The sequence below is a fragment of the Schistocerca serialis genome, chromosome 2, assembly GCF_023864345.2.
Source record: "Schistocerca serialis cubense isolate TAMUIC-IGC-003099 chromosome 2, iqSchSeri2.2, whole genome shotgun sequence".
Lineage (NCBI taxonomy): Eukaryota > Metazoa > Arthropoda > Insecta > Orthoptera > Acrididae > Schistocerca > Schistocerca serialis.
Window position 1 is genome coordinate 420,743,773 of NC_064639.1, and position 144,179 is coordinate 420,887,951.

The following is a 144,179-nucleotide window of genomic DNA, read 5'->3' on the forward strand; positions in this document are numbered from 1 at the left end:
ATGCTCTACTTCAGGGACTTTCTTCTAGTACCATACCTTTAGTTATTTTGGTACAGCTTATATCGGTATTTTAGGTGATTAGTGCGCTTTTGAAGCGTCTGCAACAGATGCCAATAAAAAATTTTCATAAGTTATGGTTTGTTCTCGGTCCTTTTAAGACGAGACATCGGAACAAAAATTGTGGCAGTGGTATACAAGTACTTGCGGTCTGCCGCGCACGGAGTCTCTCGTAAATGACTCTGCGTTCATACACGACACGATACGGTAATGGTGTCTTACACGATACCGAAATTAAGTTCATAATTTCCTTCAGAATATCTTGCTTGAAGTTCCTACGAGGTCCAATAGAACGCAAATTCATCAGCGACATTTTTCGTTACGCAGAAGAAATAGTTGCACACCTCTTTCGGTACTATATTATTTTTCTCTTGCAGTACTTCTATTTATTCACGATAAAATTTGTCTGACATGCATCTGTAAACTCTGAAAATGTTCATTTGCTTTTTTCAGCACACATTATTACTATAGTAATTTCCCCTTAAGGAGAGTGCTAAAACACAACTAATTTTCATAGTATTTTTTCTGCCTCTTTCTTTTTTCTCCCCAAAAATCTCTCGCCTATTCACTGTGTTTCTCCTTCCTCTCTACTGTCCACTTCTTTCTTGTTTTCTTCTCTTTGGGCATTTGCTTAAATTTCTGCTTCCTGGGTTTTTTTTCGCTGAAGCCTACTTTTCTCTGTCTGTCACGTCTTCTGTGCCGATGTTCAATTTCTTGAGGTCTTTTGTGGCTTCCTTCACCCAGTTGGTTTTTACCATATTTGTTGTCACTACGCTAAAAATCTTTTTGGTCTGTCTTTTTTCTCTCATCCCTTGTATGTGTCTGTAGAACTTGGGCCTTCTCTTCCTGATGTTGTTTGTAATCATCTCTGTTGGTTCATACATTTGTTTTGTCGGGTGATTTCATCTCAAATCATACACGTCATGTCAACTCGAGATCATGAATTTCTCTCGAAAAAAAAAATATATTAGACCTCTATATCATAAGCGTTAAGAAGTAAAGTATTTTCATTTTATCTTAATTTTTGTAAATTGTAAGGCCCCTTGGAAAATGTATATTTTGTAAATAACTCTTAAAACAGTAGAGAACAAAAAATATATAACTAATAAAAGCAAAAGTACTGGAGCTTTGGCAGATGTTTTGCGTTTAAGCTTCCTCATAGTGTGTTGAAATTTAACTGAGACCCGCACACTAATGGGCTTCTTTTAACTTACAAACTTAAGACGAAAACACCAAATTTCGGTTAATTTTTCCACTTAAAAAATTATTTGTCTGATTTGGAAACTCACAGAACGCTATCTTTTCTGTCATATTACCAGATATTAGTGATGTAATCATAAACAGTATTTTTTTCGCTCAGCTATCTGTATTACGTAAATATTTATTACTGAAAAGTAAAAAAAAAATAATTTTTGCGAGTTTTTACGAATTATTTACTCGAAAATACGCATCCGAAAACTTTTGAGAATTGTGCAAGAATTGCTACACTACAGAAGAAATTTAGTGACAACCCACCTGAACGATCACCATCAGACGAATGTGAAACTGAAGAAGACAACGCAGAAGTTTATGTTCCTGAGTATGGACTTGATGATGCGTTGAGTGATAGAATTTCTGCTGTAGCCCCTAGTATATCTCCCGTTAAATGCCCAGGAGAAGTAAGAATCACAAGAAGAAAACAGTACATAAAAATAATAGCATTTCTGCTGTAGCCGCTATTATTCCTACCCTTAAATGTCCAGGAAAGGTAAGAAGCACAAGAAGAAAACGGTACATAAACAGAAAAGTGGAGGAAATTGAAAAACGTTTTACACAAGCAACATATTCAAAACTTTGTGAAGTGTATAATGTAGATGCACTTGGTGCAGAACCTGAAGATAGTGATATGTGTATGAAATATGATGTGTGGTTTGAAAATCTAAATACTGCTGCGTCAGCAGTCACCTGTACTGAGGAGGCACGGTTACTGACACCGATATCAGGTAGCTACTCTAAGCAGCAGCAGATACTGAAATACGAGTACATACCCACTTCCCATATCATTTGATTTCAAAAGCTCGTAAATTAAAACATGAGAAAGGTATTTGGGCATGCCCAGATTCTTATTGTGGACATCCTTTGTAAGATGATACACTTACTGTTGCTGTGGAATATTTCCTAAGTGATGACAAAGATTTCAGCAATGTATTTGCCGCTCCGGGATGCAATCCAGTAGTGACTTGATTAAGTTCCTACCACACGCTTCATAGCCGACCACTCTACTCTCTTTTTTTAAACGGAATTCCTTTCATGCACTTTCATTAAGAATTAAGACTTTCACATTTGTTCCTAATGTTGATATGGTGTGTAGAAATCCAGTAGCGTCTCTTATAGCATCAACAGCCTCATGCCTGAAATTAAATCTTGTTGCAAGATGTTTACAGAGACAATCTCTTATAGCATCAACGGCTTCATGCCTGAAATTAAATCTTGTTGCAAGATGTTTACAGAGACATCCTACCCCATCACATACAGTTTTTCCATGACATGTTGCTGAAAATGTCAATTTTTTCGTCTGAATTCCTGTACAACAGTGTTGACCAAGCTCATAAAGTTGAAAGCGGTTTTTAAAATGAGATGCTGCACCATCAGTCACACACACAAGTTTAGTAAATGCATGGAATCTAGATGCTACGTCATCAATTATCATGCTGACAGCGTAGCATGCATGTGCACTGTCATGAATGAGATCATCACTGACAATAGCAAAACAGTGTGATGTCCCAAGGAAGTGAGCAACACATGTGAATATTGATACCTGTGATGTGTGCCAGTGGTAACTTCGTATTTCGTTCTGCAAAGCAACAGATCAGTTCTCAAAAAAGTCGATATGAAGAACTAATGTGTCACTTTTCCGGAATGTGGGTGATTTTATTTCAGCTATGTCTCTGAATCCTCTGGGTATGATTGTGAGCTATTCTCTTCACGAGCCAACGCCTAACCTCTGTAACAAACTTCTGTGGCTCTACTGTCTTCTTCACCAATTCTCCTGCCTCCCACAATGCATAGGTTACGTCACTGTCAGTGTCCTGGAGGTGTAATGTTTCAACAGTCATCACTTCAGCACTAGGGCACATTGCACACTCCTGAAAGCAACATTTATGTTGCAGCTCTTGACATATACACACAACCATCAGGTCCATTTCTGTGTACTTCTTTCCTGTGACACTGCTTATGGCGAAACAAATAAGTTTCAAATTAGTGCAGTAAATACGTGAGTATTTTTCCTTCACTGGCTGGCATTTTACCCATTTTGGTTGTAAGGGGTAGAATTCGGTACATCCTTTTTCATTAGGAGATATGCTTCTCTTACTGATCTTGTCGTATATCTTGTTACCTTTTCAACCATTTGCACTTACAAATCATCATAAAATGAAAATATTGTAGTTTTAGAGAGTTATCTTATGGAACTTCAACATACATATTTTTAGCAACCTTGGAAATAGTGATGTGACACATTCGGATGTTCTATGACTGCTAACTTCTTCCAGGCTTCTATTCCGTCTTCTATGGCTCTGTCATACGTTAAATTCCACCATCTGAGTTTCCTTTTTCTCGGTGGTTGTCCCAATTTTATAAGTTCCTTCATTTTTTCTGACAGTTGTGTCCGTTCGTTATTGTCAATTTTCTTAATTATTTTGTCATATTTTGTTGTTAAATTTTAGGAACTATGAGTCTCTTCTGAAAGTTCTGTTGGCGCTCGTGATTTTTCTATTTGGTATTAATTTGTTTTTTGGACATCGCTTTGTGATCGATTTGAAATTTTGCTAGGGCGTTGTTGGGACATTTCCAAGTTCCTAGTTTATTGTAATTGCTTCGACATGATTTTGAGTCAAATTTCCTGCAGAAGTTTACCATGTTCTCTCCATTGGTTTTTGTCCTATCGTGTGCCGCCGCGTCTTGTCACGGTCCGCGTGGCTCACCATGTCGGAGGTTCGAGTCCTTCCTAGGGCATGGTTGTGTGTCGTCCTTAGCGTAAGCTAGTTTAAGTTAGATTAATTAGTGTATAAGCCTAGGGACCGATGACCTCAGTAGTTTGGTCCCATAAGACATTACCACAAATTTTCAGTTCCAAAAATTCTTGTGGGCCGCATGTTTTCCTGTTGCGTCTTTGATTTTCTTTCCCTGCTTAATTGTATGTCAAAATCTTCTAGTAACACTTTCAAGTGCTTCGTGGGGACTTTGTTGGTAGTTTCTTTCAGATCTTCCCAGAAATCTTCTATCATATGTTTCCGTGTTTCTTTTCGTAGTTGATTGTGGGGGGTAGGTGCACTGATTACTGCGTAGGCTGTTTCTAGATCGTATCGTGAGTCCTGATATTTTTTTTCTGATTCTGAAGCGAAATCTACTACAGAGTCGAGTACTGAGTTTGTGTACCACAAACCCTGCTACAAAGAGTTTGAGAGTTCTCCCCTGAATGGTTATGACTGGTTTCCCCTTGTGCATTCTGCAATTTCCCGAGTCAAAGTGGTTCTCATTAGAGAACCACGTTTCCTGAATTGAGAGAATTTTGAAATTGAATTTATCCGTGGTGTTTGTTCAAATGGCTCTGAGCACTATGCGACTAACACCTGAGGTCATCAGTCCCATAGAACTTAGAACTACTTAAACCCAACTAACCAAAGGACGTCACACACATCCATGCCCGAGGCAGGCTTCGAACCTGCGACCGTAGCGGTCGCGCGGTTCCAGACTGAAGCGCCTAGATCCGCTCGGCCACTCCGACCGGCTGGTGTTTGTCAGTTGTTTCAATTTCCCTTCTTTCAGTAGCACACTATCATATTCTAGAATAAAAACATAGATTTATTATTATTATTATTATTATTATATTTTTTTTTTTTTTTTTTTTTTTTTTTTTTTTTTTTTTTTTTTTTTTTTTTGAGAATGGTTAGTAGCATTTTAAATGGTCACTAACTGACAATGCTGTAAGACGGTTTTCTACTTTAAAATCTATTTCATGGTCTGGATCAGATTTAGAGCATGCCTTCCCTTTTTTTACACACTTCGGGCAAATGGCAAACATATACATTTTTGCAATGTTTCATTGACGTATGAAAACTATTGCATTAATGTCGGGCTACTGAAAAGCTAGTTGTGGGTATAATCCAAGTAGAAAAGCAGAACAGAGAGAGCCTGGACTCTTTTTGGGTGGGGTGGGGGTGCTTTCGCTTCACTTCTGGTGTTAACGTAACGCGCGTGCGTGGTGGCGACGTGCTCGGACAGTGACAGTGTTTACGTCGAGGCGACTGTTCAGGATCAGAGTGGAGTCAGTGTGCTGGCTGATAAGCCCGCTGCTGGCGTCTGTCGCCTCTGGGGACAGCCCACGGCCCTTCTCCCAGACGTCGCAGCCGCCTCCGGGTCACCGGCCACCGTCCGCAGTCAGACGGCACTCGCAAATTACCAGTCACAGTCGTAATTACCAATATAACTGCACAGGTACTTGAGCCAGTGTAGACGAAATACTATTTACCAAACTTTATAGGAATAATGTCCATATTTGCGTTGTTAGCAGTCTTATTGCTACGACCTGCCGTTAGGCGCCTGTGCTGGAACTGGAACTCGGACCCCAGCGACCAAGGACATGGGGCGTGAACGACAGACGTTGCTATGATCTGCTTCACCAACATGTGATTCCTACTGTAGGGGAGAGAGGTGCTTTACACTCAACTACACTCTGGCCATTAAAATTGCTACACCAAGAAGAAATGCAGATGATAAACGGGTATTCTTTGGACAAATATATTATACTAGAACTGACATACGATAACATTTTCACGTAATTTGGGTGCATAGATCCTGAGAAATCAGTACCCAGAACAACCACATCTGGCCGTAATAACGGCCTTGATACGTCTGGACATTGAGTCAAACAGAGCTTGGATGGCGCGTACAGGTACAGCTGCCCATGCAGCTTCAACACGATACTACAGCTCATCAAGAGTAGTGACTGGCGTATTGTGACGAGCCAGTTGCTTGTCCACCATTGACCAGACTTTTTCAATTGGTGAGAGATCTGAACAATGTGCTGGCCAGGGCAGCAGTCGAACATTTTCTGTATCCAGAAAGGCCCGTACAGGACCTGCAACGTGCGGTCGCGCATTATCCTGCTGAAATGTAGGGTTTCGCAGGGATCGAATGAAGGGTAGAGTCACGGGCCGTAACACATCAGAAATGTAGCGTCCACTGTTCAAAGTGCCGTCAATGCGAACAAGTGGTGACCGAGACCTGTAACCAATGGCACCCCATACCATCACGCCGGATGATACGCCAGTATGGCAATGACGAATACACGCTTCCAATGTGCGTTCACCGCGATGTCGCCAAACACGGATACGACCATCATGATGCTGTAAACAGAACCTGGACACATCCGAAAAAATGACTTTTTGCCATTCGTGCATCCAGGTTCGTCGTTTAGTACACCATCGCAGGCGCTACTGTCTGTGATGCAGCGTCAAGAGTAACCGCAGCCATGGTCTCCGAGCTGATAGTCCATGCTGCTGCAAACGTCGTCGAACTGTTCCTGCAAATGGTTGTTGTCTTGCAAATGTCCCCATCTGTTGACTCGGGGATCGAGACGTGGCTGCACGATCCGTTACAGCCATGCGGATAAGATGCCTGTCATCTCGACTGCTAGTGATGGGAGGCCGTTGGGATCCAGCACGGCGTTCCGTATTACCCTCCTGAACCCACCGATTCCATATTCTGCTAACAGTCATTGGATCTCCACCAACGCGAGCAGCAATGTCGCTATACGATAAATCGCAATTGTGATAGGCTATAATCCGACCTGTATCACAGTCGGAAACGTGATGGTACGCATTTCTCCTCCTTACACGAGGCATCACAACAACGTTTCACCAGGCAACGCTGTTTGTGTATGAGAAATCGGTTAGAAACTTTCCTCATGTCAGCATGTTGTAGGTGTCGCCACCGGCGCCAACCTTGCGTGAATGCTCTGAAAAGCTAATCATTTGCTTATCACAGCATCTTCTTCCTGTCGCTTAAATTTCACGTCTGTAGCTCGTCATCTTCGTGGTGTAGCAATTTTAATGACCAGTAGTGTATTTTGATGCAGGACGGAGCTCCACCTCATATTCCTCGTGAGGTCTCTCAGTTACTCCGTAACACATCTGGAGAAAACCGAACCATTGGCCTATCGTTCCAAACTGCGTCGCCACCAAGATCAGCAGATTTGCACCCGTGTGATTTCTGGCTGTGGAGTTACCTGAAACACAGGGTTTATCAAAGGAACACTAACACACGTTGGATGTTGAAAATGAGCATAGCGAGGGAGGCACCCAACATCCACCCGAGATGTTTCTGGCAGCATAAGAGCGATCTCTAGTGCTGTTCCAGGATGTGATTGCAGGTGGTCGTCACATTGAGCAACGCTGGAACGTAAACATGGTACGCAATTGACAAGTGTGACCCTCTCAATCAATGGTTTCTTTCAATGGTTTATTCATTGTTTCTCTTCTACATGTCCTACAAATGTTTTCACAAAGTTTCATCGTCCTATGATCATTCGTTTTCCATGGGGATCCTCTCAAGTAGCGAAACTTTCATTATAACCACACGGTGCTATGTATAGAAAATAAATGAACTAACGGAAAGTTAATAGTGTGAAAATACAAGTAACTGTCGGTCTATTCATGTTCTGAATACAGTAGGTGGATTAAATAACAGTTCTACAGTGACTTGTATAATCCCTTGCAAAATTGCTTTCCAAGGCTGCTATCTGAAATACATCTCCGTGATAATGACAAGGGGGAAATTGAGTCAGTAAATAAATCACTGATAGCCAACGTCTCTCATGGATATCATGGGTTATCAGGCAGAACAATAAATCACTGTGTTGCATATGTTAGTCCTGCACTAAGCTGTGATCAATTAAAGTCCTCAACAGTGAAACATATTTTATAAAAAAGGAGAAAGAGATAATGTAGACGATTTTAGATCTACTTATATGCCTTCGTTGTTTGCAAAAGTTATTGAAAAGGCTGTACATATAAGTCTAACTGATCATTTGCGTACACATAATTGTGTGTCAAACATCTAGTTTTGTTTTATAAGTGCTTTAACGAATATTCTCTTTTCTCTGTGAGGCACTGGACGGATTAAAGGAAAAGTTGCGAACATTAATCGTCGCCTTTGATTTAAATAAGACGTTGATTGCGTTGATCAAAAAATATTACAGTAGAAGTTGGAATAACAGGAGTACCTCAAAATTGGTTCTTCTCATAGATTAGAAACAGGCAGCAGAAGCCCATTCTCCACAATAATGAGAACGGTTATGTGGTGGCGTCTGGTCGGGACACGGTTCAGTGAGGAGGGAGTGGGGAAGGGGGCGGGGCTCTTATGTACATAAATGATATTCCTTCTAATGTGGCAGGTGATCCTAAAATATACCCGTTAGCTGGCGACACTAGTCTGGTAATTAAGGATGCTGAATGTAATAAAGGCAATGTATCAAATAGTGCAGTTCAAGACATAAATGCATGAGTTGTAGAAAATAAATGGATACTAAATGCCGGCCGCGGTGGTCTCGCGGTTCTAGGCGCTCATTCCGGAGCCGCGCGACTGCTACGGTCGCAGGTTCGAATCCTGCATCGGGCATGGGTGTGTGTGATGTCCTTAGGTTAGTTAGGTTTAAGTAGTTCTAAGTTCTAGGAGACTGATGACCACAGATGTTAAGTCCCATAGTACTCACAGCCATTTGAACCATTTTTGGATACTAAAACACAGAAGACTGAGATTTTACTGTTTATAACGCACAGTTCAATTAAAATTTACATCATGATTACACAGAATGGGCATATGATTAGTGAATCCGAACAACCCAGATTCGAAGGGGATCAGATAGAGGATAAGATTTCACAGAAAGCCCATGTTCAGGATCTTGCTCAAAAACTGAACGCTGCCATATTTACCATTAGAGCAGTACCTGCAATAATTATAGTCCAATATGAAAATTAGCCTACTTTGCTTATTGTTATTCGCTTATGACACACGGCATTATTTTCTAGGATAACTCTTCCCATTCACAAAGGGTATTTTTGGCTCCGAAATGGGCAGTTCCAGCTATGTGTGATGTAAGTTCGAGGAACACTTGTCAACACCAATCAGGACTCTGGGAAATCTGATACCGATCGCTCAGTATATATTTGTCTTTAATGTCGTTTGTTGTTAACAGAGTGAGATTATTTTCAAGAATTAGCAGATTTCGCTCAGTTAACACCAGACATAATTCAATCTGCATTTGGATCACAGCTCCTCGATTCTTGTGAACAAAGTCATGCAGTATTCTGCTGTACTCATTTTCAATAAACTACCACAGAAATTAAAAAATCGTAGCAGTTACCATCGCACTTTCAAGTTTAAACTGAATAATTTGCTTGTGGCCCACTCCTCTCACTCTGCCGGTAAGTTTCTTGAAAAATTTAAACAGATTCCTTTATTACATTGTTGATTTTGTTAATACATTCTCAGAAGACTGTCGTTTGCATAGGACATGCTTAAATTTTATTTAATTTATTACTAACTTTCCAGATGTTAAATTCGTGCAATGACGCATTCCATGAGCACGGAGAATTGCTCCTAAAGTCAATCCTACGGAACAATACTTATAAAATTAGATAAAAAACATTGCAAGAAAGGTAAAAGGGGAGTTGAGGACTGGAATGTGGAAGGTGGACTGCTCTACCCCTCTCTCCCCTTCTGTTTAATCGTAATAGAAAGAGCACTGAGAAAAGTAACAACCTTAAAGACAGGACTTCGGCTCCCCCGTGGTCCAGGGATAGCCGGCACGGTAGCTCAGTGTGTTCGGTCAGAGCAAAGGGTTAGATTGTCTCTGTAATAAAAAAACAGAGAGAATGGATCAACGATGAACTTGAACGGGTGATATGGTACGTCCGCCAGAACAAATGCAATGAAGAATAACGAACAAAGTGAGATTTCCCAAATAAAGGGGGAGGGGAGGGTGGTTACCGTCTTTGATTAGTGATCAAAACGTCCTCAGTCCTAGTCTCGAAACCCGCCACCGCTTAAATTTTGATTAATAATCAGCATTGGCCGCCGGAGACTTCCGGCATAAGAAGTGAACCTCGTCCTACCAACGGCCTTGTCAAAGAGGAGCGGACCGAGGTTCAGGGCACTCTCTTGTCCTTGGGGTGGAAAACTGCCCCTAAAGGCAGAAGAACCAGCAATGGTCAAAGGCATAGAGGATGCAGAAGGTATTGGAAACCACTACATTAAAGACACATAACGTGTATCTACAGGACATTTGGCGTGTAATTGAAAGCGTGTCATGATGATCTCTCCATTTCCAAAAGATTTCGGAATAGTCCCCTATTTGGATAACTGGGAGGGGACTGCCAAGGGGGAGGTGACCATGAGAAAAGGATCGGATAACCAACGAAAGGACAACATTCTACCAGGCGGGGCAGGAATGCCAAAAGCTTGTACGTGGCAGTGAAGCTAGAAAATACGAAAAGAGAAATGCAAAGGCTCAATCTAGATATAGTAGAGGTCAGTCAAGTAAAATGGAAAGAACACAAGGATTTCTGGTCAGATGAATATAAGGTGATATCAACAGCAGCAGAAAATGGTATCACGGGAGCAGGATTCTTTATGAATAGAAAGGTAGGGTTGGGTTGTTTAGGTGAATGAGACCAGACAGCGAGGTCATCGGTCTCATCGGATTAGGGAAGGATGGGGAAGAAAGTCGGCCGTGCCCTTTCAAAGGAACCATCCCAGCATTTGCCTGGAGCGATTTAGGGAAATCACGGAAAACCTAAATCAGAATGGCCTGACGCGGGATTGAACCGTCGTCCTCCCGAATGCGAGTCCAGTGTCTAACCAATGCACCACCTCGCTCGATAGGAAAGGTAGGGCAGAGAGTGTGTTACTGTGAACAGTTTAGTGGTAGGGTTGTTCTTATCAGAATCGACAGCAAACCTACACCGACAACGATAGTCCAGATATAAATGCCGAAGTCGCAAGCTGAAGATGAAAAGATACAGAAAGCATATGAGGATACTGAAAGGGTACTACAGTACATAAAGGCAGTTGTCAAAAATGGTTCAAATGGCTCTGAGCACTATGGGACTTACCTTCTGAGGTCATCAGTCCCCTAGAACTTAGACCTACTTAAACCTAACTAACCTAAGGACATCACACACATTCATGCTCGAGGCAGGATTCGAACCTCCGACCGTAGCGGTCGCGCGGTTCCAGACTGAAGCCCCTAGAACCGCTCGGCCACTCCAAGGCAGATGTCATGGAGGTCTGGAACACAGTTGTAGAGTAGAAGAGAAGGTTATAGAATAATATGGACTTGGGACAAGGAATGATAAAGGAGAAAGACTAATTGAGTTCCGTAATAAATTTCAGCTAGCAATAGCGAATACTCTGTTCAAGAATTGCAAGAGGAGGAGGTATACTTGGAAAAGGCCGGGTGATACGGGAATATTTCAGTTAGATTACATCATGGTCAGACAGAGATTCCGAAATTTGTTACTGGATGGAAGGCGTACCAGGAGCAGATATAGACTCAGATCACAATGTAATAGTGATGAAGAGTAGGCTGAAGTTTGTTTAATTAGGAAGAAACAATAAGCAAAGAACTGAAAAACGCAAGTACTAAGAAATGACGAGATACGCTTGAAGTTCTCTAAGGCTATAGAGACAGCAATAAGGAATACTTCAGTAGGCAGTACAGTTGAAGAAGAAAGCACATCTCTAAAAAGGGCAATCACAGAAACTGAAAATAAAAACATAGGTACAAAGAAGGTAACTGCGAAGAAACCATGGGTAGCATAAGAAGTACTTCAGTTGATCGATGAAAGGAGGAAGTGCAAAAATGTTCAGGGAAATTCAGGAATACAGAAATACAAGTCACTGAGGAATGAAATAAACAGAAGTGCTGGGAAGCTAAGATGAAATGGCTGCATGAAAAATGTGAAGATATCGAAAAAGAAATGATTTTCGGAAGAACGACTCAGCATATAGGAAAATTAAAATAACCTTCGGTGATATTAAAAGAAAGAGTGGTAACAGTAAGAGTGCAACGGGAATTCCACATTTAAATGCAGAGGAGAGAGCGAAGGAGCGAAGAGATGGAAAGAGTACACTGAAGGCCTCTATGTGGGGGAAGATTTATCTGATATGATACAAGAAGAAACAGGAGCCGATTCTGAAGATTTAGGGTATCCAATATTAGAATCAGAATTTAAGAGAGCTTTGGATGACTTAGGATCAAATAAGGCAGAAGGGATATATAACATCACAGCAGAATTTGTTAACCATGAGGTGCAACAAAACGATTATTCACGTTGGTTTGTAGAAAGTATGAGTCTGGCGACATACCATCTGACTTTCGGAAAAAGATCATCCACACCATTCCGAACACTGCAAGAACTGACAAGTGCGAGAATTATTGCACAATCAGTTTAACAGCTCTTGGATCCAAGTTTCTGTCAAGAATAATATACAGACGAGTGGAAAAGAAAATTGAGGATGCGCTAGATGACCATTTGTTTGGCTTTAGAAAAGGAAAAGGCACGAGAGAGGCAATTCTGACGTTGCGGTTGATAATGGAAGCAAGACTAAAGAAAAATCAAAACACGTTTATAGGATTTTTCGACCTGCTAAAAGCGTTTGACAATGCAAAACGGTACAAGACGTTCGAAATTCTGTAGGGAGAGACGTGTAATATACAATGTGTAAAAGAGCCAAGAGGAAATAATAAGAGTGGACGAAGTGCTCGGATTAAAAGTCCGCAGCTCGTGGTCTCGCGGTCACGTTCTCCCTACTCGTGCACGGGAACCCGGGTTCGATTATTGGCGTAAGTGGCGAAATTGGACTGAGCAGTTGGGAATTTATACTGGCGCTGATGATCGCGCAGTTGAGCGCCCCACAAACCAAACATGATCATCATCATCATCATCGGATTAAAAATCTACTGTTCACTCTGTTCGAAGAAGCAATGACGGAAATAAAAGAAAGGTTTAGAAGTGGAATTAAAATTGAAGTTGGAAGGCTATCAATGATACGATTCGCTGATGACATTGCTATGCTGAGTGAAAGTGAAGAAGAATTACATGATCTGCTGAATGGAATGAACAGTGTAATGAGTACTGGGAGTAAATCGTAAAAAGACGAAAGTAATGAGAAGTAGGAAAAATGAGAACAGCGAGACACTTAACATCAGGATTGTTATCACGAAGTAGATTAAATTAAGGAATTCTACTACCTAGGCAGCAAAATAAGCCACTGACGGAGCAAGGAGGGCATAAAAAGCAGACTAGCATCGGCAAAGACGGCATTCCTGGCCGAGAGAATCTTTCTAGTGTCAAATGTTGGCCTTAATTTGCGGAAGAAATTTCTGAGAATGTACGTTTGGTAGTGAAACATGGACTGTGGGAAAACTGGAACAGAAGAGAATCGAAGGATTTGAGATGTGGTGCAACAGACGAATGTTGAAAATTACGTGGAGTAATAAGGTACGGCATGAGGAGGTTCTGTGCAGAATCGGAGAGGTAAAGAATATGTGGAAAAAATTGACAAGGAGAAAGGACAAGACGACAGGACATCTGTTAAGACATCAGGGAATGACTTCCATGGTGCTAGAGGGAGCTGTGGAGGGCACAAACTGTAGAGGAAGACAGAGATTGGAATACATCCAGCAAATAATTGAGGACGTAGGTCGCAAGTGCTACTCTGGGATGAGGAGGTTGGAACAGGTGAGGATTTCGTGGCGGGCCGCATCAAACCAGTCAGAAGACCGATGTCTAAAAGAATCATTTTGAACTCCAGCCCACAAATTGACAGAGAATCATTTCTGATGATCAGATGAGCTAGGCCTATCGATTTTCATCACCCGATGCAAGGCTATGTGGCAGTTTTCAAACACCGTCACGAGTGAAAGAGGCCTCATTCGTGAACAACGCAAACTGCAAGAAATTTGGCACTGTTGTATTGAGCTGTATAATCCATTGAAGATAACTAAGCTCCGCGCTCAGAATCCATTGGCCCCATTGTTCTCACATGTTGGGTGTGACAGCTGGTACACTAGCATTCTTCACATTATGCATTTTACGGAGAGCTTGTGGGTGCTACTTGATGAATCGGTTCTCACACGATGCAACACCATCATCTCAAATCCACGCGAGAAGTGAGAATAATTCTTTGTCGAGAACCTAGACTCGCCAACTACTTGTTTCGCTCGGGTTTCTATCCACGGTGATCAACAGCTCGTATCTTCCAATCAGAGTGACGTCATTGTGTATCTTTTCACTGTACATTCGTCTGGGTTTCCGGGAACTGTCTGCTACGGTAATATACATAATTCCATCAGTGCAAGTTCCTGTAACGAATAATGCCCAACTTATTTACTCACTTTCTGATGATCGAATATCCCGTATAGCTGTGTGCATAATTCTGCGTGGTAGCGCAAGAAGGCCTGTGGGTCCATCCAAGACATACAATGTCATCCTACATAGGAACATTGTCATGCCTGAAGAATGCTATGCCCAGATGTTTTATGGAAAGATAAGGATTGGATTGGATTGTTTGGGGGAAGAGACCAAACAGCGAGGTCATCGGTCTCATCGGATTAAGGAAGGACGGGGAAGGAAGTCGGCCGTGCCCTTTCAAAGGAACCATCCCGGCAGAAAGATAAGGATTCGAGCTTCTTGAAAATGAAAACATACAAACTTCTTCTTGAAAAGAACGCTTATCTCCTTCACCACAATCCAGTGTGCATTACATACGCTCCCTCCTATAACTAGCAGAGGGCGATAGATAAGCAAAAGTCCAATTAGCATTGTTAGACAATTGTACGTGTGTGTTTTTTAAACACATTGACTGGCATGTTGCCGGCGGCGGCTTGAGCGGAGCCTGGCGCCTGACGATGTGTGCCTGACTAGTCCAGCGGAGTAACAGCCATCATTACATGCGTGCGGCAGTCAACGTGTTAACCATTATTTGGCTTACACATTGAAATTTGAGGCTCTGCCGTGGCCACTGACGGCCACAGGGCAGTCAACGTGTCAAAAAACACACACATCTGAGCATAAAAGTAAGCTTTCTCATAATTCCAGTGAACATCAAGAAAGTACTGTAGTGTGCCTTTATACAGAAGTTAACACTAACATTGTGTTAATCTGTTTCAGTCGCTAATCTTACCCATCTACTTGCAGAAAACAGTTGTATTTGGTACATGTGTTTGCCTATGTGATGATCTAGTAATAGGTGATGTAATTTTCACCATCTTTCAGTGCAATCGCTACGAAAAAAACGGCATTATATATTTTCAAGGATCTCATGAAACTTTATCACTGTCTAGGGCTTTCCATATCGCAGCACTTAGCACTCTCAGATCCAAATAGGACTGCTTATAACGTGATATCCAGCTTTGCAGCAAAGAAACATGTAAAAATCTAAAAGGAAAGCAGAACATATAAACAAAAGGACTGCTATAAAATTCACACATATTGTACACGTGTCTGCCACATATCGGAATTTACTTTACTGCGTATATAATAGTTCCTAAGCTATGGTTGTCAAATTGTATAGAAACACACAAAAACATTTGGTAATGATCTACTTAATACACCACCCTTATCCAACTGAGCTTGCGCCAAATGTTTTATGCCCTACGTTTCTTCATTTAAGGGAACTATTTGAATAGTTAACCGAGCCACCGTTTACACAGCAAAGAAGAAATTACAGAGAACAGCTTAACGGTATCTTCCTGACATTGGATTCTCCCAAAATGGGGCTATGTGTATTAGGTAGCCCCCGCGGCCGAAAAAAAAAAAAGCCGTCTGTGTTGAAAGCAGTGCGGGCAGCCAGATGATCTGTGGGCCTACTGTTGATAAGCGCCTATGTAAACGCGACGAGGCCTGCCGAGCGCAGGGGAGGCGTGGCCGTCCCAGCATGCTCAGCGCGGACCGCAGTGGTGGCTGCGGGCAGCTAGCAGCCAGCGCTGGTCGCAGAAGACACCGCGCAGTCCTCTCCTCCAGCATGCCAGACCTCCTGGACAGCGGGCTCTTCCCGCTACCCTCCAACTTCTCCAGGCGGCAGTGGCTCACGCTCATCGTCATCGGCATCGCAGACTTCTGCAACGCCATTTGCGTCTCGCTCCAGGCTCCCTTCTACCCGCACGAGGTGAGTGCCCTACTGTTCACTAAATGGTATTTCCCGACCACATACCCGTTCTAGTTCGTACGAAATGGCTTCAGGAAGCTTCTAGCCAAATACAACTTGTGTGGGAACATTCTTCATTACAGTGTGTCTGGTGATCGGTAACACATAACCAGTTGTTGCTTAAAGTGTTAACTGTTGAGAAACAGACGAGCTGCGCGTTGAAATTTTAGTTGACGTAAATGAAGTTCCGTTGCTGACCGATAGAAAACCTGTACTAAAAACAGCTCCTGGAATGGACAGAACGTTTCCTTGCAAAAAACAGCAGCATTTTGGGTTCAATAAGTTGTCTTTAATCAGGTTCTAAAAGGAAGTCGTTCAATTAGCTTCCTTAGAAAGCTTTTGAAACCAACAAATTCCAATTTTGTTTTTCCTGTCCGAGCCATATAAAACGGAAAAAAGTGTTATTACGATAGAAAATTTTTGGTTTGAAGACCCAAAACCTGTAATTCGGTGGTTGACCTAGTAAAAAGTCTTTTCTTTTGTTTCCTGCTTAGTTTATCCCGTATACTGCAGAATTCTCTGATAAATCGACTAAGGTTTGACACACATTGTTTTAAAGACGTAAAGGATGTCTTTCCTGTCACCAAATGCGTCAGCTTCCCTTAGGAAGTGGTGGTGTGCCGCTTGTTTCTGAATCATCTAAGCTTTGCCTTGCGTAAATAGTATTTAAATTGCTTGCGTTCATTTCTAGACTCGGAAAAGTTCGTAATATTCCTAAACAAGAGAGTAAAACCACCAAGCATCCACCTCCATGTTGGCCAATGTACCAGACAAGTGATAGTTGGTTTGAAATGGAGAGTCGATCCTGATTGACTCACCTCCGTCACCCAGACCAGTACACAGCGCGTCAATTACACGATCAGGTCGCAATTGCCATTAGAGACAAATTCTTCACTTTTTAGAAGACAGTGTGCCGTTTCTCGACGAATGTGTAGTACACGCGCATTCCAACCCAAACAGGACGCTTGCCTTCATCGGGTACTGCTCTTAGCGAACGAGCTAGACAGTCAAGACTCACAACCTCCCTTCACAATCGTAAACAAAGGCAAGGGTACCCATTCGACGCACTTTTAATGTTGGATAAGATTAAATCTCGTAAGTTTGAGAATCAAAAACACACTCTTCGCAGAAGATGCATAATGGCATAACCACAATTAGTTCTGACACAAATTGGAATAGCACTGATTCTAACACCCTCGAATTTATTTTATCTCCGAGACCCAAATGCAGTATTTCTAATCGTTGTGAGCACGCTATATTAAATACTGCTCTTCAGCACAGCGTATGTTACTCATGTCACTCAGAAAGAACCCGCCGTCACAAAGTTGAACTGCTGCTGTGAGCGGCTAATATTCAGTTAGCTTTGTCGTCCGTTTCAGGCACAAGATATCCTTCTAGATTTAATCCGCCTGTAATGCACTTCGTAGTATTTGGCCCACACTGCTCGAATTGTAATTGTACACAAGATAAAGTACCTTTAGAAATTTGTAGGTGTAACAACGAAAACCTGAGTATGTGTAAAAGAACGTAATTTAACGAACACTTATCGAGCTGGTGGGAAGTATTGGCTATTATGAGAGCTATGTGTAGCATGGAAAAGTGGTTGGAAAATGCCTGATTTTTAGAACCTGTTTTGTGATTTAATCACTGCACTGACGTTGCCTTTTGTTTATCTGTAATCTGTCGAAATGTTATGGGACAGTTCTGTGTCTGTAGCGTATGGTCGGTGCATTACAAGCTTCTGGGCTGAGCAGATTGTCGGCACTTTGTCAGATACTGCATCTCATTGATGTTGCATGTCCCTTTGGTGTATCTAACGTCAGAAGGCTTACATTGTTCATGTTTCTTACACACTGAAGCAAAACATGAAGTTAAATAGAGCGGGCATTATTGCAGCAGTCGTTGTCCTATAAGCTGAAGATGGTTATTAGTGCTAAAAACGTCCAGTACTGAATTTTTCACCATGGAGATGGATTGTCTCAACCTTCAGATTTGTGTACTGTCGAATAAGTGTGCCCTATAACAGTAAACAAATGGTTGTTATACTTATTGCTCTGAGGCAACTAGAATGTCTTCGCAAAGATGATAAATTTTACTGCTCACAATTTAGGTTTCACATGCATGATTTCCCTATATATATGAGGCCAAAGAGTGCATTTCTCCATCGTGTTCGATGTGTCCGTAATATTTGGTGGCATTCCTGTATTCATATAGGAATGCATCGTGCTAAGAAGAAACCGCTGAAATACTTTTCGGGGTCTTTGACAATAGGTTTACTTCATTTGCACCCAGTGCTGCTGGCTGTTTATCTGTGAAGAGCACACTATACCTCCATGTATTTTAAGACTGACTAACCCATGTGCAATCTATTTATCCATGTCGGAATGCTCGATGTTTAAAATTAGCCACGGTATGACATACCAACATAAAGCAACGTGTAAGAAAATTGTGATGACAGTGTTGCACTTTTATTTTGTATGCTAGTACTGTATGTGAATAGACAAACAAAAATGTACCAATTATCGTAGCAGCCTTTCAGATTGCTGGCTGCTCAATTATACTGTAGCTTTGTCTGCTGCAGCGCATGAAGCTGTAGTTGTCCCTTAAATGTGAAATGTAGCATCAAAAAAATGTTGTGGTCTCTGAATAAATACCACAAACGGATAGCGAAGCCATTCGAGAAGTTATGCTGCGCCGAAGGTTGCGTGAGTGTGTAGCGCCGTCTTGAGATCGCTGACGACGCCTGAGATAATATCCGCTGCGTCCGCTCAATGCTCCAGGGAGCAGTTGGATGGCGACGGCCCTCTGCTCTTGAGACTGCCACTCTGTACGTCTGGAGGACAACTGACAGTCTGTCGTTTCGCAAAGTTCTTATACTCCAATTTGTGCAAATATGTCTAGTTTATTTCTCATAAATGCAACCACTATACCTTGAACAGAGCTTGCATTACTAGGTACGCGACACCTGATGTGACTGATTCCTTCAAATTCTTCAGACTTGCATTTTACACAACGATGCTGCAAAGTTTAACTTCAAAGTTAAATTATAGTTCTGCGCGTAGAGAAAAAATCATAAATACAACAGTAGGTCAAGAATTTACCTTGTCAAGCGTATGGCCATTCCTAATGTAGCATAATCAAGACTACGTAACACATCTGAGATATTAACCACCACCTTGTCCACACATGAGCATTTCCGTCACGCAATACTTACTTTCTGGTCTCACTTATGGAGCAAAACTTTCTGGTTGACTGCAGTAAATCGAGAAATTCTTATTTTCTTCATTATTGAATGATAATTTACCAATTTTCTTGTTAAATGGAATGACATAAATACAACATAAAAATATTTTCCGTTTATTCTGTATTTCTTCATTTCATGTACCTGCTTCAGTAATACATGTAAATCGCACGTCATTTTATGTGTGGTTGGTTGTTTCGGGGAGGGGACCAAACAGCTAGGTCATCGGTTCCATCGGATTAGAAAAGGATGGGGTGGAAGTCGACAGTGCCCTTTCAAAGGAATCGTCCCGGTATTTGCCTGAAGCGATTTAGGGAAATCACGCAATACCTAAATCAGTATGGCTGGGCGCGGGTTTGAACCGTCGTCCTCCCGAATGAGATTCCAGTGTCATAACCACTGAGCCACCTCGCTCGGTTTTTATCTGTGGTTGCGACATTTTTCACCTGGCAGTGGCCTGAGAAGAGGAAACCCGGTTCGTGATCCAATAAACAGCATTTCGCAGAACATAAGTATTCCCTTTTTAACTTTAAGTTACAATACATAGGAAGTAAAGGCGCCCAAGTGGAAAACGTTAGCAGCGACAGTAGGAGGTAGTTACATTCCGGATAACTTTCTCGTGTTATAAACTGGCTTAGTTCTTTAGCAGAATCCATTGATTACTGTAACTGTTTTGGTTGCAAAGCAGTTGAATCACTTTGCAAGTGTCGTTGTTAATTGGTGATGCCTCTGTATGTAAATGTAAACGTTGCTATTGTCATTTTCATTATCAGCTTATTGAGCGCGGTGGTATGTGGCCAATGTGTTTATGGCTCAATGGAACTGGTCTCAGGTTCCAAGGAACCCTTAAACTGCGGCCATGTTGCCTGGTTTACTTCAGCTATAATTTTTGACATAACTGCCATCATTGCACTGATTTGTCTCTAAACATTGAAAGTATGATTGCTACTGTTGACGACATTGTACCGTACATGCTGCGGTCTTTCTGTAGAAGCTGAGGAAGTGCACGAGCGACGCAGAAATACGTGTAATAGCACCGCTAGGGTGTCGTTACCTGGCTGTGATTGCCATTACTGCCGCAGTAATTGTGTAGTGTTCTGCTGCAAATCACAATACTTCTGCTGTCGTTGATTATGCTGCTACTGTAAACCTTAAAAAGGGATGGAGGATAGAAAAGTTTATGCATTTCCAAGCAGTAGTTCAGACATATTTATTAAACATATTGTGCCCTATACCCACCCCATATCACGACAAATGAGCTTTTAAATTTTTAGTTCTCCGAATTCATTCAAATAAAATCATGTGACGGTCATGCCAGCTCATCAGTAGCATGTTTGTCGGCAAAGTCACCAAATGACCATCCTCGGGTGTTTTTTCTGGTTTGGAAATAGGTGCGTCGGAAGAGGCCGGATCAGACGAATTAGGGGGATGAAGTGGTCGACTAACTGGGAACGCTGTGCATCCATTTTGCAGTCACATCATTCCAATGAATGCAAAGGTGCGTTGTCCTGCAACAAAAGGTTCGATTTGGTCGGCTTTCTAGCTCATTTCGTTTTGTCTCTTTCAGGGGGGTAACGAGATTGGTGCAGTACTCTAAGGTAAAACCGCAGACTGAACTACGCAGTCCTAGAACAGACTACAATATTCACCCCATAAAACGGATGCCACGATTTTCTGACATATTTGGATGCGAAGTTTATTATTAGAGTGTAGGTACTCACTGTGATTATTTTCTTGCTCTTGGTTCCTGTGTCACAACTACGAAACTACGTCCTGCTCTGTCACTAACCTAGCGAGAAATTCCTCTGTAGTGGCAAAATGGGACAAAACTGTGGATGACTCAACTAGGCCTTGTTTAATAACTAAAACTATTTGGCAGCTAGTTCACTGAGGGCTTCACGTCTGATATTTTTAATAAGGATAGAAATACACTTCTGGGTGATGTCTAGTATCTCAGCTATCTTTTTGGAGAATACTAGACATCGTTATTTTGTTGCCGGATGTGTAGATGTGGGCCTCCCGCTGAGAGACTAAACAGTAAAAATCTACAGTCTCAAATCGAGTCACCCAGGTTCAGACCGTGTTGGAGGAACGACACTTACCCTACATAGTGTTTGTAACATCTGCGCTGAATGTCGTTTGCAGACTTTGTCTGGAGAAAAGTCATCACTCCCTGTAGCTCCACGTGAATTAAACTTGCTTGCGTCTATCTCACACGCTTCCTGAAATTAAAGAGGTATGAGAATAGCATACGTGCAGCATTCTTATAACTGGCGGAGAGCAAATTCATAACAAATGATTTGATTCATAACATGTGATATTTGCACATTTACATAATAAAGTATCAAGCTTTCACGTACTATCATACATTTTCCAATTGTAATTTGACTGCGCCAAATTCGAGAACTCCTCACATTCGTTCTTGATACTGCTGCCGTAGCTTAGCTGTTTGCGTCTGGTTGGTCCCGTAGTAATACTTGCTCCATATCGTCTCATTCACAGCAGCAACAATTGTTCTCCCTACAATAAATAAGCACGAATAAAAGTTCGCACTTTTGCATCGACGTTGAAAGATGATTCCATAATTAATAAAAGTTCAGGCCTTTGGTGACTACACAATAATATGAATGACAAGAATTGGTAGAACATAGTATACTAATGCACATTCGTGTCCTAAGGAGAATCAGTTTCATTTCCGCAACCGAAGATAGTTGCCAAGCTAATGGAAAATCTTGCCAAAATCCATGGCTGAACTCGTTATGGAGCAAGCGAGTAAGCATACATTATCCAAAGCGTACACGAAACTGCACTAAGGGTGCCTGGTAAGTAGTAATCAGTATATCTGACCACGAAACTTGATGCTGGTTGCTCTGATGGTGCAGTTGTCACATCCAAATTTTCCTGAAAGACAAAATCAAGAGTTGAATGACCATGATGAAATGAGATTTTTCGGATAACATAGACATAAGCTTGAGGAAGAACTTTCTGAAATTGTATGCTCGGAGCACAACACTACACAGAAAGGACTTGGACATGGGGAAATCGAAGAAAAAACTGGTAACATAAAATGTGGACCTACAATTGTTTCTAAAATAGTGGATGGATCGAGAGCAAGAGGTATTCGAACAAAGGCTGGCAAATAATGCAGAAAATTTGGCAAAAGGCTGAAAATTGGAGGGAAACTTGTTTAAGCACCTAATACCAGTTTGGCAATGACACAAAAAACGAGCGGTAAAGCTGTAATATCAGGCAAACGTTTATACGCTACTAATTGATAAGGGGGATGGGGTAGTAGGTAATCAGAGATAATGAATCTGGCGCAGAGTATAAAGTAGAAGACCACAGTATAATTGTACGATTGTTCTCTTTAAAGTAGCTGTTAACCCATGTCTGAGGACACGTCTGCTGGACGTTTAATCATACAAAAAGAAATCATTACTCCGTGTCGCTTCATAAGTGACCTCCAAGTTGTGATTAGTCATTAATTGGGGTCTGGAGGGACGCATTAATTTAAAGTGTATCGCTCCGAGTGAAGCAGGAATCCTAAAGAAGGCGTTGTCAGTTGGGTTAACGGGTCGGAGTTTGCAGAACTGGGCAGACGAGGCACGTTTAAAGGGAAGCAGACTGGCGCCGGCGCCGGCAGCACGGATCAGCGGCTGCGCTGATGGCTGCAGGGTTATCGGCCCGGCCGCCACTCCGCTCGCTTCAAGCGTGTCGCCAGTCCAGCATCCAGCATACGTCGCAGAGGTCGCACGCGCCGCCTGGTTTTGGCGTCGTATCTACAGCTACGGAGCGTGCACAAAACTCGACCTTATTTTTATGCAGCCAAGCATAAATCCAGAAAAACAAAGCATGCTTAGCTGTATTGTTTTCTCGACGATTCTATAATCTTCTACCGTCACTAAGTGATAACAGATCATGAATCAGTCTGTAGCAAACGACTTCTGTGTTCTGTTATTCACTGTGATGGATAAGGTGAAGGAAAGAGCGGAATATGTACTAAATTCCGCCATCTGATCCCAATAAGAATATATCAATGAGCGTTCTGGAAGCCATAGTACAAAAAATAGATGGGGCTTGCACGAGCCCCAGTATGTTTTAACACAGGTGAATGTATATGATCCGATCATTTCATCCTCCTCTCTTTGTTCATATTTATTAACCTTCTTCTCAATGTCTTTGTCACAGTTAAAACCAGTATCACAACCTAGATAATTGAAGTGGAATACTTGATCTAAAATTTTCTCATTCTTTGGTTTCGAACTTCCTAGATTCCTCCCCTTGAAAACCATTATCTCCACTTTTCCACCAATCAACATAGGCCTGTCGTTTTATCCACGACTGAAGCAATGTGGTAATGCCTCATTCCTTTCTCTCCTCATGAACTGTAGGCTCGAAGTTGCTACATTTTTACTGTTAGTGAGGGCAACTTTACACGTCCTCACGTTTTAAGGTAGGTACTAATCTTCGCGTCATATTGATGTCACATTATAAGACAATGTGTACGACGTTTTTAATAAGTAACATTTCTTAATCGTGAGAAGTTTAATATTGCAACTGACGTTACTAAGTTATACAAATATGAACAGATGTGGCTCTATCAGACTTTCCAGACGTACATCAGAAGTCATTTATCAAATGGGATCTTCATTCTAGTCACAGATCAGTCTAGATACCTAACACGATCGTATTTTCGTCAGTAGGCGCATGTATGACAGTGAACCAAAAGCTTTTTCAAGGCCGAACACAATCAAATCCACTTCATTGTTCATTCACAGGCTATCACGTGTAACAAGTGTGAATTGTTTCATATGATCTTATTCATTTTATATCCGTGGAGGAAGTTTGTCTGTTAACTGTAAGCCATAATTTTAAATCGGAATATGTTCTAGAATCTAGATTCAAACAAGTATTAGAGGTTGCGTGTGCTATACGGTAGGACAAGTATATAGGCCATTTTTACCTGTTTATTAAATATCGTAAGCTATGCTGGTGGCAGTATTTCTCTGCTCGGAGAATGTGTTAAATTGTGGCTAGTAACCGAACTAATTCAGTTATTTTCCGCAAAGTTTCAGACAAAAACTGTCTGGTTTAGAAGCCTTGCTTCAACACGTTGATTTCACAAATATAAATATCATTAATATCTCTAACGGTACGGAAATTGTATGTGAACAGCATTCCTTTACTGCACGAGAAAGGTTTCATATGACGTTGATGTAATGTAATTTTCAGATCACCAATCGCAACAATTCGCAGGTGTCTGCGACTTCTCGAGGGCGACAGGATCTCCATAAATTGTTCGTAACTTCAGATTTAATTATTTTAAAACTATACTAGGTTATAACTTTCCAATCTGAGTAGTCACGGTTTGGGTTCCTCACTCATACAGGTCAATGAGTGCAACCACAGTGGCAAGGACAATGTCGAGGCGGTATGGGTTTTCTCTCCACGGGCGCTCCAAGAACACGGTGACATGTTCAAACGCTTTGCGTATGTTTAAGACCCTGTAGGTATGTAGCTTCGATTCGGTACACTTTATTTTTATAGTGCTCCGTAGGAAGGGACCTACTGGGGTGAGGACCACATCGTCCATTCAGTTTATCTGAAAACTTTCCACACAAAAAATTACATTTAGGAACCGATGGGGTTCCTGTTGACAGTAGACTTGCTGAAACAGCTGGCTGGACAGGGAGGCACTAGAACATATCAGGCAAGACAATAAGAAGCAATATTTATTAATAGTGATGATACACAGTTAAGTAAAACTTCGGTAAGGATGATGCGTGCCGCTTGATCTACACTTACAGTTCCGCTCTATCAAGACTACGGTTTAGTTGTTCTGGTACAGTACGTAAATGACAGCATTACCGGCAGTATTGGTACCATTGGTAGGGAAACACAAATGAATGTGTGAAAGAGATGCTAGGAACCGACGACCATTGTGTATATAATATCGTTACAAAATATAAATTGTAGTTTGTAAGCAATAAAATTAATCGATCGCGTAACTTTTACCCATTTATGGAGAGAAAGCAGTTATTTTCATGGAAGTACAGTTTACATCCACAAACATTAAAATCTACACTTGAGAGCCAAAGAAACTGGTACACATGCCTAGTATCGTGTATGGCTCCCGCGAGCACACAGAAGTGCCGCAACACGACGCGGCATGGACTCGACTAATGTCTGAAGTAGTGCTGCGGGAAACTGACACCATGAATCCTGCAGGGCTGTCCATAAATCCGTAAGAGTACGAAGAGGGTCGAGATAATTCTGAACAGTGCGTTGCATGGTATCCCAGATATGCTTAGTAATGTTCATGTCTGGGGAGATTGGTGGCCAGCGGAAGTGTTTACACTCAGAAGAGTGTTTACACTCAGAAGAGTGTTTACACTCAGAAGAGTGTTTACACTCAGAAGAGTGTTTACACTCAGAAGAGTGTTTACACTCAGAAGAGTGTTTACACTCAGAAGAGTGTTTACACTCAGAAGAGTGTTTACACTCAGAAGAGTGTTTACACTCAGAAGAGTGTTTACACTCAGAAGAGTGTTTACACTCAGAAGAGTGTTCCTGGAGCCACTCTGTAGCAATTCTGGACGCGTGGGGTGTTGTATTGTCTTGCTGGTATTGCTCAAGTCATTCAGAATGCACAATGGACATGAATGGATGCAGGTGACCAGACAGAATGCTTAAGATGTCCTACCTGTCAGAGCCGTATCTAGGCGTTTCAGGGGTCCAAATCACTCCAACTGCACACGGCCCATGCCATTAGAGCCTCCACTAGCTTCAACAGTCCCCTGCTCACATGCAGGGTATATAGACTCAAGAGGTTATCTCCATACCCGTACACGTCCATCCGCTCGATACAATTTGAAACGAGACTCGTCCGACCAGGCAACATGTTTCTAGGCGTCAACAGCCCAACGTCGGTGTTGACGATACCAGGTGAGGTGTAAGGCTTCTGTAGTGCAGGTAAAGTACACAAGTAGGCCTTCGGTTCCGAAAGTCCATATCGAAGATGTTTCTTTGAATGGTTCGCATGCTGACATTTGTTGATGGCCTAGCATAGATATCTGCAGCAATTAGCGGAGCGGTAGTACTTCTGTCACGGTGAACGATTCTCTTCGGTCATCGTTGGTCCCATTCTTGCAGAATCTTTTTCCGTCCGCAACAGTGTCGGAGATTTGATGTTTTACCGGATTTCTGATATTAAAGTACAATCGTGAAATGGTAGTACGAGAAAATCCACACTTCATCGGTACCTCGGAGGTGCTGTGTCCCATCGTTCGTGCGCCGATAACACCACGTTCGAACTCAAATCTTAATAACCTGCCGTTGTAGTACCAGTAACCGATCTAACAATTGCGCCAGACATTTGTCTTGCATAGGCGTTGCCGACCGTAGCGCTGTATTCTACCTGTTTACGTCTCTCTGCATTGGAATACGCATGCCTATATTAGTTTCTTTGGCGCTTCAATGTATGTAACTTATTTTGTACTCCATAGAACGTTCCTCTTCGTCAAAGATAAGTTTCCTGTTACCAATAGGTGCGAAAGTTGTTTATGAACAACAAACATGTTTCACATAAGCTCGACGAATACCGTAGCGATGTGTTTTTTCATTTTCTTTTTTGAGGAATTGTTTTTTCTATCGCTACATGATGATCTGTAATTGTGTAGAACATCCCTCTGTTTCACGGTACAGATCAAAAGTTTTAGAAAAAAGCTGAACCATACATTGGCAATTTCAATTTTGATATAGATACTGTTCATTCTTAAGTGATAGGAGGATAACTATGTAAACAAAAATGTTTCGTGGGTTACGCGGCCCTTATATATACTCCATCAGTTTTTAGCGGGTTCGCCACTTCCGGTTTCTAGGGGACTGTAGCAAGACAGCATACTTAAACAGAGCGACCGAAATGAGGTAACGCCCGATAGGTATGCAATACTCCTAAAGTACAGGTAACGTGGCTACTGTCTTAACTGATAAAGGCTCCTAGGAAAACTGTTGTGGTCTACGCTTACTAATGGTGCCCTGAGGCAGATTTACAACTCTACGTATACCTAATACAATGTTAAGACTTTGTTTAGACAGTCCATGACCGTCTCAGACTGAAAATATTACGGAGACAGTGAACGGCCCCTGCTGATCTGTAAATAGCGCCTGCTATATCAGAACTGGAGTCATCTAAAAGGACCTGCAGGAACGGTATGAACTGCCTGCCACTGCAGAAGCTGAGTGTTGGTGGCGTATCTTCTGTGCTCCTTGGTGGGTCTCTGACAGAGTACTAGGCTGAAGGAAAGTACACTCCTGGAAATTGAAATAAGAACACCGTGAATTCATTGTCCCAGGAAGGGGAAACTTTATTGACACATTCCTGGGGTCAGATACATCACATGATCACACTGACAGAACCACAGGCACATAGACACAGGCAACAGAGCATGCACAATGTCGGCACTAGTACAGTGTATATCCACCTTTCGCAGCAATGCAGGCTGCTATTCTCCCATGGAGACGATCGTAGAGATGCTGGATGTAGTCCTGCGGAACGGCTTGCCATGCCATTTCCACCTGGCGCCTCAGTTGGACCAGCGTTCGTGCTGGACGTGCAGACCGCGTGAGACGACGCTTCATCCAGTCCCAAACATGCTCAATGGGGGACAGATCCGGAGATCTTGCTGGCCAGGGTAGTTGACTTACACCTTCTAGAGCACGTTGGGTGGCACGGGATACATGCGGACGTGCATTGTCCTGTTGGAACAGCAAGTTCCCTTGCCGGTCTAGGAATGGTAGAACGATGGGTTCGATGACGGTTTGGATGTACCGTGCACTATTCAGTGTCCCCTCGACGATCACCAGTGGTGTACGGCCAGTGTGGGAGATCGCTCCCCACACCATGATGCCGGGTGTTGGCCCTGTGTGCCTCGGTCGTATGCAGTCCTGATTGTGGCGCTCACCTGCACGGCGCCAAACACGCATACGACCATCATTGGCACCAAGGCAGAAGCGACTCTCATCGCTGAAGACGACACGTCTCCATTCGTCCCTCCATTCACGCCTGTCGCGACACCACTGGAGCGGGCTGCACGATGTTGGGGCGTGAGCGGAAGACGGCCTAACGGTGTGCGGGACCGTAGCCCAGCTTCATGGAGACGGTTGCGAATGGTCCTCGCCGATACCCCAGGAGCAACAGTGTCCCTAATTTGCTGGGAAGTGGCGGTGCGGTCCCCTACGGCACTGCGTAGGATCCTACGGTCTTGGCGTGCATCCGTGCGTCGCTGCGGTCCGGTCCCAAGTCGACGGGCACGTGTACCTTCCGCCGACCACTGGCGACAACATCGATGTACTGTGGAGACCTCACGCCCCACGTGTTGAGCAATTCGGCGGTACGTCCACCCGGCCTCCCGCATGCCCACTATACGCCCTCGCTCAAAGTCCGTCAACTGCACATACGGTTCACGTCCACGCTGTCGCGGCATGCTACCAGTGTTAAAGACTGCGATGGAGCTCCGTATGCCACGGCAAACTGGCTGACACTGACGGCGGCGGTGCACAAATGCTGCGCAGCTAGCGCCATTCGACGGCCAACACCGCGGTTCCTGGTGTGTCCGCTGTGCCGTGCGTGTGATCATTGCTTGTACAGCCCTCTCGCAGTGTCCGGAGCAAGTATGGTGGGTCTGACACACCGGTGTCAATGTGTTCTTTTTTCCATTTCCAGGAGTGTAGTGTGCGGTTTACAGCGCTCTCTGGCGACTGGCAACTTTACTTCCGGAGGAATACAACGCCCTGGTGGACGTGGGTTGGAAGCAGGAGGTAGTCTCGATTCGTAAGCACCATCTGGGGGCGGCTGCTGAGAAAGGAAAAGGTGCCTGGCCTGTGGTTACGCCAATGTGGTGGCAGCCTCTCGTAGGATTGGTGTGTACCACTGAGCTCTATGTACAGCCTTTCCGCAAATGACTTAAGCCAAGCCTGAATAGTTGGTCGGAACAGTGGTTTCCTTCCACATTGTCTGAAAGTTTTATTGCTTGTGAGTATCATATTCAGTCTTACATATGTCTATGGCGTCCAGATTTTTCATGGAAAAATTATTTGTGAAAAATGAATTTCTAGTTGTCTTGTCATAGTGTAATCAGCCCCAAATTTATTTTATTCGCTGCGCGTCATATGTAAATCATTAATTACAATTTTCTGACACAATGACCAGCAGTGTGCATCTTTCAGCATTTAGTGTTGTTGCCAGACGTTGTAGAGTATATAAGGAGTGTTGAATGATAACTGTGAAGTTCACGAGGATGTCGCATACTAGTGAGGCAGTGATATCAGCATCTGACTATTGGAAAGGTGTGTCGGCATTTGGCCAGCTGGTCAAATATTGTAGAATTCAGATCTGTGGGCACTCGGATGTGACAGTTGCCTGATGTTGGACTGCATGGGAACGTCAGGGTAGGCATACTCGTCAAGGTTCCGGTCGACCACGAATTGCGGTGACAAAGGCAAATTGCCGTTCTGTGCACAAATTACACTCCTTCGCCTGCCATTTGAGAACAAGTAAGACTACCCGCGAAGTTCTGTGCCAGCCTGCAACTTTGGTGGGAGACTAGCAGCAACCGGATAAGGAATTACCATCCCGTATGTAGGTTGCCCCTAACACCAGAACACAAATGGCTGAGTTCGGAATGGTGCTCTGACTGGGAAGCATGGACTACTAATGAATGGTATCGCATTCTGTTCAGTGATGACTTCGTCTTGCACCGCCACTGAACGTCGTCGGCAGATACGGTGGTGACCAGGGGTGAGGTCTCGTTCTTCTAGTATTATGGAGACACACATGGTGTGGGGAGACGTCGGGTATGACTTCAGGTCACGGCTGGTAGAGATTGAGGAAATTCTAACAGCATAGCAGTCCGCCACGGACATCCTACGTCTTCATGTATTACCTCTCATGCGACAGTATTGTGGTGCCATTTTTTCAAACGAGCAATGTTCGCGTGATGTTGAGATACATTTATAGCTAGAAAGATACCCATATGTCTGTGCCGTAAAATGGAGGTACCATATCGGAAGTAAACTGTCCCAGTGGCAGTATCCAGGATACCATGGACCAGTTGTATAAGTTGTAGGCCAGTTTACCTCAGGAGAAGATTAAGTTGCTTTGTAAAACCCTTCCCAACCGAGTAGCGCACCCCGCCGGGCCGGAGAAGGTGAAACGTCACTCGTACTGTCAAATTCTTTGCAAATCTGATAGCCTTGTAATCGCTCGAATATCATATGCCCTCTCAGCCTGTGAACATCTGAAATTTGAAGTGGCAATCGAACGAGTCAAAAAGGAGAGGGGGGGGAGGGAATAGGGAACAGGGAGGAGGGAGGAGGGATAACGTTTAGATGAGACAATAGTAGTGGAGCGGCAATCAAGGGCGCGCAGTGTGGTGGCCACCCGCTGGACCTGGTCTGTCTGACCAAACGCCGTCAGCACCTCCTGTTACTGCAGCTTCATCCATTGTGTGAAGCCGGACTGTTTCAGTGCTCCCTTTCCAGACGGCCAAAAACTGCATCGTACTTGACAGTTTCTCAGTAATCACAATACATAAAAATGATTGGGCTAAAATAATTTAGAGTTTGCAAGGTATATCGTCGGTACAACAATGTTCAGCTGAGGCCCTAAGGAAAAAGATTCGTGAGCTGTCTGAAAACATAAAATAAAAACGTGGTTCTGAAAATGAGAAATCACAGGCCATTCGGGGATAAGAGATGCCAAAAGTAAGACTATGAATTTGGTCCCAGTTAGATTACTTCTCTAATTACCGATTGTGTTCTAGACGTGGGGGTCACGCAGAATTTTTGGTAAGCACCTCTGTTGCACCACGCAGACCCATTGTCTGCAGGTATTGTATACAGCTAATCACCAGTTTTTCTTGCTCATACCAGTTGCACAAAACTGAAAACGTACTCTTTTCATGACAGGAGACAGAATTCCCACAATTCAACAGGAGACACTTCAGATTTTTTTATATTTGTCCATGTAAGCCCAAAACGCAAAAGAATATCCTTCTGGTTAGAATACTCAGAGAAGAATTAAATATTTCTCTCAAATAAAGTTGGCACTATTCCCTGTAATAGAAGATTAGGATATCATTTTTCCTTGTAGCTGGATTTAGACCCCTTTCTCACAAGGAGGCCTTTCCGTCCCTACTCTTACTTCTACGGCAGTAGCAGGCAGGCTCTCTCATCAGGCCGAAATTCATGATCTTTGAAGCGAAAAATCTTCGATTTGTTGCCTCTGCTTCTCAAACGCAATCAGCATTCTGCACTAGGCTGTTCATTGTGTTACCTCATTGTCCTTCAGGGATGTTAATCTTTAATGTGTTACAGCTAGGGCCGCAGCCTAGGCTACAATATCAAAAAACATTATAATTTTAAAATGCATTTGTCTTACTTGAGTGATACAGGCTCTGTCAACCGTAAAACACGTATTCGCAATTATTTTGGATGGGCTTGTTCTGCTGAATTTTGCAGTGGGCAGCTGATAAGAACTGTCAGCATTCACATACCAAACGACATGCTCCCTCGCATCAAATAAATTACAGATGGCGCCCGGTGAAACGTTTGGTAATTCATTTAGCGAAATCGCTAAGACCTGGAAAACAGGAGTAAACAGGATTCCAGCTTTATGGAGTGAGTTAATTTCGCAGGAAGCAGATTCGTTCCGTAGTTAATTTCATCCAGACCAGGACCCACAAAACCTTTCACTCAATGTCCCCAGACATGATTCCTGAACACTTGGAGCTGAGGAAACCACTTTCACATAACTCTGGGGTTTACGAGCTATTTCGCAACTACAAAAGATGTCTTAAGACCTATATCCTATATCCTCCTGACTTTTGATGTCATTTCAGTTTCATATGGTCACCATGCGCGCTTTAGCAGGAAATTGTCAAATAAACAAATGCGTTAAGAAAATAAACCTCTTTGCAACGTAGCAAATTATTACGAATTAGCTTATATTGAAAGCGTAGCTTGCTGTGGTGCCAGGAGAGTAGATTTTGATTCTCAGGCTGGCACAGCTGATGCTGGCTGCTGGGCCGAGCGAGCCGAGTGATTGCCTGACGCTGCGTGGAATACGTTGCACGTACTCTCTACAGATCTGAAAAATTACTATTAAATATTGTCTGTCTTTCTCATACTTAGTATACCAAACTCTAAGGATAACACAACCATACTGTTAAAATATCAAACCAATAACTCCAGTACTTTCGTGGGTACAATTTATCTAAAACACGTAACCGTGCTGGCATTGGCATTACATTGAATTAGGGTCTGTAATGTATTCATCTGTAACATCAGCTGAAACTACAACCAAGAGCATAGGTTCATATAATCTAATTTTCTTTAGTTTCTTTGCCACATTTCTGACATGATTAAAAGTACTTTGGAAACTTATTTGTGTGTGTGTGTGTGTGTGTGTGTGTGTGTGTGTGTGTGTGTGTGTGTGTGTGTGTGTGTGTGTGTGTGTGTGTGTAGATAGATAGATAGATAGATAGATAGATAGATAGATAGATAGATAGAGAGAGAGAGAGAGAGAGAGAGAGAGAGAGAGAGAGAGAGAGAACGGATGACTTACGTAAAGTAAGAATGTGATATTTTATTAAAACTAAGTAAATGTATGAATCAGACGGTTATTGTGCAATAGGAAATTTCTGACGTTTGTCAGTGAGCTTGATTTTGTAAAAGGCAGCCAGAAGGAGCGTTGAGTATTAAATTTATTAATAATTTTCTGAAAAGGAATAAATTTTTTCATTAAATTTTATATAGCTTCGGAATTAAGATTCTAGTCTAAATTATTAGCGGTAAACTTGTAGACATCACAAATACCACGAATATAGAAGTGCTCTAAATGACCTGATTGGCTGCTTTGGGCTTTTGTAGGGCTTTGTGCCTCAGCTCTGAGACGGGATAGCCGCTCGGGCGCCGTCGTCTGGTAAACCGCGCTGATCAAATTTGTATCAAAAAGAGTAGATTCCCACGTTTGATCAGTTCTCGTGTCGTTGAAGAGACGCGACTACAGTATTGAGTATACTATGAATCTTTTTTTATTCTAGAAAATATTCACATGTGAACATTTCATGCCTTACATAACTCCGCGTTGCGTGTTTCGCAGAGATTACTAGACATTATGGCCATCACTTCTTTACAAGAAGTCTACTGAATGATTGAATGTGTTAAATCGTAAGCAGTCGTGGGTCAGTGGCTGTTTAGGACGTTCAAAATACCGAGTCGGACTAAATATTTCAGATGTGAACTTGTAACACAGTAACATTGCATAATTGACGTCGGGATATTAAATACGCATTTGATAGCCATTTTCCGTGTTTTAAAGACAGTAAACCAACATACATTTAAGATAGTTTTTCAAACGAGTCTTGCAAGAATCCCGAACGCTCGATAGTTTAACTTTCGGCTACTGCCCATGGATTAGAATTGCGTTGTAGGTATTAGTCGAATTTTTGTTAACGCTGCTTTTCTCGGATAAATCAGTATCTACCAGCGCACTGTGAATGGGCAGACAACCTGAAACCTACCTAGGTAGGTGGACTGACTGTTTAAAGAACAGTGAGAGAACAGCCCGCCCAGCCGCAATTTGTGTACAACAATATTTTTAATTCTGCAAAAACAAAAAATTTATAAACATCCCTACTACATAATTATGACGGCTGTACTCGCCATTACGAGAGAATAACAGCAAAGTAAATCTATAACTGTAATTTTTTTGGTTTATCACAATTCCCTGTGGCGGAGCAGGCACCACGAGTTCAGCACAGGGGTATCTAGATCCTAAACAAGACCCTGCTTACAGCGTAATGTTTAGGAGTGATTCCTTGCTTGCCACGACAGGTCTTACATCACAAAAGGGAACAGTGAGAGCGTCATGTGGTGTTCAAAGTAATATCGTAATTGTCATTCGTAGACGTCGTTTCTAATGATTTAAATCTCTATATTGCATTCTTGTTTTTACACTTAAATTGCATTAATAATCCATCAGTGCCTAAATTCAATATTAGAAAAAAGTACTGTACGTAGTTTTGACGAAGTCGAGCAAGCAGCTGCCACAAGTGGCATTTTCCAACAATGATGCTCGTGCGTAAACAGTCGTCTACATAGTGGGTTTGCCGTGCTATTATGAATAAATCGATCCATTCCCTTGACACGAAAAATGAAATATTCAAAGAAAAATGAGCAGAACCTACGTATACCGTGGTCCCCCTCCCCCCCCCCTCCCCCGCGGCATGTGCTGTTTCTCTTCTCACGAAAATGACACTAGTAGTCCAGCTGTTGATTTTTATGAGATTTGGTTTGTACATTTGAAGATTTGGACACCTTATTTCCAATTTGGAAATGTCATGAGTGAATTTTTGTAGTGAAGAATAAGTAATTGCTTTGTTAATCTGTTAAGGAGCGGTAACGTATGTGTATAGCCACACTTCTTTACGAGGCTCCTCTGGAAAGTCATGACGCTCGAGTTTCAACGAATTTCTGATGTGAAATCAGTAGAAACATTACTTAGCTTACGAGCTTAACACAAAGCGATGAGCTAAAACACTGCTTACAAGGTTTAAAATTGACTTTGGTGTTGGGGCTTAATAAGTCTCACACTGCAAATTAAAAATTCAAGCTAGGAGTACCTTAAACAGAAGATTAATCGGGCAGTAATTACGATCATCGTTCTAGGGGCCCCCCCTGCGGGTCCGGGGTAAGAATAGGCCCGAGGTATTCCTGCCTGTCGTAAGAGGCGACTAAAAGGAGTTTCAACCTTTTCGGCCTTCTATGTGATGGTCCCCCTTGGGGTTTGACCTCCATTTTTCAAAATTCTACAGAAGTACGAGCCTTTTGGGGAGGGACACCTTACGTGGTGTACCACTGGTCCTAAGTGCACTAAGACCTTGGCACTCAGCATTGCACCGGCGTTGTAACCATACCCACTATTCCTCAAATTGGGCCTAAACGCCTGATGGGTTGTCCAAGTTACGCCCATAGTGCATCCCCATCTGCACCAGCGATCATGATGGACTTTCCATGGCACCAGAAATCCAGCACGGTAGCCAGCCCGTTGTGGTGGGGTCGTCATGTACCCTCTAGGTTGTAGCCCCCTGACAACACAGGGATCGTACTGCCGATACCTGAGCTGCACCCTCCCCACGTCGGCCAAGGAATAGATGCCCGTTTCCTTGGGGCATCAGGACTCCCGGCAACAGTCATCCTGCCAGGTGGCCCTTGCTGCGGCTGGGTGGCGCCCGTGGGGAGAGCCCCTGGTCGGAGTGGGTGGTATCGGGGCGGACGTTTCGCAGATGAAACATCAACACGTATCAGGTCGCTCTGCGGCCGAGTCTTTCAAAAGAAAAGGTACCGTTTCTAGTTCTGGTTCTCCTGCCCTTTCCCCCTTAGCCACTCCATGGGAGGAGGGACAGGCCCGCCGGCTTGGGGCGAAGTACTTCCCCCGCTATTTGGTCTGTTCTCGAACCGATGGGGGGATGTTCGCCACCTCCAAGACCATGTTCTTTGTTCAGCACATTGAGGACATCTTTGGGGAAATCGAGGCTCTCAGTAAGATGGGTTCGGGGTCCGTTCTTATAAAGACCACCTCTGCCACACAGTCGGCGGCGCTCCAGGCGTGCGACCGCCTAGAGGACATCCCAGTATCCATTGTCTCACATCTGGCACTAAAAAGGACGCAGGGGGTTATTTTTCATCGTGACCTCCTGCTACAATCTGATGAGGAGCTCAGGGCCAACCTGGAGCGCCGTGGCGTGCACTTCGTTTGCCTCAGTTGTGTCCACTCCTTCCGCGGTATCCTCACCCCTATCCTGTCCCCCCTCCGCCCATCAGGGGGCTCTGCCTCCGCCTCCCAAATCCCTCCCTTCTGAATCCTCCTCCCCCGTGGCCCCCACCCCCTCTGCCCCAGGGGCCACACTTCCTCCTCCTCCCCCCCCCCCCGCCGCCTAGCGATCCTCTTCTCAGGCGTCCATCGGGGAAATGTTCCGGACCCCAGCTTCCGAGGTCCGGCGTTCCAAAACGGACCCCGCGCGTGAGGACCTTCTTCGGGTCCAGCCCACCATCCCTGTGCCTCCTCGGCCTTCCAAGAAGGCCTCCAAGAAGAAGTCTCTACCCTCTTTCCACCCCGGCGCGTTTCGTCTGACGCTCCATCCGTGAGTCGCTGCTCCTGGCCGTCCTCAGTTTCGCCGGGATGCTCTGCTGCCAGGCGCTCAGCTGGCCTCTCGTCGGCAAATGATGCTGCCCCTCCTACACAACCAGGGACAGCGGCCACAGCTGGCGACGACTCGATGGAACCGGATCCGCCTCCCGCCGGTTGTAGCGTTGTTCCCTCGCAACCTGGCTCTCCGCGGCCGTCGAGGTGACCAGCTCTTCCCCCGTCTCGTTCCCCCAACTTTTTGACTAGCGATGGCCTTGTTACATTGGAACATAAGAGGTATTCGATCTAATCGGGAGGAATTACAACTGCTCCTCCGCCTGCACTGTCCGCTCGTCCTTGGTCTCCAGGAAACCAAGTTGTGCCCGACTGACCGTATTGCCTTTACCCACTATACCTCGGAGCGGTATGACCTCACCCCTGTGGACGGTATCCCAGCTCATGGTGGGGTCATGTTGCTCGTTCGGGACGATGTCTATTACCATCCCATCCCATTGACCACCCCACTCCAAGCAATAGCTGTCCGTATTACTCTTTTTGCTTTTACTTTTTCAGTTTGTACCATCTACACTACGTCATCTGCTGTTAGTCGGGCTGACATGAAGCACCTGATCGTTCAGCTTCCCCCACCGTTTTTATTGTTGGGCGACTTCAATGCCCATCATCCCCTTTGGGGCTCTCCTGCATCCTGTCAAAGAGGCTCACTCTTGGCGGATGTCTTCAACCATCTCAATCTTGTCTGCCTCAATACCGGCACCCCGACTTTCCTCTCGGACTCTACTCATACCTACTCCCACTTGGACCTCTCGATCTGTTCTACCACTCTTGCCCGTCGGTTCGAGTGGTATGCCCTTTCTGACACCTATTCGAGCGACCATTTCCCCTGTGTCGTTCGTCTCCTGCACCACACCCCATCCCCACATCCTTCGAGCTGGAACATATCGAAAGCTGACTGGGGACTTTACTCCTCCCTGGCGACCTTTCCGGACCACGATTTTCTCAGTTGAGACAGTCAGGTCGAATACCTCACGGCTGTTATCATCAATGCTGCCGAACGTTCCATTCCTCGTACTACCTCTTCTTCACGTCGCGTTTCCGTCCCCTGGTGGACAGAGGCTTGTAGGGACGCTATCCGTGCTCGACGATGTGCTTTACGCACCTTTCGCCGCCATCCTACGTTGGCGAATTGTATTGAATACAAACGACTCAGAGCGCAATGCCGTAGAGTCATCAAAGACAGCAAAAAAGCTTGTTGGGCCTCTTTCACCAGCTCCTTTAACAGTTTTACTCCCTCTTCTGTCGTTTGGGGTGGCCTGCGCCGGCTGTCGGGCATTAAGGCCCACTCCTCGGTACCTGGCCTGACCTCAGGTAATGAGGTCCTTGTTGATCCTGTAGCTGTCTCCAACGCCTTTGGCCGCTTTTTCGCAGAGGTTTCAAGCTCCACCCATTACCACCCTGCCTTCCTTCCCAGGAAAGAGGCAGAAGAGGCTCGGCGACCTTCCTTCCACTCGCTGAATCTGGAAACTTATAATGCCCCCTTTACTATGCAGGAACTTGAACGTGCGCTTGCACTGTCCCGATCCTCTGCTCCGGGGCCAGATGCCATTCACGTTCAGATGCTGGCACACCTTTCTCCGGCGGGCAAAAGCTTCCTTCTTCGTACCTACAATCGCGTCTGGACCGAAGGTCGGGTCCCCATGCGTTGGCGTGACGCCGTCGTTGTTCCTATACCCAAACCCGGGAAGGATAGACACCTTCCTTCTAGTTACCGCCCCATTTCTCTTACAAGCTGTGTCTGTAAGGTGATGAAGCGCATGGTTAATGCCCAGTTAGTCTGGATTCTTGAATCTCGACGACTACTTACTAATGTCCAATGCGGCTTTCGTCGCCGCCACTCCACTGTTGACCACCCTGTGACCTTGTCGACATTCATCATGAACAACTTTTTGCGAAGGCGCCAAACGGTAGCCGTGTTCTTCGACTTGGAGAAGGCTTATGATACCTGTTGGAGAGGAGGTATCCTCCGCACTATGCACAGGTGGGGCCTACGCGGTCGCCTGCCCCTTTTTATTGATTCCTTTTTAACGGATCGAAAGTTTAGGGTACGTGTCGGTTCCGTATTGTCCGACGTCTTCCTCCAGGAGAACGGAGTGCCTCAGGGCTCCATCTTGAGCGTAGCTCTTTTTGCCATCGCAAACAATCCAATTATGGATTGTATTCCACCTAATGTCTCAGGCTCTCTCTTTGTCGATGACTTCGTGATCTACTGCAGTGCCCAGAGAACATGCCTCCTGGAGCGCTGCCTTCAGGGTTGTCTAGACAGCCTCTACTCATGGAGCGTGACAAATGGCTTCCGGTTCTCTGAAGAGAAGACGGTTTGTATCAACTTTTGGCGCTATAAAGCGTTCCTTCCGCCATCCTTACATCTCGGTCCCGTTGTTCTCCCATTCGTGGAAACAACTAAGTTTCTAGGGCTCACGTTGGACAGGAAACTGAGTTGGTCTCCGCGTGTCTCTTATTTGGCGGCCCGTTGTACACGTTCCTTTAATGTCCTCAGAGTTCTTAGTGGTTCTTCTTGGGGAGCGGATTGCACTGTCCTGCTTTGCTTGTATCAGTCCATTGTCCGATCGAAGCTGGATTATGGGAGCTTCGTCTACTCGTTCGCTCGGCTATCCCTCTTACGCCGGCTCAACTCCATCCACCATCGGGGGATACGTCTTGCGACCAGAGCCTTCTACACTAGTCCTGTGGAGAGTCCTTATGCTGAAGCTGCCGAATTACCATTGACCTACCGGCGCGACGTACTGCTGTGTCGGTATGCCTGCCAGCTGTTGTCTATGCCCGACCACCCCTCTTACCAGTCCTTCGTCGCAGATTCTCTCGACCGTCAGTATAGGTTGTATGTGTCTGCCCTGCTGCCTCCCGGAGTCCGCTTCCGTCGCCTGCTTCGGCAATTGGATTTTGCCCTCCCTACCACCTTCAGAGAGGGTGAGAGCCCGACACCACCTTGGCTCCAGGCTCCGGTTCATATTTATCTCGACCTCAGCTCACTCCCGAAGGAGGGTACTCCGGCTGCAGTGTATTGCTCACGGTTTGTCGAACTTCGTGCTCGACTTGCCGGTCACACCTTTATTTACACCGATGGCTCCAAAACTGACGATGGTGTCGGCTGTGCCTTTGTTGTTGGGCCGCCACCTTTAAATACCGGCTCCCCGACCAATGTTCCAGCTTTACGGCCGAGGTTTTTGCTCTCCATCAGGCCATTCAGTATGCCTGCCGCCACCACCATTCATCGTATGTACTCTGCTCTGACTCACTCAGTGCTCTTCAGAGCCTTGGAGCTCCCTATCCGGTCCATCCCTTGGTTCAACGGATACAGCAGTCCCTCCATTCTTTCCCTGATAATGGTGGTTCTGTCAGCTTTCTGTGGGTTCCTGGGCATGTAGGAGTGCCTGTGAATGAGGCTGCAGATGCTGCAGCCAAGGCTGCAGTCCTCCTGCCTCGGCCAGCCTCCCATTGTGTCCCGTCATCCGACGTTCATGGGGATGTATGTAAGAGGCTTGTGTCGTTGTGGTGGGATGCTTGGTCATCCCTCCAAGTAAACAAGCTCCAGGCAGTAAAACCGCTCCCAACTGCTTGGACAACCTCCTCCCGACCATCTCGGTGAGAGGAGGTCCTTCTGACCAGGTTGCGGATTGGGCATTGCCGGTTTAGCCACCGCTACCTGCTCTCCGGTGACCCAGCCCAGCAGTGCCCTTGTGGTCAGGCATTAACAGTGCGCCATGTTTTATAGTCGTGTCCCCGTTTTAGTCAATTTCGTGTTGTCCTGTCCCTTCCATCTACTTTACCAGATGTTTTAGCTGATGATGCTCGAGCAGCTGCTCGTATTCTGCGTTTTATAACTTTAACTGGCTTGTCCAAAGACATCTAACCTTTTTTACTTATTTTATCTGCATCCTTGTCAGGTCCTTCTGGTGTTCCCCCCAATCCCCTTGAGTTTTACTAGATTCCATGTGCTCTAACAACAGTGACTCGGCGCTAATGACCTCAGCAGTTGAGCGCCCTTAAACCCCACCCAAAAAAAAAAAAAAAATCTAGGGGCATCTGACTTCTCGAAGAAGAAAGGAAACCCTGACCACTTTGCAAACAGCGTTTTCGCTTCGGAATTGTTGAAATATGCGGACATCGTACTTCTGAAAGGATTTGCGTCTTACGTCGTATACATAGTGTTTCAGTAAACAGAATACGCTCTGAATAAATTTGCTTCTAAACTTCCTCAAGAGATAAAACCTAACTAGTTTCCTGGATCGTTATCAAATCATCCAGATAGTCCACTTTATTATAAATATGTTCAGGACGCTACTGCCAACTTCTCTAAAATGGGCGTGGCCCCCATATGACAACATTTAGATTTTTAAGTGCAGAGTAATCGTAAAAAGAACTCTGCTGCTAATGCAGCAGTTCTGAAATCGTACTTTCGAAACTAACGCTCCTACTGCTGTTTGAAAGGAATGTGAGCTCTCTGAAACACATTCTCACTCGAGTTAGGACAAGGTCTAGAACTCTTGGCAAAGCCACACGCCTTAGTGGCATGCGTCATGCGTGGACAGCCGAGAGATTAAATCGCGGTCAGTGCCCTGGATATTCATCAAAGAATGCAGGCCAGGTCTCAAAAATTTTCAGGGTCAAACCACGCAGTGTGCTGGTGTACATGCATGCCAGTATATTTACCCATGGTAATGCCGAATCAAGGCAGAACGCCCTAATTTTACATTCCTAGAGTTTGACGGAAAGCCAAGAAATACGTACGTACAAAAAGGGGAGAAAATATACAACTGAAAAGATTTCTTGGTAAGTTCTGTAAGTTACAATTACGAAACAATCCATGTACACAAAACTTTTTATTCTTTGAACTGTCGAAATCGTTTACGGATACTACATTACTTAAGACACTGTAAGATAACTGTAACACAGTTATCACTGTAAAGGTCCATCCAGACACTAAATGCAAGCAACTCTCCATATTTGCTGCAGCATTATGCTCACTCTTGTGTTTTCTGGTAGGTTAAAATTATGCACTACATTGACTCCAGTCTGGACTGTCACAGCCAGTGTTTTTACCGAGTTACCCAGACATGATCTGGGTTAGCCAGTCTGTTGTGCTCCAGACAGCACATAACTGACATGGTCTACATCCTAGACGACCTCCTCACTACGGATCAACTGGAATGAAAGTAAATCTAATCTAAAATGTCCGTTGCTGAAGTTTGAATTGCCCATGATGTTGCGCATGAGCGTCACACACTGGGTGTACAGGTCTGCTCATAAAAGTAAAGAACACTCGTAGCTTTTAGTGTATCAGAACTTACATATTTTTGACAGAATGACGACCCACCTGCTAAAAAACACGCAAGAACATGCGATGTCATTCATAACATTGCAGATCTAGTGACGCTACTTCATTTCGTGATGTAGAACCGAGCGGTAAGCAGTATCAAAAGTCTCCATCTGTAGCATGAACCCAAACTTCCACACGCAACAAAAATGACGTCACTCGAATGTCATCACCAAAGTTGCGTGTAGAAACATTAAAATTCGTGTCATGCCATTAGAGTGACTTAACTTTTAGCCACACTTTTTGTGACGCTACTTCTCATCTCCCACCACAGTTAGCGTCAGAAGCTGCCACCATCTGGGAGCTAACGTGCCGTATTTGATGGTTTTCTTATTTATACTGGTAATTACGAAAATATGTAGTTTTAATGATAGACTGCATGGTCTCTCCAAAACGCATAGTTTTGAGTATGGTTTATTATGATACGATGTTTATCGCCAAAGATCCCTGCAGTGTTTCAAGCAACATCCTTTGTGGAACAACCTTTTGGAGACTTTCTGCTAAGGCTCGCTCTCTATATAAATGCACTAAGAAGGAACGTGGGAGCACTACATCTACTCTCTGGAAATGTCTCTTCATCCTAGGTGTGGGCAAAGCTCCATAGTCTTCTGGGCCATCAAAGAGCCACAACTGTACCAGTTCTCTTCCTTCAGGATAGTATCTGTTCTGATACATTATCTATTGCCGAATACCTTGCGACCCACCTTGCCTCGGCTCATGATACGGCCTTGGGTCCTGATACCATTTACAATAAGGCACACTGTCTGAAAATTACGCCTGACACCATCACATTCTACTTGCTTTCTTTGTCTGGGATTTCTGATGCTCCCTACTAATTTTTATTACTCAGCTTTTAGCCCAGCAGTTGTTCTGGGTTACAATTAGTACTTCTCAGCTCTTCATGGGTTCTAGAGAACAGTGTCCCACAGGGCTATGTTCTAAGTGTCACCCCATAAGGGGCTCAGCATTAGTTTGCTGATTACGGGCTTGGTGAGTTGGGGACTGGTAAGCGCCACCATTCCTGTCAATGTTAAGTTCTGGTAATACTCCAGTGACCACTGTGGGGTGCAGCACTGGAATGTTGTTTCGGAGAACAGGGGTCTTGGCTTCACTGCCTGGACTGCGAGGAAGGTACTCACCTACATAAAAAAAACCTCAACAAGATGTGCTACGAGCTGAGGAGGTGAATGGCTGTTGAGGAAAAACAATCTTTAGCGAGCAACCTCTGGAGCACCTGCCGCCCCCCCCCCCCTCCCCCATCGCCCACTTGTATAAGGCTTGCTCAGGCATTCAGAGCTCTGCATGGGTTGATGGTTGTTTCCCTAGCGTCTCGTTGAATCCCTATGGAACTGTTTCATGAAACTACTACTCCTCACAGGGAAGGTGTACCATCAGGCAGCACCTACACCCACTCCTCAGAGCTTTTAGTTAGAAACTGCTAATTCCAACCAAATATCGAAGCCTCTGGGATGTAAGGCCTTATATGACTACCCAGTCGTGGCTGATTTGAATAACACTCTTAACTTAGTAAGCTCCAGTATAATGGACCGAGCAGAGTTAAGTGACGAATGGAAGAATGTGGGCATCACAGAGGTGCAAAATTATGTGAGGAGTGTCAATGGCAATTTGGAAAAATCGGCAACATTTATTCTAACGTTTAGTACAAGAATTACTGGAACATATTCTTGCAGGCTATATCTGCCTTCAGGTTTACCTGTTTGTTCCTCACCCTATGTGATGCTATAAATGTCAAAGATCTGGCCATACCACTATGGGATGTAACGAGAAAGCTACATGTGGCAGTCGTGGAGGCTTCAAGACACTGTGCACTTTCTGGGCTTATTATTTGACTCGAAATTAACATGGCTCCCACACCTGAAAGACCTACGAACAAAAGGCTTCTGGTCGTTGAACATTTGGAAATGCCTTGGTGGAAAAACATGGGGAGCTGACAGGTCCCATCTCCAGCAGTTTCATAGGGCATTTGTTCGATCACAGATTATGGCAGTGTGTTCTATGGCTCGGCGTGTCCTTCCTACCTCTGGATGTTAGCTGCTGTTCACCACGAGGGCATTCAGATATCGACTGGAGCCTTTTGGACCAGACCAGTTCAGAGCCTGTGTGCAGAGGCTGGTGAACAACCACTCTGGATTTGGCAACTTATCTTTTCGGCTCGATAGGCGCTGAAAACCTCAGTGTCACCTCAGTCATTGGCATTTAGTTCAGTGATCCAACCCACCTTCGAGCGACTGTTCAGAAATCGGCCCCAAGCGACCTAGACATTTGGTATACGTGCTACAAACTGTATCAAGGATCTGGATCTCTCGGGCATTAAAATATACTCTCAGGGATAGAACGCACTGCCACCTTGGGGTCTTCAGAGGCCCAAAGTGATATTAAGCTTGACACAGTACAAGAAAAGTTGTACTCCAGATTTGGTTTTTACAACTTTGTTTTCGTCTATTTTAAGTATGTACGATAGTTTTATCGTTATTTACACAGATGGATCCCAGCAGGAGAATGCTCTCGGTTGTTCTGCTGTTTTCCCTCATAGAGTTCTTAAAGTGCGTCTTCCAGAACAATTTACAAATTATGATGCCGAGTTAATGGCATACTGAGGGCACTGGAGAGGATTCAGACATCACTGTACGAGTTTTCTTGTCTGTTCAGACTCATACTGCACTGCATGCACTTCACCAAATGTATCTGGTAGACACGCTGATTCAGCTCATCCATGACTCCTTAGAGTGGCTCCAACACTGTGGCAAGGTGATCATCTTTTGCTGGGTATCTGGCCCCATTGGGATACAGGGTAACGACACAGCTGGGATAGTGCTGTCCATCAATGTCCCGTTGCACGCCATTATCTCATTTTCTGACAGATGTATCATGTCAGTGGGAGACGGAATGGTTGCAACAAACTGCTGTCACTCAAATCGACCACAAAGGCTTGGCCGATTTCATGTCAGCCTCATCGCTGGAAAGAGGTTTTGCTTATCAGACTGTGCATTGGGCATAGCCCTTTCACACATGGCTTTCTTCTCCTGCAGGAGGATCGACCATTCTGAGATGTTTGTGGCATGCCGCTTTCAGTTCAGCATTTTGTGGCTACTTCTGTCCTGTATACTGAAATTAGTGCTGCCTTGGTCTCGCTGGGGATCTGCCCACCATCATCGCACATACTGATACCAGTGTTACAAGAGTGGTTGAATATTGTTAACTGTCAGTCCTCATCCCTAAATTGGTGGGGAATGGCTGAAAACTTAAATACGTTATAAATTGCTCTTCATGTGGGGACAGCCTTCATCCCTACCCATGAGATTTGCATGTTAACTTTTCGTCAGGGTGCTGATCATGATCATAATGATGTTGAATGCACGCTCAGGCATCAGCATCAACAACAACAACAACAACAGCAACAAGTGTCACACCCATCACTATCAATGTGCTAGTGAACTCTCTTGGAGCACTGGTCACCTCTGTGCTACAGGTGAATGACTTTCATATTTGGCACAGCTCCCACCCTCAAGCCTTGGCTTAATGCCAGCTTCAGGGGACCACCTGATGGGCCTGTGTTTGGACTCTGTCCCATGGTTTCCAATTCTCTCCTGCAAAAACGCAGATAAAACATATTTGTTGTATTACAGCCCATCCAGACCCAGAACTCACTTGTGTACACAGTGCTTGGACATTGTTGCAGTCTGGATTTTTCGGACTCATCCTTGAAAAGAAGTTGGCTTGGCTGTCCCATCACCATCAACTAAAGACCAACTGCATGCAAAAGCATAATGCTCTGTTTCCTTGCCCAAACCTTGTGGGGTGAGGATCAAACTACTCTCCTTTGTATCTACCAAACTCTGGTCCAATCCCATTTGGACTACAGTTGCCAGGTTTATGGCTCAGCAGCACTTTCACCCTTTAAATTGTTACACCCAGTCATAATCATAGTTAGACTGGCCACTGGGCCCTTCTGAACTTGTCCCATAGACAGTTTCCTTGCCAAAGCAGCTTCCTCCCTCCTAAGTTATGATGGTACCTACTCTTGTTCACCTACACAGTCTTCTATTTGACAATCTTTAGACCATCCCACATTTCCTATTCCTTCTGTATACAAGGGGCAACCCAAACAGCCATCCTGAGGTTGGATTACAAATAGGAATGTAGGTCATAGCTCTCTACCCGTACCTATCCCCTATGTGTTTACATTTGGTTTTTTTTTTTTTTCTTGCAGCACCCCCCCCCCCCCCCTCCTCACCTGCCCAAGTTGGTTGGTACCCAGGCCATAAATTAGGACCCCTCTCTTTCCAGAATCTGACCCTAAAGTTTGTTACCCCACAATCTTCCAGCACCTATTCATTTCATGAGTATTTGATGCAACTTTCTTTAACATTGAGGGTTTTAAAACCATAGAGGATGGGCCATGTTTTTACGTCTCCTACAGGGGAAGAACACTGTTCATTGCAGGGAACATGTAGAGCTTTTATGGTGGAGCTGATGGTCATTAAGAGCGCTATATTTTATTAAGCAGGCCTGCCTCAATGATGTTTTAATCTGTAACAACTCAATGAGCAGCCCATGACCCATTGAGAGATGTTACTCTTATCAAGCTTTGGTCTCTGCTATTCATGAATTTTTCAGAACTTAATCATATGTCTGCTCTGTTGCCATTCTGAGTGTTGCAAATAGTGTGTATCCCAAGCCAACAATTTGTCTAGAGACAAGATTACTCACCCCCAAGCACTTAGACACTCTCAGATGTGAATTTGTGGGTGCTACTAGTGCCTCTGCCCACTTTCAGATGGAAAATCTGGTGAGCTACTGCCCCTCGAGAAAACTCATCACTATCAAGAAGACTACTATTGTCACATTCTTTTTTTCCATTTATTGTGAAAGGAACCCACCATTGTATTTTGTCTCCACACTGGTCACACTTACTGACCTGTAGTTCTATTTTATGTAATGAGCCACCCTCCTTGTGGTTGTGAAGCCTGTTTGGTGGAATGTCACAAGCTCCCGGCTCTCCATGCTAAACACTGTCTTCCAAATTCTTTGTGTCTCATGTTGGCAGACAACTTTGTGGACAATTCAAATAGTCCTGTTTTCTCCATGGCAGGTTTTTATTCTCAGATACAATGTTCTTAACTATGGTAACAGAGTGGGTAGGTTGGCTGGGGTGTCTCCTGCCATATTCTGAGTCAAGGGGGTCCTCAACTTTGTCTCATTTGCTTGCTGCCTCTGTCATCCCTCCTTTCCTCTGTTTTAATTGCTTTTAGGCAGCTTGTATCTCTATGTGCTGCACTCATTCTGTTTTAAGAGTAGCTTACTGTTGATTAGTGGGTGTTGTCCTCTTGTCCTCTTTAACACTTTGCCCATGATGGTTGGTGAGTGGGACAGCTGTAGGGTGGACCTGTCCCCTTCACATGCTGAGCCCCAGGGTACATCCATATGCAGCCTAAATATTCTCTCATATTGTTTTACTCTTGATGATCCAACCAATATCTGTTACATGTTAAGCCTTTTTCCATTTAGTTCTCTGGATCTCTTGACTATAAAGCATTCTTTATTCTGTAGTTGTCTTTGCCTGCCACCGGTGTGACCAAGCAGTTCTAGGCACTAGTGTCTGGAACCGCGTGACCGCTACAGTCTCAGGTTCGAATCCTGCCTCGGGCATGGATGTGTGTGCTGTCCTTAGGTTAGTTAGGTTTAAGTAGTTCTAAGTTCTAGGGGACTGATGACCTGAGAAGTTAAGGCCCATAGTGCTCAGAGCCATTTGAACCATTTTTTTGTCTTTGCGATTAGTCAGGCAGAGGTTGGGTATGGGCAGAGTTTCTCTCGTGTGGCTGAACCCTGTCTATCTGCTTTAACCTACATATGAATCAAACCTGTATACTTGTCTACGATGACTCTTTTTCTTACTCTTATTGCCCCTCCTCCCCCTCCTGTCCACTCTCCCCAACCTACTCCGCTCTGGCATCAGTAAACTGCCTTCAGTGCTGCACTTTTATAATTACTACACATTTTCCTCTCCTTGTCTGAGCATATTGCCTCTGGATGAAAAAGCCCTTGACCAGAGGTGGGATGACCTCAATGTTTAGTCCCTGAACATCTAGGTTTGATTCCCAATCCAGCATAAATTTTCTGCTCTTGCTGTTTCATTGCCACAATGCCCTGTGCAGCTGGAAGTTATTTCCTTGCTCTCTCTCTTTCCCATCCTATTTCCTTTCCTTTCATCCTAAAACATTCATTTTCAAGGTACCTTCAGTCTTCAAAAAATTAAGGTTGAGATGACTTTAACCCATAACTTAATATAATCAATGCCACGTCAAATTCTAAATTCATATTGGGTATTTTTCACAGGCAGAAAAGAAAGGAGCAACTGCTACGGAGTATGGACTAGTGTTTGGTGTCTTCGAGTTGGTGGTTTTCATTGTCAGTCCACTGTATGGAAAACATGTAAGTAAATTAACTCTGATCCCTAAGGCTTGACAAAAGCATCATTATTGATAATGCATTATAGTAGATATGTTTCTCTCACTCTCTCACTCTCTCACTCTCTCACTCTCTCACTCTCTCACTCTCTCACTCTCTCACTCTCTCACTCTCTCACTCTCTCACTCTCTCACTCTCTCACTCTCTCACTCTCTCACTCTCTCACTCTCTCACTCTCTCACTCTCTCACTCTCTCACTCTCTCACTCTCTCACTCTCTCACTCTCTCACTCTCTCACTCTCTCACTCTCTCACTCTCTCACTCTCTCACTCTCTCACTCTCTCACTCTCTCACTCTCTCACTCTCTCACTCTCTCACTCTCTCACTCTCTCACTCTCTCACTCTCTCACTCTCTCACTCTCTCACTCTCTCACTCTCTCACTCTCTCACTCTCTCACTCTCTCACTCTCTCACTCTCTCACTCTCTCACTCTCTCACTCTCTCACTCTCTCACTCTCTCACTCTCTCACTCTCTCACTCTCTCACTCTCTCACTCTCTCACTCTCTCACTCTCTCACTCTCTCACTCTCTCACTCTCTCACTCTCTCACTCTCTCACTCTCTCACTCTCTCACTCTCTCACTCTCTCACTCTCTCACTCTCTCACTCTCTCACTCTCTCACTCTCTCACTCTCTCACTCTCTCACTCTCTCACTCTCTCACTCTCTCACTCTCTCACTCTCTCACTCTCTCACTCTCTCACTCTCTCTCACTCTCTCACTCTCTCTCACTCTCTCTCACTCTCTCTCACTCTCTCTCACTCTCTCTCACTCTCTCTCACTCTCTCTCACTCTCTCTCACTCTCTCTCACTCTCTCTCACTCTCTCTCACTCTCTCTCACTCTCTCTCACTCTCTCTCACTCTCTCTCACTCTCTCTCACTCTCTCTCACTCTCTCTCACTCTCTCTCACTCTCTCTCACTCTCTCTCACTCTCTCTCACTCTCTCTCACTCTCTCTCACTCTCTCTCACTCTCTCTCACTCTCTCTCACTCTCTCTCACTCTCTCTCACTCTCTCTCACTCTCTCTCACTCTCTCTCACTCTCTCTCTCACTCTCTCTCACTCTCTCTCACTCTCTCTCTCACTCTCTCTCTCACTCTCTCTCTCACTCTCTCTCTCTCACTCTCTCTCTCTCACTCTCTCTCTCTCACTCTCTCTCTCTCACTCTCTCTCTCTCACTCTCTCTCTCTCACTCTCTCTCTCTCACTCTCTCTCTCTCACTCTCTCTCTCTCACTCTCTCTCTCACTCTCTCTCTCACTCTCTCTCTCACTCTCTCTCACTCTCTCTCTCACTCTCTCTCTCACTCTCTCACTCTCTCACACACACACACATCCTGTAGAGCAGCTACATTGTTCCAGTGTAGGAGGAGGTGGTGGAACAGAGAAATAAGAGACTGGGGAAAATGTTGTAGGCGCAGGATGAGTAAAATTGGGGTTCTGGGGTAGGCTGGAGGTGGGAGTAGGGCAGGAAACTAGTAGAAATATATGTTAGAAGGATTATGGGAACAAAGGGTATTTTGTAAGGACAACCAACTCCCTTATATATATTGCAGAAAAGTTGGTGTTTGAAGAGAAGAATCCAGATGACACAGGTTGCAAAGCAGGTGATGAAATAGATCATGGGTTCTGCCACTGTGTGATCAGCTCTACTCTTGGCCACAGTTTGGCAGTGGTAGACAGCTATTTGCTGGCCATGCCCACATAAAATGCTGTGTGCAAATTCCAACAGAACTAATATAGCATATGGATGCGTTCAGTGGTGGCCCTGCCTCTGATGTGATAGGATAGGCCTGTGGTAGGGTGTGCTGGATGAGTATATTGAGCAAATCTTCTAAATGGGTCTTCCACCTGGGTCTTAAACAGGTATATGACCCATGTGGGCAAGTGTCTGAGAGTGGATACACTGTAACAATTAACAAGAGTATTATGTAGAATTGGTAGGCATTGAATACACTGCCATTTTCATACTTACGGCACTTTCACTATAAGCCGTTAATCATAATAATAAACCTGATACAAACAGACACAAACGTGATGAAGCCATAGCCATAGCACATGAACACTGCTGGTGTTGTCCTCTTGGAAGTAGGTCCTATTTATGTCTTATTACTAAGCTAAGTTAAATGAAACTTTGCGATATTAAAGTGTATTAACAGCCATCAAAGTTTTTCTTAATCAAGCTTTAGCTACATAGCTTTTATTTCAAAAATCATGTACAGTCACAGCCTCTGCAGTGTTGTGCTCTGATTGTCGCGCTGTCAATGCACAGCATGAAAATGGCTGAGGCTGCTTTCAGTTATGTGGTGAAACATGTGCATGGAACACGGTTAAAAAGTGCCGGGATATAGGCCATTCTTAACGTTTTTCATAAATTTATGGAGATAATCAACACTGAAGTTTTCACAGCATTGTATATAGTGTAGTATATGAAGAAACTGAGATTGAAGGTATAGAGCAGTAGATAGCATTATGAAATGTGAAGCAACTCTGGTAAGTCATACTTTTTTCCCCATTCAATTTGAAATAATTATAAGCAAAGTGGAAGAATAATTATAAAACTTACAATCATTTTTATGAATAATGCAGGTCTTCTTGTTTCTAATTACATTTGGACATGAAATTCCTGTTTCCATTGAAATACAAATTCTTAATTATCTAGGTTTTATGAAAGGCTGTTCTCAAGTTGTTTGAATGAAAAAAACATAATTTAATTTTTAAAGCAAAAATGAAAAACCAAATCATCTTTATTTGGACATGTCCATCATCTTATACCACAGAGGTAGATAAGTATCGTAGAAACATGAAAAACAATCATTTTCACAGCATTGAGCACATCATACAGATGCTGCATTTTACATTTCCTACTGTATCATTACAATATGAACCCAACAGAACTTACCTGGAGCTAAGCTGCGGGATTTGCCTGAGAAGTAACAAGACTGTTAAACTGCCAGATGTACTGGAACTAACATGCACAGCTTTTTCACACATCACTGCCGAACGCTGGTGGGATTTAGAACAGCTCGTCATATAAGAAGAGAGAATGCTGTGCCTGGTTGGCTTCATGGATTCTGTTCTTGATAGGCTTGTTATGAATGCGGCAGGTGGCTCCAGAACTGAAATGTATTTCTCTGCTTTGGATAAGGAAGGAGCTAAGAGATTACCAGACGGCTAACTAAGTTACAGCTTCAGTGGCTTCAATATTTAACTATATGCTGAAATCCTTCAATACTCTTTTACGTTACGCACAGCTTATGCAGAAAAATTACCCTGGGGTTAGGTCATTTTCATCATTCGTGTTTCTAATTACAATAGTACAAATATTGTGGGAGGGTTGTTGTATTATTTCGTTCTGCTTAAAAATTAAATGACATTCAAAACTGTATTGCTCCTCTGTTAGTATCTTTTTATGTGTGAACTTCAGCTGGCCACGTCACTGCAGGCTAGCTGTACCAGCTGATGGGCCAGCACTGTCCTAGTTAAATGAGCTGGTAAAGCTGTAGTCCTGTATTATCGCTAAGTCGATGTATGCATAATGCCCAGCACAAAACGTACCCTTATCGTACTTGACAGTACTTGAGACAGCTTGGCTACAGTCCCACATGAAATGAAAATCCAATGAGGTTCCAGCAAAGTGGAAGAATACATAGTGCAATGTTTACATCAGGTTTACTCTTATGGTGACTGGATTACAGGTAACTAAACTTCCATTAATTCATTTACGTTCACACCATTGTGATCCCATTTCATACTGGAAATATAGTGTGATTTTCTTAACAGCTAATAGCTGGATGATGGTTTAAAAAGCTGGAACTGGTTATGAAATAAAGGAAAAGTTTAAATAAGTCTTAGTGGAAAAATTTGACATTCATTTAATATTAAGATCCTTAAAGTAATTTGTACAAAATTCTTACAGTGCAAATCCCACAATATCTATAACTGACTTAGTGTACCACTTAAATCTAGTTTCTGCACCAATTTAATTTCCACATACTAGAATTCAAAGGGCAGGTGTGAGTAGAGCAAAGTATGTGTATAACAGCATTCCACAGACCAGCCAGAGAGATTGTTGCACAGTTTCTCTGAGAGCATCCCATGTAAGTCTTTTTCAGTATGAAAACAAGAACTTTCACTGATGTAGCCCTGTTTGGGTTCATTTAAATGCAATAATGTTCACAGGTTTTATAACTTCATGACATTCGTATCACTTGAATCCTAAGAGTAGTTAAATTCATTTCTCAATATGAGAATGCTATTTTTTTCCTCACTGAGGTTGTATTACGCACTTTCATAATTGAGATGTAAATAGTGTTCTATTGGACACAAATTAAGGTACCTAGATGTTTGCCAAACTAAAAACTTACACAATATATACTTATCACTAAGGCCCCCAAATGAATTTTACAGTTTTGTGATTGTCAATTTAATTCATTATATTTTGGCTCCTTTTCTTTCTTTGCAGCTCAACAGGATAGGACCAAAGTATATGTTCAATGGTGGAATTTTTACCACAGGCACATGTGCTATTTTATTTGGGTAAGTGTAGTAGCAATGTCAAATCAGAACCTCTCTTTCATTTTTTGGCACCCTCTGTCAATAAGCAATTTCAATATTTTCAAGAAACAGCAACATCAATTCAGAATGGAACTTAACTAACGAAGGCATTGTTCACCTTCATATTCAACATTCCATAAAGTTCCTTGTGAGATTACAGATTCTCTGTGCAAGAGGACTGCTATATTTTGGGGATTATGTCTTGAGAAAAACACAATTTCTTGTTTTTATTTGTTTACCTGTACATGTTTACACTATAACTAGTTAGTTTCCTCTGTTATTCTAGTTAATGGTAGATTTGGCTGTTCACACTGCTGCATAACTTTTGAAGTAAAGAAGCTTCAATAACTGTGCTGTTAAGTAGAATAATGAAACCCCCACTAATGAGAGTGTAACATCACTCAAACATGTATAGGCAAATAGGATAAAAAAATAAATTGTTTTGCTAAGGGCTGACTCCTGAAAACATATATACTGCTCAAGCAAAAACATTCACAAAATAATGAACTACTCTAAACAAAAGTAGATTATGAAGGGTAAATGATGAGTAGTGAGTGACGAGGAGGAGGAGGAGGAGGAGGAGGAGGAGGAGGAGGAGGAGTAGTAAATGATGAGGAGGAGGAGGAGTAGATGATGATGGGATTCAAGACTAGTATTAACATATGTTCATCTTCAAGGAAAACAAAAAATATTTCTGATCTCTAAAGGCATTAAAATAGTAACTTGTTTTATAAATAATTCTATACAAAGATGTTATCTAGAGCCCATAACTCTGATTTGTGGGTATTCTTGCACAAAAGACATTGAATGCTAGGTAAACTACCTTTCCTCAGTTTGTCAAAGAAGAGCACTGAAAACTTAGGACTCTGCTTCCCCCTTTATAGTTTCCTTATATTATTCATATTCGGATATTTTCAGATGTTCTAATGAAATGAGGTAATATTTTCATACTGTGTGTAAAGTTGTGTATGACACCAGAGTACTTGTTTTTAATGTTGCCGTTGTTCAACTAAAGTGGCCATTACTTATCTGCTTGAATTCTTAATGATTGTTTTTACAGCCTGCTGGACAAAGTCAACGGACACTATCCATTCATTGTGCTGTCGTTTCTGATTAGAATAGTTGAAGCACTTGGAAATGCTGCTTTTTTGACAGCAAGTTTTGCTATAATTGCCAAAGAATTTCCAAACAACGTTGCCACAACATTTGTGAGTACAAAATTTTTTACATAAGATGTGAAGTTCTATAAATTTATCTTATTATACTAGCTTCCAGGAAATAAAGTTTCAATTTTTATAGGCTTCACTGGAAACATTCTTTGGTCTCGGTCTCATTGTCGGACCAACTGTGGGAGGAGCTCTTTACCAGGTAAAATGTTACTCTTTCTAAACACTGAGGCTTTCTGGGATCATATTGAGAGCTTTTTTTAATCATAATGGTTATGAACATTGCATTTTATTCTCAGTTCTCTGCAATATTGTGCATCTAAAAATCTATAAAAATAGTGGTGCAAATTAGCTCAATTTCTCCTTGGCTTTCAGGTTTTCAGCTTATTCCATGAAACCATGGATTTCTTCCAGTGACTTCAGGGAACATTTCACCAAACTTCCTTGGCCCAACAAAGTTATACCTCCAGCAAACTGGGTCTGAGTTACCTGCACATTCTTCTAATGAGGGTTTTCCACTGAGGTCTTCCTCACCTATTATTTTCAGTGCCAGTACATTTCGTAGTTAATCCAAGTCACTTAGAACATTGAAACAATACACAAAAATTTTAAAGGCATGAGGATTCAAATTCTCACTGAGCCAACCAGATTTATTTCTCCATGGCTTTATATTAAATAATTTCAGGTGAATGTTGAGATGGTTCCTTAACAGAACATCACTAGTTCCATCATCCAACCTTAAACTGAGGAAATATTGTTTGTCTAATAATCAGTAAAATGTTAGAATTTTAATCTTTCCTTCATCTACTGAGTTGTTTTTAACATTCCTTCATAGCACTGCATTTCAGACATTTAAAGTTTCTTCTATAATAGCTTCTCTCTCAGCATTTGATTCACATATGATTTTGTTTCATACATAAATATTAGCAACTATTTTTACAGTTTCATGCCAATATTTTACAGCACCAGAGCAATTATATAGTAGAAGTCTTCCCTTTCAATGCCCTGTTTCTGATGTCTCTCCCTTCAATCATTTTGTGTGTTCTTTCTCCATGGATTGCAGAATAATTAAACTTCCCTGCTATGGCTTCCCCAGTTTTGATGGTTATCAGGATGATGATCTGCTTCCTATTACTCTTCATTACAGTTACCTTTGCTTTATTAATCCTTTTCACAAAAGCAGTGCTAAAAAGGCTGCTTGTGTTCCTAAAAGTTCTCAAAATGCCTGCCCCACTCCCAGCTCTCCTGAGCTGTGTTTACTTCCCAATGCCCCTCCCTGTGTTCTTACTTCTGGATCTGGCTATCCATCTGCTTGTATTCCTTCCAGTTTTTGGTTCCCCTTGCCTTTTCCTTTTCATACTTCCTTCTGGACATTTTTGGTACATCTTAGGGTTTCATCTCCACTTCTAAATTCTATCTCCATAGTGTGAGCTATTTAGGGAAGATCTCCCTCCCTGGCATCTTCAGCAAGGTTGCTTTCTCCTTTCCCACCCCTCTTCCTTTGTCCACCATAGGCTCCCCTCTGGCCAACTAGGTCACCAGCACATGTAGCCAGCCAATGTGGTCGGGCTGTTATGTACCCATCTGGCTGAGTTCCTGACAACACAGGGATCACACTACTGATACCTGATCTGTTGCTTTCCCATGTATGCCTAGGTATGGATGCTTGCCATTCAGGAGCACTGGACCTCTCAACAACTGACAAGCCAGACAGCCCAGCTGTGGCTGGGTGGTAGCCACGGGGAGGGCCTGTGATCAGAGTGGGTGGTATTTGCTTTGTGTATGAAACATATCAAGTTCCAAAAAACTGGCCATTCTTCTCTGCTGTATGGATCATTTAATGCTGCTTCTTATGACCCCGGGGTCTTCTGTTCCCTGGCTACCCCCTAGCAGGAGGTCCAGGCTTGCCAGCTTCCTACTACCTGATCTGCACTAGGGTGAAAGGGACATGTTCACCACCACTAAGCCATTATTTTTTTGTGGAAGATATTGAAGATAAGTTTGGTGAAGCAGTCTCTCAGAAAGCTGCAGTTAGGTTTGCTGTTCATCGAAACTTCTGCTGCTGCCCAGTCTGCAGCTCTTCATGCTTGTGACCCTGTTTGTGATGTGCTGGTGTCCATTATTCCTCACCAGTCTTGGATTAGGGTTCAGAGAGACACTTTTTGTAGGCACTTCATCTTTCAAACCGATGAACTCTGGACCAATCTGGAATGACAGGCTGTTCTTTTTGTTTGGCATGTTAAGAAAGGTTGTAAGAACAATTGCACTGATACTGAAGCCTTTACTCAGACATTTGAGGGAGAGGCCATTTTCAGTGCTAGTACTGAGGCATGTTTTCCCATTGTACAACTGACAAACTATCCCGTGAATTGTACACCCACTCCATGAGGGAGCCCCTGTGTTTTGCTGCCCATGTGTGTTAATTTTAACTCTCCATGCTTACCAGACTGCCCAGTTTATAAGAAGGAAAGGAAGATGCAGGAGTAGAAGTACCTCGATAGTTCATATCACACTGAGGATCACCTGAAATGGACTTCAACTGGTGTCGATGACCTCTAACTTTGCCTGTATTATGTCCTTCCCCCTCCTGCCTACTCCCCCTTTGGGTGCTGCTCTCCTTACCCAGTCAGAGAAGTCCTACCCTTCTTTGGTGCCTGATGATGGAGCTTCCTCCTGGAACCCTTGTCCCTGGCATCAGCCAGCTGGACACTTGCTATCACAACTTGGCCAGTGTGCCTCAAGCTCACCCAATCTTTTTCATGCCTGGTCCTGTATGCTTCTCCTAGCTAACCTGGTTGCCAAAGATTCCTCTCAAATGACCTTATTGATGGAGATATCGGTGTAGATGCCAGATCAACACAGGATGGTATGAAACAGTACTCTCCTCCCTCTTACCAACCACTGCACCCAGCCTCAGTCACTGTATTACAAGAGTATGCCACCACTCCCAGCCACTCTGGATCTTTCAGAAGCCAGCACTCCCTCTGTGCCCTGCCCTCTGTGACCTATGGAGGAGGAGGAGGAGGAGGAGGAGGAGCTGGGACTACTGATACCCCCAGAAATGCTGCCTCCCCCTTGCAACCTGAGTCTCGCATCTTATTTATAGATGTCACCCCATCATTGTTGATGGGTGATGACCTGGCAGTGTAATAGGGTCAAGCCCCCTTCACCACCCATCTGGATCCCTGTTCTGTGCTTATTCAATGGAACTGTAATGGATATGACCATCACCTCCTGGAGTTTAAATATCTTATTTCCTTTTACTCGGCAGCTTGTCATTTTCCAGGAATATCATTTTACTGATCACTTGCTGACCCTTTCTGGGGTCCATGATTCCTGTCAAAACAAGGTCAGCCCTTTGAGGCCTTCAGGTGGTGGTTGCATGTTGATCCATACCAACATTTTTAGTACATGGATGCTCCTTCATGCCACACTGAAAGAAGTTGATTTTGTTCCACTTAGCCTCTGCAGTCATGGTTTTCAATATCTCTCCCACTCCTGACAGGCCATTTACACCTGCTGCTCTGCCTTCCTTCAGCAACTCTCACTTTCCTTCCACCTACTCAGGGATTTTAATGCCCCTCACCCTTAATGGGGCAGTGCTTTTAGGTCTGGTTGGGGGCTCCTCACTGACAAGTTTCTTGTGAACCACGACCTTTGCCTTCCTGATGATGATACTCCTACTCATTTTAATGCTGCATACAGCACTTTCTCTGCCACTGCTCACTTCCCCTCTTCCTTCCTTCCAGTGACCACTTCATTTCTCATTCTCTTCCCACCTCCCAATGACCTGGTTACCCCACTGGGCTTTCCATCTTGCTGAGTGTCCTCTGTATATCTCCCAGGTCATATTTATGTCTCCATCAACAAGTTGTATTGATGAAGTCATTCGTGATCTATCCAGTAAGATAATTCATGCTGCCAGCATTGCAATTAACCACTCAATGGTCTCCATTAACTGTCAGGTAGTTCTGTGGTGGAGCATGGCCATTGCCACTGCCATACATAATCATTGTCATGCCTTGCAACATCACATCTAAATTGGCACTCATCCTCTTCTTTGAATGTCTTTGCACCAAAGCCCATTACCTAACAAACAGAGCAAGTGGGTGTGTTGGGGATGCTTTGCTTCTCCCTAGGGCCTTCTGTCCCTTCGTCATGGGTGTGAGGTACACCCTGCATCCTCTAAGGTTGTCAGCAGCAGGCTTCCATTCTGAGCCTGGCCCTTCCAGGTGGCCTTTTTACAGATCCATCAGTTTTTGTGGAACACCTTGTGACCTATTTTGCAATGGCAGTGTCATCAGCCCCCTATCCAGCAACCTTCCTCCTCAGGAAGCAGCAGGCTGAAGCTTTCCACTTACGATTTACCCCCTTGTCAGGCATATTCATACAATGATCCTTTTACTGAATGGGAACTACTTCTGCCTCTCATCTTCTTGCCATGATTCAGGCCCTGACCCCGAGTCCATCCACAACCAATTGCTTCAACACTCAATCTCAACAACATTATCATCTCCTTCAGGTGTTCAACCATATTTGCATACAAGGTGTTTTCCCCTCTCAGTAGAGAATATTGTGGTTCATGCTTTAGCCTGGTGAGGATCCCTCATACCTTGATAGCTACTGGCCAGTCAGTCTGACTATTGTCCCTTGCAAGTTACTAGACTGGATGGTCGCTTGTTGGCTCAGTTTGGCTCTCAAATCTCTGGAACTATTCCCCATTCTCTGCGACCCCTTTGTCAGCAGATCCCCTTTTTCCACTATCATTGGCAGAATCTTAGGAGACTATGGAGGAGACTCTCACCATGTGGCATTCCTCCCTCTGCCTCTCCTGCTGGGAACCTATCATCCTCTGCTGTCTGCATATTGGTCCTACTAAGTTGACCCATGGTTTCTTACTTGGCAAGGAGCCCCCACCTCCACCCCCTCTTTTTTTGTAGTTGTGGTGTTCCCCTCATGGTAATCCATATTTTGCTGGACTGCTCCTATCCTTTATCCCTTCACACTAAATATGTCCTCCCATCATCCTTGTCTTGGGTATTAGTGGATGACCTTAAAGTGATTAAGTCTATCCTCGATTTTCTTTGCAAAAGTGGTTTGTCCTGTCAGGTGTAAGTCCTTGAATTTGAGTCCCTCAGTGTTGGCACTGATTATAAAGGCCTCAGCCTTGTCCACACCAGCCAGGTCTTTTGTGCAGTTTTGTTTCCCCTTTCTTGTATCTTCTTCCCCCAATGTTGTCACCATTGTGTTGTAATCATACTATGGTGTGAGGATTGGGACTGGTTGATGGTGGTGCTAGTGCCCCAACGTGTGTACCACTTCTGGAGCATCTGTGCTCTCCCAATCCCCACCCCACCTCTTCCTGTTCTTTCCTCTTCCTGCTGCCACAACACATTCCTTTTACCTCTTTCTTTGTCTGTTTTTTCCTCCCCTTGACTGGACTGCACTGTTTGTGTTGTTCTTCCATTTGTTTCTGTCACCTTAGATCATGGGACCAATAACATCGCTGTTTTGTGCCCTCTCCTAACCAACCAACCAACCTACCTACCTACCTTCTTGAACACATTCCTTGTGTTCATATTTGACCTTCATACTGCATCATGAAATGATCAATGAAATGTAAGTTATATGAATAAAAAACCTTTCTTGATCACCAGGGTGCAATCAAAGAATGTACCTGAAAGACAGTGTCAGGTGTGTTCTTGTGTGGCACCCTGGCAACCAAGTGCAAATTTAATTTCTAAATTGCTGTTATACACATTCAGTTTGTATCCAGGTTATCTTTAAATGGTGTTTATGAATAAGTTGTCATTTTGAAACTTAATTAATTTATTGAATGGCTCATCAGGTACTGGTAAGTGTATACTACAACCATGTTAAATGATAGACCATGAATGTACTAGCAGAAAATGATATCAAAAGCTCATGAACACTAAATTGTGGATACTAAAATTATGTTATATATTTCAGCTTGGAGGTTATACAACTCCATTTGCTGTGTTGGGATCTGCTCTGTTCATGTCAGCGGTGATGACAGCATTTGTACTACCAGGACACTCAGATTCTCCTGTTGATGACAAACATGAAGGTAAAACCAGTTACAAACACTCTGTGCAAAAAGAAAATTGATTAAAGAAAACTCTGAAATTATATGGAATTCAGGAGATGAAATGCAAACAACTGCCTATAAACAGAAGCAGGAAAAAACTATGGTAGCTTTTGGAATAGTTACTTTCTTCTGGGAGGAAAGGAGGGTAGAATAGGGAGGTTAGAAAAGACAAATCACTGAAATGAAGTCCACTTTGAGAGGACAAAGGGATGCAAAGATTAATGGAAATTAGAGAGCAAGAGTTCAGTGACAATAATTAGGCAAGCACTGTACAGCTTCAGTTAAGAAGTGATAGGTCAGAGAAGACTTTTCATGAAGAAAGAGTTGTGTTTCTGATGATGGTTTATGCTTTATTGCTACATTTGACTGCCATGGGGAGGTAAATATCAATTTATTTACTTCCCAGTTATTTATTTAAGAAAAGTTTTCATGTTTTTTTGACCGTCTGTGAGACGGTGTGTAAAAGGCGAAAACATTGTCATTAAAAAGTTGTCAGTTGGAATCCTGCTCGAGAAAAGATAATTTAGCTTTATATATTATGGAGCATATTTATTTATGAAAGACAGTTGATTAGAAATAGTGATGCACAATGTGAAAGTCTTTAGTACTCCATTCGAAATACAGCCACTACAAGTAGTTTCCAGTGACAGTTGTTATTACTGAAAATAAAATGAATTCTACTGCCCCCCCCCCCCCCCACACACACACACACACACACACACACACACACACACACACACACACACACACACACACACACACACACACACACCTGTTGGTATTACCTGTAAGACTACTGAAACTTCCATATCTTACAGGTGGCCTGTTCCAAGTCTTGAAGATACCAGGAGTTATGCTTGCAGCTTCAAGCATTGTTGTCACATCAATGAGCATTGGCTTCTTACAAGCTACATTGGAACCACATCTCAGAAATGTATGATTTTAATGCAACTACTCATTTAATTAGATGAGGACTGTGAGCTTTTAAATGTGCATTCTAGAAATCTAATAGTACTAAAAAAATTGTTAAAACATTTTTCATTTTTGCAGTTCAACCTCTCCCCTGTGATTCTGGGGCTCATGTTTGTCATCAATGGTGGTACGTATGCACTAACTGCTCCTTGCTGGGGTTGGATGTGTGATCGTTTCCTGATGCCTAAGATTGCCACCATCATTGGATGCGTTATGATAATGGTTGGCTTCAGCATGATTGGCCCTGCTCCTTTCATTCCATGTGACACGTAAGTAAAACAAGTGAAACACTACCACTGTAATGATACACTAAATATTAAACAGTTACACTTAAATGATATATATGTCACTGTTTTCTCAATTTCGTTTATTCCCTTAGTTCAGAAAAAATCACAAATGTGGTTGGGGAATACATGGTAAATAGCCTAGAATACATTTACTTTCTCCACTTAAATGTCACATAAAGTTATTGTTAAACAAATAATTATTACCACTAACAGAAATGCCATGTTACAGACTGTAGATGATTGCATAACTCTGACAGTGTAGAAAACCATGTATACAAAGTTATAGGATTTAGAGGAGTTAAAAAGGAACACTTCAAATGTGACAAATTTTACTAGTGCACCATTTCTCTGCTAGGAGTCCTTGAAAGGTTTAACTCTGAACTTCCTGCATGCTGATGTTCAGTTGTGTTTACTCCTTCACACTAAATACACTGACATTGAAATATTATGAAATTGATTTTCAACTTGGACTTCCCATTGTTTGACATTGAAATGTGATCAACATAATTTCATTTTACTGTGAGGAAAATACAGGAAATCATAGTACCTTTCTCCATGAAAAGCCAGGCAGTGACTATGGTTCCAGCATTGTGTGGCCCCACCACAAATTAACTGTTGATATCAGAAAACATTGTAGATTTCTTCCCAACTGTTGGGTTGGGAGGGGGCAGTACTGTGTGCATGATAATCTCCTGGCACTACTCTTGTGAATTTATTTTTATGGTTGGAGATGAAGCATTTAGTGTACAAGACACAGAAAATATGCCAGGTGAGTTGATTGCCGATTGTGCTAAAACTGCAACTATTATTCATGAGAAACATGGTTGTTTTCAGTGTGTTAAATGCTCATTAGCATACAGATGTCAGTTGTGCATTGATCCACAGCAGCATAACAGTAGACCAATGTCACATTCTGTATATCATTTTACATTGGTGTATATCACATGCTATCCAGCAAAGAATATTATTTGCAATAAATTGCCTAAGAAAACAAATGTACTGGCTAGTGAAAATAAGATGTCTGAAGTAGTTGAACAGGTTTCTACAAACTGTTAAACTGTTGACTCTGCAAAATTTTCTTAGTATTTGTTTTTGAAGATTAAATAGGCCTACTTTGAAACTGCATTGACCAAGAAACTTTACCATAGAAAACAATTATTAGAAGTGCGCAAGTAACATTATAGTGTGTGGTGTAGCATGCTTTCTGTACCACTATTACATTACCCTTTTTCCTGTTCATCACGTTATTTGCAGGAAGAAAGATTTCTGGTAAGCCTCCATGTGATCCTGACCCTCTCTCTATCCTTACCGTCTTGGTGTGACACACATGGAGGAGGAAGCAATATATTGGTTAACTCTTGATGGAGCTCAGAGCTCTTCTGTGAGTCCATGTTTGGCACACATGGGGCCCCGAGCTGTAACAACCCTTTCTTCCTTGCTGGACTGAATTTCCTTCCCCATGCCCCTCCCTCCCTGTACCCACTATTTTCCCTCTCCCCCACCTACCCTTATCTTGGTGTCCTTGCTTACATGGGCCCAGCTATCCTCCCTGTTTTCGGTATCCCTATGGCTTTGTTTCTCTTGCTATTTCTCTTTCATCTTTTCTTTTTGGCATTTTTGTCCCCCTTGGGAGTTTGGCCTCCCCTTCTAAATTTCCTCTCTGTAGTGAGCCAGCTGGGAACACCACCTTACTTAGGACCTTGTGTGTGGCCTCACTGCCTCTGCCATCTTTTCCTCAATGCCATTATTCTTTAACACTATAGCCAGCACAGTAGCCAGTCCATGTGTTGACATTGTTGCTTACCCATTAGGTTCAGCCTCCTGACAACACAAGGATCATACTAATTATACCCTAGCTGGTGCCTCCCCTGTGTACCTACGAGTGGTTGCTTTTCATTCTGGAGCATCAAAACTCCCAGCAACAGTTGCCATACCAGATAGCCCTTGCTGTGGCTGGATGGTGCCCACAGGGAGAGCCTGTGAACAGAAGGGACAGGATAGTACAGGGTGGATATCATTCTTCTATGGCTGCTGCTTCAGTTAGCAGTGGGCCTTTCAATGCTGCTGTTTATGATTCTGCAGCTTTTCCATCCCTGGCTATACCCTGGGAGGAAGGCCAGACTAACTGGCTTGGGGTGAAACCCTTTCCCTGCTTCCTGGTCTGCACCAGGACTGACAGACATGTTCACTGCCAGCAAGCTGTTACTTCTTGTGGAAACTATTGAAGACATGTTTGGCAAAGTGAAGTCTAAGTAAGAATGGTAAAGTTCGCTATTAATCAAAAAGTATCCTCTCACCCAATCTGTGGCCCTTCATACCTGTGACCATCTTGGCAACATCTGTGCCCATTATTCCTTGCTAGTCTTTAAATATGGTTCAAAGAATAATTTTTCAGAGGGACCTCATCCTTCAAACTGCTGAGGAACTCCATGCCAGTTCGGAATGGCACGGCATTCATTTCGTTGGGCTTGTTCAGAAAGGCTGTAAGGATGATCACATTATTACTTATGACCTTATTCTGGCATTTGAGGGGGATACCCTCTGACAGAATGGTTTATTGGTGTGATTTGAAGCCTTACATCCCAACACCCATGAGGTGTTCTCGGTGATTACCTTTTGTGCATGTCTTACCACTGTATGGTGGACCATCTATGCAATGAATGTAGACATCCACTCCATGAGGGGAGCCCCTGTGTTCCACTGCCAACATGTGTTAATTATCATGACCATCCCTCCACACTCACTGGATTGCCTGGTTTATAAGAAGGGAAAAAAGTAATGGAGTAGAAGTTTCTTCATTGTTTATCCTGCACTGAGGCTTGTTGTCAATAAGATTGTCTTCATCCAATGTCTGACATCTGACTTCCTGTATTACATCCTTTCCTACGCACCTCTCTCTCTCTCTCTCTCTCTGTCTGTCTGTCTGTCTGTCTCTGTCTGTCTCTCTCTGTCTGTCTGTCTGTCTCTCTCTCTCTCTCTCTCTCTCTCTCTCACACCTTTTGTTGATGGATGTCGCCCCATACTTTTTGGTTTTACCCCTTATCAGGTGAAATCCTACAGTGAAACTTCAAGTGAATGGGGATGTCTTCTGGCCATCTCCATTTCTCATGGTTCTGACCCTGGCCCAAATTCCATTCCTAACCAATTGCTTCAATACCTTAATCCTTCACAATGACAATATCGCCTCCAGATATTTAACTGTATTTGTCCCAATGGAGGGACAATATAGCGGTTCATCCTTTAGCCTTGCAATGATCTGTCAGTCCTTGATAGCTACTGGCCAGTCAGTCTGACCAGTAGCCCTTTTCTCAGAGCTGACATCTTGTTACTGTTTTCTTAGGTTTTCGTAGAGCCTATGATAGTACTTGGTGCCATCACATCTCATATTCATCCCCACAAGTGGGTTCATTGGGCCTCTTCTGATTTTTACTGAGCAGTTCCTGTAACACCCGTCATCCAGAGTTCGAGTTGGGGCTATATGCAGCCCTCCGCAGATGCAGGAGAATGGCATTCCACAGGGCTCCATATTAAATGTCCATATCCTCATCACTATTAATGGACTTGTGGCTTCTGTCAGATCAGTAGTTACTCCTGCTCTATACAGGGTGGAGAAAAATAGTCACAAAATTTTAACCCTGGGTAGCTGATGTCAGTAGGAACCAAAATTACTAATTTTGTATAGGTTGACAATGCACCATTTTTAGACTACAGAAACTTGGTGACACATGCTCAGATTTTCCGTGGGATTGTCCTGTTGCCAGATGCTCTGGACAACGGCAATTGGAGTGTGTGGGCCAAGTTTCTGTTGTTTAAAAATGGTGCTTTGTCAACCTACACAACATTAGTAATTTCGGTTCCTGTTGGTATCAGCTATCCAGGGTTAAAATTCTGTGACACAATTTTTCTCCTCCCTGTAAGTGGACGATTTCTCCAAGTGGGTCAATGAAATTAGTGTGATCATGGGGACTCCCACCATGTAGCATTCTTCCTTCCACCTCTCCTGATGGGAATCTATCATCCTCTGTCTGTCTTCGTACTGCCCATACTATGTTGACCCATGGCTTTTTTACTCTGTAATGAGCTGCCCCCACTTTGTAGTAGTCATCCATATTTTTATTTATTGCCCTCACCTTTTAGCCATTCACACAGAACAAGCCCCCCACCATTCTCGTCTCGGGTTGCCAGACATCCCTCGCATGGTTAAATCTATCCTTGATTTTTCTTTGTGAAAATGGTTTGTCCTCCCAGATTTAAGTACCTGACTATCATCCTGAAAATGGAGTTCCTCTGTTGGTTCCTCTGTTGGTTCCTCTGTTGGTTCCTCTGTTGGTTCCTCTGTTGGTTCCTCTGTTGGTTCCTCTGTTGGTTCCTCTGTTGGTTCCTCTGTTGGTTCCTCTGTTGGTTCCTCTGTTGGTTCCTCTGTTGGTTCCTCTGTTGGTTCCTCTGTTGGTTCCTCTGTTGGTTCCTCTGTTGGTTCCTCTGTTGGTTCCTCTGTTGGTTCCTCTGTTGGTTCCTCTGTTGGTTCCTCTGTTGGTTCCTCTGTTGGTTCCTCTGTTGGTTCCTCTGTTGGTTCCTCTGTTGGTTCCTCTGTTGGTTCCTCTGTTGGTTCCTCTGTTGGTTCCTCTGTTGGTTCCTCTGTTGGTTCCTCTGTTGGTTCCTCTGTTGGTTCCTCTGTTGGTTCCTCTGTTGGTTCCTCTGTTGGTTCCTCTGTTGGTTCCTCTGTTGGTTCCTCCATGCAAGCCAGATTTCCCCCTCCCCTCTCTTGTATGTTCTGTCTGGTCATTTTGTTGTTTAGTTTTCCTTTTACTTGACTTCTTCCTCTGGTGTTTTCCCCATTGTCGCCCCCCCCCCCCCCCCCCAGGGGGTCCACAACTCTTTTGTGGATACGTGCGTTGCGAGCATGGGGCCCCGAGCCATTGCAGCCTTCTTTCTCTCCAGGGCTGCATTTCCTTTCCTTTCCTTTCCTTTCCTTTCCATCCTTTCCCCTCCTTGCCCCTTTCCCCTCACCCTCTTCTCTCCCTCTCTTGGTGTCCCTGCGTATGTTGGCCCCGCTATCCTCCTGGTTCTGTTGGTTTTCCAATTCGGCTTTGTTGCATAATGGTCTCCTCCTTTTGGCATTCCTTGGTCCCCCTCTGGGGTTTGACCTCCATTACAAAATTTCTCCTCCATAGTGTGAGCCATTTGGGGAAGAGCACCATACCTAGTGTCTCCAACATGTGCCTTCCTAGTACATTCCACCTTTTCTTTTACGTCGTTGTCTGATGCTAGGGTGCGTAGCCAGCACGGTAGCCAGCCCGTGTGGTGGGGTCGCTATGTACCCTTTTGGTTGAGCCCCCTGAACACACAGGGATCACAATTCTGATACCTGAGCTGTGACGTCCTCATGCGTGCCTTGGAGTGGTTGCTCGTCATCCTGGAGCATCGGAACTCCCGGCAATGGCCGCCGTGCCAGACGGCCCTTGCTGTGGCTGGGTGGTGCCCGTGAGGAGAGCCCCTGATTGGAGGGGGTGGTATCAGGGCAGACGCTATGCAAATGAAACACATACGGGTCCAGAACTCTGGCCGTTCTTCTGCGGCTGTCTCTCTGCATGGAACTGATTCCTCAAGTGCTGCTTCTCTTGCCCCTTCAGCCTTCCCTTCCATGGCTACCCCCTGGGAAGAGGGTCAGGCCCGTTGTCTAGGGGCCAAACCTTTCCCCTGTTACCTAGTTTGCACCAGGACTGATGGAGATGCTTTCACCAGTGTCAAACCTTTATTCTTTGTGGAACACATTGAAGACAAGTTTGGCGAAGTGGACTCCCTGAGCAAGATCCGGTCGGGTTCGTTGCTGATAAAAACTACTTCAGCTGCCCAATCTGCGGCCCTTCGTGCCTGTACCCATCTTGGCACAATTCCTGTGTCCATTACCCCCCACCAGTCTCTAAATATGGTACAAGGTGTGATTTTTCACAGAGACCTCATCCTTCAAACTGATGAGGAACTTCGGGACAATCTCGGACGGCGGGGTGTTCACTTTGTGCTTGCATTTTGGCCCCATGTCTTCCCAATATTCCCAGGCCCCTCTCTGTGGTGACTGTGGACGTCCACTCTATGAGGGGAGTCCCTGTGTTCCCCCTCCTGTATGTGTAAATTGTCATGGTAGTCATTCTCCACGTTCACCAGATTGCCCAGTATATAAGAAGGAAAAAAAGATACAGGAGTATAAGTCCCTCGATCGTTTAACCTACACAGATGCCCGTAAGAAATATGCAGGACTTCACCCTGTGTCCATGACATCTAGTTACGCCTTGGTTACATCTTCACCCCTTCCTCCCCCTTCCTTACCCCCATCCCGGACCCCTCTCCTCCCCCCCTCCCCTGCGGCTCCCACACCTTCTCCTCTGGGCGCTGCTCCCCCTCCCCAGCTGGAGAAGTGTCCCACTCCTTTGGCGTCTGCCGGTCAAGGGCGCCTCTCCTGGGATGCCCCTTCCCGGCACCTTCCAGGCCATTGGTCTGCTGCCGCGAGACGACCGCGAGAGCCGTGGTCTATCGGCTCCCAGGTTGCCCGGTCTCTTTCTGTTCCTGATCTTGCTGCAGCTGGCTCCTTTATGCCACACAGCCCTCCTCGATCTCAGCCTGAAAAGAAGAAGAAACATAAGTCTCGGGACAAAGAGCCTCTGGTGTCACCGGAGGTCCCTCCCCCGACTTCACAACCGGATTCTGACCTGTCGTTCATGGATGTCGCCCCCTCCTTGTCGGTGCCGGGTGGGGACCCGGCGGTATGACTGGATTTAGCGTGTTCAGCCCCCATTTAAACCATCGTTCTGTGGGTCTCCAATGGAATTGTAAGGGATACTATCGTCACCTTCCGGAATTGAAATCCCTTCTTTCGTCCTACTCTGCAGCTTGTGTGGTCCTCCAGGAATCTCATTTTACTGATGCTCACTCACCGACCCTCTGTGGGTTCCGTGTTTTCTGTCGAAATCGGGTCGGACCCCTTCGGGCTTCTGGTGGCGTTTGTACGTTGGTCCGTACAGGCATTGCTAGCACGTGGATTCCTCTTCAAACTACATTGGAAGCGGTTGCTGTTAGGGTCCACCTAGACTCTGCAGTCATAGTTTGCAATCTTTATCTCCCTCCTGACAGGACTCTTACACCTGCTGCCTTAACCGCCCTTCTTCAGCAACTTCCTCCTCCCTGGGGATTTTAATGCTCATCATCCTTTGTGGGGCAGTGCCTTTCCATCTAGACGAGGTCTTCTTATAGACCAATTTATTGCTTACCACGACCTGTGCCTTCTTAATGATGGTTCCCCTACTCACTTCAGTGCCGGTCATGGTACCTTTTCTTCCATTGATCTTTCTCTTTCTTCTCCCTCTCTCCTCCCTTCATTACACTGGTCGCCACACGACGACCTTTGTGATAGTGACCATTTCCCGTTGATTATCACGCTCCCTTCCCGCTCCCTGATGGACAGATTACCTCGTTGGTTTGTCCAACGCGCCGATTGGCCTCTATACACTGCACAGGTCGTGTTTTGTTTTGCTTTGTCGGGTTGTATTGATGACGTCCTACGTGACGTGTCTGACATGATTGTTCGCGCTGCTAGCCTTGCTGTCCCACGCTCATCTGGACCGTTTCGTCGTCGGCAAGTCCCGTGGTGGAGTACGGCCATTGCCATTGCCATCCGTGATCGCCGTCGAGCTTTGCAACACTTTAAGAGGCACCCATCCGTAGCCAGCCTTACTACCTTTAAACGCCTTCGTGCTAAAGCCTGTTATTTAATCAAACAGAGCAAGCGGATATGTTGGTAACGATTCGTTTCTTCCCTTGGTTCTACTGTCCCTCTGTCATGGGTATGGGCTACACTTCGCTCTCTCCGAGGTTGCCATCGGCAGTCCACCCTCCCAGGCCTTCACCTCCCAGATGGCATTTGTACAGACCCATTAGTTCTTGCAGAACATCTTGCGACCCATTTTGCAGTGGCATCAGCGTCAGCCTCCTATCCAGCTGCTTTCCTTCATCAAAAACAGTGGGCTGAAGCTCCCACCTTATGTTTCACCACTTGTGAGTCAGAATCTTACAACGAACCTTTTACTGAATGGGAATTTCTTTCTGCTCTATCTTCTTCTCATGATACGGCCCCTGGCCCAGATTCCATTCATAACCAACTGCTTCAACATCTCAGTGCTCCACAACGGCAACGTCTTCTTCGGGTGTTTAACCGTATCTGGCTCCAGGGTGACTTCCCTTCACAGTGGAGGGATAGCATTGTGGTTCCTGTCCTTAAGCCTGATAAGAACCCCCTATCTGTTGACAGCTATCGGCCAATTAGTTTGACCAATGTTGTACGTAAGTTACTGGAACGGATGGTAGTCCGTCGGCTCAATTGGGTCCTTGAATCTCGGAATCTGGCTTTCGAGAGGGACAATCTCCAATCGATCATCTACTTCGCTTGGAATCCGCAGTTCGGCAGGCTTTTTCCCAGTGTTGCCATTTGGTTGCAGTGTTTTTTGACCTTCGCAAGGCCTATGACACGGCCTGGCACCATCACATCATACTTAACCTTCATCAGTGGGGTCTTCGGGGCCCACTCCCGATTTTTATCTGCCAGTTCCTGATCCATCGGTCATTCAGAGTTCCAGTTGGTACTGCTTTTAGTTCTCCATGGACCCAGGAGACGGGCATCCCACAGGGTTCTGTCTTGAGAGTCCTTCTTTTCCTCATTGCTATCAATGGACTTGTGGCCTCTGTCGGTCGCTTGGTCGCCCCTGCCCTGTATGTGGATGATTTCTGCATTTGGGTTAGTTCCTCCTCGATGGCATCGGCAGAACGGCAGCTCCAGGTGGCTATACGGCGTGCCTCTGCATGGACCCTCTCACACGGGTTTCAATTCCCTCCTATAAAATCGCGAGTGGTCCACTTCTGTCGCCGTACTACAATCCACCCTGATCCAGAGCTCTATCTCGCTGCACAACGATTGCCTGTGGTCCCACAGTTTCGTTTCCTGGGTCTTCTTTTCGATAATAAGCTCACTTGGCTGCCCCATATCAGACTTTGCTTCCTTGCCCACTCCTCTTGGGGTGCAGACCGTTCCCTCCTCCTCCGTCTTTATCGTGCTCTAGTTCTGTCTCGCTTTGACTATGGTTGTCAAGTTTATGGTTCAGCTGCTCCTTCCACACTGCATGTGCTGGATCCAGTCCACCATCGTGGTATCCGTTTGGCCACCAGTGCCTTCCCTACTAGCCCTGTTGATAGTCTCCTGGTTGAAGCTGGGATCCCCCCCCTTTCTGTTCGGCGGTCCCAGCTTCTGGTGTCTTATGCACTCACTATCCGTTCCTCTCCCACTCATCCTTCCTATTCTATCCTGTTCCCAGACCATGGATGTCGCCCACCCGACTCCCGCCCTTAGGCGGGTTTACCGGTTGGGCTGCGCCTTGCGTCTCTTTGCCATGATTTTCAGCTTCCTTCTTTGTCCTGTCTTCCTCGCTCCCTCCCCTCCACCCCTCCTTGGCTAGTTCCTCGGCCTCGAATTCGGATGGATCTCCGCCGAGGTCCGAAAGATTCCATCCCCCCGGTGGTGTTCCGTTCCTTTTCCCGCCAAATTTTATGGGAGTTTCGGGATGCTGTTGTTTTTTTACACTGATGGCTCTAAATCTGCTGATCATGTTGGGTATGCCTTCACGTCCTCTGTTGGAACAGAAAGTCATCTGCTGCCACCTACATGTGGGGTGTTTACTGCGGAATTGATGGCAATTTCCCAGGCCCTTACCTGTATTAAACAGTCCCAACACAACTGCGTTTTGTTATGTACAGACTCGATGAGTGGCCTTCTTGCTACTGACCGGTGTTTTTTGCGCCATCCCTTGGTCTCCGCCATCCATGACCATCTCGCTGATATTCACCATGCTGCTTGTTCCATTGACTTCCTTTGGGTCCCTGGCCATGTGGGTATCCCGGGTAATGAGCTCGCTGATCATTTGGCTGGGGGAGCAATTACTTACCCCCCGTATTCTGTAACCCCTCCTGCAGCGGATTTACGGCTTCACATCAAATCCCACTTCGCACAGTCATGGGCCAATTCTTGGGAGGCTACTCCCCTGTCTAATAAACTTCGTGCAATTAAGGTGACACCAGGCCTGTGGCGTTCTTCCTTTCGCCTCTCCCGATAGGACTCGACCACACTGTGTCGTCTCCGCACTGGCCATACTCGGTTGGCCCACGGTTTTCTTTTGCGTGATGAGCCACCCCAACTATGTGGTTGTGGAGCCTTCCAGTCAGTAGCCCACATTTTGGTTGAATGCCCTCTTCTTTTGGCTCTGCGTGCTAAGTACAGACTCACCCACACTTTACCTTTGATGTTGGCTGACAATTCCTGGATGGTCTCTCTGGTTCTGTTTCCTCCAGGAAAGTGGTTTTTATTCTCAGTTTTAAGGTTTTTAATCTCTCTCTGGTGTTGGGGCAGGGCGGTGAGTGTTTGGGTGTCTCCCACTGTAGGCAGTGTTCGGAGATTCCCGATTCACCTCCGAAATCCTCTTTTCTTCCCATTTTACTCTGTTTTTACCCTTTTTTAAGGCTTGGTTAGTCTTTCTATTCCCATACGTACTTTCTACATTTTAGCAGTTGTACCTTTTAAGTCACAGGTGGTCTTGCCTATGCTGTTTCAGCATAATGTTGGGTTCATTCTCTTGCTGACCTCCCTCATTTTGTTTTGTTTTTTTTACCAATGACAATGTGACTGCCCTTTTACGTTTTTCCCTTTTTCCGTTTTATTGTTCTGACTTTACTGAGATGTCCCATTAGCGGAATGGAGCATATTTGAAACAAGGGACTGATGAACTTGCTGTTTGGTCCCTTAAACCTCAAATAACCAACCAACCAACCAACCAACCCATTGTTGCACTTTTGTTATGGTGTGGCGTTTGGGATGGGTCAGTGGCAGTGCTGGCATCTCACTGTGCTGAGCACCTCTGGGGTACCCCCCTGTTCTTGTCATCTTCCCCTCCTCCTGTTTCTTACTCTTTACCCATTTTTCCCTTCGCTTCCTTTCCCTTTGACTGGACTGTGCTTCTTTTGTTGTTTCTAACTTTGCTTGTGCCCTCTACCCTCCACCCCTCCCCAAATCAACCAACCAACCAACCAACCAACCAACCAAGCTGTGTTTTTCTTTCAAGGAAATGATTTAAGAGTTGATACTGACCAGGTTTGTAAGAGGGTCAGAACTGAAACTTTTTATGGCTACCTACAAGTCACCATTCCTGAGGAGTTCCTAGGTATTCTGAAATAGTTTTTGTAGTTCTTATGAAGCAGAAATACCTTTCTGCCTTTCTTTATATTACTATTTACAGTCATTCAGTAATGCTTGTGATCACTGGTGCCCAGTTGTAAACTGGCTGAGCCAAAATGTTTTGGGCCGTTGGTCAGAAGACCCAATATGTTCCCAGAATTAATCACTCTCCAGTAGTGTTTGTGTGAAGATATGAAACTTCATGGCAGATCAAAACTGTGTACCAGACTGGAATGCAAACCCAGGAACTTTGAAGGTAGGAGATAAAAGTGAAACTGTGAGAATGGACTGGAAGTAATGTTTTGGTAGCTTAGTCAGTGACGTACTTGCCCACAAAAGGCAAGGTTCTTGGGTAGAGTCCCAGTCTGGCACACAATTTCTGTCTGCCAGGAAGGTTCACTCAATATGTTGCCCTAATGAGCCAGTACTCTGATAAAGGCTCGGGTAACACAAAGTCCCTACAATCTGCCTAAATCACTTGAATCTCTGTCTAGAATTGGCAAGTTGAAATATCTACCTGATACTATATGATCACAAAAGTTATGTAAAATGCTGTTTCCCCTTTAACATTTCACTGCTGCTACTACTGCTGCAGCAGATGTCAATAAAAGCATGTGATGAACATATTTTATCCACCTTTGTCAATCTTCACTTGTATTACTTCACATCCAGAATCTGTACTAATATCACCAGATATTATCACACATATTATGGCTGTAAACACACCTTCACCAGTGGTATTAATCCTGTCCTTCAGATATACATTCCAGTTGGAATGGAGAATTTCATTGCTATTAACATTCGGTTTCAGTGGTGTCTTCCCCTAGTACTAAGTGGGCCTTGTTAACATTGAAAAGCCAGACTAGTTCTGGGGTCTTTCCACAGACACTACTACAGTTACCTAATACTACATTATCATTTTCTTTACCTGATCTGCCATTATCAATATTTTTGTCCACAGAAACACTACAATTACTATAAATAATTGGCTACTGTTGGGCTCACAACTTTTTATTTGTCAACAACTAGTTTCAATCTACATTACAGATCTTCATGTCTCAGGTTAGTTTCACACAACATTGACAAATTGTACTTTGCAGCTCCAGGCATAAAGATGATCTAAAATGCAGAAAGAAACTAGCTGTTGGTATACAGAGTTGTGATCCAGACAGTGTTTATTATAACAAAAGGGTCACAGTTCCGAGGACATTGTCAGTTATGAACTACAGTTATTATACACCAAAATGCAAAGCAGGTCAATTTAAGTTTTCTAATTGGATTATTAACACAAACATGTTCATTCCATTTACATCCTTTTGAATGACAAGTCTTCAGATCCATGAACTTCCTGGGCCCTATATACCATTACACATAAGCAGATCCCCCCCCCCCCCCCTCCCCTGCGGGTCCGGGGTAAGAATAGGCCCGAGGTATTCCTGCCTGTCGTAAGAGGCGACTAAAAGGAGTTTCAACCATTTCGGTCTTCCATGTGATGGTCCCCCTTGGGGTTTGACCTCCATTTTTCAAAATTCTACAGAAGTACTAGCCTTTTGGGGAAGGACGCCTTTTGTGGTGTACCACTGGTCCTCAGTGCACTAAGACTTTGGCACTCAGCATTGCACCGAGCGAGGTGGCGCAGTGGTTAGCACACTGGACTCGCATTCGGGAGGACGACGGTTCAATCCCGTCTCCGGCCATCCTGATTTAGGTTTTCCGTGATTTCCCTAAATCGTTTCAGGCAAATGCCGGGATGGTTCCTTTGAAAGGGCACGGCCGATTTCCTTCCCAATCCTTCCCTAACCCGAGCTTGCGCTCCGTCTCTAATGACCTCGTTGTCGACGGGACGTTAAACACTAACCACCACCACCACTCAGCATTGCACCGGCGTTGTCACCATACCCACTATTCCTCAAATTGGGCCTAAACGCCTGATGGGTTGTCAAAGTTACGCCCATAGTGCATCCCCATCTGCACCAGCGATCATGATGGACTTTCCATGGCACCAGAAATCCAGCACGGTAGCCAGCCCGTTGTGGTGGGGTCGTCATGTACCCTCTAGGTTGTAGCCCCCTGACAACACAGGGATCGTACTGCCGATGGCCAAGGAATAGATGCCCGTTTCCTTGGGGCATCAGGACTCCCGGCAACAGTCATCCTGCCAGGTGGCCCTTGCTGCGGCTGGGTGGCGCCCGTGGGGAGAGCCCCTGGTCGGAGTGGGTGGTATCGGGGCGGACGTTTCGCAGATGAAACATCAACACGTATCAGGTCGCTCTGCAGCCGAGTCTTTCAAAAGGAAAGGTACTGTCTCTAGTTCTGGTTCTCCTGCCCTTTCCCCCTTGGCCACTCCCTGGGAGGAGGGACAGGCCCGCCGGCTTGGGGCGAAGTACTTCCCCCGCTATTTGGTCTGTTCTCGAACCGATGGGGGCACGTTCGCCACCTCCAAGCCCATGTTCTTTGTTCAGCACATCGAGGACATCTTTGGGGAAATCGAGGCTCTCAGTAGGATGCGTTCGGGGTCCGTTCTTATAAAGACCACCTCCGCCACACAGTCGGCGGCGCTCCAGGCGTGCGACCGCCTAGGGGACATCCCAGTGTCCATTGTCCCGCATCTGGCACTGAATAGGACGCAGGGGGTTATTTTTCATCGGGAACTCCTGCTGCAATCTGATGATGAGGAGCTCAGGGCCAACCTGGAGCGCCGAGGCGTGCATTTCGTCCGGCGAGTCCAGCGCAGCTCCAAAGACCGTCGCATCGACACCGGGGCCTTTATCCTCGCCTTAGAGGGGACGTTCTCCCAGAGAAGGTAAAGGTGATGTGCTACCGGTGCGACGTGCGACCTTACGTCCCGCCTCCTATGCGCTGTTTTCGGTGTTTTCGCTTTGGGCACATGTCGTCACGGTGTGAGGCTGAGCCCCTTTGTGGCGATTGTGGACGTCCTCTTCATGAGGAACATACATGCACCCCACCACCTTAGTGCGTTAATTGTCCTGGCATCCACTCGCGATCCTCAGACTGCCCCGCATATCAGAAGGAGAAGAAGATACAAGAACTCAAAACTTTGGATCGTCTCTCTTATTCTGAGGCCAGGAAGAAGTACGACCACCTCCATCCCGTGCCGTTGCCCACTTCGTTTGCCTCCGTTGTATCCACTCCTTCTGCGGTATCCTCACCCCTATCCTGTCCCCCCCTCCACCTCCTCCCCCCATCCGGGGTCTCTGCCTCCGCCTCCCAAATCCCTCCCTTACGAATCCTCCTCCCCCGTGGCCCCCACCCCCTCTGCCCCATGGGCCACACTTCCTCCTCCTCCCCCCCCCCCCCGCCGCCTGAGTAGCAATCCTCTTCTCAGGCGTCCATCGGGGAAACGTTCCGGACCCCAGCTTCCGAGGTCCAGCGTTCCAAAATGGACCCCACGCGTGAGGACCTTCTTTGGGTCCAGCCCACCATCCCTGTGCCTCCTCGGACTTCCAAGAAGGCCTCCAAGAAGTAGTCTCTACCCCCTCTCCACCCTGGCGCGTTTCGTCTGACGCTCCATCCGTGAGTCGCTGCTCCTGGCCATCCTCAGTTTCGCCGGGACGCTCTGCTGCCAGGCACTCAGCTGGCCTCTTGTCGGCAAATGATGCTGCCCCTCCTACACAACCAGGGACAGCGGCCGCAGCTGGCGACGACTCGATGGAACAGGATCCGCCTCCCGCCGGTTGTAGCGTTGTTCCCTCGCAACCTGGCCCTCCGCGGCCGGCGAGGGGACCAGCTCTTCCCCCGTCTCGTTCCCCCTCTTTTTTGACTAGCGATGGCCTTGTTACATTGGAACATGAGAGGTATTCGATCTAATCGGGAGGAATTACAACTGCTCCTCCGCCTGCACTGTCCGCTCGTCCTTGGTCTCCAGGAAACCAAGTTGCGCCCGACTGACCGTATTGCCTTTACCCACTATACCTCGGAGCGGTATGACCTCACCCCTGTGGACAGTATCCCAGCTCATGGTGGGGTCATTTTGCTCGTTTGGGACAATGTCTATTACCATCCCATCCCATTGACCACCCCACTCCAAGCAATAGCTGTCCGTATTACTCTTTGTGCTTTTACTTTTTCAGTTTGTACCATCTACACTCCATCGTCATCCGCTGTTAGTCGGGCTGACATGATGCACCTGATTGTTCAGCTTCCTCCGCGTTTTTATTGTTCGGCGACTTCATTGCCCATCATCCCCTTTGGGGCTCTGCCGCATCCTGTCAGAGGCTCACTCTTGGCGGATGTCTTCAACCATCTCAATCTTGTCTGCCTCAATACTGGCGCCCCGACTTTCCTCTCGGACTCTACTCATACCTACTCCCACTTGGACCTCTCGATCTGTTCTACCCACTCTTGCCTGTCGGTTCGAGTGGTATGTCCTTTCTGACACCTATTCGAGTGACCACTTCCCCTGTGTCGTTCGTCTCCTGCACCACACCCCATCCCCACATCCTTCGAGCTGGAACATATCGAAAGCTGACTGGGGACTTTACTCCTCCCTGGCGACCTTTCCGGACCACGATTTTCTCAGTTGAGACAGTCAGGTCGAATACCTCACGGCTGTTATCAATGCTGCCGAACGTTCCATTCCTCGTACTACCTCTTCTTCACGTCGTGTTTCCGTCCCCTGGTGGAACGAGGCTTGTAGAGATGCTATCCGTGCTCGACGACGTGCTTTACGCACCTTTCGCCGCCATCGTACGTTGGCGAATTGTATTGAATACAAACGACTCCGAGCGCAATGCCGTAGAGTCATCAAAGACTGCAAAAAAGCTTGTTGGGCCTCTTTCACCAGCTCCTTTAACAGTTTTACTCCCTCTTCTGTCGTATGGGGTGGCCTGCGCCGGCTGTCGGGCATTAAGGCCCACTCCTCGGTACCTGGACTGACCTAAGGTAATGGGGTCCTTGTTGATCCTGTGCCTGTCTACAACGCCTTCGGCCAGTTTTTCGCGGAGGTTTCAAGCTCCGCCCATTACCACCCTGCCTTCCTTCCCAGACAAACAGAAGCTAAACGATGTCAAAGTTAGCGTAAGGAGGGCTATGCGTGAAGCGTTCATTGAATTCGAAAGTAAAATTCTATGTACCGACTTGCCAGAAAATCCTTGGAAGTTCTGGTCGTACGTTAAATCAGTAAGTGGCTCGAAACAGCATATCCAGACACTACGGGATGATGATGGCATTGAAACAGAGGATGACACGCGTAAAGCTGAAATACTAAACACCTTTTTCCAAAGCTGTTTCACAGAGGAAGACCGCACTGCAGTTCCTTCTCTAAATCCTCGCACAAACGAAAAAATGGCTGACATCGAAATAAGTGTCCAAGGAATAGAAAAGCAACTGGAATCACTCAATAGAGGAAAGTCCACTGGACCTGACGGGATACCAATTCGATTCTACACAGAGTACGCGAAAGAACTTGCCCCCCTTCTAACAGCCGTGTACCGCAAGTCTCTAGAGGAACGGAGGGTTCCAAATGATTGGAAAAGAGCACAGATAGTCCCAGTCTTCAAGAAGGGTCGTCGAGCAGATGCGCAAAACTATAGACCTATATCTCTTACGTCGATCTCTTGTAGAATTTTAGAACATGTTTTTTGCTCGCGTATCATGTCATTTCTGGAAACCCAGAATCTACTATGTAGGAATCAACATGGATTCCGGAAACAGCGATCGTGTGGGACCCAACTCGCTTTGTTTGTTCATGAGACCCAGAAAATATTAGATACAGGCTCCCAGGTAGATGCTATTTTTCTTGACTTCCGGAAGGCGTTCGATACAGTTCCGCACTGTCGCCTGATAAACAAAGTAAGAGCCTACGGAATATCAGACCAGCTGTGTGGCTGGATTGAAGAGTTTTTAGCAAACAGAACACAGCATGTTGTTATCAATGGAGAGACGTCTACAGACGTTAAAGTAACCTCTGGCGTGCCACAGGGGAGTGTTATGGGACCATTGCTTTTCACAGTATATATAAATGACTTAGTAGATAGTGTCGGAAGTTCCATGCGGCTTTCCGCGGATGATGCTGTAGTATACAGAGAAGTTGCTGCATTAGAAAATTGTAGCGAAATACAGGAAGATCTGCAGCGGATAGGCACTTGGTGCAGGGAGTGGCAACTGACCCTTAACATAGACAAATGTAATGTATTGCGAATACATAGAAAGAAGGATCCTTTATTGTATGATTATATGATAGCGGAACAGACACTGGTAGCAGTTACTTCTGTAAAATATCTGGGAGTATGCGTACGGAACGATTCGAAGTGGAATGATCATATAAAACTAATTGTTGGTAAGGCGGGTACCAGGTTGAGATTCATTGGGAGAGTGCTTAGAAAATGTAGTCCATCAACAAAGGAGGTGGCTTACAAAACACTCGTTCGACATATACTTGAGTATTGCTCATCAGTGTGGGATCCGTACCAGATCGGGTTGACGGAGGAGATAGAGAAGATCCAAAGAAGAGCGGCGCGTTTCGTCACTGGGTTATTTGGTAACCGTGATAGCGTTACGGAGATGTTTAACAAACTCAAGTGGCAGACTCTGCAAGAGAGGCGCTCTGCATCGCGGTGTAGCTTGCTCGCCAGGTTTCGAGAGGGTGCGTTTCTGGATGAGGTATCGAATATATTGCTTCCCCCTACTTATACTTCCCGAGGAGATCACGAATGTAAAATTAGAGAGATTAGAGCGCGCACGGAGGCTTTCAGACAGTCGTTCTTCCCGCGAACCATACGCGACTGGAACAGGAAAGGGAGGTAATGACAGTGGCACGTAAAGTGCCCTCCGCCACACACCGTTGGGTGGCTTGCGGAGTATCAATGTAGATGTAGATGTAGAAAGAGGCAGAAGTGGCTCGGCGACCTTCCTTCCACTCGCTGAATCTGGAAACTTATAATGCCCCCTTTACTATGCGGGAACTCGAACGTGCGCTTGCACTGTCCCAGTCCTCTGCTCCGGGGCCAGATGCCATTCACGTTCAGATGCTGGCACACCTTTCTCCGGCGGTCAAAAGCTTTCTTCTTCATACCTACAATCGCTTCTGGACCGAAGGTCAGGTCCCCATGCGTCGGCATGATGCCGTCATTGTTCCTATACCCAAACCCGGGAAGGACAGACACCTTCCTTCTAGTTACTGCCTCATTTCTCTTACAAGCTGTGTCTGTAAGGTGATGGAGCGCATGGTTAATGCCCGGTTAGTCTGGATTCTTGAATCTCGACGACTACTTACTAATGCTCAATGCGGCTTTCGTCGCCGCCACTCCACTGTTGACCACCTTGTGACCTTGTCGACATTCATCATGAACAACTTTTTGCGAAGGCGCCAAACGGTAGCCATGATCTTCGATTTGGAGAAGGCTTAAGATACCTGTTGGAGAGGAGGTATCCTCCGCACTATGCACAGGTGGGGCCTACGTGGTCGCCTGCCCATTTTTATTGATTCCTTTTTAATGGATCGAAAGTTTGGGGTACGTGTGGGTTCCGTATTGTCCGACATCTTGCTCAGTCTTGAGCGTAGCCCTTTTTGCCATCGCAATCAGTCCAATTATGGATTGCATTCCACCTGATGTCTCAGGCTCTCTCTTTGTTGATGACTTCACAATCTACTGCAGTGCCCAGAGAACATGCCTCCTGGAGTGCTGCCTTCAGCGTTGTCTAGACAGCCTATACTCATGGAGCGTGGCAAATGGCTTCCGGTTCTCTGAAGAGAAGACGGTTTGTATCAACTTTTGGCGATATAAAGCGTTCCTTCCGCCATCCTTACATCTCGGTCCCGTTGTTCTCCCATTCGTGGAAACAACTAAGTTTCTAGGGCTCACGTTGGACAGGAAACTGAGTTGGTCTCCGCATGTCTCTTATTTGGCGGCCCGTTGTACACATTCCCTTAATGTCCTCAGAGTTCTTAGTGGTTCTTCTTGGGGAGCGGATTGCACTGTCCTGCTTCGCTTGTATCAGTCCATAGTCCGATCGAAGCTGGATTATGGGAGCTTCGTCTTCTCGGCCATCCCTCTTACACCGTCTCGACTCCATCCACCATTGGGGGGTTAAGACTTGCGACCGGAGCCTTCAACACTAGTCCTGTCGAGAGTCTTTATGCTGAAGCTGCCAAATTACCATTGACCTATCGGCGCGACGTACTGCTGTGTTGGTATGCCTGCCGGCTGTTGTCTATGCCCGACCACCCCTCTTACCAGTCCTTCTTTGCAGATTCTCTCGACCGTCAGTACGAGTTGTATGTGTCTGCCCTGCTGCCCCCTGGAGTCCGCTTCCGTCGCCTGCTTCGGCAATTGGATTTTGCCCTCCCTACCACCTTCAGAGAGGGTGAGAGCCCGACACCACCTTGGCTCCAGGCTCCGGTTCATACTCATCTCGACCTCAGCTCACTCCCGAAGGAGGGTACTCCGGCTGCAGTGTATTGCTCACGGTTTGTCGAACTTCGTGCTCGACTTGCCGGTCACACCTTTATTTACACCGATGGCTCCAAAACTGACGATGGTGTCGGCTGTGCCTTTGTTGTTGGGGCCGCCACCTTTAAATACCGGCTCCCAGACCAATGTTCCAGCTTTACGGCCGAGCTTTTTGCTCTCCATCAGGCTGTTCAGTATGCCCGCTGCCACCGCCATTCATCGTATGTACTCTGCTCTGACTCACTCAGTGCTCTTCAGAGCCTTGGAGCTCCCTATCCGGTCCATCCCTTGGTTCAACGGATACAGCAGTCCCTCCATTCTTTCGCTGATAATGGTTCTCCTGTCAGCTTTCTGTGGGTTCCCGATGTAGGAGTGCCTGGGAATGAGGCTGCGGATGCTGCCGCCAAGGCTGCAGTTCTCCTGCCTCGGCCAGCCTCCCATTGTGTCCCGTCATCTGACATTCATGGTGATGTTTGTAAGAGGCTTGTGTCATTGTGGTGGGATGCTTGGTCATCCCTCCAAGGAAACAAGCTCCGGGCAGTAAAACCGCTCCCAACTGCTTGGACAACCTCCGCCCGACCATCTCGGTGAGAGGAGGTCCTTCTGATCAGGTTGCGGATTGGGCATTGCCGGTTTAGCCACCGCTACCTGCTCTCCGGTGACCCAGCCACGCAGTGCCCTTGTGGTCAGGCATTAACAGTGCGCCATGTTTTATTGTCGTGTCCCCGCTTTAGTCAATCTCGTGTTGTCCTGTCCCTTCCATCTACTTTACCGGATATTTTAGCTGATGACGCTCGAGCAGCTGCTCGTGTTCTGCGTTTTACAACTTTGACTGTTTTGACCAAAGACATCTAACCTTTTTACTTATTTTATCTGCATCTTTGTCAGGTCTTTCTGGTGTCCCCCCTCCCCTTGAGTTTTACTAGATTCCATGTGCTCTAACAACAGTGACTGGGCGCTAATGACCTCAGTAGTTGAGCGCCCTTAAACCCTACCAAAAAAAACATAAGCAGATCTGCATTATATGCATTTTTGTAATATCAAGAAAGTTAAATCCCTACAAAAGAGTTGTCAGTTGTACTACTACCGTTATCATATACTGACTTTTATCACTATAATACCAATTGATATTAGTTTCTGCAATAGTATATGGTGGTATCTTTTCGTCATCTGTGTTTATGAAAAGCAGATGCTGATCAGCATTCAGTGTTGAAATATGTGAAAGGCTTCCTCCCTCCCATTTTAATTTTGATCCATGTAAGGTGTCTATTAATGTGAGCCTTTGTTTTCTTTGTTACAAAAACAAGGTTCCAGCATTCTGAGTGGGATTATTACATTTTAGTTTCCTGTGTACAAAGATTAACAATAACTCTTAAACAAACATCATAACTACTTGGGATCAAATCTTTCTAGATGTTAGTAGTGGGCTCATTTCAGATTTAGTGCATCAAAAAGTCTTAATGGAAACTGATGGCAGAATTTATTGGTCTGAAAGTACTTTAAGCCACTTACTGACATTTTCTTTCTATACTTAATGATGGCAAAACTAGTACGAATATGGTGTAGCTGTTACCTTATTACGGTGTACATGTATTATTTCATTCATGATGCACATGACTGCAAATTGTTCATTGCTGGGCTGGCACTGTAACAAACTCTAATACTTTCAGAATTCTATGGTTATCAATTCTGGGGCTTGTGTGTCATGGCCTTGGGATAGCTGCGCAACTGGTGGCATCATTCACAGATGCTCTTAGAACAGCAATGTAAGAGCACAGTCAAGTTATGTATAATACATAATAAATTTTTTCTTGTTTTCATTTGACTTACAAATTTATTTCAGAGCATATGGCTTTCCTAACAATCTGGAAACTTATGGCTTGATATCTGGATTGTGGACTTCAACATTTGCACTGGGAGCTTTTATTGGTCCATCTGCTGCCGGTATTTTATATGATAGAGTAGGATTTAAAAATGCAACAATGTTCATTGTTGGACTTAATCTTCTTGTAGTAAGTATAAAGAATAATATAAGTAATTTTTAATTCTAATTTTAGTTGTATTATCAATTTAAGTTCATTTCATTCTCATGTATTTCAGCAGTTCTGTACATAAAAGAGAACAGAATGAAAATATTCCACTTGGTACTAATATACAAAGCAAAAATGCTATCAAATAAGTGATCTAATTTCAGTGGAAATATATGCATATGCACATTATAAATTTGCTCTCTGTCTACACAGTGACATCAGAATGCATCTCATTCAGCAGATATCCTTAGGGTGGTAATACTGTTACAGATTTTTCATCAGAGACAGTGAGTCGCCAGTAGAACAAGGTGACTGCATAATGTTCACGTTGTAACCACAAGAAGAAATCTTTGCGATAGTACCTTTGTGTACACTGATGGCTCTTGGACTGACTGTGGTATTGGGGATGTCTTTGTCATTGATGCCGAAGTTTTTCGGTATTGGCTTCTGGACCATGGCTCAGTATTTACAGCAGAGCTCTTTGCCCTATATCAGGCCAAGCAGTACACCTGGTAACACAGGCTTTGCAATTGCATCATTGCTCAGACACTCTCGGCACCCTTAAAAGCCTGTGTGTGCTGTACACTGTTCATCCCTTAGTGCAACTGAACCAGGAATGCTGTCACTTGCTCGCACTTGATGGAGCCACTGGGAAGTTTACATGGTTTCCTTGTCACTACAGTCTGACAGAAAACGAGGCCACAGACACTGCTGCCAAGGCCACAGTCCTCGTACTTCAGCTCACTAGTTCTTACATTCCCGCCAATGACCTGTGTCACAGCAAGTGGTGTCACTTTGGCATTACCACTGATACTACCTTCATGGGAACACGCTCCGGATTATTAAGCCTCTCCCAGCAGCTTGGATGAACTCCTATGGGCACTCTCGCCACGAGACCATTTTAACTAGGTCGTATATTCAGAACTGTCCTTTTAGCCATCGCCATTTGTTAAGTGGTGCTCCCCCACCACTTGTGCACATTGTGCTCAGCTTTTGACAGTCTGCCATTTCCTGATGGAATGCCCTTTTTTTTAACTGCTTATGTTCCTGTTCCTGTTTGTGTTTGCCATCTGAGTTATCAGCCGTATTAGCGAATGACATGAGAGCTGTCGACCTAAGTTTACTTTTTATCCATAATGGCAATATGGTGAGGGTCATTTAATATTTAGTTCTGGACCTCTGTTTCTATACACCTTAGTCATTTTTAACTCATCTCTTTTTTTCCCCCCAGGGGGTCCACAACTCTTTTGTGGATACGTGCGTAGCGAGCACGGGACCCCAAGCTAATGTGGCCTTCCTTCCTTTCAGGGCTGCATACCTCCCCTTTCTGCATCCTTCCCCATCCCCCATCTTAGCCTCCCCCCCCCCTCACCTCCCTCTTTCCTTCCCTTTCTCCCCCTCTAGGAGTATGTTTTGTGCCTACATCTGGAGACGGATGCTCTAAACTGTAACGAGTTCTTTGCTTTCTCCACTTGCAAGTCTTCGTCCTTCCTTTGTCCTTCTCTTTTCCTTAACTCTTCTCTTTGCCCTTTCCTCCACTGCGGCGTTTGAGACCTCTCTTCTTTCCTTTCCTTTCCTTTCCCTTTCTCTTTTTTCCTCCCTGTGCATGTCTGAAGGCCGACCCATGCATTTCCATGCATAGCCGGTGACGTGGTGACTCGTAATTCCCCGCCCCGGATAGACAGGTAGGACATGTATGTTCCCCTGGTAACAGCCAGGCCCAGGAAGGGGTGATTACCCGAGCTGATACCTTCTGAAAGTGCCGATTGGTCCCTCCGTTCCTTTGTCGGGAGATGTGATTAATCACCTAAGGCGGGAGTGCCCTCAGAGAGGGCCCCCACAAGGAAGGAGCGCGCCATCAGAGACGCCGGTAATCATGAGGGATACTTTTGCAATGGTTTCCTCATCTTCTACTATGTCAGCTCACAAGCGTAAGTTCAATGAGTCTCAGCCACAGATAGTCCTTCCATCGTTGCCACAGTTCCTTGTTTCTCGGTCTGACAAAGGTCACGACTTCTCCATGGTCAACCCTTTCATTATTCAGAAAGGTGTCGACACAATTGCAGGTCCTGTAAAGTCTTGTTCCAGATTACGGAATGGCATCTTGATGTTAAAAACAGTCAGTGCCCTCCAGGCACAAAAATTGCTGTGTACTTCACTGCTACACATCTTCCCTGTCCGGGTGGAACTGCACCATACTTTAAATTCATCACATGGTGTCGTTTATGCACGCTCCCTCGACGGATTGTCCAACAACGAAATTCAACACTACCTGTCTGACCAGGGCGTAACGGCTGTTCATAGTCATGAAAAGGATTGACCCGAACATCATTCCAACCCGTACTGTCTTCTTGACATTTGACAAAGTTCAACTCCCATCTAAAATCAAAGCAGGCTATGAGATAATTTCCATTCACCCTTACATCCCAAACCCTGCGCGTTGCTATCGGTGTCAGTGGTTCAATCACACCAGCCAGTCCTGTTCCAATCCGGCCAAATGTGTTACGTGTGGCAAGGATGCCCATGAGGGTGCTTGTCCATCTCCATCCCCTCGTTTCATCAACTGTATGGGCGACCATGCTGCTTCCTCTCGAGATTGCCCCATTTTTAAAGACGAAAAGCTCATTCAGAGTGAAGGAAAAGGCGTCTACCTTTGCTGCTCGAAAATTATTCGCCAGTCGACAGCCCACTGTGCCTCAGACAGGAAAATACAGCACTGTCATTGCCTCTCCTTGGCCAACAAAGGAGGTGGCCATGCAGACTTGTGACCTTACCTTTAGTGCCACGGTCATCGGCCAGTGCAAAGATCGGCCGTTCAACCTCCCCACTTTCGCCTTCCACTTCCGCCTGCCCACTCTATGGCTCACCCTACATCGGGTTCAGCTAAATCTCGAGCCCAAAAGTCAGACACAAAGACTTCGAAAAAAGAGCATACTCGTGAAAATTTTTTACGTACCCCAACTTCACAACCATCGGTTCCTCCTTCCTCTAAACATCATACTTCCAAGAAGGCTACAAAGAAACCCAGTTCCTCTCCTTCTCCGCCAAGGAGTGTCCCATCTACAGCACCACCTGGCAGAAATCTCCCTCGGCTCGCTCAACCGGCCGATTGCTGGAGGCAGGAGCTGCTCCTGACCAACCTATGGATCAGGATCTTCTGCCTTCGGCTGAATGCCATTCCATGCTGTTGGTTGCAAGCTCTGAGCAGTCGTTGAGTTGACAGCGACCTTGGTCACATTCCTCCATTTTCTGTTCACCCTATGTCCATTATCCACTGGAATATCCGCGGCATTCGAGCCAATCGGGATGAATTGTCGGTCCTCATACGATCCTACTCGCCGGTCATCTTCTGTCTTCAGGAAACAAAGCTGCGTCCCCATGACCGCTTTGTTCTCCCTCATTTTCAGTCCATCCGATATGATCTCCCCTCTGTTGAAGGCACTCCAGCACATGGAGGACTCATGATTCTTCTCCATAATACTCTCCATTATCATCCAATCCCCTTAAACACTTCCTTCCAAGCTGTCGCTGTCTGTCTTTCCCTTTCTGGCTATACCTTTTCTCTTTTTACTGTATACATTCCATTGTCCACACCAATGGCACGAGCTGATCTCATTCATCTTCTTGGTCAGCTTCCACCCCCATATTTGCTGGTTGGGGACTTTAATGCCCACCACCCACTTTGGGGATCTCCACATCCTTGTCCACGTGGCTCACTATTGCTAGACGTCTTCCACCAAGCAGATCTAGTTTGCCTCAACGCTGGGGTCCCTAAATTTTTGTCTGCCTCCACGACAAATTTATCTCATTTGGACCTTGCGGTCGGTACTGTTCCGCTAGCTCGGCGCTCCGAATGGTTCGCCCTTGATGATACACACTCGAGTGACCACTTTCCATGTGTCCTTAGACTGCAGCCTCAACTGCCCTACCTGCGCCCACGACACTGGAAGTTTGCCCAAGCCGATTGGACACTTTTTTCGTCTCTAGCGACTTTCGATGACCGTCACTTTCCCAGCGTCGACGATGAGGTCACACATATTACCGACGTTATTCTTACAGCTGCGGAACATTCAATACCACGCACCTCCGAATTGCCCCGGCGTCCCCCAGTTCCTTGGTGGAACGAGGCATGCCGTGATGCAATACATGAGCGGCGACGTGCTCTCCGCGTTTTCCGCCACCATCCTACTTTGGCCAACTGTATCCGTCGTGTCATCCGCGATAGCAAGAAGGCAAGCTGGAAATTCTTTAGTAGCTCATTTAACACCTTCACTCCCTCCTCGGAAGTTTGGAGTTGGCTTCAACAGTTCTCAGGCGCGCCTAGTTTCTCCCTGGTCTCTGCGCTCACTGTCGCGCACGACACATTAGTCGACCCCGTCACAATTTCTAACTCGTTGGGTCAGCACTTTGCTGAGATTTCGAGCTCTTCAAATTGCCCACCAGCGTTTCTCCCGAAGAAACGTGCAGCGGAAGTGCGACCTCTTGCTTCCTCCTCTCAAAAATCGCGAAAGCTACAATACTCTTTTCTCCTTGCGGGAACTCCAACATGCACTCTCTTCTTCTCGCTCCTCCGCCCCAGGACCGGATGGTATCCACGTCCAAATGTTGCTGCATTTATCAACCCATAGTCTGCGTCACCTCCTTCGTCTTTATAATCGAATTTGGACCGACAGTACTTTTCCCAGACGATGGCGGGAAGCTATCGTCGTTCCAGTTCCGAAACCTGGAAAGGACAAACATCTCCCCTCTAACTATCGCCCCATTTCTCTCACAAGTAGTGTCTGTAAGGTTTTGGAGCGTATGGTGAATTACCGTTTAGAGTGGTGGCTGGAATCCCGCAGTCTTTTAACACCAGCCCAATACGGATTCCGAAAGCATCGTTCTGCAGTTGACCATCTTGTTGCTCTCTCCACTTATATCATGAACAATTTTCTCCGGAAACGCCAAACAGTAGCAATATTTTTTGATCTGGAGAGAGCATACGATACCTGTTGGAGGACAGGCATCCTCCGCACACTGTTCTCTTGGGGCTTTCGGGGTCGGCTGCCCCTTTTTCTTCGCGGATTTATGGCAGAGCGCACATTTAGGGTGCGGGTGAACACTACTCTCTCCCGTACTTTCCCCCAAGAAAACGGGGTACCCCAGGGCTCAGTGCTGAGTGTTGTACTGTTTGCCATTGCCATCAATCCAATTATCGATTGTCTCCTTCCTGATCTCTCGGGCTCCCTCTTTGTGGACGATTTTGCGATCTACTAGAGCTCTCAACGGACCAGCCTTCTTGAACGACGTCTTCAAGGACGTCTCTATCGCCTCCACTCCTGGAGCATCGAAACTGGCTTCTGTTTTTCTCCCAGTAAGACCGTTTGTGTTAATTTTTGGCGACGTAAGGAGTTTCTTCCGTCCTCCTTACATCTAGGTCCTGTCAACCTTCCGTTTTCAGACGTCGCTAAATTCTTGGGTCTTATGTTTGACAGAAAACTGTGCTGGTCCTCCCACGTTTCCTATCTTACGGCTCGCTGCCTGCGATCCCTCAACACCCCCCGTGTCCTGAATGGTACCTCCTGGGGAGCGTACCGAGTGGTCCTTCTCCGCCTCTATCGCGCCTTAGTGCGCTCAAAATTGGACTATGGAAGCATAGTCTACTCCTCTGCTCGGCCGTCTATTCTTCGGCGTCTCGACTCTATCCACCACCGTGGATTACGTTTAATGTCTGGAGCTTTTTACACCAGCCCTGTGGAAAGCCTTTATGCTGAGACTGCTGAACCTCCACTGTCCAAACGGCGAGCAGTCCTTCTGAGTCATTACGCTAGCCATCTGTCTTCCATGCCTGCTAATCCAGCCCATGACATTTTTTTTCGACGCCTCCTTTGATGTAGGGTATGCAGGCCGCCCTTCCTCCCTACTACCACCGGGAGTCCGCTTCTGTCAACTGCTCCATTCTCTTTCCTTCCGCTATCCTAAAACCTTCCTTGGCTCCATCCCTGGATTTGCCTGCTCCGTGACCTTTGTCAATTTCCCAAGGATGGTACCCCTTCACTTGTTTATCGTCGGGCATTTGCTGCTCTATGTGCACAAATGAAGGAAGCCACATTCATCCACACTGGTGGCTCGAAAACATCGTTAGTTGTAGGGAGTGCCTATATTGTTGGCGACACCCCAAATCGATTTCAGCTTCCCGACCAGTGTTCGGTTTATACTGCGGAGCTTTACACTGTTCTCCAGGCTGTCCAATACATCCGCCACCATCAGCGGATACAGTATGTTATCTGTTCAGATTCTCTCAGCTCTCTCCTCAGTCTCCAAGCTCTCTACCCTGTCCACCCTCTGGTCCACCAGATTCAGGACTGCCTGCGCTTGCTCCATTTTGGGGGCATCTCTGTGACGTTCCTCTGGCTCCCAGAACACGTTGGTATCTGTGGCAATGAGGTGGCCGATATAGCGGCCAAGGCTGCATTCTCTCTTCTTCAGCCAGCTATTCGATTGATTCCATTCGCCGATCTACAGAGTGTTTTATGTCGTTGTGTTGTTCTTTTATGGCACGCACATTGGTCGACACTTCTCCATAATAAATTGCGGGACGTGAAAGCTCTTCCCTGTGCTTGGACCTCTTCCTCCCGAACACGTCGTCGGGAGGAGGTAATTTTAACTAGACTCCGGATAGGGCACTGTCTTTTTAGCCATCGACATCTTTAAAGCGGCGGTCCTCCCCCACTCTGTCCCCACTGCTCTCAGCTGTGGATGGTAAGATACCTTTTAATTGAGTACCCCTATTTTACTCCGTTACGCGCCCATCTAAAGCTGTCGCCTGATATATCGTCCATTTTAGCAGATAACATGCACTCGGCCGATCGCGTTCTCAAGTTTATTAGTGCCAGTGAGATGACGTCAGTCATTTGAAGCTCTTTTTGGGGACAACCAACCCCTTTCTGTAGTAGATTTTTAAGCTTTCCTTCTGCTTTTAGTTTCTCCAATTTTTTGAGTTTCGTTCCCATTGCTGCTGCTTTCCATTTTCGTTTTTTACCGTTTCCTAAGTCACAGACCGGGCGCTAATGACCATAGCAGTTTTGCGCCCTAAAACCAAAACAAAAAAACTTGTCTCTTTGTTTCTGTGTTCTAAAGTGTTGACTTGTGTGTGTGTTACCCTAATTGTTTGTGCTCCCTAAAACAAAATGAAGAAATAGTTTCAAATGGGAGATACGTTTTATACAAACAGAGAAAGGTGATAAAACAGACAAGCAGTAAGAGTAGACCAAAGGCAAGCCCCCTTGGCTCAACATACTAGAGCTCCATAACTCCATTAAAAAACATAACATAATCTCCCCCCTCGCTTTTCAACAGAGGAGGACAAGTACTGCGGACACTGAACAGAGAGCAAAAGTATGCATAACGGAGACCTATTTTGCGAAGATAACAAATTGCACTAATGAGTAAGGGAATAATATGCAGTAACTGTGAATGTTCAGAATGAGATTTTCACTCTGAAGTGGAGTGTCTGCCAATATGAAACTTTCTGGCAGATTAAAACTATGTGCATGGACAGAGGCTTGAACTCGGGACATTTGCCTTTTGTGGGCAAGTGCTGTACCATCTTAGCTACCCAAGCACGGCTCATGCCCCATCCTCACAGCTTCAATTCTGCCAGTATCTTGTCTCCTACCTTAAAGACTTCACAGAAGCTCTTCTGCAAACCTTGCAGAACTGGAAACATCTCCCAAGCTGTGGCTAAGCCATGTCTCTGCAATATCCTTCCTTTCAGGAGTGTTTGTTAGTTCTGCAAGGTTCCGGGAGATCTTCTCTCAAGTTTGGAAGATAGCAGATGAGATACTGGCAAAAGCTGAGCTGTGAGGACGGGGTGCAAGTTGAGCTTGGGTAGCTCAGTTGATTGAGCACTTGCCCGCGAAAGCGAAAGGTCCTGAGATAGTCTGTCTGCCACACTGTTTTAATCTGACAGGAAGTTTCAAAGTACCATGAGTGTCAATTCTAAGTTCCCATCATTTACTTTCATGCTGTTCTCTAATTATTAGAGCTTATAACTGTTGTGTGTTTAACCTACAGATTACTAATTTATGAAAAAGAATGAATATTACTGTATAATTTAGGAACTCTTACAGATAAAAGTAGACATTTCCAATTAGTGCAAATGGCAACTACCTCTAAGAAAAGATGGAGAAACCACAAAAACAGTTAGTCCCACATGGGACTGAACCTATGTGACAAGCTTTGTGTTGGCAGAGCCTTGACTGTAACTAATTGGCTTTGAGTATTTCTTCTTGTCTTTACAAAGTGAACATTATGCAGTCAGCTTCTACTGCACACTCACTGCCTCTCTGATGAAAGATCTGTAACACTATTACCACACTAAGGACATTGGGTGAATGAGAGGCATTCTGATGTCACTGTGGTCTAAGAGGCGATTCTTCAGCAGGTAATGAAAATGTTGCATGCAGTTAATCTGTAACAAGCATCTGTCTTGGCATACATAAATTTCCACAGTTGGGGAGGGGGAGGGAAATTGAATGGACAGATTTTGCACGACATCGATTCCTAAGCACCATAAATTAAACACCATGGAGAGTGGTAGTCAGCATGTGCCAGACGATTACCTAGAGACTGGTAGCAATGACCACCAAGCCTTTACTTTTGGAATAGTCTCCCTGTATTGATACAACTGTTTATTTTCTAAATTATTGCATCAGAATTATTCACCTAACCATATAGGCACAGATTCATATGCCAGCATATGGGAGATGATGATTAGATGACAACATGACAATGATTAAATGATGACATGACAGTGGTAGATGTTGAGGAGGGTTGGGATGAGTGAAGTTTAAAGTTCCTGCGGCAGGGGTGATAGAGGATTTGGGTCATGGACTTGCAGAGGTTAATGCTGGAGGATTACAGGAGCTAAGGCAGCATCATAAGGATGAGTTCCATCTGTGTAATAGAGGTCATGGGTTGTGAAGCAGCCACCAAAATTAGACACCTGCTCAGCAGTGTGTTGTGCCACTGGATGACCGAGTGCTCTTGGCCATGGTTTGTTGGTCATTATTGTAGGTGAACACCTGGTTCGCTGGTCACGCCCACATAGCTCTGAAAACAGTTCATCCAAAAACTAGCTAAGGTCTCTATCTTGTTTGTTGCTTTTGATGCCTCAGTACCTCAACTTTCCAGTGGGTTATCTTTTAAGTAAAGTTCACCAGGAGTTTAAATCACCAAATTTATCTCAGAAGTATGATGGTTATAATGTCTTGTCATTCCCTGTTGGTGTAAAATTAAGCTAATATTAACACTTTGTTAGTAATGTCAACAGGACAACAAAGAAACCAGTGAAAACCAATTCTTTCATTTTTAAATTTATCAAACAGGCTTCAACATAACTCTACAGCTTTTCTATTCATGGAAACAAGAGAAAATGAGTCTGTAACAGTTTTTTTTTTTTTTTTTGCCATCAGTCTTCTGACTGGTGTAATGTGGCCCATGATGAATTCCTCTCCTGTATCGACCTTCCCATATCACACTAGCACTTTCAACCTACATTCTCAGTTATTTGTATCCCAATCTCTCTCCTCTACAGCTCCTCCTAGAACCTTGAATGTTTTTTCCTGATTTCTCAACATATTTCCTATCATATTGCCCCCTTCTTGTCATTGTTTTGCTTGCTGATTCTACGGAGATCCTGCTCTTTATTTATCTTATAAGCCCACCAAATCTTCAGTATTCTTTTGTAGCACCAAATTTCATATGTTCCTATTCTCTTCTGTTCTAGTTTACCCACAGTCCATGTGTCACTACCATACAATACCATGCTCCAAACATACATTCTCAGAAATTCCTTCCTAAGGCCTACGTTTGGTGCTAGCAGACTTCTCTCAGGAATGCCCCTTTTTGCCAGTGTTGGTTTGCTTTTTATATCCTCTCCACTGAATCCATGATGGGTTACTTCACTACTTTGTAGCAGAATTTCTTAACTTCATCTGCTTCGTGATCACCAGTGTGATAAGATTCTTGCTATCCTTATTTCCACAACTTCTCATTACTTTTGACTTGCTTTGCTTTACTCACAACCCATGTTCTGTACTGATTAAACTATTCATTCCATTCAACAGATCCTGTAATTCTTCTTCACTTCAACTGAGCACAGCAATGTCATTACTGATCTTAACATAGTCTTTCACCTTGAATTTTAATCCGATTCTAGAACCTTTCTTACTGCAACAAAACTTGGATACTTCTTATAAACTCAATTATAGAAATAGTTTTCTGGATCACAACTTACTCACCAAGTAATATAACATCTTGCATTTCTTGTTGGGAAATATTATCCTTACTTTTGAATATTTTGTGTGGTAATACAAATGCCACATACATAATTACAGTGTAGATATGGACAATATGGTCATGACACTGCTGAAGGCATGTATGCTAATTAATATGGAAAAGGCTCTTGACATTGTTAGTGCTCACAAAACTCGGAGCTGAATTTAATGTGAATAAACACTACCATTTTGTACTTCAGTTTCTACTTAAGCATAAAACACTTAGTCAATTAAGATTGCTGATATAGTCATCCCTCATGGTGAAGCTGTTTATTTTAATGGCTTAAAATTTCTGTACTGCATTCCACTTATTACTCAGCACTAAGACACTGAAAAACTTTTCTGATTAGGTTTTACTGTTTGCTCTAAGATTATAAAATTCTCCTTGTCACTTGCTGGCACAATTTCTCTATTGAACATCATGACAAAATATTGTGCTTTTGTTGCTATGAAGCTATTGCTGAAATCTACAGGGGTAAAATAAAACAGGCAGGCAATCCATCTTAAGAGGCATGAACTATTTTGTCCACACTATTTATAAAATTTATATAAATCTGTATTATGACTAACTTTAAATGTTTCATGAATCTACTTTTTTCTGAAGAATTGTGTGAAAATTGTGAAAGAAAAGTTTTTAGTATGAAAGTGTTTCATTTGTTCACTGATTTACCTTTACTTTTTCATCAGGGTATAGTCGTACTGAACTTTATTTGCTTCACACGAAGAAGATCACCCTACAAGGAAATAACACAAACAGATGATCTGAAGATGTACTCCAGTGCAGAGACAGGGTCGAACATCAGTAATGGAACTGTTGTCAGAAACAAAGCAGTTGCTATTGAACGACCACCGGGAATGAATGGCATTATTGCCTGTAACAGTTACAAAAATAGGCATGGAACCTGGCATATGAAAGACAGTGGTGCTGTTCTGATAGGCCCTTACAGTTCAAGTTTTGGTGGGTCAGAATCAAGAAATCTTATAGGGGGCAGACATTGAACATTTCTGCTGAAAAATTAAATTCTGAAGAAAAATGCGTTGCCTACAGTGTTAAATTTTACACCTGTAAAATAACACCTATCAGTATTCTCAAAACATCCTTAATGTCTAGTTATAACTGTAAAGAAGAGTGTTTACAGTAATATGACGGTAGCAGCAGTAAATAGTATGCTTGATGAAAGAGAAGAACCAATGTGTACCTATCTGTGTATGTTCTGTCACCTGAAAAAGCAAGTAAAATGCTGAGGATGCTGCTATGTAATGCCCACAGCTGTTAAATAACATTAGGTCAAGCTCCACCCATAAACAGTTACCTCTATGCATTCACATCGTAGACTGACTGACAATTCAGGAGGCCTTTTGTGTCTAACATTTTATTTATTAAACTTTCTGAAACATGACCACAAGTTAAAACTAGTTCATACATGTTCCTCACTTTTAGAATAATTTTTTGTGTCTCTCACTCTTATTTAGCAATTTGTAACTGCACAAATGAAAATATTGTATTTTGTAAATATTGATTACATTACTAAGAGTGGATGGAGCAAATAATTGTACATATTGACTAAGAATGAGTGTGATAACTTCTGATCTGCATTTTTGAAAAATAATTTTGTAGTCCATTACTAAATAAGAATGGGACACACCACAGTGAAAATGTAAAGAATAAAAACAATGTGTGACTGGAAAGGCACTTTGCTTTTTTTAAAATTCCTTTTAACCCTCTTACTCATACATAGACTTAAGTACATATTATTAATGGGAGAGTAATTGAACTAAATCACTACATGGAACACATACCTCTACAACTGATCATGAACTGTAAGAAGCGGAAGATTTTTAATGAGTACAATGAAAGTCTTTTTTAAAGTCACTTGGAGCTGTTCATCACAGGAAGTGGGGATATGGAGGTGGAATTAAGAAACACAACAGAAAGGATGTATAAACTAATTTTTAAGTTCCAACATCCTAATAATGACCCGCAGAACACCAGAAATAAGCCAAACATTGCTGATGTGAAGATCGAATAAATGGTCTGGGAGTGACAGGAGAATATGACAATATTAGAAAAGAATTTCATTATTAGCAACAAAACAGAAGACTAAAACAGACCAACAGTTTTTATATAACTACAAATGTCTTGATTTATGAAAGTGGTATATAGCAAATTACTTACCTACAAATACATTTTATCTTACAATTACTAGTTTAAATAAAGTGCAACATCGTCAGATGTACAATGCTGGGCAAACTTAATGCCTGCACATACTGTGGAGTGGGCTATCATCTGACATGTATTAAGCATCTACTCTAGTTGAAAGAGCAACAGGTAAACTTCTCGATAATGCATATGACGTGCCATTCATCATCAGTTGACACTCTTATTCTCACATTCAGCACACAGGTATTATTAAAGTGCTCTGTCCATCATACGGTTAAGATGATAGAATAAGAAAGTCTATCTTACTTTTAGGGCAACCCCATGCCAGATTGCCCCATATTTCACCGTTCCATAATGAGTAATAGATCATTCATTTCCTAGTTTGTATTTTTATTATAGGCGTAGTAGCAGTGTCTCAGTTAATACTACTTTCCACACACCTGATACATATCAGGATGCTTCAATTATTACTACTTGTAAGCCCATTATTTAATTGAAATTAGCTTCATATCTGTCCAGATCTACTGTTACTTTTTACAGACAGTCTTAGTGAATTATAGCTAATAACCTTCCATGTAATGGACAGGCTATGAATTGCTATTTATTACCACTGTGTACTATTTGATAACTATCAGAGTTAAGTTTCACTCTTTTTCATACAATTCATTAATGGAACTATTTGTCCTCTGTTATTTAAGTTAAACTCAGCCACTGATGGTCCCTAAGTACCACACTATATTTGCTTCAAAAGTGAACTTTACTCAAATACCATGATAACGCCTCATAGAACGGTATTTTTATTATTTAGCTGTATCAAAACTTCGAGAGGGCAAACATTGCTTTCTTTGGAGATAATACTGTACAGAATGGATCTACTGCCAGAACACTTATCCAGTATAACATCATAGACTAATTTTCAAATTATTGTGCTTTTTCTGAGGCTTTGAAATTTCATGGTGGCTTTTCAACAAATTGCACTGAAGAAATTACACCTGTAACTATAATGATAATTTTTATTTCTCACTGTATACCCATCACTGCAGCAGCAGCAGCAGCAGTTTTGACTATGTAGCATAATTATGCATACAATGAACTGGGGTTAATCTGGCCCAATATTTTTGTGGCAAGAAAACACCAGGGGAGGGGGAGGGGGAGGGGGAGGGGGAGGGGGAGGGGAATGATATTGAACAAAATGCATAACATCTGTTGCTGTTGTACCATTAAAAAGAAGTGGGAGAGTTTCCGCCACTTGGGCTTATTTGACCCACTTGCATTTCTTCATGAAAAAGTGGTAATCTAATGTTGAGACAAAATAAACTCAACCATTGAGTTTACTCTAGAGATAACCATTATCTCTAGAGTAGACATTCAGGAGCAAGAGGAACAAATAAAATATCAAATGTTGACAGCAAGGAGAGGCAATATTGAACTCTATTGAGAAAGTGAGACACCAAATGTACAAGTATAGTATATTTCAAGTTGCGTGTTAAGCTATGGTAACTACATGGAAAAGTAACATACAATACTGCTACTTAAAGATAATGTACAGCATGTTTATGAGCCTTACTGCACAAATTACTGGAGCTCTGGTACTTGAAAATAGCAATGTTTTGCTGGCCTGACAAGAATTATCAAACCTTCCTAATGCAAGAATAGTTTCTCATTATTTCTCATACTGTTTTACTTTAGCATCCTCATCACTCAGCTCAGTCCCAATTCCAGATTATTGTTCATTGTATAAAACTATAGCATGCTGTCCACCTGCTAATTTATCTTCCAATAATTCACACATCAGAGAAACTTTCAGAATCGCCATTAGATTCTAACACCACTTATCTTCATTTTGAGGTTACTTTTGGCCCAGGCTAAAGCAATTTCACATTTCTAGAAAATCTGCAGTATTTTACAGAAGTGTTAAATATGTTATCATAACATAATTTAGAAAAATTACACTTACTCACCTTTTTACCTATTACATAGAGAATGCAAATTTACACTCACTGTCTTTTTAGTTTAACTGATTTGAACCATCATAGTAGAAATTATTGTACTGTAATAGCTATAAAAATATGTTACAATCAACATGGAGTCCAGTGCTGTCAATACGATGTACTTCATGGAACTCACAACCCTCTAGACTGTTACTTACACACTGTAAATGCATACTGCCCTGTTTACCTCATGCTAATGATGTAAATTTAGTAAGAAAAAATTTAACACTTTCTGAGCTAGTCCTGTAAATGGTTTCTGTAATTTTTTGTAGATTAATTAGATTAATTCTCTCTCTCTCTCTCTCTCTCTCTCTCTCTCTCTCTCTCTCTCTCTCTCTCTCTCTCTCTCTCTCTCTCTCTCATGAAAAAAAAGATACATTTATATAAATGTCACCAAATAATTAAAATGACATTACACCTTCAAAAATATCAAAACTGGAATTTTACTTCCACTTTCTGTGCGAACATTTCAATTCAAAATGTCAGTTATAGCCAAAATAGCCTCAGCCCACATTGTGTGTGGAAGGTATTCACAGAACAGAGCCAAGAACACGCCATCTCTAATAGGATTCTATTTTCCCACTCAGTGACCTCATTCTGCTCAGGAGTATATGGTGCATTAATTGAATGCTTGTCTATTTGAGTCAGGAAACTTATGCATACCTTTATTATGGAACTCCTTGCCACCAGTAACTCTTCTTTTATTACATCTTTGTGTCACAAAAGCTATGTTACTCTAAAACTGGAAAAATCATCCTTAAGATGAGAAAAATATTGATCTTCCTTGAAACATGCCAATTCAATTATGTCTACAAAATGACATGTCATCTGAATGGACTTGTCATTATTCTGAAGAAAATCTCACTGAAGGACATGTTCACTTTTAGTAAAATAAAACTTCTTATTTGGCTATTTGCTCTAAGTTGACATTATTGTCTGTCTGTCTGTCTGTCTGTCTGTCTGTCTTCTTCTTCTTCTTCTTCTTCATCTTCTTCTTCTTCTTCAAGATACAACTAGGTCCACAGGTCTAGAGCAGGTAAAGAATATATACTGATACCACACTTGACTGTCTGATGAATCCCTAATTATGAAATGAAATACTCTCTCCATTTATAACTGATGTACCTTCATCTCTTCAGATATTGGACTGACAAAATTTTAAATCAAGTGGCTCCTTTGAGCTACTAATTCCAACTAAACTCATCACAACTTTGACTCAATTACATTACAAACCTACTTCCCACAAAGCACAAACAAGTACAAAGATGACATTTGATGGAAAGTTTTACATCATTGTCAGATTACAGCTGTTCACATGTTCACAGAAGGTCTGATCTTGTCTTCACTCATAACCAGTTCTGATTTCTCTTTTACTAATAGATATGGTCATTAATGTGCTGTGCTCTTTTATTATGGCTTTATCATAGTATCCATCTGCTGAAATATAATGGTGAATCCTTACATTGTACCAAAGTTTTCACTGTTCAGAAACAACTAAGAATATCATGGAAATTAATACATTTATATTCATTAAATAACCATTCATTACAGATTATCAGAAATGTGTATCCTTCTGCATATGCATTTTTACTGGAACTGAATCATGACAAAACCATTTCCAACTTTAAATAAATGTAATCCGATTTGACTTGAAACAACAATTTTCTGGTTTGTTAATTTCTGAATATAAATGTAATACTACTTAAACAATTTTGCTATGTGTTTTCACACCAACTTTCATAGAACTTCAGCCATTATCCCATTAGTGTTATCATTTTCTGCTGACTTGAGTGTACATGTTCACTTTAGAAACTAACTCTGACACTATTTCTTCTATTAATTCATTCATTAGTGCAGTTTTAAAATACACATAATTCCACTAGGTGAACAAACCTAACTATATATGAAAATGAACTTCCCTGGTACACAAAACAATCACAATTTAAGTCATCAGGAATAATAAACATGAGAAAATTGTTCCATAATTGACATCTCAAGCATTTACAAAGCTAGCCTATCCTATATCTATGATCAGTGTTTCCATTGTGGTAAGGTCTTCCTTGAATAAAACACACAAGCTGTCCCCAGATATTGACAAAAGTACTACATAAAGTAATTGCAAATAGCGTAAAATATGTAACTAAATGCATTAACAAGTCTCATAAACAAGGTAAAAAATACTGAAACAAGTACTGATTACAGTAAAATATAAATCTCCTTAACCACTGCTTTTTACAATCCATTATGTAAGCTGCTAATATTAAGTTAGTATCTTTCATAAATATTGGTTTCCTGAACCATTTTCAGAGTCAAGGTAATGTACGTATTATGTGTGTTTACACTGCAGAGTCGAGATAATGTAATCTCATAGCATGGCAGATCCCATTCCTAACCTTTCACATAACTTGCAGACTTCAATCTTTCATCATCACTCTCTAGAAGTACATCCAGTCATGGAGGGTCATGTATATCTGTTAAAAGTGGCATTGATTATTGTAACATAAAACCCATTGAACTGTTAGCTGAAGAGAGTTTTTGAAGTATCCACAGTTGAACACTCTGTGTTAAAATTAATAATCATCTGTGTATATAGGAGCCCTGATGGGAACTTAAATGATTTCTGTCATCAACTAGAAGCAGCTTTAAATACTATAAAAAAACTTCAACAAAACAGTGATCATATGTGGAGATTTTAATATTGATTTTCAATAAATCTCAAAAGACCAGCAAAGCTTGATGACCCTACTCGAAACATATAACATAAAAGCCACCATAGACTCTCCTACAAGAGTTACACCAACAATTAGTTCAACAATTGATCAGATATTAATAAACACAAATGTAAATCACAATTTCTGCGCCAGAAATCTTAATACTGGCTTCAGTGATCACTATGTGCAGTTTATTGCTTTGCACACCCCAAGTGAAACAACTGAAAAAGAGGAACTTGTAAAAGAAGCAAGGAAATTCACTAACAAACAAGTAAACATTTTTGTACAGAGACTAAGTGAAGAAACTTGGTATGAAGTGTATACTAGTGAAAACACTAACAAACAGTTTGAAAAATTCATGGAAATCTTCATGTCATACTCTGAAGCTGCATTTCCATTAAAAAAACAAAAATGTCAACCTAACTTCAAAAAGAACAAATGGATTACAACAGGTATTAGAATCTCTTGTGCAAAGAAAAGATTACATGATATAGCAAAGACACAGAACATACCTCATGAATTTCATTTGTACCTGAAGAATTACAAGAGGATCCTCAAAAATGTTGTAAGGAAAGCTAAAACAATGGCAAATGACAAACACATTGAAAATTCAAAAACAAATCTAAAGCTATATGGGAAGTTATAAAAAATCAAACAAGTGAAACTAAACAATATAAAAATATGAACTTATGTTATGAAGGACAAATTATTTCTTGCCCAACAGAAATTGCAGGGACCTTCAACAAATATTTTGCAAACGTAAGTGAACAGTTGGTGAGTGGACTGGAAGAACACAACAAAATATCACCTCCATCATGCAATAGTGTGAGAAATGTGTCTACATCTTTGTTCCTTTCACCCACAAATACTGAAGAAATTTTATCAGTTATAAAAACCTTGAAAACAGGGTACTCATGTGGAATTGATGGAATACCAGATGCAATTATTAAAAAATGCTGTCTTGCATTAGCTGAACCCTTGACACACTTGTGCAACAGCTCACTGCCATCAGAAAACTTCCCTTCATGCTTAAAAACAGCAAAATTGAAACCACTGTTCCAAAAAGGAAATCCAGAATGTGTTTCAAATTATAGACCAATAGCCCTACTGCCTGTAATTTTTTTTTTTTTTTAAGAGACTGTTTGATTTCCTAAATAAAAATAAAATTCTCTCTCCTTCACAGTATGGCTTCAGGAAAGGCTGTTCAACTGAAAGTGCAATATTTGAATTTCTTAATGAAATCTATACTAAACTGGATGCAAGTGAGTTTGCGACAGGCATACGTCTTGATTTATCTAAAGCTTTTGACGTAATTGACCATAATGCCCTACAGCAGAAGCTTGACCAATTAGGAATTAGAGGTATATTCAATGAGTGGCTCAAGACATACCTATGTGGTCGCAGCTGAAGTGCAATATACTGACCATAACAAAATCAGCTGCTACTATTCAGGATATGAAAATGTGAAATATGGCATCCCTCAAGGATCAGTATTAGGACTCATTCTGTTTCTCCTCTATGTCAATGATCTTATGTACAACAAGTATTGCCAAACTACCCTCCAATTTGCAGACAATACAAGCTTCCTTATTAGTGGTAAAACAGAAGAAAAACTAAAAGACTCCACTATCCAAACAATGAACAGTGTAGAACAGTGGTTCAGCTATAATAAGCCAATTATAAACAAAGAAAAGACAGTAGCACTGAACTTCTATAATGTAAAAGGAAGACACCACCCAAACATAAAAATAGAACTTAGGGACAGAGTTCTTGAAAGTGTTGACAGCACTAAATTTCTGGTACTCTGGTTCCAGAACAACACAAAATGGGAGGTGGTTGTTGTTGTTGTGGTCTTCAGTCCTGAGACTGGTTTGATGCAGCTCTCCATGCTACTTTATCCTGTGCAAGCTTCATCATCTCCCAGTATGCTACTTTATCCTGCACAAGCTTCTTCATCTCCCAGTATCTACTGCAGCCTACATCCTTCTGAATCTGCTTAGTGTACTCATCTCTTGGTCTCCCTCTAGGTACACATTGAATATTTGCAAAGAAAACTAAGCAAAACCTGTTACATGATACAGATCTTAAAAACTTGTTGCAGCAAAGCCAGCCTGTTAAATGTATACTACTCCTATATGCATTCTGTAATTAAATATGGCATAATCTTCAGGGGCAATGTAACAACAAATATTAAAAGTTTTCAGGATGCAAAAGAGAATATTAAGAATTATTCTAGGGGTAAACAATACGAAATCATGCAGACCCATATTCAAAAAAACTGTCAGTTCCTCTTCCTTGCATTTTTATCTACGAAACATCTGTTTTCATCAAACAATATGTTGACAGACACCCAGATATCTTATTAAAAATGAAGATATACATGCACACAATACAAGGCAAAAATCTGACCTTCATATGAAACAGGTGAGAACATCACTGTGCCAAAAAGGCACACTACACACTGGGATAAAGATTTTCAATAATCTACCCAACCATATTAAATCAGCAGGTAAACTCTGCAGTTTTAAGGCTGAAGTAAAGGCATATTTAATTGATCATTGCTTTTACAGTCTGACAGAATATATAAAAGCCAAACAACAAAAATAAAGATGCATTATTAACATTCAACTTCGTATGTTGCCTGTTATGTTTGTTGTATGTATGAATCTTTGCTAAATTACTTCAATATCTAGTCCTTAGGATTGCAATACAAACTGTATTTTATCTTGTAAATACCTAACCATGTCCAATATCCTTGTATATATTCTATACATGTAGGATTTGAAGGACAAAATAAATAAATAAATAAATAAATATTGGCTACCCATGTTCATAAGTGTCATCAAAATGTTATTAAACGTGTAAATAATGATTAAAGTGTCATAATGTAGTAAAATTCTCCAAAAGCCACATAACACTGAAAAATTTGGTAAAGGTGCATGTCAGTATAATGTAACAAGAACCTATCTACAGTTACATGTTGTTGTCATCACAACATACAAGATTTTCCTTCAAATATGATAACATGCAAGATTTTCTGTAAATATGACAAATCCATACAGTACATAAATTATTTATGCAATGAGAAACATATCCTTACATGAGCATTCAAATGTGTTCATAAACAATAAAATAACTGATGCATAACAAAATTTCTAAGTGAAAGTTTTCCTTTAAGTAAATAGCAAAATTTGCAACCTAAGTTTCTGTAATCAACAACTCCTTTAACATGCTGAATATATAGTTTTAGTAATGTTCTTTACACAAATATCACTGCTAAGTGTAGAGAGCATATCAGCATAACATATTTCCTAGGAACCATAAAACAGATATGTGTGTTAAATATTCATAGTGCAAAATAGACGCATCTGAAATGATGGTGATGATGTCACTGCCCAGCACAAACTCTGACACTAAAATCAAATACTTATTAACATTTACAGTGCACAATAAATCTTGTCATAGAGTTAAATGCAAATTCTGATTATCAATTTTTTCACCAGTGTGAAACATATAAAATGAATCAACATAATTCTTGACAGAAAATCAGACACATATCAAACTTAGGCTAGCAACAGAGGTACACTGGCTGAGAAAATACATCAAGCACCCAGAAAACATTGTCAGATTTCAGTGTTAACTATTAATGCATTCACATTGGTGGATATGTAAAAGGTTGAGCTGCAATTATCTGTGGCAGGTAGAACAGCCATCAGGGTGCATTTGTGTTCAACATATTTAGTGTTGTTACCAGATCTGGTAGGGTATACAAGGTTGCGAAAAGTGTCAGGTGTTCAATGGCAATTACCTTCCAGTAAAGTACCTCACTCAAATGACATATATGAGTAACCTATTCAGAAGAAGCCTAGGAGCAGGTGTTGAATGATCACTGTGAAGGACATGGGGAGATTGCATGCTAATGAGAGACAACATTATCAGCACCTGACGAAATTTGAAAGGGCCCTCATAGGTCTCCATATAGCCAGCTACGTGAATCATACAACATTCAGATTGGTAGGGCATTCAGATGTGACAATGACCCAGAGTTAGACTGCATGAGAATGTGAAGGCAGGCATATTTGTTGGTGTTCCAGGCAACCATGTCTAACCACCAAAAAGGCTCTGTATTGTGCACCAGGCGCATCATAATACTGCACATTGGCATCTGTCATTGGAAAATGAGTAACAGATTCTGTGCAATGTTCTGTACCATCAGTCAGACTAGAAGCTGCCATTTAGGAAATTAGTACCATTCATAGGCTTCCATTGACAACAGAACATAAACAGCTGCACTTAAAGTGGTTCTGTGATTGGGAGGTATGGATTACTGATAAATCATGTTAACCTGTGTTCAGCCATGAATCGCTGTTCTGCACTAACCTGGATGACCATGAGGGAGGCCCCATTCTTTAAATGTTTTTGAGATGCACAGTAGTGATGGTGTATGGAGCCAGCAAATACGACTTCAGGTCACAGCCGATAGGGATCGATGGAACTCTGATTGTACAACGGTACATCATGGACATCCTACAGCCTTGCGTATTCTCTCTCATGTGACAATATCACAGTATCATTTTTCAACAGGACAATTCTCATCCACAAATGGCACATGTCTGTGAAATGTAAGCATAATGTTGAGATACTCCCGTAGCCAGCAAGATTCCCAGATATGTCCCCACTAGAACATGTGTGGCATCAGCTCAGTACTTGTGTTAGCATCCAGTATATGAAGAATCAGTTACAACAGTTGTGGACCAGCATGCCACAGAAGAAGATACAACAGCCTTGTCACCATTCCCAACTGAAGCAGTGCAAGCATCTAGACCAGAGAAGGTGCAGTGTCATTCTGATAAATGGATTGAAACTGTCAAGATCTTTGTACATTTGACCTAGTTTTATAACCACTGAAATAACATCACTTACCCTCTCAACCTGTGAAGTTTCATTTTGTTTTCTCCTCTCATTCTGGGTGTCTTTTTTTGTCAGGCCACATATCATATACACTAAATATCTGTTGAAAGTATTTCCATACCTGAGCAATGGATTACCATCAACCAGAGAATCAAACCCTTTACAAACATTGTCTCAGTGTACAGTGCCACTGTTTAAAATGGAAAGAATATGACAAGTTTTTTATTTCTTTCACATCTTGCATGTGGCTAAAATATTGGAGCATAAAGTTGAAGGCCTACTAGGTAGAGTGACCTGTTTAAGTTGGCAGTAAACTTCAGTCAAGGATAGTCATTTTTACATTAAAATATAAAAACTTCTATTGCCTCATTGTAATAAAAGTGAATAGACTTTGTGGATCATATTCACCTGAGACACACTACAAATATTTGAATATTGCATTTTGATCATTTTATTGTATGTAGAACACACAATTCAATCATAAGATTAAATGAAACACTGTCACTATTATGTATGTATGTATGCAGACTAAAGTGACGACTGAAAATTTGTGCCAAGGCTGTGATTCAAATCAGGGTCTCCTGCTCACCAGACAGAAGCATTTACCATTATGCCCCCCTGGCATAACTTCATGAACTACCCTAGCATGCCTCCCACCTCAATCCAAATTCCTATTCACAATCTGGCCCACTTGCTATTCACGCCAAACTCAAACAGCACTGTAGAGGCTCTCCAACTGTATTGCAGTAACACCTCAGCATCGAACAAAATGGGGTATTTTCATTCATTGCTTCAGTCTCTGCATATACACCGTAGATCAGTGGTTGTCAAACTTTTTTGCTCGAGGGCGAAAACTAACAATATTATGTAGCACCTCGGGCCGCAGATTTCCAGGTCTTTTTATTAACTGGCATACCACATAAATGGTGTGTTATGAACCTCCAATAGACTAGCTATAGTAAAGAAGTGAGAGGTTTACCACTGACTTTCCAGCACTTATCGTTAAAGTAGATACCATTCGGACCACTACATGCAGAATTTTCTCTGTTTCGATTTGTTGCCACCCTCAATGACCCGTAAATTGTAACACTACAACTGCTCGATGAAATGTTGCTGCGAAGTCTCTGTGAACAGATGGTAAATAACAGCAAATGGACTTATAGTTAAAGGTATTATGTAACATGAGACACAATCACAACTGTTTTCTATGTGTTGTGAAATTCATTTTTCTTCAACTCACTTGACTGATTTACAACAGCCTTAATTTTATTTCATCCTAGATGAGGTACCTGGCATTGGCTAGATATGTATTTATTCCAATCTTATGTTATTCTGTCTCTTCCTTCCCTCACTCTCTGTCATCCATCTAGAATTTCCCCTCACTCACCATCTCTTCACCGCTTTATCTGTCCATTTCGCACTCCCCTGTATGCATCCATGTCCTCCTCCCTCCACATTACCATCCCCCGCCCCAATAAGACATTGCCTTTCCTTACCCCACAATATTTCTTTACAGATTGGAAATAATATGTGTATCAGTGTGGTTGAAATCAATCCGAGGGTTTAGGAGGAGAAGTGGAGGATAAACACACACACACACACACACACACACACACACACACACACACACACACGTGACTTGCATATGACCATCTCTATAATGCGTATTCATGAATCCAACGCACTTTCATTTCAGATTGATACAATAGCAGATAAATGACTGGGCAACCAATTATGATATTTATTTTTCAGGTACTTCATTTTTGAAAATGAAGCTTCACACAGGTAAGTTGAAGGAAATAGTGTTAAAATGAATTGTGCATAGTCTCATATATTTTTATAATTGTTAGGCACACATTTCCAAAGTTCAGTGTACTGTTGTGTTTCACGATGTTCTATAAACAGGGCTTTAAACTGTGTGTCATGCAGAAGTTGGATTATTTCATTTAGCAAATTAGTTTTAGGAAATCCAAATTGGCAGAATAATTTGAGATCATCATGTCCAACATGCCAAGGGTTCTCTACGAGAATGAAACAGCTGCGAGTATTTCCAACATCTGCAAATCTATTTTTTATTTCTTCCAACTAGGCTTCTAAATATTCTTTCATGTTTTGGTAAATAGTTTCAGCGATAGTTAAGCCTGATTGGAGAATAGCAACAGTTGGAAAATCAGATAGATCTTTTATTTAGAGTTCATTTATATATAATTCCAGTTTGGCTTCAAATGCAAATATTTTGTTAGTCATTTGCCCAATTATCTTGTTTGGTCCTTATAATTCCAAGTTAAGTGTGTTGAATTTTTGTGTAATATCAGTCAAAAAAGCTGTAAGTATACACCATTCATCATCATCAAGTTCAGGATAATTTTTGCCACTTTGTTATAAAAATAAAATAATTTCAGATTTCAAATTGACAAACCGTTCCAGCACTTTTCCTTTGCTTAGCCATTTGACAGCAGTATGTAGGAGAACATCACTGTAACAAGCTTGCAATTCCTGCAGAAGTTCTTTAAATTTTCGGTGATTAAGTTCACGGGCACAAATGAAATTTACAACGCTTATAACCATTTGCATAACATTCTTCAATTTGGTATTTGAAATTTGACATGCCAAACTTTCTTGATGCAGTAAGCAGTGAATGGAGAGTAAATTTGGCAGATACCCTTCCTTCTTAATCACTGCTATCAAACCACTGTTGACGCCTGTCATTGATGGACAACCATCCGTACATGCTGATATTAATTTTTTTTTTTAATTCTATAATTGCATCCACAAAATGACATCCTTTTGTGTGACCTTTCATGGTTATAACTGCTACAAAATTTTCCTCTATTACCCTCATCATACACGCAGTAACGCACAAATGATGAAAACTGAGCCATCGAAGCTAAATCTGTACTGGAATCACATGCAAGACTTTACTTTATTAATTACTGCCTCAAACATATATTTTGAAATATCTGCTATATGACATCAACAGGTAGATTCTGAAAGTGTGAGCATATTTATTTCATATGATATTTGTTTACTGTTGGAGAAATTTTGAAACAAAGTTTCAGAAACAGTCATCATACATTACTTCACTAATTCGGCATCAGTGAAAGCTTTCATATTTTTTGCCAGAACATTACATACTTGGTATGATGCTCTTGCGACAGCCTCACTTTGCCCAACTGCTGCTAACATAATGTTTTGTTGGCGACAAATGGAAGATTTTAGATGAGCAATTTCTTCCTTTCCTTCATTTGAATTCAAAGGAAACAATACTTTAAATGAATTGTGCTTACTTGTGTAGAGGCGAAATAAATTGTATCTGTTCAGTCCCACAATCGTATCCCTGCATATCAAGCAAGTAGCAGTACCTTCTTTGTGTCCACTTATAAAGCAAAACTCTTTTTCCCATATTTCTTGGAAACTTCTTTTCTCTTCACATACTTTCCTCTTAATCACTGTTCTTGAGGGTACATCAGACATTATTTATTCCACTAATAACTATATCACCAAACGTGAGCACAAAAACACTCAATACGTGACGAACGCTCAGGGGCACCGAAACTTAGTTCATGACTGACACACTGACACAACAAAGCTAACAATGAGGTGGCTGCGGGACAAGCCCACTGCCGACAAACAAGCGGCCATGGGCATGTGGCGCATTTGATGTATGGCTCACATTGTTGGCTAGCAGGCCGCTCATGCCTTTAGCACTGTGGAACACCGGCAAGTGGTGTGTTAAATGAAAGTGGTGGATAGTTTTCAGTTACATAATTACTTCCCCAACTTTAATCACAATTCTATGCCGTTTCCGTAAACAAGTAGATAACTAATGCTACCCGTGCAAAACCGAAGAGAGTCGTGGACCGCACGAAAACATGATCTGGGCCGCATGCACCCTGCGGGCCACAGTTTGATGACCACTGCCGTAGATGTTTGAGACCTGAGAAGGTCTTTGGAACCATACAGTTTCATTTGATTAAAGCATTTATGCCTAGGTTTCAGGTAGGACCCCCTGTTTCCTTCTATGCTGAGGTGCTACTCCAGTCAGTTGAAGATCCCGGGGAATGCTGTTCAAGTTTAGAGGGAATACCAAGTGGGCCGAGGCACGAATGGGAATTTGGAGTGAGGAGGGAGGCGTACCAGGGTAGCTGGTTAAGTTGTGCAAAGACACTGTGCCAGGGTGGTGTAGTGATTAGCGTATGTGCCTATTTTTGAGTGGGAGACCGGTTTGAATCCTGGCCTTGGTACAAATTTTCATTCATCGTTTCAGTCTGTATACACAGGGTGGAGAAAAATTGTGTCACAAAATTTTAACCCTGGATAGCTGATGCCAGTAGGAACCAAAATTACTAATGTTGTGTAGGTTGACAATGCACAATTTTTAAACTACAGAAACTTAGCGCCACGTTCTGCGATTGGTCGCGGGATTGCCCTGTTGCCTATTCGACATTTGTGCATGTCATGTTGGGGCAGTGACACGGCGAGGGACATTTTTTTGTGTGAACCAACAATCATAGCACTGCCTGTCAACTGACAAACGGTAACAGGCCAATCCCATGGCCAATCAGAGCAAGTGGCACTAAGTTTCCGTAGTTTAAAAATGGTGCGTTGTCAACTTACACAACATTAGTAATTTTGGTTCCTACTGGCATCAACTATCCAAGGTTAAAATTTCGTGACACAATTTCTCTCCACCCTGCATAAATCATAGATGTTTGAGACTGGAAAAGGTCTCTGGAACCATACAGTTTCATTTGATTATCCATATTATTGTTTATCAATATACTCCAGCAGTTAATGAAATCGTATCAATGTTGCTGTAGTACTTGAATTTATCTTTGTATCTCACACAGACACTGATTCTTGATATATTTTGACATAAGGCATATTTCGTATTATGAAGCTATTGATGCCAGAACTTATGATCGCCTTAATACACTGGTTACTGACAGAAAACATGTTTTTAAACTAACTGTTAACACAGTCAACTTTTTTTCCACTCAGATGTCAGTTTATAATAGCTTTATGATCAAGTACACTTATTTTTCAATTTCAGTTCATTATTTTACGTAAATTTATTTCTTAAACAATTCCAGAAAAATCAGTGTGTCATCAGGTCCTGAAATCACTTCTCTAATTTGTTTACCCTAGTAATAATAAATGATGTTCAGTAAGAAGCCAAGATTCAGTGTAAATGTTAGACTGAAATTCAATTTTGTAACTAAGATATAATTAATGTTTTGCAACAAATTGTTAACATTGTGTAATGGACAAAATTATGTACATAAAAAATATACTCAGGTGATGACAGTCATGGAATACCTTGTAATATCATGCTGGACCTCCTTTTGCCCAGGGTAGTGCAGCAGCTTGACATGGCATGGATTCAACAAGTTGTTGGAAGTCTGCAAAAATACTAAGCCATATTGCCTCTGTATCAGGGGTCGGCAAGTAATTTCAGACGGATTCCAGATATTTTGACACTTTTTAAAATCAAAGACCAAAAGAAAACCTTCAAATTCCTTACTAATTTTTTATTTTAATTTTCACTCTCAAACTAATATGGAATACAGTAGATAGGAATATTTGTATTAAAAAAATCCAGATATTGCCTTCTCCGATTTAATAGAGTATGGAATTGATTGATAAAATTTCCTTGTTCATTAAATAAAATCCTTGAGTTGCATTTGTGTGTAAAGAGCTTGTATGTGGATCGACATAACGTTGTGTTGCCTGGCCAGTTTGCTCCCTTTTGCCCCTGCTCTCAAGCACACTCTCCTGCACTGCTCAGCATAGTAACTGTGCATTTAATCTACCTATAACTAACCTTTAAAAAATTTTATAATTATTTAGCAGTTAATTGTACACTAATAGAAAAGATAATAAGGGTGTCACTGAAACAAATTGTTATCTACAGAAAAATATTTTATTTAAATAATTTGAGTACGTAATTTATACTTGCCTTTGTGTGTGGAACCATACACACACATTAACGTGGCCCAGGGTGCTTAGATCCCCCTTCTCTAAATGCACTTGGGTAATTTTCAGCAGGCACATCCACGTCGCAAGGGTGGGTCCGGCTTTCGAGCTGGTGGCAAATTCTGCTGGGGACCCAGTATCGTGGGGTATAATGTGTTACCCATGCCCAGAGTTATGGGTGAGGACCACATCGGCAAGGAAGGCGAAGAAGATGGACTTTGGTACGGCGGACTTGGCGTAAGTGGCACCTCATTCCCAGAGGAACCTAAGGGAGGAATAGACAGAGTCCCTGAGACCAGAAAGACAATTGTCTAGTGGAAGAAAACCATGATTAAAAATCACCTGGTCCTCCAAGTTGGGGGTTTAGGCGTTGGACCTGCACTCCACCCTAGCAAAAGAAATCACATGCAAAACCTCCCAATTTACCCTCGAAATGGAATGGATCAAAACGAAGATGACAACAGGCACGAAAAAGGACAATGAGAATTGCAACATGGAATATACAAGGAATTTCTACGAAGAAACATGAAGTCTTTAAAGAAAGTGCCTTGACATTGACATAGTGGGCCTAACAAAAACCAAAGTGAAAGGGCTTAGTATAGAACAGACAAATGATTACATATACATTTTTAGTGGCATACCAAAGGAACAATGAGCCCAAAGTGGAGTTCCCATTGCCATAAAGAAACAACTCAAGAAAAACCAAAGCAGCTGGAAATATGTCAGTGATACAATTCTGTAAGTACAAATGAGAATAAAGAGTCATTCTGTGGTGATTATTGTGGTCTATTCATCAAACGATGACGCTGATGTTGCGAAAAAAAGAAATCCAAAAGAGTAATAGAACACGTGATGAGTGGTAGAACCTCTCAATACACGAGAAGGTAGAAAGTAAGAAGAAAGCTTATAATAAATGGTTGGACTCAAGATCACGTAATGATTGGCAGGAATACAGAGAGCAGAGAAAAGATGCACAGAAAACAATAATTAAGGCAAAAAACGAAGCCTGGCAGAAAACCAGTGAAGAGATAGAAAAAAGCATGGAGAATACACGAGCAAATAAAGCCAAATAAAGCCTGGAAGGTATTAAAAGCAATGAGAACACAGAATAAAGAAAGATAAAGCAGATAGGAACCTGATTAGCATGCAGGAATCGGTACAACACTACCAAGGATTACTAACGGAGAACAGAGCAGCATTCACTGAGAACCCACCAGACATTGAAATCAGTAATGATAATATACCACCAATGACTCCAAAGAAAGTCCAAAATGCAATTAATGCCATGAAAAACAAAGTTGCCAGGTCCATGATTAATTTGTATACAACTGGTTTAAAGCAGCACCATCAAAACTCTTTGAGATATTGGCAGTGATTTTTGACAAATGCCTTAGAGGTGACGAAGCCAAAGAGGAGTGGTAAAAGGCAACAATTACATAAATATTTAAGAAGGGCAACACGAGAAATTGTGCGAACTACTGTGGTATTAGTGTGGTGCCATCCATGGTGAGAGTCTATGGCTGTATCCTAAAAAAGAGGATAGAAGAAGAAATAACTGATCTGAAGAACAAAATGGATTCAGATATGGTCACTCCCGTACTGATGGAGTATTTACTCTCAAAAACCTAGTGGAGAAAAGGACAGCAAGGGGCCTTATGACCCACCTTGACTTTGTAGACCTCTAGAAAGCTTATGACACAGTTCCACAGAACAAGCTATGGACAAGTCTAATTGATAATGGTGTGTCACCAAGGTATGCGAAAGCTGTCAGACTCCTCTACCAAGGTTGCACGGCAATGATAAATCAACTATCTCAGGAGTTTGAGGTGACAAAGGGACTATACCAGGGATGCACGATTGCCCCAACACTCTTTAAGATCTACCTAGAGGAGGCACAAAAATCCTGGAAAAGGAAATGCAGAGGAATGGGTATCCCCATAGATGATGAGATCTTGTTCACTTTATTTTTTGCTGATGACCAAGTGTTAGTAGCTGGAGATGAGGAAGATGAAAATTACTTGTTCCGCAAATTAAAAGAAGAATATGAAAAATGGGGTCTTGTCATAAACACATCTAAAACAGAAGATCTGAAAGTGGGAGAAAATGCCGTTAATGCCTTACAACTCAGTGCTGATACTGTTAAAGGGTGTCATAATTTTAAGTACCTGAGAGTGACACTGTCGTCCAATGGTAAAAGTATGGATGATATAAACAATAAAAATGGCCAGGGCAAGTGAACCATAAAACAACTAAATGGTATTCTCTGGAACAAAAACATAACACGCAGAACAAAACATATCATCTACCATACAATTATTGAAAGTATCACAACATAAGGTGCAGAGTTTTTGGAACTAATTCAGAGGCAGAAAGATCGCCAGCTGGCTGTCGAGATGGATTTCTGGAGACGGAGTTGTGGATATTCCAGGCTTGATCATATTAGAAATGATAGGATCAGAGAGTTTACGAATGTCAAAAGCACAATCCTAGACTACATAGAAAGGAAGCACCTACTCTGGCATGGTCACTTACAATTTATGCCAGACACAAGATGGCCAAAACATGTAAGGCAGTGGAATGGCAGCTGTAGAAACCTTGCTCATATATATAATTTATACTTTCAAACTATTTTTGGCAGGCCAGTTTCTGACATTCTGCAGTCTGGATCTAGATTGCAGTATGCCAGCTGCCAACTGCTGCTCTATAGGCACCCACAATTGTGAAAGTGTTGGCGATGCAGGATGTTGTGCACAAACTGATGTTTCAATTATGTCCATAAATATTCAATGGGATTCATGTCAGGTGACCTGGATGACCAAATCATTTGCTCAAACTGTCCAGAATGTTCTTCAAACCCCTAATGAACAATTCTGGTCCACTGACATGACATCATTGTTTGGGAACATGATGTCCATGAATGCATGAATGGCTGCAAATGGTCTCCAAGTAGCTATACATAACCACTTCCAGTCAATGATCTGTTCAGTTGGACCAGGGGACTGACTCCATTCTTTGTAAACACAGCTCACACCATTAACAAGCCACCACCAACTTCCACTGTGCTTTGTTGACAACTTGGGTCCATGGCTCTATGCAGTTTGTGCCACACTCGAATGCTACCATCAGGTTTCATCAACTGAAATTGGGACTCATCTGACAAGGCCACAGTTTTCCAGTGATCTAGGGTCCAAGTGATGTGGTCACAGCCTGGGAAAGGCACTGCAGATGACAATGTGCTGTTAACGAAGACATGTTGGCCATCTGCTGCCATAGCCCATTAACACCAAATTTTGCCACAATGTCCTAACAGATACATTCATTGGAATTCAATATCAACTTCTGTGGCCACTTTGTGCAATACTGCCTGAGTGTCACCACTGACAACTCTACACAAACACTGCTGCTCTCAATCATTAAGTGAAGGCTGTCAGTCACAGTGTTGTCCATGGTGAGAGGTAACGCCTGAAATTTACTATTTTCGGCACGCTCTTGACACAGTGGATCTTGGGGCATTGAATTCCCCAATGATTTCTGAAATGGAATGTACCACGTGTCTAGCTCCAACTACCATTCCACATTCAAAGTCTGTTAATTCCCATCATAAAGCCATAATCGCATCAGAAACCTTGTCACCCTTATCACCACAGTACAAACGACTGCTCTACCAATGCACTGCCCTACTACAACTTGTGTATGTGATAGTACTGCCATCTGAGTAAGTGCATATCGCAATCCCATGACTTCTGTTACCTAAGTGCATTCAACTACAATTTAGAGTGTAAACAAAATTCCATGTGTCATAGACATTTTTCAGTACTTTAAATCACATAAAAGTATAATTTTTAATTGGGACTTTATCATGTTTAAAGACTAAAAATGTATGAAATATCTCAGTTATTATGTGACACCAGAGGCTGACAGCTGTTTTTGTAGCCTTCTTCCAGCGTCTGAATTATTCAATATCAGACATAACCATATTTCAGTTTCATTCAGGCATGGATAATTTTTCAACAACAAATAATTCCCATATGAAAACAACAGTCACTTATGTTGTTTTTGTTGCACAAGCTTTTGTGCTTCCCCCTTCTCCACCCCCACCCCCCACCCCCTCCCCACACACACACGCAAAGTCATAACAAAACAATGAAATACAAAGACCATCAAACACAACTCTCTGTCAAAAAAAAAGAAGCCTAGAGAAGCCAACAATTCATTATCTATCTCTTGCACCAGTTACTTGCAAAGTAACCACACCAGCCCCTCCCCCTTTATAAAGCTGGGTGCTTCAGGAATATTTGGATAATGGTGCTTAACCTGTTGGTCACCCCTCATGATGATCGGCCAGAGGAGAATAAGGGGTGACCTGGCAGCATCTAGTGGAATTATTTCAGGCCTGCCATTCAGCTCAATCTTGAAAGTGTTATTTTCCAAAAGCACCTTACAGGGACCAGTATATCGGAGGCTTAATGGTGAGCACACAGTATCACATCTATGCCAAATGTGATGCTATAAGCAGATATTTATGGATGAAAACCTCTCTCTCTCCCCATGCCTGACAGGTTGGACTGCATGCAAATGTCTCATCTGATAGCTAAATCATCATGCGAACACTGTCACTGTATCTGGAGCAGCTGTCTGAAGTTGTGTGGGTACAATCAGTTAATCTGCCATACACAACTGCTCGCCCTAGACCAGCTGGGCTGGCAAATAATGCAGATCATCCTTAACTGATGTGCACAGGCCTGACAATATCAACACCAATGGCAAGGCATCCATCCAGATTGATGAGTAGCGAGTGGTCTGAAGATGGTTGCAGCTTTATAGTTGAAGGAGCTCTTTAAACAGCTGCAACTTGAAGTGGCATCCACGATCAGTCATAATGGTTTGAGGAATGGCAAACCTTGAGAACCATGTAATCAAAAACGTCTTTGCAACAACAGCCTCCATGGAGATGTCCGGTATGGGAGTAGCTTCAAGCCGCCTTGTAAAGTGATCCACTATAGCAAGTAGATAGCGATGATGACCAGCTGAATAAGGTAATGGCCCTACTATGTCCACATGTATATGTGAAAACCTTGCTTTCAATGTTGGAATATGCACAACCAGTGTGAAGGCACACGGGTCTAGCGTTGATGAAGGCCTTAATGGCCAAAAGCTACAATTGTGAGAGTCTTTCTGTTGTGTCTACCTGCAACTCAGCATCTGCGCTATGTGGTGAGTAGCAACTTTCTTTCTCATAATTGTTACATTCCATCCTGGATTTTCCATTGTTGGACAAATTAATTTATAACATTTCAGTGAATGATACTTTAACCATAATATGACAGATTCTCCAGCATGTGTACTTAAATTAAAACACAAAATAAAGTAATAATTCATCAAGTACCTCTTAAGACATACACCAGAGGCCAAAATGAAAACATCAAATCTGTCAATCACTTTATGTTGGAAAAATAATCAGTACTGTTACAATATGTGTAAGAAGAGATGGTCTGTGCATTTCACAACTGAATGACTGGAAAGAAATGATTACACAGCTCATGGTCTACATATAACAGATGGAGACAGATTCACATTTGTAATAGGCTTGCCTCTTTCATATATATATGGTGAAAATAGAAAAACAAAATACAGAAATATAGCATCAACAATTGAACAAACAGGTAAAAAGTAACTGTCTTGAAATGAAAATACCAAGCAAGAACAGATATACAATTATAAACCAGTCCATTAAATTAAGAGAGTGCAGTCGCATAAATTCCACATCTGTTTCTAATACTTCAGCTGTATACCATACAGCCACCTTCAGAGTGAGTTGAAAGGCAGATGCTACAGCACACAACTCTGTCCTTTTAAACTTGCAGACCGCAGCATTGCTTATGTGACTGCAGACACGCAGTAACCACAGATGTTAATTGGTGGCAATGAAGTGTGGTGCTGATGAGGTCGACACCAGCATCGATATGCGTTCGTCTCTGGACTCTGAGCATCGTCTTTGGACTCTATGCATGCTCTTTGGGCTGTTCCCCCATGTTCAGCCTCGCATGTGTTTAGGTGAATAAATGAACTACTGCTAAATGGGTGTTGTTTGGTGTAACCAACCCAAACTTCTCGCTCGCTGGTGACCCTGAGTTGTAACATCTTCTGTTTTCGCTGTTTTACTGTGTCCACGACCAATGCGTCGGTTATTTTTGCATGTATTACATCAACACAGCATTCGAACAATGACTTCGGCCCAGTGCTTAATGCCGGATTTTGTGATTGACATGCATTGTGTTACAGGCGATGTACACCCGCCAGGACTGCAACACGATGCCTCTCACTCAATGATTCCGCTGATTTCGCCAGATGTTTTCCACCCTGCAACAATAAGTGAGGTTAGGAGTGCGCATGACTCCGGCTATCAAACGCCTTTGTTCCTGCCACATGTGCCCTCCCGCATCGACTGTGCAGTTACCTCCTACGGATCTCCGTGCAGTGCAGGACCAATGCCGATTTCTGCAAATGCTACGTCGGACAACCTACTACTGCCAGAACAATGATTTGCCATGCCGAAATCCATGCAGTACCATGCAGATACCTGCCACGTGGACGAAACTGCTTCTTCCACAGGTCAACCTCTTCAGCATCCGACCACGCCCGCGCCTGCCTCGGTTCAGCATCAGCACATGCCTTCCTACTTCGATACCTCGTCCTGTAACAGGAACAATTACTTGTTATCTGTGCCTGACACCCACCTCCGTCCCACCGCTACGCCTCACTGTTTTGGACCACGAAATTCACCTTATCCGCACAGCATTTTGAGTGGAGTGACTATGAACAGTGAACATTCACACACCCCATCCTATGTTCGACATCATTTCCCACACTGTGCTTCTGGACAGCCTTCACCTCCGCAGCCTCCCTGCAACACATGTGGCCCCGGCTCTGATCATACGTTGAGCTTTCTGCATACTGACACGCATTCTCAAACTTTGAACTTTTTCCTCACCTGTCGCCCCCGTGCCGGCTCCAGTCGAGCTTCCACTACCATTCTCGGCACATCTTGGTGCCTCATGCACATCGGTCTTCCGCGGCGCGTCAGTCCAAACACACCCGCAACGTGTTGAGCTTCCGCAACTGCAATCAACACACTACAGTGTCTCACCCGCATCAGCCTTCCGTGTCGCGAAGGATCGCGCTCAACCACAACGTGTCACCTTCACGCTGCCACCCGAACAGCCGTCATTGCCACATCCCCTGGAGGCACACTCTCCTGGAATACTACAGCAACAACAGCTCAATTCAGGCAGCGCCCTGACGAACTCAACTCAACCTGTTCTTCCGAACATTCTACAACGCTTACCAATGCTGCCGCCGATTAATCCCGACAGAGCTACAACCTGGTTCAAAATTGTGGACAAAGTGTTAGACCATTACAAAGTCAACAAGTCAACCAGGTTTTTGTGCCTCATCACCCACCTCCATGACCAGGAGGACTTGACTGCTGACCTGGTCGATGCCCCGGACTCATCTGCCCGGTACACTCTAGCCAAAAAGACAGTTCTACGTCGGCTTGCACGCACAACTGAGGCATCAATGTGGCAAGTGCTCCATGTCGAGCAACTAGGCAATGACAAACCTTCCCAGCTCTGGAGACGGCTACGTGCCCCAGTCAGCGCGGATCTATTCTCTGACACAGCTCTCCTCGCCATCTGGTCAGATAAACTATCTCCTCACATCTGCTTTGCTCTGGCTCAAAGGTCTCCTGAACCTATTGAGCAAAGAATGACAGTTGCTGACACGCTACACGATGCATCACTGTTCTATTTCGCCAGCCACTGCCTACCTGACATGTCTCAGGTTCAGGCTCATCGCCCTGCGGCTGGACGCGGCCAGGGCCGTACTGTGCCGACCATTCCGCTCGCTCCGTGAAGCAGTAAACAAGCAACTGGAATGTCATCGGCTCCGCCCAAGGTCACGCCCCCTCCTGCAACTGAACCTGCTGCGGCCACTGAACCTCGGCCACCGCCACTGACAACGAACTTTCCGCAGGAAATGCAACCGCACTACCCGCACTGTTGCTTCCACACACGGTTTGGTGAGGCGGCACCGAACTGCAGACCACCCTGCTACTTCCCAAACGCCAATTGCAGGTAGGTCTGGGTGCCGCCTGCAGCACACAACATGACTGACACCCCCCAGTTCTCCATTCTGTCCGGGAACAACCAGATAATTGATGACGACTTTACATTAAAGACATTTCGTCGGGATACGTATTCCTAGTGAACACAGGCGCCGATGTTTCGCTGCTGCCTACATCCTTAGCGTCGTTGAACGTCCGCCCTCATCATACTTCACTGCAAGCCGTGGATTCAACTAAACTACAATGCTCGGGTTCAACTTCCCACGTCGTCTCACTCTTCGCAAACTGCAAACTCGAGTGGACTTTTTTAGTGTGCGAAATTGACAAACCTATACTAGGCATTGACTTCTTGCGACACCATAAACTTTCACCGGACCTACTGCGAAACACTGTGTTTCATCATCTGTCCAAGACTCATTTCCCCTGTGATCAGTCGAGCAATCCCCCCCCTCCCGGTGACACATTGGTCTGGGCTCATCTCATCCGTACATGCTCGTCTCTGTCGATGACTTTACAAGAAACCACACACAGTGCCTTGTCGAGCTTGAACACATCACTCGCCTACACAAGGAAAACTTCGTACTCTCCCTCCAGCTCCACGAAACAGGTCAGTAAGTGCGCCGAATCTGCTTGCAATCCCAGCAATTGAGCCTCCGTGTGTTTACCTCCCACTACTCCTCGCAACTGTGCTATCAAGACTGCCATAACGTGTACTGACAGTTCCACAGGGCCACACCCTCCTAGCACAGCAGCATTTGACACTCGGCCGGACACAAGTGCTCATGCGCAACGAGTGTCACGTGTTCCCGAACTGATAGCTCCTACCCCGCCCCTCACAGACAGCACCTAAAACTATGCAACTTTGACTCCTGTGCGCCGCCATGCAACTGCCACTGCAAACACAAACAGTGCATTCGTGCCAAGCGTTTCGCCCGCGACCGTGCTGCCACAGGCTGCGACCTCAGACAATGGACTCACTAACGGCTCGCGAGCTCTACCGAGCTCACCCAACCACGTTGCCAGTGCTTCGGATCAGCGGCTATCTTGGCGCGTTGACTCCTGGGACACTTTGCCACCTCAGCTCCCGTCAGATCCGCCAAGTGGCTCCAAACACCACAACCACGCCTCGTCTGTTCTGCCTGCCACACATTGTAAACAAACTGCCTCCCGTGCTGCCGGCAACATTTCCGTCGTCACCAATGGCATGGTTCACAAGCTTCGCCTCACGCCAGGTCCCCTGATCTCCAGTAAACCACGTCGACTTTGTCCCGAGTGCCTCTCCGACCTTAAAAATCAGATTTCTGAACTACTAAGCTCGGGCGTCATTGAACCCTCTGCCAGTAGCTGGGCTACGCCCATACATATGACACCCAAGAAAGACGGATCCTGGCGCATGTGCGGAGACTACCATCGACTAAACGCACAAACAATTATGGACACCTACCTCATACCCAACATTGCCGACTTTACCAGTTCCCTCGCAGGTGCGACCACGTTCTGTGTCATTGATTGCAAACGGGCCTACCACCAAATCCCCATGGCACCTGAAGACATCGAGAAGACAGCAATCACCAACCCGATCAGGTTATTTCAGTTTCGATTCATGCCCTTCTGTCTGAAAAATGCAGGCCAGACCTGACAACGCTTCATCAACGAAGTGCTATTCAAACTAAAATTCTGCTTTGCATATCTTGATGACAGTCTTGTGTTCAGCTCATCCATCGAGGACAACATTCGACATGTGCAAACTGTTAGGAACACTCTCGCGGCAGCAGGCATCGAGACCAACCAGGACAAATTACAGCTACATCAATCTGCTGTCACTTTTCTTGGTTTTCGGATCTCTGCCGACGGCATGTCACCGCCCCCTGAGAAAGTAAAAAAAATTCTAAACATACCCAAACCTTTGTCATTCAAAGAGTTCCAGCACTTTCTGGGGTGGTTAATTATCATCGCCAACGTCTACCTCGGGCAGTGGAGATTCAGGCTCCACTGAAGGACGCCTTGGCAGGCACAAACACTTCTGGATCTCAGCCCGTTCCATGGACCCCTGCTATGAATGAGTCTTTCACTACCCTCAAAAATTTTCTTGCCGAGGCCTGCACCATCGAGCATCCTCATCCCAATGCACAGCTTTTCATCACCACAAACGCAAGTGACACTGCCATCCGCGCTGTCCTTAGCCAGACAATCGATGGCCAAACTTGGCCTCTGCAGTTCTTCTCGTGCAAGCTCACCAATGCACAACGGAAATATTCCGCGTCTGGCATGGAGTTGCTCACGGTCGATGACGTGATCAAGCATTGTAAGTCTGATGTTGAGGGACGCCCTTTCCATGTTTTAACGGACCATAAACCTCTGGCTGTGGCCATTACAAATCCGCCAGCTGACTCGCTGCTTCAGATACATGGACTTCATATCTCAGTTCACCACCGATGTCAGACACATAAAGGGTGCTGACAATATAGTTGTTGATTTCCTTACATGAGTCGACGCCGTTCATTCCCTGTTAGACCTCTCTGAACTGCCTAACCTCCAACCCGCCGATGAGGAAACACAAAACCTGATTTCAGACTCTACTTCTTCACTACATTTCGTCTGCACCAGCTTCCCTGGCATTTATGGTGAGATCTGGTGCGACGACAGTACAGGCACGTTACGCCCCCTCATCCAAACCATTCTCCGTCGAGCTGTCTTCAACGCATTGCATAATTTAGCCCACCCCAGTTTTCGTGCATCCGCCCACCTCGTAGTGGAGCGCTTTGTGTGAAGAAATGTCAACAAGGACTGCCAGCAATGGGCATGCTCCTGCATCGCGTGCCAATGCTGCAAAGTACACAAGCACACTTCACCCCCCCTCGGCGCCTTTTCGATCCCTCCTGGGCGTTTCCAGCATATTCATATTGACATTGTCGGCCCTCTCTCCCCCTCTAATGGCTTTCGTTATGTTCTCTCGTCTATCGACCGAAAAACTCGCTGGGTCAAGGCTGTCCCCCTCCCCAATATTATGGCAGAAACTGTCGCTCGAGCTTTCGTCGAGTCATGGGTATCACATTTTGGATGTCCAGCTATCATCACGACTGACCAGGGCAGACAATTTGAGTTGGCCCTGTTCAACGGGATTTGTAACATTTGCAGCATCCGGCGCATCCATACCACAGCATATCATCCGCAAAATAACGGGCTAGTCAACCACTGGCACCGCACTTTCAAGGCGGCTCTTTGATGCCACAACTCTCTACGGCCAGAGGCCCTTCCCCTTGTGCTACTCGGCATTCGTGCGATCTCTAAGGAAGACCTGAAAGGCACAATAGCCGAGTTCGTATACAGCCAGAACATTGTTCTCCCCGGTGAACTTGTGAACCCTTCCGCTTCTCTCCCTCACTCTGACTTACCTTCCTTCGTGGATCGTGTCAGACGCCACTTCATCAACCTCCATATCCCTCCACCCGCCAGCCATTCCCGCCCTAAGGTTCACATCCCAAAATCTCTGGACAATAGCGAGTACGTCATGATCCAAGATGACACTGTCCGTGCTCCCCTTCAACCTCCATATACCGGCCTGTACCGAATTCTCCGGCGTTCAGCCAACAACCATGACATCCAGATGAAAGATTCAGCTGTTACAGTCTCTCTCAACAGACTTAAGCCTGCTCATGTCGAGCCTCCTTCTACGCCCCTTCAGGCCACGACCACGCCACTCACTGTCGTGACTCACAATGCTCCGACTACTCCCTCCATGTCGGACTTACACACTCGATCGAGTGACTTCCAGCTCCAATCATCGAGCTCTCCTCCAGCCTCGCCATCTACACCGCTCTCACACACTCCATCGAGTGACTTCCAGCTCCAATCATCGAGCTCTCCTCCAACCTTGCCCTCTACTCCCGTCTCGTACTCTGTCGAGTGACCACATGCTCCCCACGTCGAGCTTACCTACGATCATGCCCTCACCGCCGGGCCCTTCACCGGTCCCTTCCACTGTCGTCTGCCTCGCCCTGTCGAGGTTTCTCACGCCCCTCCATCTCGAAAATGGCCTCGCTTGAGGTGTTTGTGCCTGTCCCCCTGGACATAATCCACAACATCTCAATAATACTGCATGATTATACACTGTTCGTGTGTTTCTCTTCATCCAGTGCTCATGACACAACCTCCACCATTCCCTGTCATCTGGTGAAATGTGTTCCCCTCGCGCTCAATCTCGACCTGGACATGCTTCTTGTGTTCGCCACGCCCACTGGAGACATCGTCGTCATCGCTCTGTTCCACCCGCAAACCACCGGCCTACCTCTCACCGCATGACCAGCATGCCCAGTACGACACCTGGCTCACTTCAACGACTTCCAGGTTCGGTGGCTGAACCTTCCTTCACGACATCTACCCACACAGCTCCCCGATAACGCTGTCGAGCTGACCGTGGTCCAGCTCCCGCAGACCACCCCTGCCGATGCCTTAGTCATCCCCCCCCCCCCCCCTGGCCTCTCAAGAGTACTCTGTACTGTGGGGGGAGAGGGGGGGGGGGGTTTGTTGGGCTGATGAGGTCGACACCAACATCGATATGTGTTCGTCTCTAGACACTGAGCATCATCTTTGGACTCTATGTATGGTCTTTAGGCTGTTCCGCCATGTTCAGTTCTTCGTGAGCCTTGCATGTGTTTAGGTGAATAAATGAACTACTGCTAAATGGGTGTTGTTTGGTGTAACCAACCCAAACTTCTCTCTCAGAAGTAAGTAGACTTATGGCCTGACACATTCCTCTCACAAAGAGGAGTATATTTTCATTGATGGTCCTCAACAACTTTGGAGATGCCATACTGATTTGTGTGTTACCACAATATGCTACTTCAAAGGCCCCATAGTTTACTAGTATGCTGTTTCAAGGCAATGGTGGATTGAAGATTTATGACAAACACCTCACCCTTACAATTAAACGTCAATTTATGGTACTTCAGTGACATAAGCCTTTCTGAGATACAGCTGACACAAAAAGATGAAAAATGCATGTCCATGGAATAGCATAATGGATAAAGATGTGGAGTACAGTGTCAAAAAATGTAGATTCACATAGTGTAACTGATATAAAGATTTGGATTACAGAGTTGAGGTAAGCAGATTCATGTCCCATCTGACTGGAAAACAAAGGATGAAATAAAGATTTGCCTGTTTATTTCTGATTATGTGGCAATTTCCAAGTGTGTGGTTAGTCAGGAACCTAAGAGGACAACTTAAATTACTAAGGAAGGAATGAGCAGCAGTAAAAGTCATATTCTTAACTGCCAAGGCATCTACAGAGATATTGAAGATATGAGTACACAAAAGGCTATTAGCAGAAAAACACTCCTCTTTGTGAGAGGAATGAATCAGACTCCAACATCCTGTAGTGAGGTTCACATATGCATGAATTAGATCTGTGATTCCATGGTTAATACACACTAGGAAGTCAATGTATAACTGTGAGCTGTACTGTGGTGACATTTATACAAGTCTAATAAAGAAAGTGGGTGATCCTATGACTCTCCCAAGATGTAAGAGTTACAACAGCTTCTTTTGTCACTGAGCCCCAAAAGGATGAAGCTGATGCTTGAATTTTGATGTTTTCACACAGAACGGAGAGAGCAGTATCAATACAGTGCTCTGTCACAGTTGATTTACTGGGCTGTAAGAACTAAGTGTACCTGTGCAGTCCATGGCCTGTACAAGTCATCAGTCCAAAGTATGAAAGACCACATTCACAAGGTATCTTGTAAACTTTAGACTTCTGTAGCATCAAATCATCATTAATGGAATGTGAAAGTACTGCTGTATGCAGTGGATGGTGAAAAATCACTTTTACTTTGTGCTTCCTTAGGATGTCAGGCTTCCCAGATATGGCAGGAAAGTTACAGGTTTAAATCTTTCTATCTTTTCTTCTGTATTCCTTACACCCTTCTTTGGTTTCATTCATAATGTCACACATATCTGATGTGGAGAGTACCAATTGACTCCAAGAACTCTCTTTAACATGTTTACTGCCATGCCGGCAACACAGCAGAACTGACTTCTATGGCTGATGGTTGCCACACAGAAGTCAATGTAAGAAGATTGTCCTGCAGACTGCTCTCACTGGTAACGATGCATGCTCTGTGAATCAAAGTTCTGAGAACTCTCATTATCTGGGAATAATGGTAACAGTTATTTGCACTTAAATAAAAATCTGTATGTTTTGGTTTCCAATATAATGTATGTCCCAAGGTGCCACCATCTTTCTGCTGAACAAACAATTCAAGAATGAAGGGTAATCCCCCTTTTAAATTTCCATTGTAGACTACATTTTTCCATGAATGGAATTCAGATGGGGCTACACTAAAAGTGTGTCATCAACACATATACAAAAAATGTGGGCTTCAAGCTAGCAGAGTCCAGCACCTTTTCCTTGAAGTCTATAATGGGACACCCTTTTCCAACATAACCTTTTTCTCTAAAGTAGACGATACCAGGATTAATCCTGAATCTGGTATGGTAAACATTCTTGGCTGTTTCACTGAAAGAATTTCATTTGATTTGGTATACAATGTATTATATATCAGGCTGAAATGTATAAAGGCAAATTGATTTGTTACACTGTATGTACAGTTGGAATTATTGTTCTTTTAGAAATATTTGAAACTAACTGCACATTCTAACACTAATTATGAAATTTATTTCTGGATTCATTTATAAAATAATGAAATATCTTGGCGATGATTCTTATCTTTTTAAGAAAGTATGTAACCTCTTTTGCTTTGTAAACTCTTTGGAATATTGTGAGTACTGCAGAATGCAAGCCTCTGATGGAGACAGACGTATTTTTTTTACAATCGACACTAATGACATAATTTGGAATATTAATTGGAAATTGTAAAGATAGTGTGATATTGAAAAACATGTCACAGAATAAAATTCAAGAATAATACAGGTAAATCTTCAGAAGAAGAAAAAAAATGCATCATTTGCAGTTTATATATTAATGAAGTCCCGATCACACAATGAAAGAAGACCCAAGGACCGCCCAAGTTGTATCAACAGTAACAAGGTAATATCAACAGTGAGGGACCAGATAAATTGATAGAGGAGTTTACAACTATGATGAGGGACATCTATAAGAAAAAATAAATGTACAGACTATTTATATATTTAATATTTTTGGTGGACTCATGAGATTGCTAGGAAAACGAATGGAGATGAGGGTATGGTGATAAAGTGAAAGCTGTAGGCCAGAGTCTAGACATGTTTACACCAAGTGAAAGGGTAATCAGCAAGTAAACAGTTAAAACTGGTGTTATGCAGTTGATTTTGGTAGAATTGAGTGCCATTAATGATTAGTTAACAGAAATAAAAACAGATAACAATAGCAAATTTCGTGCAGTTGATGATCAGTTAATCAAAAAATTTACTTTACTACAAGGACAATTAAATGAATGTGTTATTAATGTGTGTAAAAGCAGGTCATGACTGTATTGGATCTGAATTAGGTGTTTTTATGTAGATGTGAATGAGATGTGAAATAACTGATGTTAGTAAGGCTGAGACTGGTAGCTTATTGCAAATAAATGTAAGTGTGTTGTGTGACTTTGATGGGGATGAGACTTGCATTGTTAATGATGTTATTGATAAAGTAATTTTGGAAGAATATGATGATGATGAGTGTCAGGCTTTTGTGGAGTCTAAGAATAATGAATGAAGTTTCAGAGTTATTTGTGAATACAGGTGATGTATGTGATGATGTAAGTGAGAGTCATGGAATACCAGTCCTGTCAAAGCAGTTTTTCATTAATGTCATGAAGAGTAAAGTTCCAAACAGCAAAGGTGAGTTATCTGTAAACTTAGACAATAAAGCTGAAAACTTTGCAAAATTTATTTGGGACCAGATTGATCATAACATAGATAAATGTTCATTATCGAATTATCGAAATTTGTATCCAAATTGGTGGAATGAAGTGAAAGAAGATCTAAGTAGGAAATGTAAGTTTGACAGTAATATACACTCCTGGAAATGGAAAAAAGAACACATTGACACCGGTGTGTCAGACCCACCATACTTGCTCCGGACACTGCGAGAGGGCTGTACAAGTAATGATCATACGCACGGCACAGCGGACACACCAGGAACCGCGGTGTTGGCCGTCGAATGGCGCTAGCTGCGCAGCATTTGTGCACCACCGCCGTCAGTGTCAGCCAGTTTGCCGTGGCATACGGAGCTCCATCGCAGTCTTTAACACTGGTAGCATGCCGCGACAGTGTGGACGTGAAGCGTATGTGCAGTTGACGGACTTTGAGCGAGGGCGTATAGTGGGCATGCGGGAGGCCAGGTGGACGTACCGCCGAATTGCTCAACACGTGGGGCGTGAGGTCTCCACAGTACATCGATGTTGTCGCCAGTGGTCGGCGGAAGGTGCACGTGCCCATCGACCTGGGACTGGACCGCAGCGACGCACGGATGCACGCCAAGACCGTAGGATCCTACTCAGTGCCGTAGGGGACCGCACCGCCACTTCCCAGCAAATTAGGGACACTGTTGCTCCTGGGGTATCGGCGAGGACCATTCACAACCGTCTCCATGAAGCTGGGCTACGGTCCCGCACACCGTTAGGCCGTCTTCCGCTCACGCCCCAACATCGTGCAGCCCGCCTCCAGTGGTGTCGCGACAGGCGTGAATGGAGGGACGAATGGAGACGTGTCGTCTTCAGCGATGAGAGTCGCTTCTGCCTTGGTGCCAATGAAGGTCGTATGCGTGTTTGGCGCCGTGCAGGTGAGCGCCACAATCAGGACTGCATACGACCGAGGCACACAGAGCCAACACCCGGCATCATGGTGTGGGGAGCGATCTCGTACACTGGCCGTACACCACTGGTGATCGTCGAGGGGACACTGAATAGTGCACGGTACATCCAAACCGTCATTGAACCCATCGTTCTACCATTCCTAGACCGGCAAGGGAACTTGCTGTTCCAACAGGACAATGCATGTCCGCATGTATCCCGTGCCACCCAACGTGCTCTAGAAGGTGTAAGTCAACTACCCTGGCCAGCAAGATCTCCGGATCTGTCCCCCATTGAGCATGTTTGGGACTGGATGAAGCGTCGTCTCACGCGGTCTGCACGTCCAGCACGAACGCTGGTCCAACTGAGGCGCCAGGTGGAAATGGCATGGCAAGCCGTTCCACAGGACTACATCCAGCATCTCTACGATCATCTCCATGGGAGAATAGCAGCCTGCATTGCTGCGAAAGGTGGATATACACTGTACTAGTGCCGACATTGTGCATGCTCTGTTGCCTGTGTCTATGTGCCTGTGGTTCTGTCAGTGTGATCATGTGATGTATCTGACCCCAGGAATGTGTCAATAAAGTTTCCCCTTCCTGGGACAATGAATTCACGGTGTTCTTATTTCAATTTCCAGGAGTGTATTTTGTGTTCCTTCTGTAATAAGTAATGTTAGTTGTGCTATGGAATCCATTCATTGTGTTCAGTCTTAACCTGACAACATGAGTGACCAAAGTAATGCTAAGATACCAGTAAAGTTGATAAAATGCTGCAAGGACAGTGTGGATGCAGTATCTGATGAAATTGAAAGTGATCTTTTACATGAAGTGTCTGATAACAGAGATGATGATTCAGGTTCTAGATGTCATTACATTAAGATTAAAATTGATCAGTGGGAAGGGAACTGTTTGATTGATACAGGCATATCTGAACAATTTAGAGACAAGATTAAATACAGTAAGAATTTTGTGCAAATGTCCATTGAACACGTAAAGATAGTGAGCAAAGTAAGTATGTAAAATGTCAAGTACTGTTAACATTCAGTACAAAGGACAAGACCTGTGAACATGAATTCATAATGATCCTTAATCTAGAAAAATAAATATCTACAATGTCAGTAGATTTTTAAAACTATGTAATTGTGTTTTGTTTGACATGAATGTAGTATGTAAGATCATGTAGTTTCTAAAGTTCTATCTTATCTATTGACTGAGTTGAAAATCTATGATACACTATATAGCTATGTTTGAAATGGGACAATGTTCATAATTTTGTGCTGTAAAAATCAGGAATAGTATCTTAGCATATCTGTGTGTAATACCTTATTAGTCTGTTTTTTACTGCATTTAACTGTTTATTAATGTTTCATATGTGAACACTTTTTAATTTCAACTGACATAAATCCAGTATAATTGACTTTGAAAGGTTACTAAAGAGAAAATATCTTGTGTGACGTGAGGAAGGTATTAAACAACAAATTTAGTACACAAAACAATGTTTCAGGATCTGATGTGAATAGTAGACAGGAAGTTACCTATCCACTGGAGCATGTGATGAGAACTCTAAGGAGAAAACAAAGATGTGGTCAGATCCACTCTCCACACTATTGTATGGCTGTACCCTACTGGACCAGTCAACTTGCAAGAGATTGTGGGTGCTGGGTAACATACTCAAGCATCTGTTGACTGGATCTGTGTTGTGACTGATATTTGCAAATTGTTAGCCAAGACTGCTAAAGACAGTGTCATTCAGCATAGATGCATGTTTTTTTTCTAGTAGGGGGATTGGCTTTCCAATACATTATGTAACTTTAAATCAGCATTTATTTTTTTTTTATCATTTGTAAATGAATCTTCTAGGTCTTTGTGTATGTAGGTTAGTTTGTATGGACAATTAGCAAAAAGTGTGGAAGACATTTAATAGTATAGACAATATAACAAGGTGTATACATGTCTGCTTCCATACACTGATTTTGGTCCTCAAGCTACTGGACTATGTCATCATTCAGAGCTAATTTATGACTCTGTTGATCTGCATCCATCCTGAGTATTGCAATATTGTATCTGATCAGAACTTGAGTTGTGGACCAATTCATTCTGTTTTGGGTACCTCTGGTCATTGCGGCTCTGTGTGTGTGTGTGTGTGTGTGTGTGTGTGTGTATGTGTGTGTGACCATTGATTAAGGCTAGATGCCTCTTACAATCCTCTTTGCATATAATTGAACTTATTGATATGATTATGAACTTTATCCATATTGTTTAGTCAAAATATTTTTTGCTCGTTTGTACCTGGTGTGGTTTGGATTCCTCGGCCAATCCCTGCATCACAAACTTAAGCCCTAATATTTTCCCATTATTTTGTTCTTTCATGAGTCAACTTATCCTTAAATATTATGGTTTACCTAGCTGATTGATTCCTACTCATGACTGAGTCTATTCTTCTGGTCTGTATCTGTCGTCGTGAGTTTTTCGAGTCGGCTCACTCGTCATACACTTAGGCTCTGAATTTTTTCTTTTTCTCTTTTGAAGATTTTGGAGCTTCATTGTATGGATGTTAACTTGTTAACTTACAATTTGTAATTTTAGCAATTTACCTTGTCTCTGTAATTATTTCTATGGTTTAGTGGTGTAATGTTTTGACCTTATATTATTTGTCTTGTGACAATATGTTCCACAGATCTGAAAATCTAAATGGCACATCCTGATATATGTATAGATTATGACTTGTATAATACATATTTTTCTTATGTTTTCTGTAACATGTTATGTATCAAATACTTCTGTACGTCCATCTGCTATCCTGGCCATCATTTTGTGCACCATTTAGTAAACCCTATAGTCTGTCACAAAATATTGTAAACATCCCCGTTTTCAAATTTTGTGAGGGGGATATTGTAATGGAAAACCCTTTTTTAACATAACCTTTTTTTCTAGAAGTAGCCGATACCAGAATTAATCCCGAATCTGATATAGATAAATATTCTCGGCTGTTTCTCTGAAAGAATTTCATTTGATTATGTATACAATGTATTATATTTCAAGCTAAAATGTATAAAGGGAAATTGATTTGTTACACTCTGTGTGTATGGTTGGAATTATTATTCTTTTAGAAATATTTGAAATTGTGAAAAATCTGGCAGATTATTAATTGCACATTCTAACACTAATTATTAGATTTATTTCTAGATTCATATATAAAATAATGATATATCTTGGTGATGATTCTTCTTTTGTCAAGAAAGTATTTAAACTCTTTTGCGTTGTAAACTCTTTGGAATATCGTGCGTACTGCAAAATGTAAGTAGTAGTGGGTATGCCTCTGATGGAGACAGACGTATTTTTGTATCAACAACACTAACAATGTAATTTGGAATATTAAGTGAAAGTTGTAAAGATGGTGTGATATTGAAAAATGTGACAAAGAATAAGGTAATTTCTAAGAATGATTGTCTATCAAAGTCGCGGGGACCAAACGATACATATTGAATGTGTGATCGTAAATCGACCATGGGACTCTGGTGGCAGGCGTTATGAGTATGTTTACGGTGGTCACTACAGCAGTGACAAAATAAGAGCATTACAAAAATACTTGTAATTACAAAGGAGACAACTTACCTTAGTCGTCGTTGGTTTTGTCGTCATGTGAAAGGCCATTACGCTGGTCTGGAAGGATAATTTGGAAGAGTCGAACCATGTGTTCTTTCTTATACTTATTTATTTTCTGCACTGTCTGCAATGAAATTGTAACGTTATTTCAGCATCGAAACTGTTCTTATGAAGTTTTACACACCTCACATCATCACAGTCTACGCAGTCCCTCCTTTCGTTATCCAGTAGTACTCCATGTTTGTGACAAAAAGTCAAACAGTTTTCTATGGGGGATAAGCATGGAATTAGATTTTTCCATGTGAGAAGAATCGGCCACAGAAATGTCAAGAACACCAGATATCCCATTCACTACAAACATAAATCGTCTAGCGTTCACTATCAACTCACAAATAATTCGCAGAGGTATGTAATTTACAGCAACTAAGGGAATGACAGAAAACAGATAAAAATGATCACTAATAATTGTTTATAATGCCCGCCACCAGAGACGCATGTTCGATTCATGATCTCACGTTCAATATGTATTGTTTGGACCCCATGACTTCAATAGGCAATCCTTCTTGGAAATTACCAAGAATAAAATTCAAGAATAATACAGGCAAATCTTCATCAGTTATTTAGTCATCAAGAACCTACAAAATAAAAATTTCAGCTGCAAGAATGTACTCCTAGACCAAGAACTGGAGCCAACAACAAGAAGAGAAAATGTAGATAAGTAAAAAGTTTTTCTTTTGTTTATCTTATGCCTCTCAAAGCTTTTAAAAATAATGAAGAGACTAAGAGAATTTAAAAAGTGATGTGTTGGAGGGTAAGATAACAAGTTCTCCATGAACAAATTGGTCATAAAGGAGGACAAGAAACTGTCAATCTAGAATGAAATTTTCACTCTGCAGCAGAGTGTGCACTCATATGAAACTTCCTGGCAGATTAAAACTGTATGCCTGACTGAGACTCAAACTCGGGACTTTTGCCTTTTGCGAGCAAGTTCTCTACCAACTGAGCTACCCAAGCATGACTCACAACCCATCCTCACAGCTTTATTTCCACCAGTACCTCATCTCCTGCCTTCCGAACTTTATAGAAGCTCTCCATCGCAGGAGATGAAGTACCGCTGGAAATAAAGCTGTGAGGACGGGCCGTGAGTCATGCTTGGTAGCTCAGTTGGTAGAGCAGTTGCCCACGAAAGGCGAAGGTCCCAGTTTGCGTCTCGGTCTGGCACACGGTTTTGATCTGCCAGGAAGTTTCACCTGCCAACCTGTTCAAAAAATTTGGTATTAAATAGAAAAGTATGTCAAGGTCATGACATGTCTCCACAAAGCTGAAATCACTTTCGTAAAACCTTTGCCAATAAGAGATAAGGATTCTGAAAGGAGAACCTTTGTGAATAAGGACACCACATCAAAAGTGACCAATAGATCAGGTCTATTCAGTTTTAGTGACTAGTTTGCCCCCCCCCCTCCCCCCCCCCCCCCCCCCCCGCCCTCTCTCTCTCTCTCTCGCTTGTGACATTGGCATGTATACCTGAACTATTGTTTTCTATGCTGATTTGCATCTACCTCACTATTCAGAACAAATCCTACTCCTGTTAAACCATTCTCTGCTGCTTACAATACTCCCCTCTACTCATCCAACCATAAATCCTTATCTTCTTTCCATTTCACTTCATTACCAATCACTACATCTAGATGCCAAATTCAAACTTTCTAGCTTCCCAACTATGTTCAAACTTCTTACATTCCATGCCCCAGCCTGTAGAATGCTATCCTTGTGTTGGTTAGTCAATCTTTTTCTCATGGTCACATCTCCTTGACAGTACCCTTGCAGAGACCCTAATGGGGGACTAATTTGGAATCTTTTGTCAATGAAGAGATCATCATGGCGCTTTTTCAATTACAGGCCATATTTTCTGTGGTTACATATTATGTGTCTTCAGTGCAGTCCCTCCATTGCCTTCTGCACCCTCATGCTTCTCATCATTTCTGATTCTTCTACCTTTTAGAGACCATGTCCCACCCAAGGGCAAGAGAGTGTCTTACACATCTGTCACCTCCTCCAACTTCTTTGACAAGGTCATTGGCAGAATGAGGATGACTTCTAATGCCAGAAGTCTTCAGCCACCATTGCTGATTATTTGTATCCAAAATTTAAGCAGGAATGGTGTTCAAATCCAGAACCAAGGGCATTTCAATTACTAGTCAAAGATGCTACCCCAAGACCGTTGGTGTACAAAATGTGGAGTAATGAATGTCATTTTTCTTTCTGGTATTGTAATTATACACTGGTACATCATTGTTCCTTTTGAACTGCTGTGGATTATTTACAGTAAACTGCATAACGTAATAAAATAATATACTGGAAAGCAGTAATGAAAATGCCTAACTACTTAAAGCAATTTCCACAAGACGATTGAGGGTTAGCATCACATATTATTCTTGCAGCACAGTTTACAGCAATGAAATCTTTCTTTCTCAAAAATGAGTTACCACAGAACATTATTCATTATGACATTACTAAATGAAAATTTGCAAGGTATGTCAGATTTTTCTCTCTCTCTCTCTCTCTCTCTCTCTCTCTCTCTCTCTCCCTCCCCTTTTTGCCCCTAAAGACTTGCAGTGAGTCAAAGTGCAAATATGGAAGAACTAAGTTGTTTTATGAGTTTCAAAACGTCCTTTTTCCAGTTTAAATTCTCGTCAATAAGGCCACCTAGGAGTTTTGAAGCTTCCAAACTATTTATTATCATCACATCAAGTGTTGCACTTATCACTGGTGTAGTATCCCTATATGTGCAGAACTAAATATGTTAGGTCTTTTTAAAATTGGGGGTGAGACCATTTGCTGAGAATCAGTCAGTAGCACTTTTAAGAACATTATTTACCCTATCTTCTGTTGCACTGTGTATGCTTTGATAGATTACAATACTAGTATCCTCTCCAAAAAGCTCTAATTCTGATTGTTGTGTGTTAGACACAAGATCATTTACATATTCGAGCAACAATAGTGGATCTAAGATTTACCGTTTGGGAACCTCATACATGATTGCTCTACAGTCAGAATAACGCCCCAGACTACATTGGTTGAATTACAAAGTAAAACTTGCTGCATTATTTTGGGTAGATACAACATTCACTGGTTGGCTATATTATCAATCCCATAAAACCACCATTATCTTGGAGAACATTATGATTCACACAGTCAAACACCTTAGATAGGTCACAGAAATACCAACCAATGCTATTTTGTTATCTAGGCCCCTAGTGCTTGTAAGATTTGGTGAGTGTATGTTTTCTAAGCAGATTCAGAAGGATGTATGTTGTAGTAGTTACTCAGAGATGAAGAAGCTTGCACAGGATAGAGTACCATGGAGAGCTGCATCAAACCAGTCTCTGGACTGAAGACTACAACAACAATATATGTAAATGGCATACTTCATAGAGTAACTCTTCTGAAATCTTAACTGTGGTTTAATGACGACATTACTGTTGCTCAGGTGGGACCCCATTCTAGAAATTGCACCTTCTCAAAATGTTTCAAAATAATATCAACAGTGGAACAGGTCAGTAGTTGCTGACAGCTCTCCTATCACCTGTCTTACAGACGGGGTTTAACAATGGCAAATTTTAATCTGTCTAGAAAGATGACTTGGGGTTAGTGATGCACTACATATTTCAAGTAAGACATGGTTCATTGTATGAGAACAGGAATTTGGTGATGATGATGATGAAGATGCGATGGTGATGATATTAGGTTTATGGGGCACTCAACTACGCAGTCATCAGCACCCATACAAAGCCCCAATTTTGACACAGTCCAATTTTTACACAATGCAGTCTAGCCACTGTCACAAATGATGATGATGAGGATGAAATGAGGAGGACAACACAAACACCCAGTTGCCAGACAGAGAAAATCCCCAACCCAGCTGGGAATCGAACCTGGGACCCCATGATCCAGAGGCAGCAACACTTGCCACTAGACAAGCTGCCAACGGGACTTTGGTAATCAGTCAAAAACACCATCAAATCTAAATGTGCTTTTATTTTTGAGAGAAGATACAATTTTCTTAACTGTGGCAGGAGAAGTTGGTGATATAGTCATACAATTCAGTTTTATGAGAGCTGCTTCTTCAAGATACTGCTGTGACTTACCTCTTGAACTGTTTGTTCCTATATTTTCTACTTCTTTTAAGAAATGGTTATTAAAAATATGTGATACCTGTGACTCATGATTTATAGGCCTTCCATTGTTTCACCACATTCCATACAGCCCTAAAGTCCATTGTTGCAATAACTGATTTCTGAAATAACCCGTGTGTTCCTTGATTTTTTAACAATTTTTCTTAATAATTCTGAGTGGCTTTTTGTAGTGCCCAAGTACTGCAGCATCTCTACTTGTTCTTTCCAACAGATACAATTCCCTTTTTCTTCCACAAAATATTTCAATTCATCTAATGATCCATGTCTTTTTACATTTCTTTTTAATAACTTTTCCAATTTTATTATTCAGAAAGCTATTTTCAAATAATGATATGAATTATGATGTGGTACAGATTATTTCGTGAGCAGTGATGCTGTATTATGGGAAATTAGAGAATGAAGTCACAGTTAGAGCAATGCTATCTTGATATGCAGTAAAGTACATTCATGAGATTAGAAGGAAATGCTGAAATGTTAAAACTTGTTGAAAGTAAATTGCCTGCAGGAGAAGGAGGTAATTATGTTTGAAGTACCATGTAAACTTAACTTTGAGTGAAGACAAATGAAATGAAGAATAATTATTCATTTAGTCATCTGCTTTTGGCACTGTAAGTAATTGTAAATGACATCTGCAACAGAAAACACACATTACATAAAAAAATTTTATTACAACTAGAACATGCTGTTGCTAATGAGCAAAAGAAGTAAGAGCTTGTAACTGAAAAGCATTGAGAGATCTTGATTTAAACAAAAGTTTTCAAAAGAAGTGCTGTTACTACTTGTGACATAATCAAGCTTAATACACATTACGAATTCGTTGATACCAGTTGAGATGTGGGACAAATGATCAAGGATTCATCAACTCAGTAAAGACAAGGCAATAATCACCAATCAAACACAAGCTCTTGCTTGTAACTTCCAACAGTTTTTATTTAACAATTGCATGACAACAACAAACTGCTGTTCCCCAGAATAATACACATAATTGCCCTAGAACCTGAAACATTACTACAGAGACAAAATGTCTACGAGTGTCAAAACCCACCCGAAACAATAAATAATTTTAAAATCCTATTTACATAAATCTTAAGAACCATACACCCAATAAATGGTTTACCGAGAAAAATTTCCACATTAGCAGGACACCTTTTATGATATAACAGCAGAAAAACCTCACAATTTCTCTTTCTGAATAAGATATTAAACACCCAGTACAATGAAAGGCATCTTTCAGGTATTACAAAATTTCAGTGACAAGTAATGGCACCTCAGGAGTGCATGGAAACTACAGCTCAGATCGAGCCTGAACGAAAGCTGAAAGGAACGGAGAAAAGAAAAGATGGATGCCTCAGCATCACCAGAAACAAATATAATACAGTCAACTTAAATTCGCTGAGGAACCAGAGCCTACTGATAAACACAGCGACCATGCTGTTGGTTACAATTCAAACTGGCCACTGTCAAGGCGTCATCCCCCAATTAAACAACCAGCTACAACGGACACCGCGTATCACTGATTATACCATTGAAACAAAAACATTAAACGACACAGCAACTGGACAGTAACCAAACTAAACAATCCTCAAAACATTAGAAAAATTTCATAATAGGAATACGGCCACAAGGAACCCACAAGCGTCCTTATTTTTCAGCTTAATCTACACTCAGATACAAAACATTATCACGCAGCGAGCTTTTGTGGAGTACACAATCTGTTTCTCGCAAATAGCTTAATTTATTCCTGCTCTCTCTCATCACCACCATACCATCACCTGCTCATCCTGCACCTTCCTGATGCTGGCTATTTTCTCAACATACTCAACAGAGTGACTTTCCAATTGCTCCAAATTTGATGTCAACGTGGCACAAGTAGCCAATCTCCAGTCCTCCACAAATCCACCACTTCACACAGGTAATCACTGTTCAATAAGTCACGCAACAGTGGTCTATATGAAACAGATAACATGGGTGTCCAAACACTAGGAGAGCTATTTACTGCAAACAGCGCAAAATTCAATATACATATATACAGCAGGACCTTAAGAACCTGAATAATTCCCACCATTTGATTCTGTAACATATCTGATTGCTGGCTGATACATTGCAAAGCCAGTTTCACATGCTCACATCATTTAGCAGCACAGACGAGACCATCGCCCTCTCACTAGATGCAGTACACATACACCGACAGCATGTGCATCTCCGTCCACAGCCCCCCTACCCATGTGACAGAAAGAGGCAGAGCACGTACAAAGAGCAACCACTGAAAACCAGGCTGCATGCTGGAGCACCAAACAACAGACCAAAACCAGACCTCTCTCCACAGGATCGTGCACTTTGATAGCCAAAAAGTGACCAAAGAGGAAAACAGCAGCCACTATACAAAGTTGATCACAGAGATTTTAAATGAACACGAGATGCGGCTGGCTCCAACAGCGCCACGTATTATCCTCTGCCTCTCAATGGCGGCCACAGCATCCATCAAAATGGGCCTGAAGCTTACCCCTACTGCCCCCCAGCCTTCGCTTGATTAAAATGAACCCAGAATTGTCTGCTGGAGGACACCTCCTTAACCTGCAGATTAACTGGGCTAAGTATCTTAATGACATGACAGGGGCCCCGGTAACATGGCCTCATCTTGCCCTTAATATCCTGCCCCGTATGTGTGGAAAATTTTTTAATAAAGATGAGATCACCGATTTTTCACTTAAAGGGATGCCTGATTATACCTGTCAGCTTGTCGATGGTGGGCCAAGCTGATATTTCGCCTTGCTCACTCCCAATTCTCCCGGAGGCTTGCCAGATTAACTGTGGCAGGCAGGAGATCATTAATACTCCACAGGTTTGATAGCGGAGAATTCGAGGTATATGCGAATGTGAGGGAAGTGGGAGTGTCACCAGCAGCTTCATGATGAGCAGAATGAAATGCCTGAATAAGCAAGGTATAGTGGCATCCTACCAAGTTGGACTCTTAGCATGGAAAATGCTGAGAGCCACCTTTAGGTCTCTGTTCACCCATTGGGCAAATGAGGACTTGGGATAATACGATGTAGTAGTAATATGTTTGATCTCATGGTTAAAACAGAAACTTTTGAAGGTATTTGACAGAAAGGCAGGTGCGTTATCACACATAACGGACTTGAGTGGCCCAAACCAGGAAATAAGCCTGGATAACTGCTGAACTGTAATTTCGGCTATCACTCCTCAAGTAGGAAATAACCAGGTAAAACAAGAGAAGGTGTCTACCACCACCAGCACATACCTATTTCCTTTCCTCATATGAGGTAAGGGCCCAACGTAATCAATGAATACCCAGTCTACGCGGTATAGCTCCCTCTGAGATTGTAACAGCCCTCTCCATGCTCCAGAGTCTGGTTTAGCGCACTTGCATTGCTTACATCCAGAGACAAAATGCCGGGTACTGTGGTACATGTTCACCCAGCCCCTCAGGACCCTTTTCAAGGTTTTGTGTAATCCGAGATGGCCTCCCCATGGCCTGGTGGAAATACCTTAACACCATTTGAACGAGATCGATTGGAAGGCAAACCTTTAATTAGTGCTCGTCTCCCACTTGCTTAGATAGCACTCCTTTATTGAGACAAAAGCCTGGAACCGCCTCTCTTGATTCCAGCTTCTCACGTATAGGTGCCCATGTGGGATCCTGCACCTGCTTAGCCCTTAAATCACAGAAGAGCTTGGGTGTCTCGGATAGAATAGTATTCACCCCAAAATCCGGCTGAGTGTCCCAGACTCTTCCGTGAAAATGCAACTGAGCACATCAGTGACGGCATTCTCGGTTTCCTGGATAGGCTTTACCTGAAGGTGGAAAGCAGAGATCCACCCACCCACCATGCCATGCAGCCCACATTGCGAGGCCTGGCTAGCACCCAACTGATGGCTTGATTGTCAGTCCCAAGAAGAAACTCCTGATGTTCATGATAAAAACTGAACTTCTCAAGAGTGAAGAGCATGACCAGGGCCTCACATTCATAGACAGATAATTACTCTCGGCATCGGTAAGGCGCTGGGATGCTTACACGACCAGGTGTCTCTCGCCTTGCTGTTCTTAGAGAAGTACCACAGCAATTCCAGCATGTGACGCATCAGTTTGTATAATAAAGGTACCATTAAAATTGGTCACCGCCAAAACCAGACAATTGCTAACAGCATTTTTAATTGATTCAAAGGCACACTGCTGATCTTGTCCCCAAAAGAACTGTAGATTTTTCTTCCGTAAATCATTGAGTGGTGCAGCAATCTGAGTAAAATTGGGAATGAATTAGTGAAAAAACTTCGCCATCCCGATTAATTGTGCGACGCCCTTCTTATCCCTAAGGGGCAGGCACTCTCTCAGAGCCTTAGTGCACTCCTGGTCAATCCTAACCCCTTCTGCCGATAATAGATGCCCCAAGAATGAAATACAAGGTCAACACAGATCAATATTACATGGCTTCATGGTCAGACCAGGGCACACAACCAAGAAAAAACCTAACCGAGATGTTCGAGGTGGTTGGAGCAGGATTTACCAAAGTGACCAGGTCATCCAGATACACTATGTGATCAGAAGTATCCGGACACCTGGCTGAAAACGACTTACAAGTTCATGGTGCTCTCCATCAGTAATGCTGGATTTCAATATGGTGTTGGCCCACCCTTAGCCTTGATGACAGCTTCCACTCTTGCAGGCACACATTCAGTCACGTGCGGGAAGGCTTCTTCGGGCATGGCAGCCCATTCTTCATGGAGTGCTGCATTGAGGAACAGCTGGAGCCTCGAAGGCGGCGAGGAGTGCGCGTCCGGCGTCTCAGAGGCGTCTGCCGAACTGGCGGGCGCGCCGCGCCGCCACTTGCGTGAGACACGCGGCTGCTCGGTGCGCCGCCTGTCATTCATTTCGCTTGGTGCGTGCGGCGTCCGACACTCGCGGGCGACGCATCTTGTTCCCGTTATCCGGCAGGGGGCTGTGCGGGGTGTACCAGTGTCCTGCTGGAGAGCGCCCCCGGCAGCTTCCTCACCTGACACACGCCGCGCGGCTCGCGTCCACGTATTTGCGTGATCTGTGCAGTGCATTCGCACCTCTCCCCTTCCGTCCCGACTTGTCGAGAGGTACTGATGTCAGTCAGTGAGGCCTGGCACGAAGTCGGCATTCCAAAATATCCCAAAGGTGTTCTATAGGATTCAGGTCAGAACTCTGTGCAGGCCAGTCCATTACAGGGATGTTATTGTAGTGTAACCACTCTGCTACAGGCCATGCATTGTGAACAGCTGCTTGATAGTGTTGAAAGATGCAATCACTATCCCCGAATTGCTCTTCAACAGTGGGAAACAAGAAGGTACTTAAAACATCAATGTAGGCCTGTGCTGTGATAGTTCACGCAAAACAACAAGGTGTGCCAGCCCCCTCCATGAAAAACAAGACCACATCATAACATCACTACCTCCAAATTTTACACATGCTGGGAGATGATGTTCACTGTCCATTTGCCATACCCACACCCTGCCATCAGGTCATCACATTGTGTACCGTGATTCTTTACTCCACACAACATTTTTCCACTGTTCAATTGTCCAATGTTTATGCTCCTTACACGAAGTGACACATCGTTTGGCATTTAATAGCATGACGTGCGGCGTCTGAGCAGCCGCAATAGCTGAAAAGCGACCAAAGAGGAAAACTGTGGCCATGTGACACAGAGTCGATCTTGAATGAATACAGAGAAGTGATGGGCGCCAAGATATCACCAGTGGGTGTCGATAATTGTATTTGTAAGACAATAACATATGAAACTATTCATACATAAACATTATTTTGTACATTATTGCTTACATTTGATGTGGATAGCGTAAGAACTCACATGCTTGTTTTTTTTTAATGACCTATTATCCTACAGTTGGGTGATTTCATCTCAAATCCTGCAGGTCATGTCAACTCATGGTCATGAATTCCTCTGGAAAATATATATATATATATATATATATATATATATATATTTTGTACCATAACTGTTAAGAAATAAAGTATTTTCGTTTTATCTTCATTTTTGTAAATGGTCTGGCCCTTTGAAAAATGTATATTTTGTAAATAACTCTTAAAACAGTGGAGAACAAAAAAATATATCACTAATAAACCAAAAGTACTGGAGATCTGGCAGATGTTTTGCATTAAAGCTCCCTCTCAGTTTGTTGGGAATTTGGTTGACACCCGTACACTAATGGTCTTCCTTTAACTTCCAAATTTAAGACAAAAATACAAAATTTAAGTTCCTTTTTCTGCTTTTTTTTTTTAAGTCACAGAACACTGTCTTTTCTGTCATATTGCCACATACTACTTATGTAATTATTAACAGTATCTTCTTTGCTCCAGCGATCTGTATTATGTAAATGTTTATTACTAAAAAATTGCATTTTTACAAGTTTTTACGAATTATTTACTCAAAAACCCCCATCTAAAAAACTTTTGAAAATTGCACAAAATATTGTTTGGTTAATATTTTAGAAGTCAGTGCAAACACATTGGGCAATATTTTTCTGTGTAAAGTGTTAAAAATTTTTCAACATTCTACATATTTTGCATCACTGAATTTCTAGTTTAAAATATGAATGTCGGCAACACTGTTTCCAGCACTCATATGTTTATAAAAATATGACTGAGAACTTGCACATAAACCATTCTGCATAGAGTTTTGTGTTTGGTTTGAATTTTTTGTTAAATACTATGTCAGTGAAAAACCACTACACAGCTGTTGGAAATCTGTCAGAGGTATTGCAGAAATATCTTGGACCTCAAGTGATGGTATTAGCATTACATCCATTGTGCAGGAATTGCTACACTCACCACAAGAAGAAATTTAGTGACAACCCACCTGAACGATCACCGTCATCCAAATGTGAAACTGAAGAAGACAGTGCAGATGTTTATATTTCTGAGTGTGAAATTGTTGATGTGATGAATGTTAGCATTTCTGCTTTTGCCCCTACTGTATCCTCCCTTAAACATCCAGGAAAGGTAAGAAGCACAAGAAAGAAACAGTATGTAAAAATAAAAGTGGAAGAAATTGAAACAAGTTTTACATCAACAACATCTTCAAAACCTTTTGAAGTGTATAATGTAGATGCACTTGGTGCAAAACCTAAAAATGGTGATATGTGCACGAAATGTGATGTGTGGTTTGAAAACCTAAATACTGTTATCTCAGCAGCCACCTATGCTGAGAAGGTACAGTTACTGACTGATACCAGTTAGCTACTCTAAGCAACAGATACAGAAATATGTATCCAGTTCCTCACATTACTTGATTTCAAAAGCTCATAAAATAAAGAATGAGAAAGGTATTTGGGCATACCCACATTCTTACTGTGGGCATCCGTTGCGAGATGATACGCTTACTGTTGCTCTGGAATATTACCTGAGTGATGACAAAGATTGCAACAGGCAAAGTTCTAACCAGATTGATTTTATCTCTGTTAGTGAAAATGGTGAAAAAGTTAAAAAGGTAAAAAGAAATATGACAAGATCAATAACAGAAGCTTATCTCCTAATGAAAAAGGAGAACCTGAATTTAAAACCTGGTCCTCAGAATTCTACCCCTTACAACTAAAATGGGTAAAATGCCAGCCAATGAAGAAAGTATGCATATGTATTTACTGCACTAATCTGAAACATGTTTGTTTCGTCATAAGCAGTGTCACAGGAAAGGAGTACAAAGAAATGGACCTGATGCTTGTGTGTATACGTCAAGAGCTGCAACATAAATGTTGGTTGCAGGTGTGTGTAATGTGTTCTGGTGCTGAAGTGATGACTGTTGAAGCATTACACCTTCAGGACACTGACGTTATAAGATATGCATTGTGGGCGAGAGGAGAGTTGGTAAAGAAGACAGTAGATCCAGAGAAGTTTGTTACATAGGTTAGGCAATGGGTAATGAAAGGAATGCTCACCTTAATATCTGGAGGATTCAGAGACAGACCACAGCA

General features: G+C 43.3%; 1 protein-coding gene across 1 annotated transcript; it reads left to right on the forward strand.

Annotated features, from left to right (window-relative positions):
* The first annotated feature begins 16,023 nt into the window (after positions 1-16,023).
* On the forward strand, positions 16,024-95,445 carry LOC126457278 (MFS-type transporter SLC18B1-like). The gene is made up of 11 exons (XM_050093443.1): positions 16,024-16,269; positions 48,508-48,603; positions 53,101-53,174; positions 54,253-54,400; positions 54,492-54,560; positions 60,329-60,446; positions 61,286-61,401; positions 61,518-61,708; positions 83,074-83,169; positions 83,247-83,415; positions 94,440-95,445. The coding sequence occupies exons 1-11, from the start codon at positions 16,039-16,041 to the stop codon at positions 94,749-94,751; spliced, it is 1,620 nt and encodes a 539-aa protein (XP_049949400.1). The 5' UTR covers positions 16,024-16,038; the 3' UTR covers positions 94,752-95,445.
* The last annotated feature ends 48,734 nt before the right edge of the window (positions 95,446-144,179 follow it).

Bases quoted from the DNA above. Each gene is read 5' to 3' on its own strand.
- LOC126457278 (XM_050093443.1), top strand. From the start codon at position 16,039: ATGCTCAGCGCGGACCGCAGTGGTGGCTGCGGGCAGCTAGCAGCCAGC. The intron at 53,175-54,252 runs GTAAGTGTAGTA...TTGTTTTTACAG, and splicing joins ACATGTGCTATTTTATTTGG to CCTGCTGGACAAAGTCAACG. The intron at 61,709-83,073 runs GTAAGTAAAACA...TAATACTTTCAG, and splicing joins CCTTTCATTCCATGTGACAC to AATTCTATGGTTATCAATTC.